Source organism: Thalassophryne amazonica, chromosome 2 (genome assembly GCF_902500255.1).
Source record: "Thalassophryne amazonica chromosome 2, fThaAma1.1, whole genome shotgun sequence".
NCBI lineage: Eukaryota > Metazoa > Chordata > Actinopteri > Batrachoidiformes > Batrachoididae > Thalassophryne > Thalassophryne amazonica.
In genome coordinates this window covers 110,794,574-110,938,752 of record NC_047104.1, presented here as the reverse complement: position 1 = coordinate 110,938,752, position 144,179 = coordinate 110,794,574, and the positions used below count along the sequence as shown (strand labels likewise).

The following is a 144,179-nucleotide window of genomic DNA, read 5'->3' as shown; positions in this document are numbered from 1 at the left end:
CTCCCATTTTTAAATCGGGCTGTAAAACTCAAGTACCCAATTACAGGCCAATCAGTATTCTTCCAGTTATCTCCAAGGTAGCTGAAAAATGGGTTGGAAATCAGCTGATCAAACACCTTGATAAAGGCTTCACACCACTACATCAAATGCAGTTTGGGTTTCGGTCACACCACTCAAGTGAAACAGCCAACTGTATGTTAACTGAAAAGGTTAAGTGTTTATTGGATAAGTATTCCTATGTAGGTGCAGTGTTTCTTGACTTCAGGAAGGCATTTGACACCGTCAATCACAAAGTTTTGCTTAATAAACTCGCATACTTTAATTTCTCACCTGGTGCAGTTCAGTGGTTTGAGTTGTATCTTTTAAATAGAACTCAATGTGTTACAGTTGATGGAGTCAAATCCTCCTTTCGTAGCTGTCCTGTAGGTGTCCCACATGGGTCAGTCCTGGGGCCCTTATTATTTTCATTATACATAAATGACCTTCCAGAGGTATGCTGTGATCTCAATACTCAAATGTATGCAGACGATGCAGTCATTTACACCTATGGTTCTACAACTGATATAATATCTTACAAACTTACCAATATTTGAAACAATGTACAAGACTGGGTTGATGACAACTGTCTGATGCTTAACACAACTAAAACAGTTTGTATGACATTTTCAAAAATGCCAGTAGAGAACAGTCTTCAAAAAACATGTGAAAAAAGTTGTCAACACTGTAAAATTTAACCTTCAAAACTTTAAACAAATCAGGCTTTGTATTTCAACTGATGGTGCTAGATCGTACCTTCATTGTATGATCCTGTCTCATATTGAATATTTCTGCACAATATGGTCATTTGCTGGTATGACAGTACTAAAACCTTTAGAGCAACTTTATAAAAAAGCCATCAAAGTGTTTGCTAAAAAGCCATATTCCACTCATTACTGTGAAATTCTGGAGAAATACCATCTTTTAAGTTTTAACAACTTTATAATGTTTAACTCTCCATGGCCAAGCCCCTCCTCCTCTGGAGGAATTTATTAGACATAGAGATCCTAACCTCAGGACTTGGTCTGCTTCTAGAGGGAACTGTGAGGTGCCCCTCAGACGAACTGCCACAGGACAAAACACCATCTCTGTGAAGGGTTGTACAAACTGGAACAGCCTTCCAACAAGGATACGAGTCAGTCCCACCCTGAGTGCTTTTAAAAATGAGCTTAAAAAATGGCTCAAAAACAATCAAACACAGGTGAGATGTATTGTACGTAATCTCATGTTTTGTTTTAATTTATTTATTGTAATTATTGTTTGTTGTTGTGTGTCTGAGGACTACAGATGGAAAGTAGCTTTTAGCTAAATCTAGCATATTTCCACTAAAAAATGTAAAGTGTTCATTAATGTGCATTGTCCTCATCAAATAAACAATAAAAAAGAAAGAAAGAAAGAAAGAAAGAACGCTTTGAAGAACTCTTGAACACAAACTCAATCATTGAGAAGGAGGAAGTGCTCTGCCATCTCAGACATCGTTGAAGAACTTGGCTAAACCCCAACTCTTGAAGAAACTCTCCTTGTCCTTAAAGGTACGAAAAACAACAAAGCACCCAGTGATAAAATTTAGGTCTTTAAAGGTCATATCTCACTCCAGTCAATGCTCTCCTTTACAAAATTATACAGTATACCTGATAATAAATCATAGCAGCACAGTGGCTTAGTGGGTTAGCACTGTTGCCTCACAGCAAGAAGTCGGTGAGTTCGCTTCTCACCTGCGGCCTTTCTGTGTGGAGTTTACACCTTCTCCCTCTGTGTTCACGGGGGTTCCCTCTGGGTGCTCAGGCTTCCTCCCACATCCAAAGACATGCAGGTTAAGGGAATTAGAAACTTTAAAATTAACCATAGGCATGCGTGCAGGTGTGAATGTGTTTGTCTGTCTTCATGTGGCCCTGTGACAGACCGCCATCCTCTCCAGTGTGTACCCTGCCTCACGCCCCATGACTGCTGGGATGGGCTCCAGCTCTCCTGTGACCCTTAAATGGAGTACGTGGGTATAGAAAATGGATGGATTATAAATAATTTCTTCCAAGTCTTTAACTTGGGCAGGCACTGATAAAGCTGACAAAACTAAATTTAACCAGAGTGTGTCAAAGAAATGTACAACAGATTAATAGTCATTTTATTTATAATCATTAATTAACCTTTGGGACCAACTTTTAGCTAGCTTAAGGTCACTCCGCTGCATCTGCAGCAAGTTAGTTTTATGCTCTGACTGACGATAGCACATCAGTCAAGGATAGTTTTTGTCTTCAGAAAAAACCCCACATGAAATACGTCTAAATAAGACTGGAAAGCTCAAAGTAATAAAACCAAACCTCGAGTGATGCATCCCACTGAGGTCTCCTGTGTTTGCATACAGCATCCATATACTAGAATTGCACCTGCTTCAGTTCCAGTCATTATCTCTTTCAAAAAAATCCAATACACATGACAGTCAGTAATGATCCAATTGTCGCAGTTGTGTTGCGTTCATCTGTCATTTGTCCATTCACAGTCATTGATTTGGTAAGCATGTAATGCTGTTAAATGGCTTGGGGCGGGTGCAGTGTCCACCGCACATCTATGGGGCCATTATTGTAGCAAAAGTATTTGCAAATGTGTATTTCGATCCACAAATGTGTAACCAGATCCACAAATGTGTATTTCGATCCACAAATGTGTAACCAGATCCACATGTAAAAAAAAAAAAATCTGTGTATCTGTAATTAGACCCACAAATGTGTAACCAGATCTACAAATGTGTAATCAGATCCACAAACGTGTACAAAAAATGTCTGCAATTAGATCCACAAACATGTAAAAAAATCTGTCTGTAATTAGATCCACAAATGCGTAACCAGATCCACAAATGTGTAATTAGATCCACAAATGTGTAATCAGATCCACAAATGTGTAACCAGATCCACAAATATGTAAAACAAAATCTGTCTGTAATTAGATCTGCAATTGTGTAAAAAAATGTGTGTGTCTGTAATTAGATCTACAAATGTGTTAAAAAAAACTGTCTGTAATTAGATCCACAAATGTGTTAAAAAAAATCTGTGTGTCTGTAATTAGATCCACAAATGTGTAATTAGATCCAGAAATGTGTAAAACAAAATCTGTGTGTCTGTAATTAGATCCACAAATGTGTAATCAGATCCACAAATGTGTAATCAGATCCACAAATGTGTAATTAGATCCACAAATGTGTAACCAGATCCACAAATGTGTATTTCGATCCACAAATGTGTAACCAGATCCACATGTAAAAAAAATCTGTGTATCTGTAATTAGACCCACAAATGTGTAACCAGATCCACAAACATGTAAAAAAAATCTGTCTGTAATTAGATCCACAAATGTGTAAAAAAATGTGTGTCTGTAATTAGATCTACAAATGTGTAATTAGATCCACAAATGTGTAAAAAAAACTGTCTGTAATTAGATCCACAAATGTGTAAAAAACAAATCTGTGTGTAATTAGATCCACAAATGTGTAAAACAAAACTGTCTGTAATTAGATCCACAAATGTGTAAAAAAAAAATCTATGTGTCTGTAATTAGATCCACAAATGTGTACTTACATCCAGAAATGTGTAAAAAAAAAAATCTGTGTGTCTGTAATTAGATCCACAAATGTGTAATCAGATCTACAAATGTGTAATCAGATCCACAAATGTGTAAAAAAAAAATCTGTCTGTAATTAGATCCACAAATGCGTAACCAGATCCACAAATGTGTAATTAGATCCACAAATGTGTAATCAGATCCACAAATGTGTAACCAGATCCACAAATATGTAAAACAAAATCTGTCTGTAATTAGATCTGCAATTGTGTAAAAAAATGTGTGTGTCTGTAATTAGATCTACAAATGTGTTAAAAAAAAAACTCTGTCTGTAATTAGATCCACAAATGTGTTAAAAAAAATCTGTGTGTCTGTAATTAGATCCACAAATGTGTAATTAGATCCAGAAATGTGTAAAACAAAATCTGTGTGTCTGTAATTAGATCCACAAATGTGTAATCAGATCCACAAATGTGTAATCAGATCCACAAATGTGTAATTAGATCCACAAATGTGTAACCAGATCCACAAATGTGTATTTCGATCCACAAATGTGTAACCAGATCCACATGTAAAAAAAATCTGTGTATCTGTAATTAGACCCACAAATGTGTAACCAGATCCACAAACATGTAAAAAAAATCTGTCTGTAATTAGATCCACAAATGTGTAAAAAAAAATGTGTGTCTGTAATTAGATCTACAAATGTGTAATTAGATCCACAAATGTGTAAAAAAAACTGTCTGTAATTAGATCCACAAATGTGTAAAAAACAAATCTGTGTGTAATTAGATCCACAAATGTGTAAAACAAAACTGTCTGTAATTAGATCCACAAATGTGTAAAAAAAAATCTATGTGTCTGTAATTAGATCCACAAATGTGTACTTACATCCAGAAATGTGTAAAAAAAAAAATCTGTGTGTCTGTAATTAGATCCACAAATGTGTAATCAGATCTACAAATGTGTAATCAGATCCACAAATGTGTAATTACATCCACAAATGTGTAAAAAGAAAACTGTGTCTGTAATTAGATCCACAAATGTGTAAAAAAAACAAATCTGTGTGTAATTAGATCCACAAATGTGTAAAACAAAACTTTCTGTAATTAGATCCACAAATGTGTAAAAAAAAAAATAAATCTGTGTGTCTGTAATTAGATCAACAAATGTGTAAAAAAAAAGTGTGTCTGTAATTAGATCTACAAATGTGTATTTCGATCCACAAATGTGTAACCAGATCCACATGTGTAAAACAAAAAAAATAAATCTGTGTGTCTGTAATTAGATCTGCAATTGTGTAAAAAAAAAAAAAACAAATCTGTGTCAGTAATTAGATCCACAAATGTGTAAAAAAAATGTGTGTCTGTAATTAGATCTACAAATGTGTAAAAAACAAATCTGTGTGTGATTAGATCCACAAATGTGTAAAACAAAACTGTCTGTAATTAGATCCACAAATGTGTAAAATAAATCTATGTGTCTGTAATTAGATCCACAAATGTGTAATTACATCCAGAAATGTGTAAAAAAAAAATCTGTGTGTCTGTAATTAGATCCACAAATGTGTAATCAGATCTACAAATGTGTAATCAGATCCACAAACGTGTAAAAAAAAATCTGTCTGTAATTAGATCCACAAATGCGTAATCAGATCCACAAATGTGTAATTACATCCACAAATGTGTAAAAGAAAACTGTCTGTAATTAGATCCACAAATGTGTAAAAAAACAAATCTGTGTGTAATTAGACCCACAAATGTGTAACCAGATCCACAAACATGTAAAAAAATCTGTCTGTAATTAGATCCACAAATGTGTAAAAAAAAATGTGTGTCTGTAATTAGATCTACAAATGTGTAATTAGATCCACAAATGTGTAAAAAAAAACTGTCTGTAATTAGATCCACAAATGTGTAAAAAACAAATCTGTGTGTACTTAGATCCACAAATGTGTAAAACAAAACTGTCTGTAATTAGATCCACAAATGTGTAAAAAAAAATCTATGTGTCTGTAATTAGATCCACAAATGTGTACTTACATCCAGAAATATGTAAAAAAAATCTGTGTGTCTGTAATTAGATCCACAAATGTGTAATCAGATCTACAAATGTGTAATCAGATCCACAAATGTGTAATTACATCCACAAATGTGTAAAAAGAAAACTGTCTGTAATTAGATCCACAAATGTGTAAAAAAAACAAATCTGTGTGTAATTAGATCCACAAATGTGTAAAACAAAACTGTCTGTAATTAGATCCACAAATGTGTAAAAAAAAAAATCTGTGTGTCTGTAATTAGATCCACAAATGTGTAATTAGATCCAGAAATGTGTAAAGAAAAATCTGGGTCTGTAATTAGATCCACAAATGTGTAATCAGATCTACAAATGTGTAATCAGATCCACAAACGTGTAAAACAATCTGTCTGTAATTAGATCCATAAATGTGTAATCAGATCCACAAATGTGTAATTAGATCCACAAATGTGTAAAAAAAAAATCTGTCTGTAATTAGATCTACAAATGCATAACCAGATCCACAAATGTGTAATTAGATCCACAAATGTGTAATCAGATCCACAAATGTGTAAAACAAAATCTGGCTGTAATTAGATCTGCAATTGTGTAAAAAAAAAAAAACTGTCTGTAATTAGATCAACAAATGTGTAAAACAAATGTGTGTGTCTGTAATTAGATCTACAAATGTGTATTTCGATCCACAAATGTGTAACCAGATCCACATGTGTAAAACAAAATCTGTCTGTAATTAGATCTGCAATTGTGTAAAAAAAACAAATCTGTGTCTGTAATTAGATCCACAAATGTGTAAAAAAATGTGTGTCTGTAATTAGATCTACAAATGTGTAAAAAACAAATCTGTGTGTAATTAGATCCACAAATGTGTAAAACAAAACTGTCTGTAATTAGATCCACAAATGTGTAAAATAAATCTATGTGTCTGTAATTAGATCCACAAATGTGTAATTACATCCAGAAATGTGTAAAAAAAAAAATCCGTGTGTCTGTAATTAGATCCACAAATGTGTAATCAGATCTACAAATGTGTAATCAGATCCACAAACGTGTAAAAAAAAATCTGTCTGTAATTAGATCCACAAATGTGTAATCAGATCCACAAATGTGTAATTACATCCACAAATGTGTAAAAAGAAAACTGTGTCTGTAATTAGATCCACAAATGTGTAAAAAACAAATCTGTGTGTAATTAGATCCACAAATGTGTAAAACAAAAAATCTGTCTGTAATTAGATCTGCAATTGTGTAAAAAAAATGTGTGTCTGTAATTAGATCCACAAATGTGTAAAAAAAAATGTGTGTGTCTGTAATTAGATCTACAAATGTGTAATTAGATCCACAAATGTGTAAAAAACAAATCTGTGTGTAATCAGATCCACAAATGTGTAAAACAAAATCTGTCTGTAATTAGATCTGCAATTGTGTAAAAAAACAAGAAAAAAAACAAATCTGTGCCTGTAATTAGATCCACAAATGTGTAAAAAAAAAGTGTGTCTGTAAATAGATCTACAAATGTGTAATTAGATCCACAAATGTGTAAAAAAAACTGTGTCTGTAATTAGATCCACACATGTGTAATCAGATCTACAAATGTGTAAACAAATCTGTCTGTAATTAGATCCACAAATGTGTAATCAGATTCGCAAATGTGTAATTAGATCCACAAATGTGTAAAAAAAAATCTGTGTCTGTAATTAGATCTACAACTGCATAACCGGATCCACAAATGTGTAATTAGATCCACAAATGTGTAATCAGATCCACAAATGTGTAAAACAAAATCTGTCTGTAATTAGATCCATAATTGTGTACAAAATATGTGTCTGTAATTACATCGACAAATGTGTAAAAAAAAAATCTGTGTCTGTAATTAGATCTACAAATGTGTAAAAAAATCTGTGTGTCTGTAATTACATCCACAAATGTGTAACTGGATCCACAAATGTGTAATCAGATCCACAAACGTGTAAAAAAATCTGTCTGTAATTAGATCCACAAATGTGTAATCAGATCCACAAATGTGTAATTAGATCCACAAATGTGTAAAACAAAATCTGTCTGTAATTAGATCTGCAATTGTGTAAAAAAATGTGTGTCTGTAATTAGATCCACAAATGTGTAAAAAAAAAAATGTGTGTGTCTGTAATTAGATCTACAAATGTGTAATTAGATCCACAAATGTGTAAAAAAAAACTGTGTCTGTAATTAGATCCACAAATGTGTAAAAAACAAATCTGTGTGTAAACAGATCCACAAATGTGTAAAACAAAATCTGTCTGTAATTAGATCTGCAATTGTGTAAAAAAAAAAAAAAATCTGTGTCTGCAATTAGATCCACAAATGTGTAAAAAAAAAGTGTGTGTCTGTAAATAGATCTACAAATGTGTAATTAGATCCACAAATGTGTAAAGAAAAACTGTGTCTGTAATTAGATCCACAAATGTGTAATTAGATCCAGAAATGTGTAAAAAAAAAAAGAAAATCCGTGTGTCTGTAATTAGATCCACAAATGTGTAATCAGATCTACAAATGTGTAATCAGATCCACAAACGTGTAAAAAAATCTGTCTGTAATTAGATCCACAAATGTGTAATCAGATTCGCAAATGTGTAATTAGATCCACAAATGTGTAAAAAAAAAATCTGTGTCTGTAATTAGATCTACAAATGCATAACCGGATCCACAAATGTGTAATTAGATCCACAAATGTGTAATCAGATCCACAAATGTGTAAAACAAAATCTGTCTGTAATTAGATCCATAATTGTGTACAAAATCTGTGTCTGTAATTACATCGACAAATGTGTAAAAAAAAAATCTGTGTCCGTAATTAGATCTACAAATGTGTAAAAAAATCTGTGTGTCTGTAATTACATCCAGAAATGTGTAACTGGATCCACAAATGTGTAATCAGATCCACAAATGTGTAATTAGATCCACAAATGTGTAATCAGATCCACAAATGTGTAAAACAAAATCTGTAATTAGATCTGCAATTGTGTAAAAAAAATTGTGTGTCTGTAATTAGATCCACAAATGTGTAAAAAAAAATGTGTGTGTCTGTAATTAGATCTACAAATGTGTAATTAGATCCACAAATGTGTAAAAAAAACTGTCTGTAATTAGATCCACAAATGTGTAAAAAACAAATCTGTGTGTAATCAGATCCACAAATGTGTAAAACAAAATCTGTCTGTAATTAGATCTGCAATTGTGTAAAAAAAAAAATAAAAAAATCTGTGTCTGTAATTAGATCCACAAATGTGTAAAAAAAAAAAAGTGTGTCTGTAAATAGATCTACAAATGTGTAATTAGATCCACAAATGTGTAAAAAAAAAACTGTGTCTGTAATTAGATCCACAAATGTGTAATCAGATCTACAAATGTGTAATCAGATCCACAAACGTGTAAAAAAAATCTGTAATTAGATCCACAAATGTGTAAAAAAAAAACTGTGTCTGTAATTAGATCCACAAATGTGTAATCAGATCTACAAATGTGTAATCAGATCCACAAACGTGTAAAAAAATCTGTCTGTAATTAGATCCACAAATGTGTAATCAGATTCGCAAATGTGTAATTAGATCCACAAATGTGTAAAAAACAAATCTGTGTGTAATCAGATCCACAAATGTGTAAAACAAAATCTGTCTGTAATTAGATCTGCAATTGTGTAAAAAAAAAAAAAATCTGTGTCTGCAATTAGATCCACAAATGTGTAAAAAAAAGTGTGTGTCTGTAAATAGATCTACAAATGTGTAATTAGATCCACAAATGTGTAAAGAAAAACTGTGTCTGTAATTAGATCCACAAATGTGTAATTAGATCCAGAAATGTGTAAAAAAAAAAAAGAAAATCTGTGTGTCTGTAATCAGATTCGCAAATGTGTAATTAGATCCACAAATGTGTAAAAAAAAAATCTGTGTCTGTAATTAGATCTACAAATGCATAACCGGATCCACAAATGTGTAATTAGATCCACAAATGTGTAATCAGATCCACAAATGTGTAAAACAAAATCTGTCTGTAATTAGATCCATAATTGTGTACAAAATCTGTGTCTGTAATTACATCGACAAATGTGTAAAAAAAAAATCTGTGTCCGTAATTAGATCTACAAATGTGTAAAAAAATCTGTGTGTCTGTAATTACATCCAGAAATGTGTAACTGGATCCACAAATGTGTAATCAGATCCACAAATGTGTAATTAGATCCACAAATGTGTAATCAGATCCACAAATGTGTAAAACAAAATCTGTAATTAGATCTGCAATTGTATAAAAAAAATTGTGTGTCTGTAATTAGATCCACAAATGTGTAAAAAAAAATGTGTGTGTCTGTAATTAGATCTACAAATGTGTAATTAGATCCACAAATGTGTAAAAAAAACTGTCTGTAATTAGATCCACAAATGTGTAAAAAACAAATCTGTGTGTAATCAGATCCACAAATGTGTAAAACAAAATCTGTCTGTAATTAGATCTGCAATTGTGTAAAAAAAAAAAAAAAAAAATCTGTGTCTGTAATTAGATCCACAAATGTGTAAAAAAAAAGTGTGTCTGTAAATAGATCTACAAATGTGTAATTAGATCCACAAATGTGTAAAAAAAAACTGTGTCTGTAATTAGATCCACAAATGTGTAATCAGATCTACAAATGTGTAATCAGATCCACAAACGTGTAAAAAAAATCTGTCTGTAATTAGATCCACAAATGTGTAAAAAACAAATCTGTGTGTAATCAGATCCACAAATGTGTAAAACAAAATCTGTCTGTAATTAGATCTGCAATTGTGTAAAAAAAAAAAAAATCTGTGTCTGTAATTAGATCCACAAATGTGTAAAAAAAAGTGTGTGTCTGTAAATAGATCTACAAATGTGTAATTAGATCCACAAATGTGTAAAAAAAAAACTGTGTCTGTAATTAGATCCACAAATGTGTAATCAGATCTACAAATGTGTAATCAGATCCACAAACGTGTAAAAAAATCTGTCTGTAATTAGATCCACAAATGTGTAATCAGATTCGCAAATGTGTAATTAGATCCACAAATGTGTAAAAAAAAATCTGTGTCTGTAATTAGATCTACAAATGCATAACCGGATCCACAAATGTGTAATTAGATCCACAAATGTGTAATCAGATCCACAAATGTGTAAAACAAAATCTGTCTGTAATTAGATCCATAATTGTGTACAAAATCTGTGTCTGTAATTAGATCTACAAATGTGTAAAAAAAATCTGTGTGTCTGTAATTACATCCACAAATGTGTAACTGGATCCACAAATTTGTAATCAGATCCACAAATGTGTAACCAGATCAACAAATGTATAAAAAAATCTGTCTGGAATTTAGATCCACAAATGTGTAAAAAAAAATCTGTGTGTCTGTAATTAGATCCACAAATGTGTTATTAGATCCACAAATGTGTAACTAGATCCACAAATGCGTAACCAGATCCACAAATGTGTAATTAAATCCACAAATGTGTAACCAGATCCACAAATGTGTAAAACAAAATCTGTCTGTAATTAGATCTGCAATTGTGTAAAAAAATGTGTCTGTAATTAGATCTACAAATGTGTAATTAGATCCACAAATGTGTAAAAAAAATTGTGTCTGTAATTAGATCCACAAATGTGTAAAAACAATCTATGTGTAATTAGATCCACAAATGTGTAAAAAAAAAAATCTGTCTGTAATTAGATCCACAAACGTGTAAACAAATCTGTGTCTGTAATTACATCCACAAATGTGTAACTGGATCCACAAATGTGTAATCAGATCCACAAATGTGTAACCAGATCCACAAATGTGTAAAACAAAATCTGTCTGTAATTAGATCCATAATTGTGTACAAAATCTGTGTCTGTAATTACATCGACAAATGTGTAAAAAAAAAATCTGTGTCCGTAATTAGATCTACAAATGTGTAAAAAAATCTGTGTGTCTGTAATTACATCCAGAAATGTGTAACTGGATCCACAAATGTGTAATCAGATCCACAAATGTGTAATTAGATCCACAAATGTGTAATCAGATCCACAAATGTGTAAAACAAAATCTGTAATTAGATCTGCAATTGTGTAAAAAAAATTGTGTGTCTGTAATTAGATCCACAAATGTGTAAAAAAAAATGTGTGTGTCTGTAATTAGATCTACAAATGTGTAATTAGATCCACAAATGTGTAAAAAAAACTGTCTGTAATTAGATCCACAAATGTGTAAAAAACAAATCTGTGTGTAATCAGATCCACAAATGTGTAAAACAAAATCTGTCTGTAATTAGATCTGCAATTGTGTAAAAAAAAAAGTGTGTCTGTAAATAGATCTACAAATGTGTAATTAGATCCACAAATGTGTAAAAAAAAACTGTGTCTGTAATTAGATCCACAAATGTGTAATCAGATCTACAAATGTGTAATCAGATCCACAAACGTGTAAAAAAAATCTGTCTGTAATTAGATCCACAAATGTGTAAAAAAAAAAACTGTGTCTGTAATTAGATCCACAAATGTGTAATCAGATCTACAAATGTGTAATCAGATCCACAAACGTGTAAAAAAATCTGTCTGTAATTAGATCCACAAATGTGTAATCAGATTCGCAAATGTGTAATTAGATCCACAAATGTGTAAAAAACAAATCTGTGTGTAATCAGATCCACAAATGTGTAAAACAAAATCTGTCTGTAATTAGATCTGCAATTGTGTAAAAAAAAAAAAAAATCTGTGTCTGCAATTAGATCCACAAATGTGTAAAAAAAAGTGTGTGTCTGTAAATAGATCTACAAATGTGTAATTAGATCCACAAATATGTAAAGAAAAACTGTGTCTGTAATTAGATCCACAAATGTGTAATTAGATCCAGAAATGTGTAAAAAAAAAAAAGAAAATCCGTGTGTCTGTAATTAGATCCACAAATGTGTAATCAGATCTACAAATGTGTAATCAGATCCACAAACGTGTAAAAAAATCTGTCTGTAATTAGATCCACAAATGTGTAATCAGATTCGCAAATGTGTAATTAGATCCACAAATGTGTAAAAAAAAAATCTGTGTCTGTAATTAGATCTACAAATGCATAACCGGATCCACAAATGTGTAATTAGATCCACAAATGTGTAATCAGATCCACAAATGTGTAAAACAAAATCTGTCTGTAATTAGATCCATAATTGTGTACAAAATCTGTGTCTGTAATTACATCGACAAATGTGTAAAAAAAAAATCTGTGTCCGTAATTAGATCTACAAATGTGTAAAAAAATCTGTGTGTCTGTAATTACATCCAGAAATGTGTAACTGGATCCACAAATGTGTAATCAGATCCACAAATGTGTAATTAGATCCACAAATGTGTAATCAGATCCACAAATGTGTAAAACAAAATCTGTAATTAGATCTGCAATTGTGTAAAAAAAATTGTGTGTCTGTAATTAGATCCACAAATGTGTAAAAAAAAATGTGTGTCTGTAATTAGATCTACAAATGTGTAATTAGATCCACAAATGTGTAAAAAAAACTGTCTGTAATTAGATCCACAAATGTGTAAAAAACAAATCTGTGTGTAATCAGATCCACAAATGTGTAAAACAAAATCTGTCTGTAATTAGATCTGCAATTGTGTAAAAAAAAAAAAAAAAAAAAAAATCTGTGTCTGTAATTAGATCCACAAATGTGTAAAAAAAAGTGTGTCTGTAAATAGATCTACAAATGTGTAATTAGATCCACAAATGTGTAAAAAAAAACTGTGTCTGTAATTAGATCCACAAATGTGTAATCAGATCTACAAATGTGTAATCAGATCCACAAACGTGTAAAAAAAATCTGTCTGTAATTAGATCCACAAATGTGTAAAAAACAAATCTGTGTGTAATCAGATCCACAAATGTGTAAAACAAAATCTGTCTGTAATTAGATCTGCAATTGTGTAAAAAAAAAAAAAAAAAATCTGTGTCTGTAATTAGATCCACAAATGTGTAAAAAAAAGTGTGTGTCTGTAAATAGATCTACAAATGTGTAATTAGATCCACAAATGTGTAAAAAAAAAACTGTGTCTGTAATTAGATCCACAAATGTGTAATCAGATCTACAAATGTGTAATCAGATCCACAAACGTGTAAAAAAATCTGTCTGTAATTAGATCCACAAATGTGTAATCAGATTCGCAAATGTGTAATTAGATCCACAAATGTGTAAAAAAAAATCTGTGTCTGTAATTAGATCTACAAATGCATAACCGGATCCACAAATGTGTAATTAGATCCACAAATGTGTAATCAGATCCACAAATGTGTAAAACAAAATGTGTCTGTAATTAGATCCATAATTGTGTACAAAATCGGTGTCTGTAATTAGATCTACAAATGTGTAAAAAAATCTGTGTGTCTGTAATTACATCCACAAATGTGTAACTGGATCCACAAATTTGTAATCAGATCCACAAATGTGTAACCAGATCAACAAATGTATAAAAAAAATCTGTCTGGAATTTAGATCCACAAATGTGTAAAAAAAAATCTGTGTGTCTGTAATTAGATCCACAAATGTGTTATTAGATCCACAAATGTGTAACTAGATCCACAAATGCGTAACCAGATCCACAAATGTGTAATTAAATCCACAAATGTGTAACCAGATCCACAAATGTGTAAAACAAAATCTGTCTGTAATTAGATCTGCAATTGTGTAAAAAAATGTGTCTGTAATTAGATCTACAAATGTGTAATTAGATCCACAAATGTGTAAAAAAAAATTGTGTCTGTAATTAGATCCACAAATGTGTAAAAACAATCTATGTGTAATTAGATCCACAAATGTGTAAAAAAAAAATCTGTCTGTAATTAGATCCACAAACGTGTAAAAAAATCTGTGTCTGTAATTACATCCACAAATGTGTAACTGGATCCACAAATGTGTAATCAGATCCACAAATGTGTAACCAGATCCACAAATGTATAAAAGAAATCTGTGTCTGCAATTAGATCCACAAATGTGTAAAACAAATCTGTCTGTAATTAGATCCACAAATGTGTTATTAGATCCACAAATGTGTAATTAGATCCACAAATGTGTAAACAGATCTACAAATGTGCAATCAGATCCACAAATGTGTAGCCAGATCCACAAATGTACAAAAAAATCTGTCTGCAATTAGATCCACAAACGTGTAATTAGATCCAAATATGTAATCAGATCCACAAACGTGTAAAAAAAATCTGTCTGTAATTAGATCCACAAATGTGTAATCAGATCCACAAATGTGTAACCAGATCCACAAAATGTGTAAAATAAAATCTGTCTAGATCCACAAATGTGCAATCAGATCCACAAATGTGTAACCAGATCCACAAATGTATAAAAAAATCTGTCTGCAATTAGATCCACAAATGTGTAAAAAAATCTCTCTGTAATTAGATCCACAAATGTGTAAAAAATCTGTGTCTGTAATTAGATCCACAAATGCATAACCAGATCCACAAATGTGTAATTAGATCCACAAACGTGTAATCAGATCCACAAATGTGTAACCAGATCCACAAATGTGTAAAAAAATCAGTGTGTCTGTAATCAGATCCACAAATGTGTAATTAGATCCACAAATGTGTAAAAAAAAAATCTGTCTGTAATTAGATCCACAAATGTGTAATTAGATCCACAAATGTGTAACCAGATCCTCAAATGTATAAAAAAAATCTGTCTGCAATTAGATCCACAAATGTGTAATTAGATCCACAAATGTGTAACCAGATCCACAAATATATAACAAAATCTGTGTCTGCAATTAGAGTGCTAGAATGCTGTAGCTAGAGTACTGACAGGGACTAGAAGGAGAGAGCATATTTCACCCATATTGGCTTCTCTTCATTGGCTTCCTGTTAATTGTAGAATAGAATTTAAAATTATTTTTCTTATTTATAAGGTTTTGAATAATCAGGTCCCATCTTATCTTAGGGACTTCATAGTACCATATCACCCCAATAGAGCGCTTCACTCTCAGACTGCAGGCTTACTTGTAGTTCCTAGGGTTTGTAAGAGTAGAATGGGAGGCAGAGCCTTCAGCGTTCAGGCTCCTCTCCTGTGGAACAAGCTCCCAATTCAGATCAGGGAGACAGACACCCTCTCTACTTTTAAGATTAGGCTTAAAACTTTCCTTTTTGCTAAAGCTTATAGTTAGGGCTGGATCAGGTGACCCTGAACCTTCCCTTAGTTATGCTGCTATAGACTTAGACTGCTGGGGTGTTCCCATGATGCACTGAGTGTTTCTTTGTCTTTTTGCTCTGTATGCACCACTCTGCATTTAATCATTAGTGATTGATCTCTGCTCCCCTCCACAGCATGTCTTTTTCCTGGTTCTCTCCCTCAGCCCCAACCAGTCCCAGCAGAAGACTTCCCTTCCCTGAGCCTGGTTCTGCTGGAGGTTTCTTCCTGTTAAAAGGGAGTTTTTCCTTCCCACTGTGGCCAAGTGCTTGCTCACAGGAGGTCGTTTTGACCGTTGGGGTTTTTCCGTAATTATTGTATGGCTTTGCCTTACAATATAAAGCACCTTGGGGCAACTGTTTGTTGTGATTTGGCGCTATATAAATAAAATTCATTTGATTGAATTTGAATTAGATCCACAAATGTGTAATTAGATCCACAAATGTGTAATTAGATCCACAAATGTGTAACCAGATCCACAAATGTATAAAAAAAAATCTGTCTGCAATTAGATCCAAAAATGTGTAATTAGACCACACAAATGTGCAATCAGATCCACAAATGTGTAAAACAAAATCTGTATAAAAAAATCTGTGTCTGCAATTAGATCCAAAAATGTGTAATTAGATCCACAAATGTGTAATCAGATCCACAAATGTGTAAAACAAAATCTGTCTGTAATTAGATCCACAAATGTGTAAAAAAAACAAATCTGTGTGTAATTAGATCCACAAATGTGTAAAACAAAACTGTAATTAGATCCACAAATGTGTAAAAAAAAATCTGTCTGTAATTAGATCCAGAAATGTGTAATTAGATCCAGAAATGTGTAAACAAAAATCTGTGTCTGTAATTAGATCCACAAATGTGTAATCAGATCTACAAATGTGTAATCAGATCCACAAACGTGTAAAAAAATCTGTCTGTAATTAAATCCACAAATGTGTAATTAGATCCACAAATGTGTAAAAAAAAAATCTGTGTCTGTAATTAGATCTACAAATGCATAACCAGATCCACAAATGTGTAATTAGATCCACAAATGTGTAATTAGATCCAGAAATGTGTAAAAAAAAAAAAAAAACTGTGTGTCTGTAATTAGATCCACAAATGTGTAATCAGATCTACAAATGTGTAATCAGATCCACAAACGTGTAAAAAAATCTGTCTGTAATTAGATCCACAAATGTGTAATCAGATTTGCAAATGTGTAATTAGATCCACAAATGTGTAAAAAAACTGTGTCTGTAATTAGATCCACAAATGTGTAAAAAACAAATCTGTGTGTAACCAGATCCACAAATGTGTAATCAGATCTACAAATGTGTAATCAGATCCACAAACGTGTAAAAAAATCTGTCTGTAATTAGATCCACAGATGTGTAATCAGATCCACAAATGTGTAATTAGATCCACAATTGTGTAAAAAAAATGTGTGTCTGTAATTAGATCCACAAATGTGTAATTAGATCCACAAATGTGTAAAAAAAACTGTCTGTAATTAGATCCACAAATGTGTAAAAAACAAATCTGTTTGTAATCAGATCCACAAATGTGTAAAACAAAATCTGTCTGTAATTAGATCTGCAATTGTGTAAAAAAAAAAAAAATCTGTGTCTGTAATTAGATCCACAAATGTGTAATTAGATCCACAAATGTGTAAAGAAAAACTGTCTGTAATTAGATCCACAAATGTGTAATTAGATCCAGAAATGTGTAAAAAAAAGAAAAAGAAAATCTGTGTCTGTAATTAGATCCACAAATGTGTAATCAGATCTACAAATGTGTAATCAGATCCACAAACGTGTAAAAAAAATCTGTCTGTAATTAGATCCACAACTGTGTAATCAGATTTGCAAATGTGTAATTAGATCCACAAATGTGTAAAAAAAATCTGTGTCTGTAATTAGATCTACAAATGCATAACCAGATCCACAAATGTGTAATCAGATCCACAAATGTGTAAAACAAAATCTGTCTGTAATTAGATCCATAATTGTGTACAAAATCTGTGTCTGTAATTACATCGACAAATGTGTAAAAAAAAAATCTGTGTCTGTAATTAGATCTACAAATGTGTAAAAAAATCTGTGTGTCTGTAATTACATCCAGAAATGTGTAACTGGATCCACAAATGTGTAATCAGATCCACAAATGTGTAATTAGATCCACAAATGTGTAATCAGATCCACAAATGTGTAAAACAAAATCTGTAATTAGATCTGCAATTGTGTAAAAAAAATGTGTGTCTGTAATTAGATCCACAAATGTGTAAAAAAAAATGTGTGTCTGTAATTAGATCTACAAATGTGTAATTAGATCCACAAATGTGTAAAGAAAAACTGTCTGTAATTAGATCCACAAATGTGTAAAAAACAAATCTGTGTGTAATCAGATCCACAAATGTGTAAAACAAAATCTGTCTGTAATTAGATCTGCAATTGTGTAAAAAAAAAAAAAAAATCTGTGTCTGTAATTAGATCCACAAATGTGTAAAAAAAAAAAGTGTGTCTGTAAATAGATCTACAAATGTGTAATTAGATCCACAAATGTGTAAAAAAAAACTGTAATTAGATCCACAAATGTGTAATCAGATCTACAAATGTGTAATCAGATCCACAAACGTGTAAAAAAATCTGTCTGTAATTAGATCCACAAATGTGTAAAAAACAAATCTGTGTGTAATCAGATCCACAAATGTGTAAAACAAAATCTGTCTGTAATTAGATCTGCAATTGTGTAAAAAAAAAACAAAAATCTGTGTCTGTAATTAGATCCACAAATGTGTAAAAAAAAGTGTGTGTCTGTAAATAGATCTACAAATGTGTAATTAGATCCACAAATGTGTAAAAAAAACTGTGTCTGTAATTAGATCCACAAATGTGTAATCAGATCTACAAATGTGTAATCAGATCCACAAACGTGTAAAAAAATCTGTCTGTAATTAGATCCACAAATGTGTAATCAGATTCGCAAATGTGTAATTAGATCCACAAATGTGTAAAAAAAAATCTGTGTCTGTAATTAGATCTACAAATGCATAACCGGATCCACAAATGTGTAATTAGATCCACAAATGTGTAATCAGATCCACAAATGTGTAAAACAAAATCTGTCTGTAATTAGATCCATAATTGTGTACAAAATCTGTGTCTGTAATTACATCGACAAATGTGTAAAAAAAAAAAAATCTGTGTCTGTAATTAGATCTACAAATGTGTAAAAAAATCTGTGTGTCTGTAATTACATCCACAAATGTGTAACTGGATCCACAAATTTGTAATCAGATCCACAAATGTGTAACCAGATCAACAAATGTATAAAAAAATCTGTCTGGAATTTAGATCCACAAATGTGTAAAAAAAAATCTGTGTGTCTGTAATTAGATCCACAAATGTGTTATTAGATCCACAAATGTGTAACTAGATCCACAAATGCGTAACCAGATCCACAAATGTGTAATTAAATCCACAAATGTGTAACCAGATCCACAAATGTGTAAAACAAAATCTGTCTGTAATTAGATCTGCAAATGTGTAATTAGATCCACAAATGTGTAAAAAAAATTGTGTCTGTAATTAGATCCACAAATGTGTAAAAACAATCTATGTGTAATTAGATCCACAAATGTGTAAAAAAAAAAAAATCTGTCTGTAATTAGATCCACAAATGTGTAAAAAAAAAAACTGTGTGTCTGTAATTAGATCTACAAATGTGTAAAAAAATCTGTGTCTGTAATTACATCCACAAATGTGTAACTGGATCCACAAATATGTAATCAGATCCACAAATGTGTAACCAGATCCACAAATGTATAAAAGAAATCTGTGTCTGCAATTAGATCCACAAATGTGTAAAACAAATCTGTATGTAATTAGATCCACAAATGTGTTATTAGATCCACAAATGTGTAATTAGATCCACAAATGTGTAAACAGATCTACAAATGTGCAATCAGATCCACAAATGTGTAGCCAGATCCACAAATGTACAAAAAAATCTGTCTGCAATTAGATCCACAAACGTGTAATTAGATCCAAATATGTAATCAGATCCACAAACGTGTAAAAAAAAATCTGTCTGTAATTAGATCCACAAATGTGTAATCAGATCCACAAATGTGTAACCAGATCCACAAAATGTGTAAAATAAAATCTGTCTAGATCCACAAATGTGCAATCAGATCCACAAATGTGTAACCAGATCCACAAATGTATAAAAAAATCTGTCTGCAATTAGATCCACAAATGTGTAAAAAAATCTCTCTGTAATTAGATCCACAAATGTGTAAAAAATCTGTGTCTGTAATTAGATCCACAAATGCATAACCAGATCCACAAATGTGTAATTAGATCCACAAACGTGTAATCAGATCCACAAATGTGTAACCAGATCCACAAATGTGTAAAAAAATCAGTGTGTCTGTAATCAGATCCACAAATGTGTAATTAGATCCACAAATGTGTAAAAAAAAAAATCTGTCTGTAATTAGATCCACAAATGTGTAATTAGATCCACAAATGTGTAACCAGATCCTCAAATGTATAAAAAAATCTGTCTGCAGTTAGATCCACAAATGTGTAATTAGATCCACAAATGTGTAACCAGATCCACAAATATATAACAAAATCTGTCTACAATTAGAGTGCTAGAATGCTGTAGCTGGAGTACTGACAGGGACTAGAAGGAGAGAGCATATCTCACCCATATTGGCTTCTCTTCATTGGCTTCCTGTTAATTCTAGAATAGAATTTAAAATTCTTCTTCTTATTTATAAGGTTTTGAATAATCAGGTCCCATCTTATCTTAGGGACTTCATAGTACCATATCACCCCAATAGAGCGCTTCACTCACAGACTGCAGGCTTACTTGTAGTTCCTAGGTTTTGTAAGAGTAGAATGGGAGGCAGAGCCTTCAGCTTTCAGGCTCCTCTCCTGTGGAACCAGCTCCCAATTCAGATCAGGGAGACAGACACTCTCTCTACTTTTAAGATTAGGCTTAAAACTTTCCTTTTTGCTAAAGCTTATAGTTAGGGCTGGATCAGGTGACCCTGAACCATCTCTTAGTTATGCTGCTATAGACTTAGACTGCTGGGGTGTTCCCATGATGCACTGAGTGTTTCTTTCTCTTTTTGCTCTGTATGCACCACTCTGCATTTAATCATTAGTGATTGATCTCTGCTGCCCTCCACAGCATGTCTTTTTCCTGATTCTCTCCCTCAGCCCCAACCAGTCCCAGCAGAAGACTTCCCTTCCCTGAGCCTGGTTCTGCTGGAGGTTTCTTCCTGTTAAAAGGGAGTTTTTCCTTCCCACTGTGGCCAAGTGCTTGCTCACAGGGGGTCGTTTTGACCGTTGGGGTTTTTCCGTAATTATTGTATGGCTTTGCCTTACAATATAAAGCGCCTTGGGGCAACTGTTTGTTGTGATTTGGCACTATATAAATAAAATTGATTTGATTTTATTTGAATTAGATCCAAAAATGTGTAATCAGATCCACAAATGTGTAAAACAAAATCTGTCTGTAATTAGATCCACAAATGTGTAAAAAAAAAAAAAAAAAAAAAAAAAAAAAAAAAAATCCATGTGTGTGTAACCATGTGTCTGTGAAAAACAGGCCACTCAATTTGATATGTTCTTACACGTGACTTTTGCTACATTTCTGCTGCATTATCTTTAAATGTATGCAGCGATTTGTACTTGTGGGGAGACTAACCACCAGGGGGGCAAGCACCAATGATATTAGTCACCGCTACCATTTTAAGACTGGCCGAGCCACATAATCCAGCGCCTTTATGCACAGTAGCCAAGTCCGCTCTGAGATTTAGCACCATGTGTGTAGTAGTATGAGAGTGGACACACCTCAAAAGCATCTGCTCCACGCATTAGGCGCCCACTGTCAAGGCACGGAGGCCAGCAGGAGTCGCTGCACTATAAAAGTCAATGAGTTAGTTGAACTCAAACCATTTGAGGAAACCGACTGCCTTTAAACATTTGAGTTTGCCAACTTAAATAAAATAATTTAAAAAAATTTAATTGTTAAAGTTTTAGTAACTTAACAATTTATAGTTAATTAAACTTATGTAAATCTAGGTTTTAGCCGACTGGTCAGTGTCCACCACCTTATGCAGGAAATCATGAGTTTGTGTCCAGAGAAGAGCAAGTGGGAGGGGTCAATACCCAATGCTGAGTAACCGCGACAATATCACCCTTAATCTCTAACGCTTCGACAAATATTGATATCAGGATTGACTCTTATGAATATGTCCTCCTTAAACTGCACCTCTGTTTCCTCTGCAGGCCACTCAACAATCAATTAAAGGAATCATTCAAGAGATCGAATGGAGACGATAATGTCAATCCTTTAAAAACAAACAAACAAACTCTGTGGCCCATTTATTGCAAGACAAAGTACATATCTTTTTAATCAATCTCAAGTAGATTTACGCCTAAGGTATGGAAATCTGCACATCATCCCACTGCATAAGGGAGGAGGATAAAAAAGGATCTTGATGGCTTATAGCTGCTTTTCAAAAAGTCCTGTCATGCTAAAGTCCTATAAACATGCTCCTACAAAGACCATACACACACTCTTTCTCACACATGAACTAGAATTTATAAAGGAACAATGAGCAGAGAGATTATACATACCACACACATACTTCAATCCATAAGGGTTTTTTAATGATATGGTGAAGTGTAAATCGACAATGTGAGACAATATTTAACATAAAACAGCCAATCTTACAGGGTTTACATTTCTTATTATCATTAAAATGTTATTTATTTTCAAGCACACAATGATATTAACATACAGTTTATAATTCACAAAATGCATTGAAAATAAAAGAAGTCCTTTACAGTTCCTGAGGTCTGGGACATCAGTCCATCACAGGTTACGTCTCCAGCTATGGCTGGTGCCCTTTTACAGCTGGGTGGACTGAGACAATGCAGAGCAAAGCTCTTGTCCAAGGACACAAGAGATAGCCTGAAGTACATACCTGAAATCGAACTCCAATCCACTTGTTGGTATTCCATCTCACACGCCACAGAGCCACCTTCTAAATAATTGAGTGTGAACTCAGTTTTATCAACCCTTGTATAAATTATTTATGTATCTGGTGATTGTAGATGCAGAGGACGCAGCAGTATGCCATAAACAAGATCATCACCTGTTATTTTTCCCATTCTTTTGTTTGTGATTCCAGAACTGAGTTCACCAAATGAAGCATATTTCCTTTTCTCCTTCTCAGTGATGACTGTCAATTTCACATTTGGTGCAACTGCAGTTGCTCTTGATAAATTGCATGTATTTCTGTGAAGGCTCTCAGTTGTCCAGGTGGTTTCCATAGTAGAGAAGCTTGAATCTTCGACTGGACTGGGTTGCTTGACACAAGGACGTTTCGCTTCAAATCGCAGAAGCTTCCTCAGCTAAAATTCTTGCTCTGGTAGTCTGACTTCTGTCTTGACTCTTGTAGAGAAGAATAACAGAAGCCCCAAAAGCTGGAGTTTTACCGAACCAGACCCCTCCTGCCGAGAGTCAGACTGCTATAGGTTAGTGACTAAACAATTGCTCTAATTAGTGCCTATTGTGCTTTAGTTAGCACCCTCCTAAAGACAGGGTAGTTGTCCCTCGTAACGATGGGACAGACACCTCTCCTGAAGGCTCTCCTGATGACATGAACGACTCATTACCATGAACAAAAGACTGAAACTGCTTTGACCTGAGTACCCCATTGTAGACCCCCTCCCCGGTTAAGGCTGGGTTTCAACTGTTTCACATACAGTGCGTCCTCTCTCAAACCATTTCCTTTCTCTGGCTAAGATTTTAACTTCCTTGTCCTCAAACGTGTGGTTAGTGTCTTTAAGGTGGCGATGAACTGCAGACTGAGGTCCACCGATGCCCTCTCTGCAGTGCTGGTATAGCCTTTTGTGTAACGGCTGCTTAGTCTCGTCTATGTAGTGTTCATTACAGTTTTCCTGACGTCTGATAGAATACACTACATTGCTCTGTTTGTAACTAAGGATCCTGTCTTTAGGGTGAAGTAATTTCTGTCTCAAGGTGTTAACCAGTTTAAAGTAAACTGGGATTTTGTAGTGTCTGAAGATCCTCTGTAGGTTTTCCCCTACTCCTGCTAAATAGGGGTGAGACACTCCTCTTCTTCTTGGCTCTGTTTCCTGTCTGTCTGGTCTCCTTGTTCTTTGGGACTTCTGCACTTTGTCCAGGGACCATCATGGGTACCCACATACTGTGAGGGCTTTCCGGACAAGTTGTTGTTCTTTAGCCCCTCCCTCTGCAGTTGTGGGCACCTGTAGGGCTCTGTGTTGAAGTGTCCTGATCACCCCGAGCTTGTGTTCAAGGGGGTGGTTTGAGCCAAAGAGCAGATATTGGTCAGTGTGAGTGGGCTTTCTGTAAAACCCTGTCTGGAGCTGCCTGTTCTCTCCAATCGTAACATCATAGTCCAAGAAGGCTAAATGGTTGTTTCTGGCATCCTCACGTGTGAACTTGATATTGGAATCCACCGAGTTGATGTGCTCTAGAAAGGCCTTCACTTCCTGTTGCTTGATTTTAACCCATGTGTCATCGACATATCTGAACCAGTGACTGGGCACGATGCCCATGAACAACTCCAAGGCTCTCTTCTCCACTAGCTCCATGTACAGATTGGCCACAATGGGGGATACCAGAGACCCCATCACACAACCATGGATCTGCCTGTAGTAATTCCCCATAAACAGAAAATATGTGGTATTAAGACAGATGTCCAAGAGTTGGCAGATGTGGTTTGGTGTAAGTTTGGTCCTTTCAAGTAGAGACACATCCTCCAGCAGCCTCTGCCTCACAGCTGTGACGGCCTCAGCGGTGGGGATGCAGGTGTACAACAATGTCATATCAAATGACACCATAGGTTCATCTGCTTCCAGCTGAAGGTCCCTGATCTTGTGTGTTCTCCACATGGTGGTCTGAGTTACCCACTAGAGGAGCCAAAATCCACTTGAGGTGCTTGGCCAAATTGTAAGTGATGGAATCAGTGCTGCATACAATAGGCCTGAGTGGCACGTTGACAAATCCACAAACAGGACGTCCATATTTTATATATATATATATGAAATTCCACAAAATAAAAATGCTTAATATATATTTTAATAAATTTATTATATATGATGTCTCCCAAATAAGTCTCTTTTACTAGATTTTTTTTAATGAAATGTGATGATGATGATGATGAGATGACACATCACAACCAAAAAAGAAACATGTTCCAAATTCCTTTTAAATTAGATATAAATTAATACAGTTGCAGTTCATAACTGGTAAACTGGTAAATACTGTAGTATTGCAACAGTTTCCTTATTTTAGTAAAATTTGTCTTTGTATAATTGGTTGTAATTGGCTCCGGTAATATTTTGCATTTTTTTTTTAAATGGACCATTCAGCATATTTGAGCACATGTTTTTATGGCAACACTTTTGTAATTCAACTTAACCAAATTTTCAGTACAGTACATTCACTTCAAAGAGATATTTATATGCTGTACTGCCGATACTTTTAGGTGAAACAGAACTTGATGCTTCTTCCACTTCTGTCCTTGACTGAAATAATAAGAAGATGTGGGGAAACTGTGAGTTCATGTCCCAAAAATAAAGTTCCTCCTTGCTGGAGGCACGGGTGGGGCTGGGCCAATGGCTTTGCTGTGGGTTTTCCAATCCACACTCACCTCCTCCGGGATGGAGACGTGGCTGTTTTCTGGCCTCTCTGCAGCAGCAACAGCAGCAGCAGCAGCAGCTAGAGGCTCGCCCCGCTGCTGTGAGTCCGAATAATTTAGTTCAGCACCGGCCTGGATGGCAGGGACGCAGCGGAGTCAACACTGTCGGACTCACAAGGTACTTACACAGATTAGTCTGGACGCTTGCAGTTTAGTGTGTCTTTTTTTTAATTTAATCCAGTTTGGGCGACGTTAGCGCTGATTTGTTGTGATTGCGTGTGTGGCAGCAGCGAGCTAATGTTTTTAGCGTGAAGTTACGTGGCTCCTCTGTGTGCACGGCTAGCACACGCGAGCTAACTTCTGCTGTTAGCAGCTCGGAAGGACGCTTTCGTGGTGGAAAATACATTTATCACACTATGTTCTGTGGCATTTTGATGTTGCGGTGTAACAGCATTTGATTTAGCAGTTTTTAGTCAGTTCTGACCTGTGTGGGAGACTCTGTTTAAAGTGCTTATTAACTGCATTTAACTGTTGACACCAAGTTGAACATAAATGAGTTAAAACTGCTCACTTTACTCTTGGTGGAATAATTAAGTTTCAGATTAAATGGGATGTTTGGTATTTACCATTTTAATATTTGAACTGTGTGCTCATTTGTGTCCATATCTCAGTTAAAGGCGTAGTCCTATTGATTGCTTGATTTACCTTTTAAGTCAGTATATTGATTTTCTTCTGCACATTATTGTTATTTGTTCTTTAGTATTAGGTCTGTGTTTCATAATTTTATATCACAAAATTATCAAAATTAACCATCTCTGGAATTCCCTGATGTTTTTCAACCAATACAGCAACAGAAAACCGTAACACACTTTCTGTAGCACTGTCATAGATGATATCAAGCGGTTTCCGACCCCCAAACTGCTTTCTTTCCCAGCAGGCCATTCAAACGGTACAGTTACACACATATTCTCATGTTGGCATTGTGAAGCTGAAATAATGCAGTAGACCTTAAAGAGCATATCTCACTGCTGTCAATACTATCTTTTAAAAAAGGCTGTGGATATCATAACGGTAACTGTAAATATATGTCGGTAGGTTGTTATTACAGCAGTGACTTGACGTCCTCCTAACCCTCACCCTGACCTTAAACTTAATAGCTCAAACAACACAAGATATATGAACCCACAGAATAACTGAAAGAAGAAATCTTGGTTGATATGAAAGGACTTAAAAAACCCAAAGTCTTCCGTCCCAGAATTGAACCCCTGTGTCCTGCATCTTGGGTGCAGATGCATACCACGATACTAAAGAGGAGCTAGCAACACATACTGAATCACAGAACATTAATTATGGCATCAGCTGTTAGAACAGCCCCATGATTTAGAGTTACGATGGCCATAACTGTAACAGACAAAGTATATGTTTGTTAAGATGTGGTTGACACTGAGATACAAAGAGACATGCAAATACAGTTGTTTTAAGAAAAAGATTGACATTCATCCAACATGGTCAGACATACAGTGAGGAAAATAAGTATTTGAACACCCTGCGATTTTGCAAGATCTCCCACTTAGAAATCATGGAGGGGTTTGAAATTTTTATCTTAGGTGCATGTCTACTGTGAGAGACAGTCCGGGAATCACAATGTATGATTTTTTTTTCATTAATTATTTGTATGTTACTGCTGCAAATAAGTATTTGAACACCTGCCAATCAACAGAAATTCTGACCCTCAAAGACCTGTTAGTCTGCCTCTAAAAAGTCCACCTCCACTCCACTTATTATTCCAAATTAGAAGCACCTTTTTGAGGTCGTTGGCTGCATAAGGACACCTGTCCACCCCACACAATCAGTAAGACTCCAACTACTAACATGGCTAAGACCAAAGAGCTGTTCAGAGACACCAGAGACAAAATTGTAGACCTCCACAAGGCTGGAAAGGGCTGCAGGGCAATTGCCAAGCAGCTTGGTGAAAAAAGATCAACTGTTGCAGCAGTTATTAGAAAATGGAAGAAGCTAAACATGACTGTCAATCTCCCTTGGACTGGGGCTCCATGCAAGATCCCACCTTGTGGCGTATCAATGATCCTAAGAAAGGTGAGGAATCAGCCCAGAACTGCATGGGAGGAGCTGGTCAGTGACCTGAAGAGAGCTGGCACCACTGTTTCCAAGGTTACTGTGGGTAATACACTAAGACGTCATGGGTTAAAATCATGCATGGCACGGAAGGTTCCCCTGCTTATATGAGCACACGTCCAGGCCCGTTTTAAGTTTGCCCATGACCATTTGGATGATCCAGAGGAGTCATGGGAGAAAGTTATGTGGTCAGATGAGACCAAAATAGAACTTTTTGGTCTTAATTCCACTCACCGTGTTTGGAGGAAGAAGAATGCTGAGTACCATCCTAAAAACACCATCCCTACTGTGAAGCATGGGGGTGGAAGCATCATACTTTGGGGGTGTTTTTCTGCACATGGGACAGGGCGACTGCACTGTATTAAGGAGAGGATGACTGGGGCCATGTATTGTGAGATTTTGGGGAACAACCTCCTTCCCTCAGTAAGAGGATTGAAGATGGGTCGTGGATGGGTCTTCCAACATGACAATGACCCGAAGCACACAGCCAGGATAACCAAGGAGTGGCTCCGTAAGAAGCATATCAAGGTTCTGGAGTGGCCTAGCCAGTCTCCAGACCTAAACCCAATAGAAAATCTTTGGAGGGAGCTCAGACTCCATGTTTCTCAGCGACAGCCCAGTAACCTGGCTGATCTAGAGAAGATCTGTGTCGAAGAATGGGCCACAATCCCTGCTGCAGTGTGTGCAAACTTGGTGAGAAACTACAGGAAACGTTTGACCTCTATAATTGCAAACAAAGGCTACTGTACCAAATATTAACATTGATTTTCACAGGTGTTGAAATACTTATTTGCAGCAGTAACATACAAATAAATTATAAAAAAAATCATACATTGTGATTTCCGGATTTTTTTTTTTTTTTTTTTTTTAAGATTATGTCTCACAGTGGACATGCACCTAAGATGAAAATTTCAGACCCCTCCATGATTTCTAAGTGGGAGAACTTGCAAAATCACAGGGCGTTCAAATACTTATTTTCCTCACTGTGTACACACATAGAGATACATAGGAAGGAATAAACACAGTACATGAAGCACAAACATATGGATGTGAATACAGTAGTTATTGATCATGTGAGTCAGGCACATGGTTTGTTGTGAAATGTGTGGATTGATTGATAACTATTGTGTTTTCATATATTTTGGCTTTTAGCAAGGACACTGTAGGAAAAGCAAAAACAGTAATGCAACAGCATGATTTTTTTAAAAGTGTTTTGGAAGCTCAGTCTGGTAAGATTTCATTTTGAGGTGAAGTAAAGGGTATGTGTGGTGGAATATTGTAATAAGTGTGAATTTGTTTAGGTGATCTGTAGTTTTAGCCATAAGGTCAAGTGGGAGGGGGGAGTGTTGGCTTTTTAAATACTTGAAAGACACTGAACTCATCTATAGGATTTAGTCAGCTGTAACAGAATGATGCAGAAGGTGGCAGCAGTGCAACAATAAGGATGGCAGCTGCCGTTATCTGCCATAGAAGAAGAAAGGTGCGCTTGATTTTGTACACAGGGTTGCGTTTTGATGACTGAGCGCATTTCGGCATTTACAAAATGCCACAAAAAAACCAAATAATTAAATAAAAGTATTTAATTTACTAATATTTGCAGTCAGTCCTGTGGGACCCATTGATTGTTCAGCTAAAGCTAAGATACCATTAGCCGATTAAACTGGTGCACTAAGCACCATAGAATAAGAGAGGGTGCGCTTGATTTTATTCCCGGGCATGTTTGGAGAAGCATTGCATTTCCTGAGTGATATCCGAAAGCTGAGTCCGATCTGACAGACAGATATGCGAGCCACATACTTGCAGTCACACAGCCGTTTCTTGCTTTATAGATGGATACTTTGAGAGATGCATCCAGCTGAGTTCTCCTCTTGTGTTCGCATACAGCAGCCATGTAGAATATCAATGCTTCTCCAGTTCCAAAGTCGTTATCTCCTTTAAAAACACCCAAATTATTGGAACACATGACGGTCAGTCAGTAAAGATCCGATCACCGATCATTGCATTCATGTTGCTTCCATGGGAAAGCTGGTTATTCAGCTTGGGGCTGGTCTGGTGTCCATGGTACGTCTCTCATATTAAGATTGCAGCAGCAGTCACTTTATCTCAAAGTCTTTGTGTTCCTACCTTTTAAACAAACGGATAAAATTCTTCTTTCTCTGTGACTCCAGCTCCAAGTAGTTTTTGAAGTTAATTTGTCACTCTGTGTTCGGCTGCATTTCTCCACTCTTTCAGGGAGGCGTGTTTAAAAAAAAAAAAAAAAAAAAAAATTCCATTTCTAGCCCAAAAATAATATTTGTGGGAAAACTGCATGACAAGTTATGATGGACCCTCCTGGTCGGCGACACCAGAACACGAATAGCCAGCTAAGCGCTTTGTGCAACAACTAATACGATACGATACGATACGATACACTTTATTGTCCCCTCAGGGAAATTTGTCTTGGACTCATGCTAGGTGCCTTACAAGAAAAGAGAAAACAAACAATACAGATAAAAACACAACCACATCCATAACAAATTAACATGACAGGAGTCAGGAGAAACACCATAAATATTGCATAATTCCAATTTTAAACATTATTGTTTAACAATTTAATAGACATGGGGACGAATGAATTTTTAAATCTATTCAGTCTACTCCGAGGAACTCTGTACCTTCTCCCAGAAGGAAGGAGAGTGTACTCTGCATGAAGAACATGAACTGAATCCATCAGTATCCTCTGAGCTGCTTTCAAAACAGACTCTTCATAGAGTGTATTGAGGGACTGATATTGTTTCTTTCCGATTATCTTCATTGCATCATCAATTTGTCTGTTAAGTTTCGTTTTAAATTGTACAGAAAGATTGCCGTACCAGGCAGTCATGCCATACCTAACTAGGCTCTCTAACACTGCCTGGTAAAACAACAACATAATTTTCTGATTGACTCCATACAAACGAAGTCTACGAAGGAAATAAAGTCTTTGATGGAATCGGGAGCACAAACTGTCCACATGTGCAGTCCAGCTGAAGGTATTGTCTATGTGCAGCCCCAAGTACTTGTATGAGTTGACCTGGTCAATGGGAATACCATGTATGACCACAGGAGTATGGTCCCCAACAGTCCTTGGATCCAGAATCATTTCCTTGGTTTTATTGACATTTAAAACCAAGTGGTTGTCATCACACCACTGCACAAAGTGTTTCACTTCAAGGAAGTACTTTGTTGGACTTGAATCCTTGTGCAGTAGGCTCAAAATAGCTGTATCATCAGAAAATTTAAAAACAAAGTTATTGCAGTAGTTATTTGTACAGTTATTAGTATAAAGAGTGAAGAGAACAGGAGAACTGACACAGCCTTGTGGTACACCTGTATTTGATGATTTGAGTACCGAAAGAGCTTGATTAACTCTAACTTGTTGTAATCTATTAGTTAAAAAGGAATGATACCATCTGATTAAAAGTGGGTTAACATTCATTTCCTTTAACTTGGACAACAACAGGTATGGCTGTAATGTATTAAAGGCTGAGCTGAAATCAACCAATAAAATCCGTGCATAAGCAGTAGGATCTTCCAAGTGCTTAAGTGAAAAGTGGGTTAAGCTGTTAATGGCATCGTCAGTGCCTCTACTCTGCCTATAAGCAAATTGGAATGGATCAAGTACAGGGTTAACAACCGTCTTAAGGAAAAATAGCATAATCTTTTCAAAGCACTTGCTTACAACGGATGTTAAAGCTATTGGCCTATAGTCATTATTTCCAAGTGAGCACGATTTTTTGGCGATTGGAACAATAATGGATCTTTTCCAGAGGGTTGGTACAGTATGAAGGTCTACGGACTGCTGGAAGACAGGACACCAAGCAAGGGCCAGTTCTTCTGCACATGCTTTTATAAGCATTGCAGAGATGCCGTCTGGGCCGGTGGATTTTTTTGTAGACACCTTCTTAAAGATTGATTGAACTCTCCATGAGTCGATTACAATCCTAGTATTTTGATCAACAGGAAGATTTTCCAGAATATTCTTACAATCATCAGAAAAATCTTGTGTTTCAAACCTCAGAAAAAAATCATTTAACTCATTTGCTTTTCCTTGATCATCATTTGTTGCAAGTGTCTTTTTAGCTGGATTCGTATTTGTTATTATCTTGATGTTATCCCACAGCCTTTTAATGTCTGATTCGCTAAAGTTCTTCTCAATAGTTTCCCTGTGTAATATCTTGGCCTTTTTCAGCAGTGTATTAAGTTCTCTTTGTACCACTTTCACACTCATTCTATCTTTGTTCTTAAATGCTATTTTTTTCCTATTAATACACTCTTTCACCTGTTTAGTTATATACGGCTTATTATTTGGGTACACTGTAACTTCTTTCTTACTCATAACACTGTCTACACAAAATTTAATGTAATCTGTTATTACTTCAGTGGCTTCATTTATTTCCATTTCATGAAATATTTCCCAATTAGTGCAGAGAAAGGATCCTTTAAGTTTCTCCATATTGTCTTTGTCCCATAAAATCACTGTCTTTGTTTGTGGCTTACTTCTTTTAAGAGCAGTCATATAGAGCGGGATCAACTGGACAATATTATGATCCGAATTTGAAAGTGGAGGCTTTGATTTGGCAGTGTAAGCATTTTTCACACTGCCATAGCATTTATCCAACACTTTGTTTCCACGCGTTTCGCATTTTACATATTGTTGAAAACCAGGAAGAGATAATTCTAATTTACAATGATTAAAATCACCCAAGACAAACACTGGGGCCGCCGGTGTACGTTGCAACTGTTTATGAATGCATTCAGCTATAAGGCTTGCTGCTCTTACTGCATTCCCACTAGGTGGAACATAAACAACACAAATGATTATATTCCCAAACTCCCTCGGGAGATAGAAAGGCCTCAGTGACAGACACAATAATTCTATATCCGATGTACACGTAGTCTCCCTCACGGTATAGTGCCTTTTGACCAATGTCAAAAGATTAATTGACTAAACAAAATTAGACTGCTCTATGAAACCAGGCCCTAGGATTCATTCTTGGCCATGCTGTGTTGCTGATCCCCCTATAGGCAAATAACCGGTAATGGGCCATGGTGCTTCCACTAAGACAATCAGCAGCTCTCTCCTCCCAACACCTGGACACAGACAGATCAGGGCAGATATAGGCCACAGGGGCACGACATTGTCATTGGACAAGATACTTCATCTGCATTGTTCCACTCCACCCATTTGTAAAAGACTGGGAAAGTAACCTGCAAGGGAGAGCCGTAGATTTTCAGCCCATTCAGGCAATAGAATCTGGGGATAAGAACCAGAACCCCACTTGTTCTTTGGACAAGTGGGTCAAAATGCTTAATATTGAAGCCTGTTAACTGTTGGACAAAACAACTAACTTGAAGATTTTAGGTTATGAGAAATTGTACTGCAGCGTTAGCAATGCATTCTTAAGATTTTGAAAACTAATCAATTTATTGTTTGTTTGTTTTTAAAAAAAACAAAACAAAACTGAATAAAACTACTTAAATCAATAATTAAAAAAATAGCCAGTACATTAGTTGCTAGTGAACATAATGGTAAGTGACAGTTTTCGGGCCCTGTCACACCTTGACAATTTAGCCAGCATATGCTGACTTATTAAAAAATTGGTGAATACCCTGGATATGTCAAATAAGTTATGCAGCTGTTACACCATGATGATTTAGGCAGCGTGTGCTGACAGCCCCGTTTCCTCCGAGCGGTCCGGGTCGGGATGGCACAGTATAGTACGGGCTGGAATGGTTCAGTCTGGCTCGGTTTGCATTTCCACTGCCGGCATAACCCTTTTGTCTGGTAGGTGGAGCATGTAGATGTTGACAAGCACGTCATCGAGCATGCGTACGCTGTCACGTGGCCTCTCCCCTCCACAGGGAGGCCAAACGGAGTAATTTAACATTTTTCAAATTTTATTTTATTTTTGTCTTGGTCGTTTATTTTCATTGCATCCAAAATGCTGAAGTCGACTGATGTCTGTGGTAAATGCTGATGTGAATGAATGGGGCATTGTGACAGTTTCAACTTTAAAAATAAGTTAATTTTCTTGAGGGACAAAGCACCGGCGTTCTCTGGTGCAGGCTGAGAAACGCACCGGAAGCCGACAAACACAGAGGGACTTACTTTAAAGTGCTATGTTTCTTCAGCCACAACAAGGAACTAAAGTGTTTTTAGACGTTTTCCAAAATCAGGACACTTTATGTATCAAAGTTTTCGTCAGGCTGTGAGTATGAATCCAACTGAAACAAACAGTTAAAATTAAGACTTTATATTTACTCCATGTGTGAATGGTTTTAATATTTGAGACAGTGTGAACTGTTCGCATGACTGCAGCTTTCAGTTGTTCAGCCAGTCAATGGACAACATCAATGGACGGACGTATTTCAACTTATGAGTAACTTACAAGAAATGTGTATCAAAAATCATAAAACTTACCTCCAACTTATGGCCCACGTATGAGACATACGCTAGCATGCGTCAAATACTGTGCATGCCCAAAAGTTTTTGACACACTTCCGTACTGTGTGGTATACCAGCATGTTTCAACATGCTCTTAACTTACACAAAACGTCTGCTACTGTATTCTGCGTATTTTGCAAATGTCGGCATACGCAGGCTGAATTGTCAAGGTGTGACAGGCCTCTTAAGTACAATGTTTGATTGAAAGTGTGCCTCTCTTACAGCATTACTGGTTGCAAGTGCTCCTTGGGCCTTGGGACGGATGAAATCTGGAGGCCATTGGAAGCCCAGCTGGGCTGTGGCTGCTCTGTTCATCATAGTTATTCTGCTGATCATAAGCTTCAAGGGGGCATCGAGCAGCCAGAAGATGACACAAAGTGCTATGGGTCATGCTACAGCAACTGCTGCGGGACCAGGACCCGGCCTGACAGATGACCTCCCAGGCCTCCATGTGGTTGCAGAATTTTTAGCCTGTGAACACACTCATGTTTGGTTCCTGTCCCTAGTGGGATCAGTTGTTGTTGGCCTCAGTGGAATTTTCCCCCTGCTTGTTATTCCCATTGAAGCTGGAGCGGCCCTCAGAACAGAAGGTAAGAGGTGTCAGTGGCCCCATTTACATGTGCACTAAAATCCTGATTACTGGCAGTTATCAAGTGGTCATGTAAACAGCAAAGCCCAATATGCTTTATCCCACATCGACCATTATGTCGTTATGAGAAATTGGATTAACATTCCTGGATTTCTCCCCTATTTTCCAATTTCTTTGGTACATGTATACCATTTATTTTATTTATTTATTTTACATTTGCACATGTGTAAAACAATTGGCACTCACATTTCCAGAGGTACAGCGGGATGCACAGTTGTCTTGTGGCCCCTAACATCCTTCATCAAATCACAAAGTTCAGAGAGTCTGTTGTGTGTCCAAAAAAAGTTGTGATTATGGATTTTGTGGACATTTGAGTTTAATATTGAAAAGCCCATCTGGTGTACATTTTGCATTATAGCTCAATCAAAAGTGCCTCATTCACTCTCATTTGTGACAATGACGTGCAAACTGGCACTCTCAGTGAACAGACTACGTTTGTCCGGCATCTGATCCGTATTATGGATTTTGCGGATATTTGATTTTAACATTTGCAAATCACTTTTGTATTATATTTTAGCTTATGAAAGTCACTTCTAACAGGACTTTCGCCTTGAAAAATTTTCCAAGGTCAAAATTTGTGTAATTGGTAACTAGTTTTGGCAGAGGTTTGCGCTCTACGAGTGCGGTGCTCTAGTTATTCATGAGGCGCCCTTCCTCCACTTCCAAAGAAATCCAACTAATGAATTGAAATAATGTAAACTGTTTTTCCAATTATCACATTACTGAAGTGCATGTAAATGTGAGGGATTAGTTATCTGATTACTCAAAATTATCTTATTGTGGTTATGTAAACGTGCTCAGTATGTCATCTACACATGTAAATGTGACATTCAAAATATTTTATTTATTTATTTTTTGTCCTCACATGAAAGTATTATTTTATATCTGTTTGTGTAATCTCATGATGAGCCTTGATCCTGTTAACAGTTCTGCACTTTACCTGCATCATCCTATGTTTGTGCTTAGAAGTTAACACACATCATTGACATCGTATTAGGCTTTCGATTATTGGGCACCGCAGTCTCATTTGAGAGAGGGTGCTAAGGGGTAAAATATGACACATGACGTAATTGCTCTACTTACGGGGAACAAACCACAGCATTTTCAATGGGTAGTTGGGCAAATTACACGCAAACAAAATGAAAATGCAAAGAAAAAGTGACAGTGTCTTAATGCTGACAAATGATACTGTATTTGTTGTTTTTCTGATGCCTGATTCTGTTTTTATCTCTGTTTGAGGTGCGGACCCATCCAGAGATGGGGGTGGTGTCTTCTTCTGCAAGCCTCCCGTCCTGTGCACTGGCATGGACTCCCAAAATTTCCTGTATATTCATTAGGGATGTGAATCGTACAACAACTCACGATACAATTCGATTCCGATTCTTGGGGTGACGATTCGATTCAGAATCGATTTTCGATTCAAAGAGCTCTGAGAAATAGTTATATTACTTAAAAAATGTTTATGTTTAAGAAAATGCAGTTTTACAAGGTTAATCAAGTGATTATAGATATAAATTTACTTATCTGCTTTGCTTGTTCAGAGTTGGCTGGCAGTTTAGCGAAGCGCTGGTCAGTAGTCCCCAATTGGACCGGGAGTGACATGTTTAGCTGCATGTTCTCCTTGAATTGCTGGCTGGCTGTCTGAGTGGTGTCCAAAAAATGAGGTGGGCTTCATAGATAATTGGCAAAGCTTCTGGGGAAAACCTGGTCTTGTTAGGAGAGACGGCATCCATCCCACTTTGGATGGAGCAGCTCTCATTTCTAGAAATCTGGCCAATTTTCTTAAATCCTCCAAACCGTGACTATCCAGGGTTGGGACCAGGAAGCAGAGTTGTAGTCTTACACACCTCTCTGCAGCTTCTCTCCCCCTGCCATCCCCTCATTACCCCATCCCCGTAGAGACGGTGCCTGCTCCCAGACCACCAACAACCAGTAAAAATCTATTTAAGCATAAAAATTCAAAAATAAAAAATAATATAGCACCTTCAACTGCACCACAGACTAAAACAGTTAAATGTAGTCTATTAAACATTAGATCTCTCTCTTCTAAGTCCCTGTTAGTAAATGATATAATAATTGATCAACATATTGATTTATTCTGCCTTACAGAAACCTGGTTACAGCAGGATGAATATGTTAGTTTAAATGAGTCAACACCCCCGAGTCACACTAACTGCCAGAACGCTCGTAGCACGGGCCGAGGCGGAGGATTAGCAGCAATCTTCCACTCCAGCTTATTAATTAATCAAAAACCCAGACAGAGTTTTAATTCATTTGAAAGCTTGTCTCTTAGTCTTGTCCATCCAAATTGGAAGTCCCAAAAACCAGTTTTATTTGTTGTTATCTATCAGCCTCCTGGTCGTTACTGTGAGTTTCTCTGTGAATTTTCGGACCTTTTGTCTGACTTAGTGCTTAGCTCAGATAAGATAATTATAGTGGGCGATTTTAACATCCACACAGATGCTGAGAATGACAGCCTCAACACTGCATTTAATCTATTGTTAGACTCGATTGGCTTTGCTCAAAATGTAAATGAGTCCACCCACCACTTTAATCATACCTTAGATCTTGTTCTGACTTATGGTATGGAAATTGAAGACTTAACAGTATTCCCTGAAAACCCCCTTCTGTCTGATCATTTCTTAATAACATTTACATTTAGTCTGATGGACTACCCAGCAGTGGGGAATAAGTTTCATTACAGTAGAAGTCTTTCAGAAAGCGCTGTAACTAGGTTTAAGGATATGATTCCTTCTTTATGTTCTCCAATGCCATATACCAACACAGGGCAAAGTAGCTACCTAAACTCTGTGAGTGAGATAGATTATCTCGTCAATAGTTTTATATCCTCATTGAGGACAACTTTGGATGCTGTACCTCCTCTGAAAAAGAGAGCCTTAAATCAGAAGTGCCTGACTCCGTGGTATAACTCACAAACTCGCAGCTTAAAGCAGATAACCCGTAAGTTGGAGAGGAAATGGCGTCTCACTAATTTAGAAGATCTTCACTTAGCCTGGAAAAAGAGTCTGTTGCTCTATAAAAAAGCCCTCCGTAAAGCTAGGACATCTTACTACTCATCACTAATTGAAGAAAATAAGAACAACCCCAGGTTTCTTTTCAGCACAAAGGCTGACAAAGAGTCAGAGCTCTATTGAGCCGAGTATTCCTTTAACTTTAACTAGTAATGACTTCATGACTTTCTTTGCTAATAAAATTTTAACTATTAGACAAAAAATTACTCATAACCATCCCAAAGACATATCGTTCTCTTTGGCTGCTTTCAGTGATGCCGGTATTTGGTTAGACTCTTTCTCTCCGATTGTTCTGTCTGAGTTATTTTCATTAGTTACTTCCTCCAAACCATCAACATGTCTGTTAGACCCCATTCCTACCAGGCTGCTCAAGGAAGCCCTACCATTAATTAATGCTTAGATCTTAAATATGATCAATCTGTCTTTATTAGTTGGCTATGTACCACAGGCTTTTAAGGTGGCAGTAATTAAACCATTACTTAAAAAGCCATCACTTGACCCAGCTATCTTAGCTAATTATAGGCCAATCTCCAACCTTCCTTTTCTCTCAAAAATTCTTGAAAGGGTAGTTGTAAAACAGCTAACTGATCATCTGCAGAGGAATGGTCTATTTGAAGAGTTTCAGTCAGGGTTTAGAATTCATCATAGTACAGAAACAGCATTAGTGAAGGTTACAAATGATCTTCTTATGGCCTCAGACAGTGGACTCATCTCTGTGCTTGTTCTGTTAGACCTCAGTGCTGCTTTTGATACTGTTGACCATAAAATTTTATTACAGAGATTAGAGCATGCCATAGGTATTAAAGGCACTGCGCTGCGGTGGTTTGAATCATATTTATCTAATAGATTACAATTTGTTCATGTAAATGGGGAATCTTCTTCACAGAGTTCCACAAGGTCACCACAAGGTTCTGTGCTGGGACCAGTTTTATTCACTTTATACATGCTTCCCTTAGGCAGTATTATTAGACAGCATTGCTTAAATTTTCATTGTTACGCAGATGATACTCAGCTTTATCTATCCATGAAGCCAGAGGACACACACCAATTAGCTAAACTGCAGGATTGTCTTACAGACATAAAGACATGGATGACCTCTAATTTCCTGCTTTTAAACTTAGATAAAACTGAAGTTATTGTACTTGGCCCCACAAATCTTAGAAACGTGTCTAACCAGATCCTTACTCTGGATGGCATTACCCTGACCTCTAGTAATACTGTGAGAAATCTTGGAGTCATTTTTGATCAGGATATGTCATTCAATGCGCATATTAAACAAATATGTAGGACAGGTGACCCTGAACCATCCCTTAGTTATGCTGCTATAGACTTGGACTGCTGGGGTGTTCCCATGATGCACTGAGTGTTTTTTTCTCTTTTTGCTCTGTATGCACCAGTCTAAATTTAATCATTAGTGATTGATCTCTGCTCCCCTCCACAGCATGTCTTTTTCCTGGTTCTCTCCCTCAGCCCCAACCAGTCCCAGCAGAAGACTGCCCCTCCCTGAGCCTGGTTCTGCTGGAGGTTTCTTCCTGTTAAAAGGGAGCTTTTCCTTCCCACTGTCGCCAAGTGCTTGCTCACAGGGGGTCATTTGGACAGTTGGGGTTTTTCTGTAATTATTGTATGGCTTTGCCTTGCAATATGAAGCACCTTGGGGCAACTGTTTGTTGTGATTTGGCGCTATATAAATGAAATTGATTTGATTTGATTTGATTTAGTCGGCAGAGACTGCTGCTCCCCTCTTTTAGCTCCGGGTCATGGCGTAGCATGTGGGCTTGCGGATTTGAAGTGTTTCCAAAGTACTTGACTTTCATTTTGCAGATTTTGCACACTGCATAAGTCATGTCAAGCTCCTTCTTATGCAGCAAATAATAAAATCCAAAATGTGCCCAAACATTTGCCTTCAGCAAAGACAGTGCTGGCTGAATTAGCTCTTCGTCCGCCATGCTAAGCTGCAGCTCACGAATGTTTGAAGCATGCCGGACCCTCCCCTTGCGGGGACGCTGTAGTATGGAAGCCGTTGCCTGACAAACAGACGCAGCGAGTAAGCAAGAAAATGTAAAAAAAAAAATGCTTTTTAAAAATCGATTCTTGGACATTTTGGATCGATTCAGAATCGTAATAAATAAGAATCGCGATTCGGATGTGAATCGATTTTTTTTTTTTTTTTTTTTTTTTTTTCCCGGCACCCCTAATATTCGTTTTGTAAATTGTGTCGGTAGCATGGCCCAAGTCTGATCTGCTTGAGGTTTCTTCTTCAAATCATCAGAGGGAGTTTTTCCTCAGCACTGTTGCCTGTGTGCTTACTCTAGGGGTTGGTAAATAGTCATCTGTGATACATACATATGTATGTATCACAGATGTATTTACATGCCAGTCTCTGGTCCTTTGACTCACCCACTGAATCAGGTACAATGTCAGAGGGTTGTTATTGTTTTCAAGACACTCGATCTTCAAACTTCAATTTGCCAGCTTCCCGCAGATTCATCATAGGAATTACATTTTTAGTGTGGCTTGGGGGCAGAAAAGTTTGAGCAAGTTTCATTGTACACTGTGACTGAAAATCTGAGTTAGCGTATGGTGACTGATTTGCCTCTGATCTGAGAAGCAGAAATCACCGTAAAAATCAGGTGTTCAGGTTTGTGTAAGAAAAACCTACGCCTGCTGTTTAACCCTCTGGGGTCTGAGGGCATTTTTTGGACAGTTCACTCGTCTGGCATAAATGTTTTATTATTGCTGTTAACAGCTCTCCCTCATCCCACAATCAAGTTTTATGTCTCACGTTTTTTCAGGACAACCTGTGCTTTCAGAATATATATGTTTTTGTTGTCTTTTATAAGTGTAATTAAGGTTTTCAATCAAAAATAGGCAAGGAAAAAACAAAGCAAAAAATAATTTTCCACACACATTTATTCAAAACACACAGCAAACTCTAATAAACAACTGTTTTGACACTTTATAAAGGTAATTTGAGGTCTTGTGTGAAAGACTGAACAACAAAAAGGTTCAAACAATAAACACAAATGCACATTTTGAACAATATATACAAAATGGTCTATGCGTTTTGTTGTCCATTGATATGGTAAACAGTGCTTTACGCAGAGAAAGCAACATAGTTATCCAGTAACATTCACATGCAAACTAGTGGAGCAATCCTGATAGATACACTCTTTGTTTGAGCACGTGAGATTGTCATCAGAGGCTCTCCGTCTGCTTCTGCTTTCACTGATCGCTGTGCGTAATGGCGCAGGGTACACTGAGTATGTACTAATAGTATGTACTCATTGGAGCACCCAGGGCCTATTCAGACGGGCCAACTAGTAACATATCACTCCTGAAAACGATCTTTGGCTTTTCACCTGAGGTAAATCTGCCCTATGATTGGATTTTGGAAAGCCATGTGACGGTGAACTCATCTCTGTGCTTGTTCTGTTAGACCTCAGTGCTGCTTTTGATACTGTTGACCATAAAATTTTATTACAGAGATTAGAGCATGCCATAGGTATTAAAGGCACTGCGCTGCAGTGGTTTGAATCATATTTGTCTAATAGATTACAATTTGTTCATGTAAATGGGGAATCTTCTTCACAGACTAAAGTTAATTATGGAGTTCCACAAGGTTCTGTGCTAGGACCAATTTTATTCACTTTATACATGCTTCCCTTAGGCAGTATTATTAGACGGTATTGCTTAAATTTTCATTCTTACGCAGATGATACCCAGCTTTATCTACCAATGAAGCCAGAGGACACACGCCAATTAGCTAAACTGCAGGATTGTCTTACAGACATAAAGACATGGATGACCTCTAATTTCCTGCTTTTAAACTCAGATAAAACTGAAGTTATTGTACTTGGCCCCACAAATCTTAGAAACATGGTGTCTAACCAGATCCTTACTCTGGATGGCATTACCCTGACCTCTAGTAATACTGTGAGAAATCTTGGAGTCATTTTTGATCAGGATATGTCATTCAATGCGCATATTAAACAAATATGTAGGACTGCTTTTTTGCATTTGCGCAATATCTCTAAAATTAGAAAGGTCTTGTCTCAGAGTGATGCTGAAAAACTAATTCATGCATTTATTTCCTCTAGGCTGGACTATTGTAATTCATTATTATCAGGTTGTCCTAAAAGTTCCCTAAAAAGCCTTCAGTTAATTCAAAATGCTGCAGCTAGAGTACTGACGGGGACTAGAAGGAGAGAGCATATCTCACCCATATTGGCCTCTCTTCATTGGCTTCCTGTTAATTCTAGAATAGAATTTAAAATTCTTCTTCTTACTTATAAGGTTTTGAATAATCAGGTCCCATCTTATCTTAGGGACCTCGTAGTACCATATCACCCCAATAGAGCGCTTCGCTCTCAGACTGCAGGCTTACTTGTAGTTCCTAGGGTTTGTAAGAGTAGAATGGGAGGCAGAGCCTTCAGCTTTCAGGCTCCTCTCCTGTGGAACCAGTTCCCAATTCAGATCAGGGAGACAGACACCCTCTCTACTTTTAAGATTAGGCTTAAAACTTTCCTTTTTGCTAAAGCTTATAGTTAGGGCTGGATCAGGTGACCCTGAACCATCCCTTAGTTATGCTGCTGTAGACGTAGACTGCTGGGGGGTTCCCATGATGCACTGTTTCTTTCTCTTTTTGCTCTGTATGCACCACTCTGCATTTAATCATTAGTGATCGATCTCTGCTCCCCTCCACAGCATGTCTTTTTCCTGGTTGTCTCCCTCAGCCCCAACCAGTCCCAGCAGAAGACTGCCCCTCCCTGAGCCTGGTTCTGCTGGAGGTTTCTTCCTGTTAAAAGGGAGTTTTTCCTTCCCACTGTAGCCAAGTGCTTGCTCACAGGGGGTCGTTTTGACCGTTGGGGCTTTACATGATTATTGTATGGCCTTGCCTTACAATATAAAGCGCCTTGGGGCAACTGTTTGTTGTGATTTGGCGCTATATAAAAAAATTGATTGATTGATTGATTGATCACACAGCTTCTATGAGGAGTATAAAGATGGCTGATGGCTGGCTCGAATGTCCGCAGCGTTAACATTTCAGCAAAAAAAAGTACGTTTCTAATATCATTCTAAAGTTATTTATATTTTAGTAAAGCGTGGTCTTAGCCGTCATATACGACGGCGTCGGCCCCAGAGGGTTAAAGGTTGAAAAAAAAGAAAAGAAAAATGAGTTGAAGTTGTTGTCATTTAGCCAGAAATGATGACTAAAGTTTACGTTAAGGCTATATTAATGTAACATGATATGCATAGAGAGCTGACTGTCACAGTTTGCATCTCACAGAAAGAAGCATATGCTTCTTACTATTTTACTGAACATTTAAAAAGAGTACTAGCAGGTAATTTAGATTTTAACCAAGTTTAGGTTCTGTATTTTCCAGTGTATAAGTCACACATTTTTGTTTTTTTTCCGAGCTTCAAGAGGTCCCTATTTGAGGCTTTGCCATTATACAGTTCTAGCAAGACTCAGCTTGACTCAATTTGACTTTTTTTTCTTGCTTTTCCATTAAGGATAGCACCTGGTGCTTGTTTTTGTATCTACTCTGGTGACATCAACAGACTGTTGGTCACTAATTAGTCTGAAAGCGTCGTTACTGGAAGAAACCATGATTTTTGCCACATCTGGGAGGGAATAAGAATTTCAGAGGACAGCCGTCTGAATACTCGGACTGCACTCCGACCCGCCTGGACTGATTCATGCACATGCCATGCGTGTGAGCCTCTGAATGCAGTACAAATGTAGGTGGAACACTGTAAGAGTACCTGGACAACTGCCAGAATGCAGTAAGAACAAATAATGCACTCACAAGCTGTACGATTGCAGTCCGATTGCTGTTCCAGCAGCACTCGATGTGCACTCATGGTGCGTTCTTGAACATTTGGAACATTCAGCCAGGGTTCATCGTGGTGAAAACATGCCAAACATCCCCACTTATGTGTTCTGAATTTCATTTTTACGCCATCCAGTTGCAGTCAGACTGCGGTCAGACATCACTTCGACCAGCGTTTAATATTTTTCCACCAATATTTTGAACTGTTTTGCTCATGTTCAAAACATTCGGGGCGGCTGCAAGACTGTGCCCGACTGGACTGCGCTCAAAATGTTGTCCGATGGCCATGAATGCACCTCGATGCCTCCTGAATGTGGGTAGAATTTTCATTCGGCTGGCATTCAGCCTCATTTAGCCTCTAGTGTGATGGGGCTATAACCACTAAATGCCATGGTGGTTGGGCCACTGTCAGTCACTTAAGGAAATGCTCCACATATTGTCCAAAAGAAATCCACATTTGAAACTAGAGTTGTGGAGCAGTGTTAATGGGTTCAAATTGTCCACTGATGATCCGTTGTCAGTTATCAAATGATGATCTGGAATATTCCCAAACAGCGGATTCCTCGCTGTGTACAGACACTCAAATAAAATCCAGTCCTTCGACCGATCACGAAATGGAGTTGTCTCAAGCACTTAAATGAAAATATTAGCAGAAACTGCTGACGTTCTAAAGATGTAGTGTGAAGGAAGGAGGAGGAGGAAAAAAGAGAAATGAAGTACTTCATTTTTAAGACAGTTTTTTTTTTTTGATGTGGAAGACCACACTCTTGAATAAAGAGAGTCTTCTTTGTCTTTCGGCTGTTCCCGTTAGGGGTCGCCACAGCAAATCAATCGTTTCCATCTCACCCTGTCCTCTGTATCTTCCTCTGTCACACTAACCACCTGCATGTCCTCTCAGCACATCCATGAACCTCCTCTTTGGTCTCCCTCTTCTCCTCCTGCCTGGTGGCTCCATCCTCAGCATCCTTCTCCCTATATACCCTGGGTCCCTCCTCTGCACATGTCCAAACCATCTCAATCTCGCCTCTCTGACTTTGTCTCCAAACCGTCCCACCTGAGCTGTCCCTCTGCTATGTTCATTCTTAATCTTGTCCATTCTTGTCACTCCCAAAGAGAATCTCAACATCTTCAGCTCTGCCACCTCCAGCTCTGCCTCCTGTCTTTTTGTTAGTGCCACTGTCTCTAAACCATACAACATAGCTGGTCTCACGACTGTTTTGTAAACTTTCCCCTTCACTCTTGCTGATATTCTTCGGTCACAAATCACTCCTGCCACCTTTCTCCACCCACTCCACCCTGCCTGCACTCTCTTCTTCACCTTTCTACCACACTCTCCATTACTTTGAACAGTTGACCCCAAATATTTAAACTCATCTACTTTCACCACTTCTACTCCTTGTAACTGCACTATTCCACTGGGCTCCCTTTCATTCACACACATGTACTCAGTCTTGCTTCTACTGACTTTCATTCCCCTTCTCTCCAAAGCATATCTCCACTTCTCCAGACTAGACTCAACTTGCTCTCTACTCTCACTACAGATCACAATGTCATCTGCAAACATCATAGTCCATGGGGACTCCTGTCTGATCTCATCTGTCAACCTGTCCATCACCACTGCAAACAAGAAAGGACTCAGAGCTGATCCTTGGTGTAATCCCACCTCCACCTTGAATGAGTCTGTCATTCCGACTGCGCATCTCACCGCTGTCACACTATTCTTGTACATGTCCTGCACTACCCTAACCAGTGATCTGACCACTTTTTTTAGTAACGAGTAATCTAACGCGTTAATCTTTCCAAATCAGTAATCAGATTAAAGTTACTTCTCCATGTCACTGTGCGTTACTATTATTTTTCATTGTGGGTCGATAGCAGCATTAAACTTGGTCCGTGGGCAGGAGGTCGGGGTTCGACTGAACTGCCCACTTTAAGCGAGCTGTGAGCTTTTAATCCGCGGTTTTTTGCAGCTGCTCGACTCGTCCTCACCTCTTAAAGCGCGGTGATCAGCACACCTGCACTGAGCTTTACAAAGACATTTTTATACTTTTTTTCCTCCTTTATTTAGAATTCTGAGCTGAGCCGCTCTGTATCTGCACGTTAAAACAGCTGATCCTCCGCGACGCGTCAACAATTAACACTATTTTCCACTCAAATGCACCTAAACTCTCTTTCTGAGGACCACATGATGTGAAAACACAATAAAACTTTCTTACCTGTAAATCTGGTCATGTTTTCTGCATAAATAAATGTTATCCATTCTTTGTGCTCAAACGCCAAAGCAGGGGCGAATCTAGATGGAATGGGGGCGTGGGGCAAGGATGTGCCCCCTCCCCCACAACACCCCTAGATTAAAGGTGCAATTTTGAAGCCGTTTTTTACTACAACTAATATTGCTTAAAATAATAATAATTTCGACAAGTAAAATGTTTAGAGAGAATTTAAATGTTAGAAAAATGTTAGAATTTAATAGTTACCTTTATAAACAATGTAGGCTCGAAATTGCAAGTTTTACTGTTACAGTGCTGTCAACAGTTAAATATGAGGTCAAGAAAGACGTCTTTATTTTACTTTTTATAAAACAAGTATTTATTTTCATTGAAGTCAAGAAAGGGTGACTATAAAGTGAGTTTTGGCAAAACAGGTATCATTGTCATGTTGAGGTGGCAGAGGGTTGTTGTCGGCAGCTGGGAAAAGTAACTAAAAAAGTAACTACTAATCTAACTTAGTTACTTTTACAATTGAGTAATCAGTAAAGTAACTAAGTTACTTTTACAATTGAGTAATCAGTAAAGTAACTAAGTTACTTTTTCAAAGTAACTGTGGCAACACTGACCCTAACGTACTTCTCTGTCACTCCAGACTTCCTCATACAATGCCACAACTCTTCTCTTGGCACCCTATCATAAGCTTTTTCTAAGTCCACAAACACACAATGTAACTCTTTCTGTCCTTCTCTGTACTTTTCCAACAGTATTCTCAGAGCAAACATTGCATCTGTAGTGCTCTTTCTCGGCATGAAACCATATTGCTGCTCACAGATCTTCACCTGTTTAAGCCTAGCTTCTACTACTCTATCCCATAACTTCATGCTGTGGCTGATCAGCTTTATGCCTCTGTAGTTACTGCAGCTCTGCACATCACCCTTGTTCTTGAAAATAGGAACCAGCACACTTTGTCTCCACTCCTCAGGCATCCTCTCACTTTCCAAGATTTTATTAAACAATTTGCTTAGAAACTCTACTGCCATCTCTCCTAGACATTTCCATGCCTCCATTGGAATGTCACCTGGACCAACTGCCTTTCCACTCTTCATCCTCTTCATAGCAGCCCTCACGTCGTCCTTGCTAATCTCTTTTACTTCCTGATTTACTCTTACCACATCATCCAGCCTTTTCTCTCGCTCATTTTCTTTATTCATCAACTCTTCAGAATATTCCCTCCACCTTCTCAGCACACACTCCTCACTTGTCAGCACATTACCATGTGCATCTTTTACCACCCTAACCTGCTGCACATCCTTTCCAGCTCTGTCCCTTTGTCTGGCCAATCGGTACAAGTCCTTTTTCTCCTTCCTTACTATTCAACTTCTTGTACAGCTCGCAATATGCCTTTTCCTTTGCTTTTGCCACTTCTCTTCTCGCCTTACGCTGCATCTCCTTGTACTCCTGTCTACTTTCTTCATCTCTCCGACTATCCCAAAACGTTTTCGCCAACCTCTTTCTCCTTATGCTTTCCTGGACCTCTTCATTCCACCACCAAGTCTCCTTGTCTTCCTTCCACTGTCCAGATGTCATACCCAGTACTGCCCTAGCTGTCTCCCTCACCACATCTGCAGTACTTTTCCAGTTGTCCAAAATTGCTTCCCCTCCAACCAGTGCTTCTCTCACCTGCTCGCTAAATTTCACACAACAGTCTTCCTCCTTCAGCTTCCACCATCTGATCCTTTGTTGAGCTCTCACTCTCTTCTTCTTCTTCTTTACCTCTAAAGTCATCCTACAAACAGCCATCCTATGCTGTCTAGTGACACTCTCTCCTGCTACCACCTTACAGTCTGTGATTTCTTTTAACTTGCATCTCCTATAAAGAATGTAGTCCACCTGTGTGCACCTTCCTCCACTCTTATATGTTACCCTGTGCTTCTCCCTTTTCTTAAAGTAGGTATTCACCACAGCCATTTCCATCCTTTTTGCAAAATCAACTACCATCTGTCCTTCCCCATTCCTATCCTTGATACCATATCTACCCATTACTTCCTCATCACCTCTGTTCCCTTCACCAACATGCCCATTGAAGTCTGCTCCTATCACCACTCTTTCATGCTTGGGCACACTCTCCACCACCTCATCTAACACACTCCAGAAATCTTCTTTCTCCTTCATCTCACAACCTACCTGTGGGGCATATGCACTGATGATATTCATCATCACCCCTTCAATTTCCAACTTCACACTCATCACCCTGTCAGACACTCGCTTAACCTCCAACACACTTTTAACATACTCTTCCTTTAAAATGACCCCAACACCATTTCTCTTCCTGTCCTCACCATGGTACAACAACTTGTACCCACCGCCGATGCTCCTGCTCTTACTTCCCTTCTACTTGGTCTCTTGCACACACACAATATGTCTACCTTTCTCCTCTCCATCATATCAGCCAGCTCTCTCCCTTTACCAGTCATACTACCAACATTCAAAGTCCCCACTCTCATTTCCACCCTTCTAGTTTTCTTCTTCTCCCGCTGTTCGTGGCAACGTTTTCCTCCTCTTCTTCGTCGTCTTCGCCCAGCAGTAGCCCAATTTCCACCGGCACCCTGTTGGGCAATAGCACCGGTGGCGGACGTTGTTAACCCGGCCGCGACCGATCCGGTATGGGAATTCGATTCTGAGTCTGCATAGTTGGGTTGGCTTGTTTTACGCCGGATGCCCTTCCTGATGCAACCCTCCTCATTTATCCGGGCTTGGGACCGGCACTCAGAATGTACTGGCTGCACACCCCATGTGGCTGAGTTGAATAAAGAGAGTGAGTTTTATTATTAATAATATTCTATTTGAAAGAAAATGTTTTTGGACTATGTGGAACTACAAAGATGGCTCTTGTAAGAGCAAACAATAAAGTAACAGTGAGTTTACTATCTTTTGCAAATGTACAACAAGAGTTTTCAAACATTTAATTGCATTGCACATTTGCCATACATATGATCATCTGTTCAGTGGCATAAAGAAGCAGTTTCTTGCTTTTTGATTAGTATAGTGACATTAATTCAGGGCTGTGTAAACTCCTCGGAGCCGAGGAATTCCATGGATTTCATCATGGCGAGGAGGGGGGTGGGCTGTTAGTGTTGTACTCTGTAATTGTGATCGTCAGTGAGTTTTTAAAATGCCTATCGAAAAGCGTTTCCTTTTTTTTACGACATCATGCAAGTTTTATGAGTCCGCGGACACTGATCTGTGTGCTACAGACACAAACCAGTGTCCTTGGATCCGCGGAACTTCACGGAGGAAAAATGCCTCTAATAGCATAGCTGTTGCGACAGTTGTCGTCAAGCGAGACTGGTTGGTTGCTGCAGCGGCGCTGTGTGGCTCCTGCAAGACGCTTAAGCTAAACATAGGATGTGGACATCGCAAACTTTTAGAACTCTCAAGTTTTTAAAAGAAGAATTTTGCAGCATGTCTGTGTCACGGAGCGACATGAGACAGAGGGAAGATGGCAAGAAAGATGGTTTGAAAAAGTTTGATAAGGACAAGAATCTGTGGAATTGTCGCTGGCTTCATGAACACATCTGAAAGATAAACGGGAAAAGCGAACTGTACCATCAAGAATTTTTCTCTCCCTGGAAAATAAACATTGTGCTGTTCAAACGGATTATGTGACTCTTTTTTATTATTAATCTAGACTTTCTTTCATTGAAAAAATACATTCTGGCTTTGAATGGATTTACATGTATTTACACAAGAACGTAAATGAGTTTTTATTAATGCAGACTTTTTTTCATGGGAAAAAAGACACTGGATTTGAGTGGATTTACAGGAATTTACACAAGAATATGTGAGTTTTTTTACTATAAGCTGCGTTATTGATATTTTACCATGATTTTCAAAATATTCTCCGAGCTTTAGCTGTGGTTTTTGAAATGCTTTAACAGTCTTTTCAGTCTTTATGAATTTCATGTAGTTTATTTGTTCAGAGTTAATGCATAATTTGGTTTACAATTAAAAGGAAAATCATTCCAGTTCCTACTTCCACGTCATATTCTGTTATTTCAACATTATCAGTGACAGTTCAAATGAAAGGTTGAATCTAGGGTCATTTAAATATGCACTTCTTTTGAGATTTTCTTCTTCCAGGAGATGCTGAAAATGTCATTAGATACTAAATTAATTTGGCTCGACCCCCTGCAAACTTTCCTCAGATTTCACAATTTTCATTTCACAGCCCTGTTAATTGGCTCATTAGCTGTCCTCCTTAATACTATGTGAGCATTATAAATAAATAACGTGGCGATTAAATCTGTTTTGCTTGTTGTTGCATGTGGGTCAGCCTATAGGCAGTATAGGTGCTCAGGGTGGGGTCCATCCAGTAGGAGGTGCCACAAATGAGGGAAAAAATAGTCAGTTTTTACTATTCTTATACTACAACTAGTTAATACTGTTTAATATAAAATAAATATAAGCCCATATTGATTTAACTGTATAGCAAAGCCTATTAAATAATAGTGATGATAATAGTTGCCTTGTCACCCCCCCCCCGCCCCGCCCCAATGTGTCTGATGATGAGCCCTTTTCGAAAAATGGCCCAAACTGTGTGGTGTCAGGTCACAATTAATTATGTGAATAACAAGTCAACAGTGAAAACTGCCGAAACTGTCTGGTCCCCAGGGAAGGAAAGAAGAAAAGAAGAGGAGGAAAAATGGGACCAAGACATAGGTACAGTAAAAATAATATCAATGTGGTCGACATAGGTGGTAAATCTGAGCACATTTTGATGGACCGCCTCAAGCCACCCCACCTGGATCTGGACAGACCCATGCCGCTTACATGTCTTCCTCCACAGCATCGCCCTCCTACTTGGCCTAGGCCCCTCCGGGGGTAGGCCTAGGGTTTCTTTACCAGGGACCTTACGCCACGGTGCCTCTGATGCTCCGGTGTGGAGGAGTCGTTGCAGCCAGGTTATTTGCCTGCCCCCTCAATGCACTTACATTTATTTTCATTTATGGGGAATTTTGTAATGTAATTCAAGATGTGATAGACATTGTGTATATAATTCATGGGTTGTCATTTGTGCTTAGTGTGTTCTGTGTTGTGCGTTTCACGATGTGCTGAGGTGTGTGCGGTGCTCATCAATGTGTTTCTCGTTCAGAGCTACAGGAATGCAATTTCTCTGATGTTTTCGCGCCGGAACTGCCGTGTTTTTAATGGGCCGACGTGGTGCCGAGCTGGTTTTGAAGTTGGTGGGTGTTTGAACCTGTGAGACAAAATAAAGATACGCCGTTGCGTTGTCGACGTAGGAAATTGTCAAGTCTTTTTCCATCCATCACAATTTCCACAGAACACTGTCATCTGGATGGGTATCCATTTAGCTAATTTATTTTTAATTTAAATTCACAAAGAAATGGAATCATTTGCAATAATACTAACTGAAGTTGGTAACTATTCAGAGAAAGTATGCATCATTGGCAGAAAAAGGAAAATATATATATATGAATCATAGTTTTTTTTTATTTGATCTCATGTAAGCTTTTATTATTACATAGGAAATTATTTAAACAGATTAATTTGTATGTCTTATTATAGTATGATATATTACGTTATGTGTGGTACCATTTAAAAAAAAAAAAAAAAAAAAAAAAAAAAAAAAAAATTAAGTATCACTGTATGCAACTTTTCTTGCAGTCAAAGACATACTTTTTACTTTGAAAAAATCATTTTCTAGGGTTATATCTTTCTAAGTAAGAATCGTGTGTTAAGAATCTAACAGAATGCACTAAAATGGGCCATTAAAAAAAAAAAAAAATAAATAAACAAATTCCCGTGTGTCATGCCCCCGGACCCCTAGAGACCTTCGCCCCTTCGGCACTCGTATTGTGTGGCCAACGGCAAAAAAGTTCCAGTCAAAAAAATGTTCCTACCAGCACCCATGCTTTGAGCATGCTTTTAACATGCATTGATCGTCAATGTCAGCGGCTGTTTACATTTTTATTGAAATGTCATGTGGTTAAATAAAAAGATAAAGTTTTCCCTTTTTCCCTGCTTGTAAAAGCTAAAAAAATGGTATAACATAGGTGTAAGCATTTTTGTTATTTGTGTCATAGTTCATGTTGTCTGTGTGTATACACTCAACAAAAATATAAATGCAACACTTTTGGTTTTGTTCCCATTTTGTATGAGATGAACTCAAAGATCTAAAATGTTTTCCACATACACAATATCACCATTTCCCTCAAATATTGTTCACAAACCAGTCTAAATCTGTGATAGTGAGCACTTCTCCTTTGTTGAGATAATCCATCCCACCTCACAGGTGTGCCATATCAAGATGCTGATTAGACACCATGATTAGTGCACACGTGTGCCTTAGACTGCCCACAATAAAAGGCCACTCTGAAAGGTGCAGTTTTGTTTTATTGGGGGGGGGGGATACCAGTCAGTATCTGGTGTGACCACCATTTGCCTCATGCAGTGCGACACATCTCCTTCGCATAGAGTTGATCAGGTTGTCAATTGTGGCCTGTGGAATGTTGGTCCAATCCTCTTCAATGGCTGTGCGAAGTTGCTGGATATTGGCAGGAACTGGTACACGCTGTCGTATACGCCGGTCCAGAGCATCCCAAACATGCTCAATGGGTGACATGTCCGGTGAGTATGCCGGCCATGCAAGAACTGGGACATTTTCAGCTTCCAAGAATTGTGTACAGGGGTGATTCTTTAACTACGGGCACTATTGGCCTTGTAAATGTAATTTCCACCACGCCATTGCCTTACAATATAAAGCGCCTTGGGGCAACTGTTTGTTGTGATTTGGCATTATATACATGTGCTCTGATGTCACTGTTTATCTCCATAGAAACTACCCAAACAATCTTTCATACAAACTGTTTAAAGGGACATTACAGTGTTGTGGTGGAAATTACGGCAATAGTGTGGGACAACTACATTTTGTTTAAAAAAAAATCACAACAGTTGTATGACATTGAATACCCCAATTATGTTTTGATTATTTTACTGATATTATATTCAGAGATATTTTAAAACATTAGAAAAAACCTTTCTTTACCATTCATTTTTATCATTGAGATCAAAAGTTTGGGTGTGGGACAAGCACAAAACGGCAATATTTGCATATAATGATGCTGAAAAAAGGTGAAAAAGTCATCATAGACTACTAGAACAAATTTCTTAACACACTTTCATTGTAAAGATACCTATAAAAGTGTGAAATTTCCCCTTTTTTCTGTTTTTCATACAATATGATCAAAGGACATAATAAGTGCCCATAGTCTAATCACCCACAGATCCTTGCAACATGGGGCCGTGCCTTATCCTGCTGCAACATGAGGTGATGTTCTTGGATGTATGGCACAACAGTGGGCCTCAGGATCTCGTCACGGTATCTCTGTGCATTCAAAATGCCATCAATAAAATGCACCTGTGTTCTTCGTCCATAACAGACGCCTGCCCATACCATAACCCCACCGCCACCATGGGCCACTCGATCCACAACATTGACATCAGAAAATCACTCACCCACATGACGCCACACACGCTGTCTTCCATCTGCCCTGAACAGTGTGAACCGGGATTCATCCGTGAAGAGAACACCTCTCCAATGTGCCAAATGCCAGCGAATGTGAACATTTGCCCACTCAAGTCGGTTACGATGACGAACTGGAGTCAGGTCGGGACCCTGATGAGGACGACGAGCATGCAGATGAGCTTCCCTGAGACGGTTTCTGACAGTTTGTGCAGAAATTCTTTGGTTATGCAAACCGATTGTTTCAGCAGCTGTCCGAGTGGCTGGTCTCAGACGATCTTGGAGGTGAACATGCTGGATGTGGAGGTCCTGGGCTGGTGTGGTTACACGTGGTCTGCGGTTGTGCGGCTGGTTGGATGTACTGCCAAATTCTCTGACACGCCTTTGGAGACGGCTTATGGTAGAGAAATGAACATTCAATACACGAGCAACAGCTCTGGTTGACATTCCTGCTGTCAGCATGCCAATTGCACGCTCCCTCAAATCTTGCGACATCTGTGGCATTGTGCTGTGTGATAAAACTGCACCTTTCAGAGTGGCCTTTTATTGTGGGTAGTCTAAGGCACACCTGTGCACTAATCATGGTGTCTAATCAGTATCTTGATATGGCACACCTGTGAGGTCGGATGGATTATCTCAGCAAAGGAGAAGTGCTCACTATCACAGATTTAGACTGGTTTGTGAACAGTATTTGAGGGAAATGGTGATATTGTGTATGTGGAAAAAGTTTTAGATCTTTGAGTTCATCTCATACAAAATGGGAGCAAAACCAAAAGTGTTGCGTTTATATTTTTGTTGAGTGTAGTTTGACTCTTTACTCACATCATTAACACCCTCAAATCTGCTGGGGCTCTGGCGCCTTCACGCGGCAGCATCTATTGCATTTGTGTGTGGTGGGGGGGGGGTTTACCTAGGGCGCCAAATTGGTTCGGGCCAGCACTGGTTACATGAATTGGTAAATCTGACTTATGCTCCGGTGCAACTTATATACAGCTTTTTTCCCCCCTCTCTTTTAAACTAGCATTTTTGGACAGGTTCGACTTATACTCTGGTGTGCCTGTGAAAAATGTGGTAGTTTACAAATTTTTCATCAGTGAATTTGAAAGATTATCATATAATAACAAATGTCTCATTTGTAAATGATTAAACTCTGTAAAGAAAACCTCTGTCTCTCTCTCTCTCTCTATCTATATGTAGTAGTGTTCAGAATAATTGTAGTGCTATGTGACTAAAAAGATGAATCCAGGTTTTGAGTATATTTCTTATTGTTACATGGGAAACAAGGTACCAGTAGATTCAGTAGATTCTCACAAATCCAGCAAGACCAAGCATTCATGATATGCACACTCTTAAGGCTATGAAATTGGGCTGTTAGTAAAAAAAAAGTACAAAAGGGGGTGTTCACAATAATAGTAGCATCTGCTGTTGATGCTACAAACTCACAACTATTATGTTCAAACTGCTTTTTTAGCAATCCTGTGAATCACTAAACTAGTATTTAGTTGTATAACCACAGTTTTTCATGATTTCTTCACATCTGCGAGGCATGGAGTCAACCAACTTGTGGCACCTTTCAGCTGTTATTCCACTCCAAGATTCTTTAACAACATTCCGCAATTCATTCACATTTCTTGGTTTTGCTTCAGAAACAGCTTTTTTGATGTCACCCCACAAGTTCTCAATTGGATTTAGGTCCAGGGGTTGAGCAGGCCACTCCAAAACATTAATTTTGTTGGTTTGGAACCAAGATTTTGCTTGTTTACTCATGTGCTTGGGGTCATGGTCTTGTTGAAACGCCCATTTCAAGGGCATGTCCTCTTCAGCATAAGGAAACATGACCTCCTCAAGTATTTTGACATATCCAAACTGATCCACGATACCTGGTATGCGATATATAGGCCCAACACCATAGTAGGAGAAACATGCCCATATCATGATGCTTGCACCACCATGCTTCACTGTCTTCACTGTGAACTGTGGCTTGAATTCAGAGTTTGGGGGTCATCTCACAAACTGTCTGCGGCCCTTGGACCCAAAAAGAACAATTTTACTCTCATCAGTCCACAAAATATTCCTCCATTTCTCTTTAGGCCAGTTGATGTGTTCTTTGGCAAATTGCAACGTCTTCTGCTCATGTCTTTTATTTAACAGAGGGACTTTGCGGGGGATACTTGCAAATAAATTAGCTTCACACAGGCGTCCTCTAACTGTCACAGCATTTACAGGTAACTCCAGACTGTCTTTGATCGTCCTGAAGCTGATCAGTGGGTGAGCCTTTGCCATTCTGGTTATTCTTCTATCCATTTTGATGGTTGTTTTCCGTTTTCTTCCACACGTCTCTGGTTTTTTGTCCATTTTAAAGCATTGGAGATTATTGTAGATGAACAGCCTATAATTTTTTGCACCTGCGTATAAGTTTTCCCCTCTCCAATCAACTTTTTAATCAAACTACGCTGTTCTTCTGAACAATGTCTTGAACGTCTCATTTTCCTCAGGCTTTCAAAGAAAAAAGCATGTTCAACAGGTGCTGGCTTCATCCTTAAATAGGGGACACCTGATTCACACCTGTTTGTTCCACAAAATTGACAAACTCACTGACTGAATGCCACACTACTATTATTGTGAACACACCCTTTTCTACTTTTTTTTTACTAATAGCCCAATTTCATAGCCTTAAGAGTGTGCATATCATGTATGCTTGGTCTTGTTGGATTTGTGAGAATCTACTGAATCTACTGGTACCTTGTTTCCCATGTAACAATAAGAAATATACTCAAAACCTGGGTTAATCTTTTTAGTCACATAGCACTACTATTATTCTGAGCACTACTGTGTGTATGTATGTGTATGTATGTATGTATGTATATATATATATATATATATATATATATATATATATATATTATCGGGTCAGCTTGAAGCATTTGACTTCTTAAGTGACCCTAACCACAGGAATGTGGTAGATGTATTTTAGACCGTAGGTTTTAAAGGACAACGCTGACAAATGACCCATTTCACAGAAAGGCTGAATCACAGACCTCATGGTGTGTATATATATATATATATATATATATATATATATATATTGTTGTTTTTTTTTTGTTTTGTTTTTTTTTAGGTCATGTCTGTGTTCTCAAGCTCAAATGAAGGCTGCATTGAAATGAATGGGGCTGTAAAGTTTACTGCTTATAACTTTACTCTTTACTTTTTTGTGTTTTCTCAGCTGGATGCCAGAAGCTGAAGCAACTTCTAAGCTTTGCAATTGGTGGCCTTCTTGGTGATGTCTTCCTTCACCTTCTTCCTGAGGCATGGGCACTGTCCAGCTCTTTAGGTGGGTGTTTTGCTGCCATTGTCATTATCATCATTATTATTATTATTATTATTGTCATGATTAGTGTTATACAGTAATATCTGGCTCCCTTAGGCCACACAGTACATGATGATAAGACACTTTAAATGAAAATTATTATATTGTTCATACTATTAAATGTACAACTCTAAATAAGAAAAGATTGGGACAGTATGGAATGTGTCTGTGTTAGGATGGGGAGTGGTGGGGGGGATTCACTGGGTGCAGATTTGCCCTGTGTCCCAAGGGTTAAAAAGAAGTCAGCAGGCTTCAGAGTCTTTTCCTGCCATGCTCCTACCTTGTGGAATAGCCTGCCTGTTGGGTATTAGATAGGCAACTTCTTAAAACCTATTTATTTATTCAAAGTGGCTATGGGTACATACATCCGTATCTTCTGCGGGACTGCTAAAGGTACGGAGCCACGCTGCGTTGAACACAGCAGCTGCTGCAGCAGGACGCCTCAGCTCAGTAGCTTGAACAGCACAGATCTGTGTAACTTTCAACTCTAATATTTGGGAATGTGTGTGTGTGTGTGTGTGTGTGTGTGTGTCAGAGTAAGTTTAATACTTTCCTGACAATTTAATGTAAATTAATTTTACTGGTTTGATATCCAGGTCAAAATGGCATTTTAACACGTATTTTGCGAGCATTTTTCTCAGTGTGTTCAGTCGAGCGTCCCCATTGAAAATGCATTAACATCCGTGTACTTCATCAATATTTTGTCCGGTTAGGAGACATCATGTCGCTGTCCATGAAGGGACGTGTGCAGCATTGGGAGTGCGCTCTCTAGTTCTCATATACAGCTCCATGGGGTCATGGACAATGTACGGATGAGTTTTGAAGCCTTGTCGGACCTTTAGCCGCATATGGTATGGGTACGAACATATTTGCGCATTCTGATTGGTCGGTAAGACACCCTCCGTATCTTTAGAACGGTCTCTGTAGATACGGGTCCGTACCCGTAGCCACAGCCTTATTTATTAGCTATCATTAGTTTTATGGTTTTTACCTTATTTCAGTTGTTTTTACTTATTGTACATTTTAATTGTTTTGTGGTTTTAATTTTGAGTTTGGGTGGCACGATGGCTTAGTGTTTAGCACTTCTGCCACACAGCAAGAAGGCTGTGGGATCGCTTTCCACCTGGTCCTTTCTGTGTGGACTGTGAAGGTTTTCCGTTTGCATGGGTTCCCTTTGTCCGCATAGGACATGGGCGTTGGGTGAATTGGAAACTTTAAATGGACCGTATGTATATGAACAAGTTTTTCTGTCTATAAGTGACTATGAGATAGACTGATGTCTTGTCCAGTGTGTACCCTGCCTCTCACCCTATGACTGCTGTGATAGGCCTCATGACCCCTGATTGGAGTAAGCGGCTATAGAAAATGAATGAATTTTGATTTTACTTGTTGATGTGGGAATGTTTGTTTAATGTTGTTCTGGAGCTATGTTGAACACTTTATTAATTTTTCTTCATTTAAAGTGCTTTATCCATTCTCCATATATAATGGAGCTGCATCACTATGGGCATCTGGTATAAAACCTGTTCAAAATCAACATGCACAGTAAATTTTGCAGAGTAAAATTTACTGTGCTGGAATAACATTTGGTCCCATTCCAAACGGAGTTAAATATACTCTACAGTGCTAAATCACCTCTATCACAGTGTAAAATTGACTCTTATTGCAGTAGAAACACTTGTTTTGACATATGGCAGAGCTGATTTCACTTTACAATAGAGTGTATGTTACTCTCTTTAGACTGGGACCAAATATTATCCCAGCAGAGTATATTTGACTCAGCAAAAGTTATTGTGTGGAGAGGTACCATGGATCTGCTGTGCTGACCTCGATTAAAAACAAGGGAGGCAGCCAAAGGGACTTACTTACTGTTATTACTACATTTTCTTTGATTTCTGTTCTGTTGCAGACAGTATGAACCCAAGATATTTCATGTTTTGCATGGTCAGCTTTATTTAATTTGTTAATATACATCCATAACTGCATTTAAGGTCTGCAAGGCATTCCAAAAAATTGGGACAGGAAAGATTGGGATAATGAGGTTTAAAAAAATGTATTGCAGGTGATAGTAATCAGTATTTGGTTGAAAAGCAGTATCCATAATATTCTGAGTCTTTGAGGAGCAAAGTTGGGCACGCAAATGCATGAAGAAAAAAAAAGAAAATCATCGAAATATTTAGAAAAACAATGTTCCTGAAAGAACGATCAGAAGAGATTTGCATATATTTCCCTTTACAGTGCATCATATCATTAAACATTTCAAGGAATTTCTGTGCATAAAGGGCAAAGGTGCAAGCCTAAACCCAGCACGTGTTCTCTGATCATTTAGATGGCACTGGGTCTAGAAGCGTCACTCATCATAGGGCTTTCAAATTGTTGTTTTTTTTTCTTTTTTTGAGTCGGTAGGGGTCAGGCTAAAGTAGCAAGGCACCAAAAACAATCATTTGTTGAGGTAATTCCATATCTGCTGTGGAGACACTTCATCACTTGGTATCCTTAATGCCATGGAATGGCAACAGTACAAGTGGTATGTGCTTTAGCTTCTCAACCTTTTTTTGAGATGTGTGACAGCCCTTAAATGCAGGAGTTGATGTGTATTTAGCAATGAAATGAAGTTGACCAGAAGAAAAAAAAATTCTTGGTTTCATAGGGTCAGCAATTAAATAAAAGCCGAAAAAACTCTAAGAATCACTGGCAGGGGTTGAAATAGTACGTGCATGTGCTAGTTTGTGCATGTATTATTCGAGCGGTGCACATAATTTTATACTGCACTAGCACTGGTGCAAGTAACTTTATCCAAGTTTTATCAACTATAAGCACCAGTGGAATGAACCAATAAAGGAATAAATAAGGGAAAAACAATTTCCAGTGTGTTGTCTTCGTCTTCCCCGCGTTTTATGACTCTCACACACGGAGTGAGTTGCTGTGCTCTATTTGTTGTGGAAAGCTGACAAACGTCGCCAGCGGTGCTGTCCCTGGGTTCACAACATCCTCATGAGACATTCCCAATTCAGGGAGTTTCATTATTTGCTGCAGTAGCTGCAGCAGTAGCTACAGTTTGAGGACCTCCTGTCCCGTTTGCGCGCGCACATATAAACTACGGAGCCCTGGAAGTGTCATTGCAAAATGCTTTGCATGTGGAGAGAATGTGCGCACATTTTATTATATTGTGCGCACATTTTATTAGAAATGGATGTGGTTAGGGTATATCATCATGGTTTGGGCGCACAAGGACATATAGAGAACTCTGGCTACCCAGCATGGCATCATCTAGAATTTAAGCACATTAAAAAGGATGCTGACGGCGAAGCATCTCCCCATCGTGAGGATGACAATTTAGGTTATATCATTCTGAACGAAAGGAAAACGTGCACGCATTTTATTATAATTCGAGGGCTCAATTAAAGGAAAATGTGTGCACCAAGCATCCAGCCCCTCTCCAGGAGTTGGTACCTGGTACCCAACTCCTGGAGAGGGGCTCCTGAATCCTCTGATTCAGGAGGAGCAGTGTGGTTTTCGTCCTGGTCGCAGCACACTGGACCAGCTCTACACGCTCCATCGGGTGCTCGAGGGTTCATGGGAGTTCGCCCAACCAGTCCACATGTGTTTTGTGGATCTGGAGAAGGCATTCGACCGTGTCCCTCGGGGCACCCTGTGGGGAGTGCTCCGGGAGTACGGGGTCCGGGGTCCTTTGTTAAGGGCTATCCGGTCCCTGTACGACCGCAGCAGGAGCTTGGTTCGCATTGCTGGTAGTAAGTCAAACCTGTTTCCAGTGCACGTTGGCCTCCGCCAGGGCTGCCCTTTGTCACCGGTTCTGTTCATTATTTTTATGGACAGAATTTCTAGGCGCAGCCAGGGTGTAGAGGGGGTCTGGTTTGGGAACCACAGAATCTCATCTCTGCTGTTTGCGGACGATGTGGTTCTGTTGGCTTCGTCAAATCAGGACCTTCAGCGTGCACTGGGGCGGTTTGCAGCCGACTGTGAGGCATCCGGGATGAAAATCAGCACCTCCAAATCCGAGGCCATGGTTCTCGACCGGAAAAAGGTGCTTTGCCCTCTTCAGGTCGGTGGAGTGTCCTTGCCTCAAGTGGAGGAGTTTAAGTATCTCGGGGTCTTATTCACGAGTGAGGGACGGATGGAGCGTGAGATCGATAGACGGATCGGTGCAGCGTCTGCAGTGATGCGGTTGCTGTATCGGACCGTCGTGGTGAAGAGAGAGCTGAGTAGGGGGCAAAGCTCTCGATTTACCGATCAATCTGTGTTCCGATCCTCACCTATGGTCATGAGATTTGGCTCATGACCGAAAGAACGAGATCGCGGGTACAAGCGGCCGAGATGAGTTTCCTCCGCAGGGTGGCTGGGCGCTCCCTTAGAGATAGGGTGAGGAGCTCGGTCATTCGGGAGGAGCTCGGAGTCGAGCCGCTGCTCCTCCACGTCGAAAGGAGTCAGTTGAGGTGGCTTGGGCATCTTTTCCGGATGCCCCCTGGACGCCTCGCTGGAGATGTATTCCGGGCACGTCCCATTGGGAGGAGGCCCCGGGGAAGACCCAGGACACACTGGAAGGATTACATCTCTCGGCTGGCTTGGGAACGCCTTGGGGTTCCCCCGGAGGAGCTGGGGGAGGTGTGTGTGGATCGGGAGGTCGGGGTGGCTTTGCTTGAGCTGCTGCCCCCGCGACCCGACTCCGGATAAAGCGGAAGAAAATGGATGGATGGATGGATGGATGTGTGCACCAATTAACATGGCCAGAAAAAAAAATATCACTTTAAGTTATCTCTCCCGGGTTCCGTATGTTCTTGCGCGCACGTGGGGAAAAAATAAACTGTCTGCCACTGCTGCTGCTCTCCCCTCAAACTCACCCCAGATAGAAATAGTCTGACACATCAGAGGAGGAGTTTTAAGGTTGATATAAGACTGACTTTTGGTTGTGCAAGTAACTTTTTTTTTTTGGTGCAAGTAATTTTTTTGTTAATAGCACCAGTGCAAGTAGGTTAAAAAATGTATTTCAACCCCTGACTGGTTTTTGCATTTTATATTGTGTCCCAACCTTTTCTGATTGTGTGTTGTAGGATTATTTTTGGCTGAGGCTGTAGAAAATTAAAGGAGATGTTGGTGTAAAAGTGAAAACACAGCTTTGTCCAAACAATAGGAAAGCCAGATCACTAAATACTTGTCAGAATAGGGCACCTCAGTCTCATTTGAACCCTGCATGATATCGTGGGATTTGGCCACTTATGGGGGACCTCCGCTCCCATTGTGCAATATATACACAGCATAACTTCACACAGAAAAATGGTGTACTGTTTTGTTTTTGGCTACAGTCACCGAAGTAGTCGCGAAAAGTGTTTTTTTTTCTTTTTTTGGTTCCCAGTGGAGAAGGTAGGACGAAGCGAGTGGGAAGTTGTCGCGTCAGTAAGTGTTAGCCTACACAGCTAACCAGAGAGCCGCGTTCTCTCAAAACTGCCTCGATATGTTTGTGCGCCGGGTCATAAACAAACTGCAGCACGTGTCCACTTTCCAACACATCATCTTTTTTTCTTTGCATTTTCACTTTGTTTGGCCAAAAACCCAGAGAAAAGGCTGTATTTTTTCCCATGAAGTAGATAAATTACATCATATGCATCATATTTTACCCCTTTACCGCCCGCCCTCAAACAAGACTGCGGTGCCCATTTGGAAGTTGCTAACAAGAGATATATTTGTCCTTTAAGGAACAAGGATTTTTTATTTATTTTTTATTTTTTGGAGCAGTCTGCTTCTAACATCATATACATAAACATGGGTTCGTGGAATCTGTATTACAACAGCTTCAGTAACAGATCAGACTTTGTTCAAGTATGTTGATGGAAATAAATGGAGCAATCAATACTGTACATGTTTTCTGTACATACCACTCTGGTATGAGTCAACACCTGGAGCTTGCCATTATATGTGCTTCCACGTATTTAATGTTGCATTTTCTACTGTAGTGTCTGTGTGCATACATTGGGGTGGTGGCGGGAGGGTCTGACACCTCCTTTCTCTAAAGATCGAGATCACGGTGTTAGACTTTGACTTGATAGCCATTGCTCATCACAGGAGAAAGATCACTTCAAGGAACACACTTAAACACGAGACACATTCAGACAGACAGTGACAGTATGAAGAAGCTACATATAATAAAAGGGTGGCTTTCTGGGCCAAAAAGGAAATCTTATTGGAAATGCCTTATGTTGTGGTAGAAATTTTCATTGTTGTGAGTCTTCTGGAAATTGGCAGAAGACTGTTTTGTTTTTTTTTTGTTTTTTTTTTTCTTCTTCTTTCTTTTGTTTTTTCTGCCTATGACAAAATTTTCCTTCCCCGCTTGTGGCACAATCCTGGTCAGATTTTCATTAGATATTTCTCGGAACAATGAATTGTTTGTAACATAGACTACGTTTACATACAGCCAATAACCCTTTCATAACCCTTTCATAACTGGAATATTAGCAATAACCTGGTTGCGCACGGCGATGTAAACACCCGCAAAAACCTGAATATGTTCATATTCCGGTTTTAAAAACCCGAATATGACCCCTGGGTTACTCCTTTTCTAACCCAAATATCAGGTCATATAAACGCGCATCGGAATATCCCCATAGAAAGGAACATTATTTTTTGTTCTGCGCATGTCCTATCCGCAAGGAATCTTGGTCTTTTGAGTACGGCAACTACTTGTATGTGGCGCACGCAACCCACCGGACACCACAGAAGCAGAGGTAAACAAGCATGGGGAAATCCAGACGCGGCAGCACAGCACCACACTTTTGGAGCAAGGAGGAAACCGAGTACTTCATTAGTATCGTGAAAGACATGAATATAATGTCTTTTATTGACGGTAGAAAGTACCGAGATAGCGACATTTACAAGAAGGTGGCCAAAAAGTTACGCAAAGCAGGATTTGCACGAACGCCAGACCAAATCAAGCACCGGTGCAAGACGTGCGTCGCTGTTTAGATGGGGATATTCCAAATGATACCAATGACCATGTATACAGGAGTAACTCTGTCTGCTTAAGCATGTAAACAGGTTATTTCTGGAATATTGACCTTATCCCAAATATTAACGGCATGTAAACATAGCCAGTGATTGGAAATAGTGGAAAGGAAGCCTCACATTTTCACATCTTCATCCGAAACATCCAAGACTGAAAAATAAGTGTAACATACAATCCCATTCATCAAGAGTTGGTGATTGTACAGGCAGAAGCCAATGAGCGATGTCGTTGCAGATTTTGCCATAAACTCTGTGGCATTCTGAAAACATCCGCATTGTGTTGGTGAACTACAAAGCAAATCATGGCTGGAAACTTTCTGCAATAGGTAGACAAATTAAAGTGTGACACTTTCATCAAGAATAAATTTAAGTGGGCTTGCTTAGATGGAAATGGCAGTATTTGTCCATGTCTGATGCCGAGACCCTGATCCATGCTTTTTTCTTCCAGATTGGATTATTGTAATGTCCTATTTTCAGGGTTACCGCAGTCCAGTATTAGGGGTCTCCAATTAGTTCAGAATCCTGCTGCCAGACTTTTGACATGGAGTAGAAAGTTTGACCACATCACACCTGTTCTGGCATCTCTCCATTGGCTGCCTGTCTCTGTGAGATCAGATTTTAAGGTTCTGCTATTGGCCTATAAAATTGTTCATGGACTGGCACTAATCTACCCAGTTCATCTGGTTAAACCCTATGTACTGGCCTGGGCTTTGCGCTCACAGGATGCAGGACTACTTTGTGTTTGGAGGGTGAAGAAAATGTCTGTGGGTCAAAGAGCCTTCTCATCTTGTGCCCCAGTCCTATGGAATGGTCTCCCAGTGTCAATAAGATAGACTGATACTGTGGAGATATTCAAGTCAAGACTCAAGACACATCTGTTTCATCAGTGGTATGGTTAGAGCGTTGCATCCTTTTAAATTCTTTTTCAATTTTATTCTTTTATTTTTTAATTTTTTTTATTTTATTCTTTTATTTTTTGATCTTTTGTGTTTTTTTTTTTTTATTGTTTTTGAACTGTTTGTGTGAAGTGCCTCGGGGCGACGCTGTCGTGAGTTGGCGCTTTTATAAATTGAAATTGATTCTAGCCCGCCCCAACCCCATTGTATATATGAAAAAATAACCCTCCAGTAAGTCTTACATCTTATTATATTACATTGTTGATGGCACAGACAGCAGTATTCTCCATGAATTTGTCATTTGACATGATACCAGTTATTTCACACAGTTCTATCAGACACCATCTTCATGCAAACTAGATCTTTACTTTAGTTTCTTCTGCTACACGGAGATGAAATATTCATGTTGAATTTTTTTTTAACATTCTTGTAGAAATCAAATGTGGAAAACCTTTTTTTGCATTGTTTTGCACTACGCGTAAATTGTAAGTAGCCCCAAAATGCTTACGTCAGAATGAGGTGGAAAATATGTTATTACCTTTCCCACTGATGTAAGTGAATACCAATAATAAAATTTAAACCCAAATCAGTGTTGCTGAGGACTGAAAGTGATGTTGGTGAGTATTAATTAATGGTAGGTACAACTTTGTCAGATCTTTATTGATATTACACTATCAGTTGTGTTCTAAAAGCACAATCAAACATTTGGATAAGTGTAGGGATGGAACCATAAATATCAACAAATATGTGGTTTTATGAAATGATGATAATAATAATAATAATACCATATTCTAATGCATGTGACAGATTATTATAGGCGCATCATCTTGTCAATGGGAAAATATGCTCTTTATGATTAAAATGGGCAAGAAAATTGGATCAAGAAATACCTCTCATTTAGCTTATATATTTCATCAAATTGCAACAAATTGCATGTGATATTTCAAACTTTTCCATGAGAGGTCCAACAGACCCCCCTCTATGCGCTGCAGCCTTTGCAAGGTAATGAACAAAATTTTCAGGCTTCCCCCCTTGTTGTAAATATTTGTTGATCATGGGGGCAACTGTTTGTTGTGATTTGGCGCTATATAAAAAAAAAGTTGAAGTTGAAGTTGATCATACAGAAGGACTCAAAAATGATGAGGAAAACTGTGGTCTTTTTAATTGCTCAGATGTATGTGACATAATCAATCAATCAATCAATTTTTTTATATAGCGCCAAATCACAACAAACAGTTGCCCCAAGGCGCTTTATATTGTAAGGCAAGGCCATACAATAATTATGTAAAACCCCAACGGTCAAAATGACCCCCTGTGAGCAAGCACTTGGCTACAGTGGGAAGGAAAAACTCCCTTTTAACAGGAAGAAACCTCCAGCAGAACCAGGCTCAGGGAGGGGCAGTCTTCTGCTGGGACTGGTTGGGGCTGAGGGAGAGAACCAGGAAAAAGACATGCTGTGGAGGGGAGCAGAGATCAATCACTAATGATTAAATGCAGAGTAGTGCATACAGAGCAAAAAGAGAAAGAAACAGTGCATCATGGGAACCCCCCAGCAGTCTACGTCTATAGCAGCATAACTAAGGGATGGTTCAGGGTCACCTGATCCAGCCCTAACTATAAGCTTTAGCAAAAAGGAAAGTTTTAAGCCTAATCTTAAAAGTAGAGAGGGTGTCTGTCTCCCTGATCTGAATTGGGAGCTGGTTCCACAGGAGAGGAGCCTGAAAGCTGAAGGCTCTGCCTCCCATTCTACTCTTACAAACCCTAGGAACTACAAGTAAGCCTGCAGTCTGAGAGCGAAGCGCTCTATTGGGGTGATATGGTACTACGAGGTCCCTAAGATAAGATGGGACCTGATTATTCAAAACCTTATAAGTAAGAAGAAGAATTTTAAATTCTATTCTAGAATTAACAGGAAGCCAATGAAGAGAGGCCAATATGGGTGAGATATGCTCTCTCCTTCTAGTCCCCGTCAGTACTCTAGCTGCAGCATTTTGAATTAACTGAAGGCTTTTTAGGGAACTTTTAGGACAACCTGATAATAATGAATTACAATAGTCCAGCCTAGAGGAAATAAATGCATGAATTAGTTTTTCAGCATCACTCTGAGACAAGACCTTTCTGATTTTAGAGATATTGTGTAAATGCAAAAAAGCAGTCCTACATATTTGTTTAATATGCGCTTTGAATGACATATCCTAATCAAAAATGACTCCAAGATTTCTCACAGTGTTACTAGAGGTCAGGGTAATGCCATCCAGAGTAAGGATCTGGTTAGACACCATGTTTCTAAGTTTTGTGGGGCCAAGTACAATAACTTCAGTTTATCTGAGTTTAAAAGCAGGAAATTAGAGGTCATCCATGTCTTTATGTCTGTAAGACAATCCTGCAGTTTAGCTAATTGGTGTGTGTCCTCTGGCTTCATGGATAGATAAAGCTGGGTATCATCTGCGTAACAATGAAAATTTAAGCAATACCGTCTAATAATACTACCTAAGGGAAGCATGTATAAAGTGAATAAAATTGGTCCTAGCACAGAACCTTGTGGAACTCCATAATTAACTTTAGTCTGTGAAGAAGATTCCCCATTTACATGAACAAATTGTAATGTATTAGACAAATATGATTCAAACCACCGCAGCGCAGTGCCTTTAATGCCTGTGGCATGCTCTAATCTCTGTAATAAAATTTTATGGTCAACAGTATCAAAAGCAGCACTGAGGTCTAACAGAACAAGCACAGAGATGAGTCCACTGTCCGAGGCCATAAGAAGATCATTTGTAACCTTCACTAATGCTGTTTCTGTACTATGATGAATTCTAAAACCTGACTGAAACTCTTCAAATAGACCATTGCTCTGCAGATGATCAGTTAGCTGTTTTACAACTACCCTTTCAAGAATTTTTGAGAGAAAAGGAAGGTTGGAGATTGGCCTATAATTAGCTAAGATAGCTGGGTCAAGTGATGGCTTTTTAAGTAATGGTTTAATTACTGCCACCTTAAAAGCCTGTGGTACATAGCCAACTAACAAAGATAGATTGATCATATTTACGATCGAAGCATTAAATAATGGTAGGGCTTCCTTGAGCAGCCTGGTAGGAATGGGGTCTAATAAACATGTTGATGGTTTGGATGAAGTAACTAATGAAAATAACCCAGACAGAACAATCGGAGAGAAAGAGTCTAACCAAATACCGGCATCACTGAAAGCAGCCAAAGATAACAATACGTCTTTGGGATGGTTATGAGTAATTTTTTCTCTAATAGTTAAAATTTTGTTAGCAAAGAAAGTCATGAAGTCATTACTAGTTAAAGTTAATGGAATACTCAGCTCAGTAGAGCTCTGACTCTTTGTCAGCCTGGCTACAGTGCTGAAAAGAAACCTGGGGTTGTTCTTATTTTCTTCAATTAGTGATGAGTAGAAAGATGTCCTACTTTTACGGAGGGCTTTTTTATAGAGCAACAAACTCTTTTTCCAGGCTAAGTGAAGATCTTCTAAATTAGTGAGACGCCATTTCCTCTCCAACTAACGGGTTATCTGCTTTAAGCTACGAGTTTGTGAGTTATACCACGGAGTCAGGCACTTCTGATTTAAAGCTCTCTTTTTCAGAGGAGCTACAGCATCCAAAGTTGTCTTCAATGAGGATGTAAAACTATTGACGAGATACTCTATCTCACTTACAGAGTTTAGGTAGCTACTCTGCACTGTGTTGGTATATGGCATTAGAGAACATAAAGAAGGAATCATATCCTTAAACCTAGTTACAGCGCTTTCTGAAAGACTTCTAGTGTAATGAAACTTATTCCCCACTGCTGGGTAGTCCATCAGAGTAAATGTAAATGTTATTAAGAAATGATCAGACAGAAGGGAGTTTTCAGGGAATACTGTTAATTCTTCTATTTCCATACCATAAGTCAGAACAAGATCTAAGATATGATTAAAGTGGTGGGTGGACTCATTTACTTTTTGAGCAAAGCCAGTAGAGTCTAATAATAGATTAAATGCAGTGTTGAGGCTGTCATTCTCAGCATCTGTGTGGATGTTAAAATCGCCCACTATAATTATCTTATCTGAGCTAAGCACTAAGTCAGACAAAAGGTCTAAAAATTCACAGAGAAACTCACAGTAACGACCAGGTGGACGATAGATAATAACAAATAAAACTGTTTTTTGGGACTTCCAATTTGGATGGACAAGACTAAGAGTCAAGCTTTCAAATGAATTAAAGCTCTGTCTGGGTTTTTGATTAATTAATAAGCTGGAATGCAAGATTGCTGCTAATCCTCCGCCCCGGCCCGTGCTACGAGCATTCTGGCAGTTAGTGTGACTCGGGGGTGTTGACTCATTTAAACTAACATATTCATCCTGCTGTAACCAGGTTTCTGTAAGGCAGAATAAATCAATATGTTGATCAATTATTATATCATTTACCAACAGGGACTTAGAAGAGAGAGACCTAATGTTTAATAGACCACATTTAACTGTTTTAGTCTGTGGTGCAGTTGAAGGTGCTATATTATTTTTTCTTTTTGAATTTTTATGCTTAAATAGATTTTTGCTGGTTATTGGTAGTCTGGGAGCAGGCACCGTCTCTACGGGGATGGGGTAATGAGGGGATGGCAGGGGGAGAGAAGCTGCAGAGAGGTGTGTAAGACTACAGCTCTGCTTCCTGGTCCCAACCCTGGATAGTCACGGTTTGGAGGATTTAAGAAAATTGGCCAGATTTCTAGAAATGAGAGCTGCTCCATCCAAAGTGGGATGGATGCCGTCTCTCCTAACAAGACCAGGTTTTCCCCAGAAGCTTTGCCAATTATCTATGAAGCCCACCTCATTTTTTGGACACCACTCAGACAGCCAGCAATTCAAGGAGAACATGCGGCTAAACATGTCACTCCCGGTCCGATTGGGGAGGGGCCCAGAGAAAACTACAGAGTCCGACATTGTTTTTGCAAAGTTACACACCGATTCAGTGTTAATTTTAGTGACCTCCGATTGGCGTAACCGGGTGTCATTACTGCCGACGTGAATTACAATCTTACCAAATTTACGCTTAGCCTTAGCCAGCAGTTTCAAATTTCCTTCAATGTCGCCTGCTCTGGCCCCCGGAAGACAATTGACTATGGTTGCTGGTGTCGCTAACTTCACATTTCTCAAAACAGAGTTTGATCCTCGGCGGGTGTGTCGTCGAGTGGGGAAAAACGGTTAGAAATGTGAACGGGTTGGCGGTGTACACGGGGCTTCTGTTTAGAGCTATGCTTCCTCCTCACAGTCACCCAGTCGGCCTGCTTTCCCGGCTGCTCGGGATCTGCCAGGGGGTAACTAACGGCGGCTAAGCTACCTTGGTCCGCACCGACTACAGGGGCCTGGCCAGCTGTAGAATTTTCCACGGTGCGGAGCCGAGTCTCCAATTCGCCCAGCCTGGCCTCCAAAGCTATGAATAAGCTACACTTATTACAAGTACCGTTACTGCTAAAGGAGGCCGAGGAATAACTAAACATTTCACACCCAGAGCAGAAAAGTGCGGGAGAGACAGGAGAAGCCGCCATGCTAAATCGGCTAAGAGCTAGTAGCTACGCTAAGCTAGCGGATTCCTAAAAACACGCAAAGTGAATAATGTGTAAATAATTTAGAGGTGATTCAGCAGAGGGAGTGCTTTAGTTAAGGCACGTAAAGATTACACTGGGAAACAAATCGTAATCTAGATAACTAGATCAATCTAACTGCGCAGATTAAACAGCTAACAGATACAGCAAAACACCGCTGTGCTCCAGAACAGGAAGTGATACAATACCGCAGTGAGAGCCAACCACCAGTAGAGGCAAGCAAGAGGAAGAGCATAACAAAAACACAGATCATAGGATATATCTCAAAAAAGCAAAATAAAGACAGAGACCAAAGGCCACCACACAAAACCAAAATAACAAAAAGCAAGAAAGTCAAAAGCCAAAGGGGGAAAAAAATACCAACAGAAAGTTAAGACAAAGAAAAAAGATCCCCCCTGAAGAGAACATGCCGTTTTTATGTGCCCCCAAGAGGAAGAACATTTATGGTCAAATATACCCAGTTCTAGTGGCCTTTGGACCCACAGTCTCAGTCTTGTTTTAAGATGCCAAATAAAACACAGGTTCACACAGTCCAGAATTGATCAACCAAATGAAACAAAATTAATGTAGTGTGATGTAATATACTGTAAATGTAGTAAAGAACAAAATTAATGTAATAACTAGTATAAATGAATGGAGATATGAAAAAAAATTAACAACATTCCCCTCAGGGGCCACTCATTTTGTTTGTTCTACCAGGACCAGAGTTGGGAAACCCTGGGTTCAATGAGTAAAAGTCCTACCATGTGTTGCTTCTACCTGTGCACCAAAAACGGGTGATTTCATTGATTAGCTCCCCTACCTGCCTTCTAGGCATGAACTAATTAGAATCATGTGGTTGAGTGGGTGCGTGGAACAAATATGTGGTAGGACTTTTACTCACTGAAGCTAAGATTTCCCACCTCTGACCTGGACAAATTTGGATAGGGGATTTTTTGCAAGTGGGAAGTAAAATAGAAGCTTTGACTGGTCACATATTTTCTACAGTGATTAATTTGCATGTCTTCTGCTTTCCTTCAAGCTGCTAAACAAGACCACTACATATCCCAGGGCCTTTGGGTAATTGTTGGCCTGCTGGCTTTCCTAGTCTTGGAGAAGATGTTTCCTGATCAGGACCGCTATGAGGCTCCTGCTTCAAATCCCAGTCTGTATTTTTACTCAACTGTAAGTATTCCAGTGGTAGTTCATCAGTATCTTGTTTAGGTCAGAATGAGTAATCAATTTTTTGCAGTATTGTGATAAATTAGAAATATGATAAATTGATGCAAAGGCCATGATAAATGTGATTAAAATGAATTTAATTCAACTCACAGATGTCAACAAAATGCTGAGACCAGAGTGTAGCGCAGACATGCATTTTCTTTGAATACAGATGGGGACAACATTATCAGGCCCCATGAAATTAAAACAGTGTCATCCTCTGGTACAAACAGAAGACACCACACACGTCTGGATCCAAAATCCAAGACTCTCTCGAAAAACTGTAAAGAAAACCTGCACTGTCTTGGCCTTTGTTGCCCATCCCTGATGTACAGGCATTTGTAAGACATAGCAGCTTGTGGAAATGGGCCGCACTACATGTGATATTAAAGTAGACCTGCTTTGAAATAAATTGTCCGACAATTCGGCGGCCATTTTCAAGCGGTCGAATTGAGAAATAGCTAGTATTGCAGTCACTCAACGCGCAGGATCGGACTGAAGGTGCTAGCACTCTGTCTTCTCTCTTACGTCACGGCAATGTCCCGGATGTACAAACAGTTTTCGCAGAGGGCCAAATTTTAGCTGCAAATTTGTCATTTTTAAATGAAGATTTCTCAGCTGAATTAAAAATTTGGGCTTGTAGATTTACTTTACTGCATTCATAAGGGTCTTATAAATACATATCAGCTATTTCTTTCTGAGATCTGACCACATTTATTTCAAAGCAGATCTACTTTAAGTCATTTTCACTGGCATTATTGGTGTGTGTGTGTGTGTGTTTTAATCTTTTAATGTATGAGGTTGTGTCATTTTTGAACATGTCATTGTTTAATGGACATGTTGCACAGAATTCATAATAAGTTAGAATTTGGCTATTTGAGGCTATGTGGTAATGTATACCCGTGATATGTGATATGTATATTCGGTGAATTGTCTGGAAGCATCCAATAATCAAAACAAACAGCTACAGAGACTTCCAGAAACTAAGTACAGTGTAACCTCATTTTTTGAATGGCTCTCTTTATGAAAAAATCGGTTCACAAACATATTTTCTGAACAAAAAATGCATCACTTTTCGAACAAAGTTGTGGTGCACGAACAACTCCGAGGCAGTAGGTGGCGGTAATGCACCATGTTGGTTGCAATCTGCCAATAAATTCTAAAGAAGAATGGTTATTTTTGTTTTGTGTTTGGTTGTTTACTAAATCACACTTTTTGGGACTGCGTGGTGGTTCTCCTAACGGTTTACTTTGTTGTGGACATTAAAAGTTATGAGCTGCGTATTTTTTTCAGAATTGAATTTATTGCCAAGTAAGTTCTCACATACAAGAAATTTGATCTGGTGTCATTGGTGCATAAACGACAATAAAATAAAAGGAAAAAATACTTCTGTAAAAAAGTAAAGGAGTCAAATAAACAAATGGGCAAAACCATGTTCAAATGGGGGTCTCTGGCTTTATATATAAGTCCAGCTGTGGACGGGAAGAAGCTGTTTTTGTGTCTTGAGCTTTAAGTCTTGATGGGGTCTTGAGGGGAGGGTGGCAAAAAGTTTGTGTTATGGGTGAGAGGGATCAGCCACTATCTTCCTTGCTTGCCTCAGTGCCCTGGAGGTGTACAAGTCCTGTAGGGATGGGAGATTGCAGTTGATCACTTTCTCTGCTGTCTGGATGATACACTGCAGTCCGCACCTGTCCTTAGCAGTGGCAGCAGCATACCAGACAGTGATGGAGGAGAAGTTGATGGACTCAATGATGGCAGTGTAGAACTTCACCATCATTGTTTTTGGCAGGTTGAACTTCCTTAGCTGCAACAAAAAGTACATCCTTTGTTGTGCTGTCTTAGTGAGAGAGCTCCCACTTGAGATCCTGGGTGATGTTGATCCCCAGGTAACAGAATGACTCCACAGTGGCGACTGGGGAGTCACACAGGGGTGATGGGGCTGGCCGGGACTGGGTTCTTTCTGAAGTCAACAACCATCTCCACTGTCTTGAGGGCATTGAGCTCAAGATTGTTTTGTGTGTACCAGGACCCTAGGTGATCAATCTCTTGTCCGTGCCCATCAGGCACGAGTTTGATGAGGGCTGTATCGTCTGTGAACTTCAGGAGCTTCACAGACTGGTGGGTGGAGGTGCAGCTGTTGGTGTACAGGGAGAAGAATAGAGGGGAAAGAACGCAGCCTTGTTGGGGGGGCGGGGGGGGGGTGATCTGGTACCGATGGGCCATGTGTTGGAGACGTGCCTCCCCAGCTTCACATGCTGCCTCCTGTTGGACAGGAAGTCAGTGATCCACCTGCAAGTGGAGTCGGGCATGCCAAGCTGAGAGAGCTTGTTCTGCACAGAGACAGATGTTAGTTTGATGTTAGACAGCTAGTCAGATGCTGCTGTCTTAATGGACAGTTAGGACAGTAACATCTGTCCCCTTCACCATCCATGTACGCCGTGAAGTCTGGTTTGTAAAGGTAAAGTGAAATTAAATTGTCTATTTTATTATAATTACTGTACAATATCCCTGTCTTTGTATTTTGTCTGATTTTATGAATGAAATGTGAAAAAGATAAAAACACAGTGTTCTTTTTGGGGCCAGGAACAGATTAATCCATTTTACATTATTTCTTATTGGAAAATTTGTTTCAGTTTATGAACATCTTGGTTTAAGAACATTTAGGAACCAGCTTAGTACTAAAACCGAGCTTCCACTGTACTTTTTTTTCCCCCCCGAGTGTTTCCCACAGTGTTTACGTCACTCTGCGCAAATGTCCCAGTGCACACTGTTGAATGGAATGTAGGCAAACTACTACTACTAATGTTAACAACGGAGCAGCAAATTAATTGCAAAGTTTACATAAGTGTAATATCGTGTTATGGTGACTCATTGTAAAAGGGATAACTGTATTAATTTCGATGCAGTGTTGGTGAAAAAAAAAAACTAAGAGTTGGGGTGAAGCGGGTTGTTTCTTCTCTGTATAGAGCACAGTGAATGAATTGAGCAGTGTGCGTCACTTGTGCACATCCATGAACTGGTAGGAAGTCCTGAAGCTCCTGAAAATAACATGTAAGAAATGCAGCTGCATGTTCAGGCAGCATACAAACCAGCATCGTGGCAGTTTCACATATGCTGGGTTAAAGTAGAGTTAATTTTGTCAGACAAGACAAGATGAAATATCTTCGTCAGCGACAGTTTTTTTTTTTTTTTCATGATGAACAGAAGACAATGATACTACGTCAGTGTTCTAAAACGCTAAGACAAAATTAACATGCATTATTGTTGATGACAAAAGGCGAGACTAAATGTTTTGCGTGAAATAAAAACTGGAATAAATCTCTCTCCTTTTTTTTTTATTTACAATCTCTTACGCTTTGAAATGTTTCCAGAATGTGTCACATTCAGCAGCATTGATGCTGACGCAGTCCTGAGGAATAAACATCAAGGCTGGACGCAACATATAAAATGTTCTGTGGGTGCATTTGAGAATGCACAGGACAGCCGCGCATTCCAAACATTCAAAAATCAGTTTTTAAAATAATGTTGTCTGTTTTTGTTTGATTTTGCTCCTGTCTGCAGTAGGTGTCAGCCTGCCGTGTGTTTGAGCATCGATCTGTAAAGGCCACGAGAGCAGACACCAGCCTGCAGAAAAGTTAACTTACATTTTATTACAAACTACGAACCTAAAAGCCAAAACATTTGTGTTTAATAACTGCACATTTAAGAATGCAACAGCACTAATTACATCACAGGTCACGCTACACATTAAAAAGAATAAATACGTAATAAACATGCTGCAGAGTAAATCTGTCTGATGCCAGTGGCAACATTTAATGAAATAAATAGTTTTAATTTAGACTCTGACAGTGTTGACGTGTCTGATCAGCTCTCTGAGACCCAGATTAAAGATACTGTATGTAGTTTTTTTAACATGACAGCAAATGCTTCATCCATCCACATAATAATTTGTTTTTAACATTATTTATGACTAATATGTCAACAAACTAACATGAAATATAACAAAATAATAAAATATGAAGTGTGCATCATATTTAAATTAATTGGCTCAAGTTGTGGCTCTTACAATAGATAAAAATATTACAAGTCTGAATTATTTATTTTATTTTAGTTGCTTTGTATTAACACATTTCCAGCCAATTCTGAACATGCAAAGGAATAACTAGAGCCAACAATTGTTTAATTTCAAAAGACTTTGATTTACAAGAAAACTAATGTCTAATTGTATCTGGCGGAAGACTTGCAAATTTAAATTATTGGAGAAAATACCAAAGCCTTCAATAATTCAACAAGTGTATTTTGTCAGATAATAACATTCAGTATTTGAGATGTGTGAAACACTACATTGACTGAAACATAATCAGAAATACTGTTTGTTTGTTTTTTTTAATCAAAAAGACTGAAATGTCTCAGCTGAAATGAAACTAAGATACATTCAGTTATTTTTTTACTAAAACTAAACTGAAATTAACAGACATTTAGTCAACAAAAACATGGCTAAATAAAAATGTGAATGGCTAAATATGACTAAAACTAAAAAGGACATTTGACACAACTAACTAATTTAAAAAAACAGGTTCAATGGCGCCCTGGAGAGTTCCATATGTGCGTTCACAGCCCCAGTTATAACCACATTAAAACAGCTTTGTCCTTTGGTAAAGCAGATGCCACACATCTGGATATAAAATCAGACAGTCTTTTGAAAAATTAAGAATTGGGACTGAAGTGTGTCATCTCCTCTCTGTACAGAGCACCGAACTTGGTGGCGCACATGACGCTCATGCACATCTGCTAGCTCGTAGAAAGTCCTGAAGCTCCTGAAAGTAATGTATTCTCGAGTTTTTCCAAGAGTCTGCTTGCAGGTCCACTGATCTGAATGAATGCTGAGCCATCACTTTTGTATGAATGGTCGGTAGTTTATAATCTCATGTTGCACGTTCGTTTCACTTGGTGTGTTCACTGTTGTGCAGTTTCTACATTTACTCAGACTGACATCACCCATGAGAAATTCCATGTAAAACGTTGACTCGCTAAGCGAGAGATTTAATTAGCAATAAAGCACATCAGCAACTACTGATTGTGACCATGTTACTTAAAATCACAAATAAGCAGTGGTGGGCACAGCTTACCAAAAAGTTAGCTTTGATAACAGATAATCAACTGAAAAGTTACTTTTTATGGAGCTAAACTGATAAACCACCCAAAAAATTATCAGAAGCTACAGCTAACTGATAATCGATAACTTTCAGTATTGTCTCCGGTACACTTGCAACTAACAAGCTGAATCACTTCTGGTAGTGTCAAAGACAACCACAGACCCAAACAATGAGTCAGCACTTTTGTCTTTGTTGCGCCCTGCCTACTGCTGGAAGCTCCTGTTTACTACATAGCAGTTGAGAGGAGCAGCGAAGCTCAACTCATGGCGCAGTAGCAGTGTCGCCGTGAAGCAGAGGTCTTGGAAAATAAAGCAGTGCTGACTTATGGTTTTGAAGTGTAAATAAAATTAATACAGATAGAATAACTCCATAATATCAATTTTGTCATTTGTACAAAGTTAAAATATAACAATATCTTTAATTTTAAATAATGCACTAATTCTGAAGTTTTGTAGCAAAAACAGACAGATGCCAAAGGGATTATGGGTAAATTAGCCTCCACTAACACTGATTGGTTGACTCATTCATTCTATGTTAAAATCAACACGTTAATGTGAGGTGTGTGTGTTGGTGTTTACATATAAATGTGCTTTTGTAAAATATGCCATTTTTAAATTTGTAAAACAAAGCTATTTGCCAAAAGCCAAAAGTTGATTTTGGACCAACCGTCTGATATAACCGGAGTCAAAATAAATAGAACACTGCCATCTACTGGTGCCCAGATGCTTAGTACTTAGGACGAATACTGCCATGAACATACTGGCCAGCAGATGGCAGAGGAGACCCTTAAAACTTTCAGTTTTCATACGGATCATTTATTATTCCAAATAAATAATTTGTCCGTGTCTGCTACATTTAAGATATGTGGAATTTAATAAATGCGAACTGAATTTCAGGCATCTTATATATATTACTATGGAACAAAGAGGACAGTCAGTGTTTGACGAAAGCAAGACGTTAAAGAACATGAAGCGTTGCAGCTCACAATGATTCCAATTGAAAATAATGGAGAAGCAACCTGAGCTGCTTCTGGCATTTTACATAAAACAAAACACAATAACAACGTCTATAAACCCAGATAATATATTCACAAGAGTTTTAGGCACAATATACAAAGGGTTTAATGCTGTTATCTGTGTGCAGCCTGATCAGAGTGTCACAAATGCATTACTCCTGTTGTGAATCTACTGAGATTACCCATAATGCACTTTGTGGAGACACAATGTCCACACTAAAACCTTCAAGATTAGTGCATTACTTTAAAACTAGGGGTGGTGGCCAAGTGGTTAATGCGTTTGGTTTCAGTGCAGAAGGTTCCGGGTTCAAATCCCACCCCTGCCACATTTCTCCATGTAATGTGGAGTTGCGTCAGGAAGGGCATCCGGCGTAAAACCTATGCCAGTTCAACATGCAGATCCACCTTGGATTTGCTGTGGCGACCCCGAGTGCAAACAAGGGAGCAGCCGAAGGGACTTACTTTTACTTTAAAACTAAAACATATACCTGATATTTTCACTTTATAAAACTTCAGACGTGATGTTTAAAGTGTAAAAACGTTTAGATAACTTGTCCAAATTAGTTTGATTAAAATTTTAATCATTGATGATATTGCCATTGTATCAGGATGGAGTCAAAAGAAATGAGCTTTTGTGACTAGTTCTGTGACCAGTTCTCCTTTGCTTGCAGAGGATAGAGCGGTTTCTCCTGGAACCAGCTCTCCTCTTTTTGCAGAGGATAGAGCTGTGCGTCTACTGCAAAACATTTAACAGGTACGTACTCGAATCTTTGATTTCGGACTTCATAGATTTTTGTAACTGTTAAGCTTTGTTCACCACGCCTGCAAAAATAGGTTAGCGGCCTAAAATTTATTGGACCAAAATTTATCAGAAGATAATTAGTCCGCTGATGGTTTTCAAAGTTATCTGAAAAGCTAATCCGATAATGAAAACATTAGCTTAGATAATTAGCGGTTAGTGGATTAGCGGAACTGTGCCCACCATTGCAAATACGTACTTTGATGTTGTGTTGTTGAACAGCACGTTAAGTAAGATGCGACATCCTTTAATAAGTGTGTCAGATGTTTGTCCCCATCACTACTATTGCCATTTGCTGAGGATGGCCATTTAGACATTAGGGAGTCAGTGCAGTATTGACTGTAGTGTGTTTGTTCATTGTTTTGCAGTGTGACTTATTTTTGCCTGACGATGGACGACGACATTTTGCTTCCATATATGCTGAGGTGTACGAGTACATTAAGAAGTCACTATAAAGCTGATTCTTATTATGACTTCAACAAGTTATACTAACAATAAAGGTTTTTATAGCTGTAAATGGAAACCAGCATTTACTGGTGATGGGCTGTTGTCTTGTCCACAGGGAGTGGTAGACTCTCATCTGCCTTATGCTACCACATCTGGGTATGAATACTGACACCAAGGGGCCTCAAGTTCTGTGTAAGACATAGTACACTGCGTTCACATGTCAGCAGTAGAAACATGTCATGCAGGTCATTATTGCATAACTTCTGTGGTCTCAAGTGGCAGACTGTAGGTGACTATGTGAGGTGCCGTCATGTTTAATCCAAATGGTGCAGACAATAATTTCATAATTGAAAGATAAAACAGAGTTTTAGACTTTTGCACAGCTTTGTAATTGAAACAGGAAGTCCTGGCTCTGATGGCAGCTTAAAAAGTGGTTGTATATTAATTCCTCTCTGTAAATGACACATTTTATTCAGGCTTACCTTATTAAACTGCGTGACTATAATCAATGTCCTGCTGTCCATCTTTATGTCCTCATTACAGATAAAACAAGCTCTAGTTTGTCCTTGTCACTGCGTTAAGCGGCAAAAGTTGAAAGTTTTTAACTTTTGACTCATTTTTGTGTACATTACTGGGCCAAATTACTATTTTTTTTTTTTTTATGCCGCGTAAACCCTGTCTTAGCAAATAAATAACTATGTTTATCTGACCCTCCCATGTTTATAGTTAAAGTTAAACAGAAGTTTGGAATTCACCCTCAACTCCTTCAGTTGTGCCTATTTAGAGGGCAGGGGATAAACAGATACCGTACTTGATAATTTCTGTGTCCACAGGAGCACAGTGGCGCTCATAGGCAGACAGAGGTCACAGTAAACAGGATGACCGTCTGTGAGAGAGGCACAGATGATAATTACTTGACTAACGATGAAAAATAGTATCATTTCTGAATCACAACACTGCGATCCCAGTTTGTTCACTTGTGTTGTACTATGTTTCAACACTAGAGGGTGGAAAATCTGTTGGAATGTTGCAAAGCATTTGTTTTGAAATAGTTGGTGATGTAATGAGATGCCATTTAGCACAACAGGTAATATTTTCCTTTTGATACGGACTTTGGTACAACATTTTGAAATGGGGGTGTTGCAGACTTTGAAACGTTTAGTGTTTTATGTTTACTGTCAATAATTTTCAATAATTTTTGCTGGATGTTCCGTGCGAGTTGCTCCACTCGGTCTAAAGTTCCAGCTACCGGCATAATACATTTTTTTAAGAATGTCTTCGTGACGATTTTGAGAGCTCTTACATTAATTAATTGTAACATCTTTATTTGCAATTAATCACAAAAAGACTGTCATGCCCATATCTTCTATAAAATAACACTAGCTGAGTTACCCATTCTACCACAGATAATAGAGATGATTTTAGTCATGTCATTGTATATTTCATGTCACTTTAATTAAGGTGTAGTAAGTTGCATTGCATTGTGTATGTTGTTATCATTAATTTTTCATAGAGAAATTTGTGACATTTATGAGACAAGTGAATGATGATAAAAAGGTTATAGCATGTCATATCTCGGCAATGCTCTGCCATGCCGTACACAACAGGCACATTTTAATTGGAAAAAACGCTTCCTTTAACTGGCACACGGTGCACACTGACCCATTCGAATTGTAATTAAAGCGCACCTTAGTAAAGTGTGATTCTTGCTTCCTGACCCGAGTACCACGTGAACTGTGAAAATAAGGGCTCCAGTGAGCAGGTTGTGATCCATTATATAAGGCTGACCGTGTGTGGGTCTGTGTGTGTACGTGTGTGTTTGTGCATGTATGCTTTCACCTACGGGGCCCAGTGACCTCCCCCTTGGTGCCCACAGTCATAGCATAGCAAGTTTGGGATCAATTGCTTAATTACTGTGGCTGCGCATAGTGACACACACACCAGTCAGCTTCATATATTATATGGTAAGCCACAAGGCAGCCCTAGATATAGGATTTTTAGTAACTGTATGTACAATTCTGCTGTGATGCAGTGTGTATTTCATCGATATTTTAGATCATTTAGAATTAAGACTTATGAGTCATGTGAATTTAGTAGTTTTCATTATGTCATCATGCCCCTCATATGTCAAACATAGGAAGCAGACACACTTCCCTAATCCAAAAGATGGTGTGAAATTTCCCTACACCACTTGAGTTGACCATCAGTCTCAGTGACAAGTTCAGTGGTTTCACAATGATTCAAAAGAGAACTTGGTGGTTCTCGAAAAAAGAAGCCAGTCTGAGGTGAACTCATGATCAAATATAAACACTGCTGTGGGAATTTATTTCTGCAAGCGTAGGCGAAGGTAGAGTACACATTATAACACTACATATTAACAGTGGTGGAAAAATGATCTAAATCTTGCAGTGTGATCAATGAGTAGGTATTACCAAACAGAAGACTACCATTGAAAGTCAACATTTTTTATTCTGTTTGTACACCTTGCTTTAGCGAGTTACATAAATCTTGATACTAATACAATAACATGCTTTTGGAGGGTGGTATGCATTTTCAGAGGCCCGACATCCGTGCCCAGTCGCCAAAATAACAGATATTCGCCTGAGTTAGACGAGGCGAATATCTGTTATTTTGGCGACTGGACATGGACAGAGGGACACAGAAAATGCGTACCGCATGACCACTGCATGTTGTTTGCATTATTATCATTTACTGAGATACACAACACGTGGAATCACATTAACAATATTTAATGTCATTTCAAAACGCACGACACCCAGCAAACGCATACATAAAACATTGGCTCACTTTAAGTTTTGTTGTGTTGGCTGTGGTACCGCGCTGCTTTCCAAATTCGCCAGTGCGTACTCATCAAGCTGGCTGCTTTGGCTGCTGTTCATTATTGGACTATCCATGAGAAAATCATCCGGAATATCCATATTGGGACCAACACACACACACTTCTCGCCTTTTCATGTTATCGTCTGCAGACAGGTCTTGGGTTGCGCATGCTGTGACGTCATCACTTTATGCACAGCAGGCAGGTATTGGGATACCCGCCCGTTACTGCTGCAGGTATCGACAGGTAGCGTAAATGTACATCTATGCTACTGGCCCAGCAACACCTCAGTAAGTGATTATGATGATGGATAATCCTTGGAAGAAGGCAGTCACAGAACAAAAGTGGTAGGTTATCATTCTACATGGAACAACATGTTCACTGTTGCCTTGCTTTTCTCCTATTTTTCGCACACATCTAAATCTGTTTTTGTCAGAAAGGATCTAGCATTGCTTAGAAATGGGCACCATGCTGAGTCAAGGAACTCCTCCAAGCAAAAGAGTCTGCACTACAGTTCAGAGAAGATCAAGGTATGCTGCCAAACAAAGCATTTTCCATGTAACAAAAAGTATGCATAAATCAATCCAACCTGAGCACAGTCACAAATATTTTTGTGCTTTGAAGCAAAATACAAGGCTTTAATTTAGTATGTGTATCAGTTCATTTTATCTGATGCATTGTTTTGAAATACAAGATGATGCTTTAAACAGTCATTTTTTTTTTTTTTTGGACCAGAGTCTTCTCCTTCATCATCATCATCATCTTCAACCGTTTATCCGGCTTGGGTCGCGGGGGCAACAGCTCTAGCAGGGGACCCCAAACTTCCCTTTCCCTGTCCACATTGACCACCTCTGACTGGGGGATCCCAAGGTGTTGTGGAGATATAATCTCTCCACCTAGTCCTGGGTCTTCCCTGGGGTCTCCTCCCAGATGGATGTGCCTGGAACACCTCCCTCGGGAGGCACCCAGGAGGCATCCTTACCAGATGCCCGAACCACCTCAACTGGCTCCTTTCAACACGAAGGAGCAACGGTTCTACTCCGAGCTCCCCACAGATGACGAGCTTTGACTGGCAGCTTATAAGCAAATCATATTTTAAATCTCACAATCCTCCAGCCAGCTGAGACTTTATAATGAATAAAAATAGACAGTCTTCCAGTCCAGTTAAATGGCATGTAAATTACCAGGAAACTACTGTTATTAACACATCTCTGTGGTTTTAGTCAGTAAATGATTAGCATTTATGTTTAGTCAGCAGGATTACCAACCATTTACTGACTTGACGAGTAAAATTAGCCCCCACTTTGAAGATAGTGTATTTGGCCATTACTGTGGTGACATTAGAAGTACTTTAAAGACCAGTGATGATGGTAGACAGCAGAGCAGAGGATAATACTGTATGAGCTGTTTGAAATGGAGATATTCCAACACTACTCAGTGTTAGTCTTGGATTTTTTGGCATTTTTAGGGTATCAATATTTGCTTTGTGTACTCTAACAGCTCCCAGTTCTTTGTCAGCGTCCAAAATTCCAACCGTTAAGCCGGTCATACACTACAAGATAATGATGATGATGATAATGCGATACTGTCATATCATAGATACGGTGTATCCGGAAAGTATTCACAGCGCTTCACTTTTTCCACACTTTATGTTACAGCCTTATTCCAAAATGGAGTAAATTAATTTTTGTTCCCTCAAAATTTTACTCACAACACCCCATAATAAATATTGGTTTGACTCTAATAAATTATCACTTAATTTCGGTAAAACTAAGTGCATCATATTTGGAAATAAGCCTAGAAATTTAAGCAGTAAATTGTTGTTGAATGGTGTTGAAATTGCAATTGTATCTCAAACTAAATTTCTTGGAGTTTTTGTTTATGATAAGCTCTGTGGCAAACTCATATAAAACATGTTGAGTCTAAAATATCAAAAGTTATTGCTATCTTGTACAAAGCTCAATACTTTCTCCCCCAGCATCTGCTGGTTTCATTGTATCACTCATTACTTGTTCCTTATATGACTTATTGTATTGAAGTTTGGGGAAATACATATAAAACAAATACTAATCCATTATTTCTGTAACAAAAAAAGCTATAAGAGTGATAAATAAAAAACATATCGTGAACCAACAAATTCATTGTATGTAAAAGTTTGTTTTCTTTTGATTTGTTTTGTAAATGAGAGATTTTGTTTGTGCGTGTGTGCTGAATAAATCATTCATAATGACAGTATGACAAAGGGCTTTTAAAATTTTATTTTATTTTGCTAATTTATTAAAAATAAAAATCTAAGAAATCACGGCAATGTAAGTATTCACAGCCTTTGCTCAATACTTTGTTGATGCACCTGTGGCAGTAATTACAGCCTCAAGTCTTCTTGATTATGATGCCACAAGTTTGGTGCACCTGTCTTGGGGCAGTTTTGCCCATTCCTCTTTGCAGCACCTCTCAAGCTTCATCAGGTTGGATGAGGAGTGTCAGTGCACAGCCATTTTCAGATCTCTTCAGAGATGTTCAATCAGATTCAGGTCTGGGCTCTGGCTGAGCCACTCAAGGACATTCACAGAGTTGTCCTGAAGCCACTCCTTTGATATCTTGGCTGTGTGCGTCGGGTCATTGTCCACCTGAAAGATGAACCGTCTCCCCAGTCTGAGGTCAAGAGCTCTCTGGAGCAGGTTTTCATCCAGGATGTCTCTGTACATTGCTGCATTCATCTTTCCTTCAATCCTGACTAGTCTCCCAGTTCCTGCCACTGAAAAATAGCCCCACAGCATGATGCTGCCACCACCATACTTCACTGTGGGGATGGTGCCTGGGTTTTTCGAGACACGATGCGTAGCATTCACGCCAAAGAGTTCAGTCTTTGTCTCATCAGACCAGAGAATTTTGTTTCTCATGGTCTGAGAGTCCTTCAAGTGTCTTTTGGCAAACTCCAGGCGGGCTGCCATGTGCCTTTTACTAAGGAGTGGTTCCATCTGGCCACTCTACCATACAGGCCTGATTGGTGGATTGCTGCAGAGATGGTTGTCCTTCTGGAAGGTTCTCCTCTCTACACAGAGGAATGCTGGAGCTCTGACAGAGTGACCATTGGGTTCTTGGTCACCTTCCTGACTAAGGCCCTTCTCCCACGATCACTCAGTTTAGATGGGCGGTCAGCTCTAGAAAGAGTTCTGGTGGATCAGAACTTCTTCCATTTACAGATGTTGGAGGCCAGTGTGTTCATTGGGACCTTCAAAGCAGCAGCAGCAATGTTTCTGTACCCTTCCCCGGATTTGTGCCTCGCGACAATTCCTTTTACTTCATGCTTGGTTTGTGCTCTAACGTAATCCATTATTTCTGTAACAACGTGTCAACTGTGGGATCTTATATGTAGACAGGTGTGTGTCTTTCCAAATCATATCCAATCAACTGAATTTACCCCAATTTAATAATTTACCTCCAATTAAACTGCAGAAACATTTCAAGGATGATCAGTGAAAACAGGATGCACATGAGCTCAATTTTGAGCTTCATGGCAAAGGTTGTGAATACCTATGTACATGTGATTTCTTAGTTGTTTTAATTTTTACCCAAGGCCATCAAATATAACCATCTGGTATTACGAAGGCTTAGCATCTGTTCGTCTGTCTATGCTCAGCATAAATAAGTCCAGTCCCAGAGTCTTTAACTTTGCAGGAAACATTCTTGGGATGGCTAACCTTGACCTACTTTAAGAGGTTAAAAATGTTCAATTCAATTTCAGTTTATTTTCATTCATGCAGTGCCAAATTACAACAAAGTTGCCTCAAGGTGCATCATACAAATAAGGTCTAACTTTATCAACCACCAAGCAAGCACACAGGCGACAGTCATAAGGAAAAACTCCCTAGATTATTTGAGGAAGAAAACCTCAACCAGACTCAAAGGGGTGACCCTCTGCTTGGGCCATGCTACCGACACAATTTACAAAACAATTCACAAAATGAATATATAGGAAGTGTTGCTGATGGACAGGATGGTTACAGAAACAGACCACACCCATCTTTGGATGGAGCCAATTGACAATACAAATATACAGGAAATTTTGGGAAGGATGGGAGGCTTACAGAAGAAGACACCCACTCCCATCTGTGGATGGAGCCACACCTCAAACAGGGAGAAAAAAACAATAGAATCGGGCATCAGAAAGACAACAACTACAGTATAATTTGTCAGCATTAAGCAACAAGAAAAACAGAAGACATACTAAGGTGATCGCCAGCCACATGTCCTAAGCTTCACTAAAAGACCCAGAATGTAGATAAACTTGAGGCCGCGGCCCACTCCATTTCCTAATAAAATTAATTTAAGAGTAAAAGCATAGCAACATACTATGCCAGTATGCTAGCCGTATGAAAGGGAAAAGTCCGTCTTAAGTCTGGACTTGAAAGTCTCTACAGCAGGGGTGTCCAACCTTTTCTGAACCGAGATCTATTTTTAAAGCTGACAGTCTATCGAGATCTACCAAGCCATATCAAACGCCATAGTGTAGCTGCAATTTATTGTGCACCAATATAATAACACAATTTCCTGGCACAAAGATAAAGTTTTAACAATAATAATGCGTTGTTGAAGTAAATGTACAAAGAATAAGCACAAGTAGGCTTAGGACTGGCGTGTAACAACACAACAACGAACAACTCAAATTACACAATGCCTAATTAAAGTTGGAAAAGTTGTTCCCTACCTTAGTGGGTAACATAGACACGTACATAGCCAATAACCCTTTCATAACCCTTTCATAACTGGAATTAGCAATAACCTGGTTGCGCACGGCGATGTAAACACCCGCAAAAACTGAATATGTTCATATTCCGGTTTTAAAAACCCGATATGACCCCTGGGTTACTCCTTTTCTAACCCAATATCAGGTCATATAAACGCGCATCGGAATATCCCCATAGAAAGGAACATTATTTTGTTGTTCTGCGCATGTCCTATCCGCAAGGAATCTTGGTCTTTTGAGTACGGCAACTAATTGTATGTGGCGCACGCAACCCACCGGACACACAGAAGCAGAGGTAAACAAGCATGGGGAAATCCAGACGCGGCAGCACAGCACCACACTTTTGGAGCAAGGAGGAAACCGAGTACTTATTAGTATCGTGAAAAGACATGAATATAATGTCTTTTATTGACGGTAGAAGTACCGAGATAGCGACATTTACAAGAAGGTGGCCAAAAAGTACGCAAAGCAGGATTTGCACGAACGCCAGACCAAATCAAGCACCGGTGCAAGACGTGCGTCGCTGTTTAGATGGGATTCCAATGATACCAATGACCATGTATACAGGAGTAACTCTGCTGCTTAGCCTGTAACAGGTTATTTCTGAATATTGACCTCCCCAATATTAACCGGCATGTAAACATAGCCAGTGATTGGAAATAGTGGAAAGGAAGCTCACATTTTCACATCTTCATCCGAAAATCCAAGACTGAAAATAAGTGTAACATACAATCCCATTCATCAAGAGTTGGTGATTGTACAGGCAGAAGCCAATGAGCGATGTCGTTGCAGATTTTGCCATAAACTCTGTGGCATTCTGAAAACATCCGCATTGTGTTGGTGAACTACAAAGCAAATCATGGCTGGAAACTTTCTGCAATAGGTAGACAAATTAAAGTGTGACACTTTCATCAAGAATAAATTTAAGTGGGCTTGCTTAGATGGAAATGGCAGTATTTGTCCATGTCTGATGCCGAGACCCTGATCCATGCTTTTTTCTTCCAGATTGGATTATTGTAATGTCCTATTTTCAGGGTTACCGCAGTCCATTAGGGGTCTCCAATTAGTTCAGAATCCTGCTGCCAGACTTTTGACATGGAGTAGAAAGTTTGACACATCACACCTGTTCTGGCATCTCTCCATTGGCTGCCTCTCTGTGAGATCAGATTTTAAGGTTCTGCTATTGGCCTATAAAATTGTTCATGGACTGGCACTAATCTACCCAGTTCATCTGGTTAAACTATGTACTGGCCTGGGCTTTGCGCTCACAGGAGGCAGGATACTTTGTTTTGGAGGGTGAAGAAAATGTCTGTGGGTCAAAGAGCCTTCTCATCTTGTGCCCCAGTCCTATGGAATGGTCTCCCAGTGTCAATAAGATAGACTGATACTGTGGAGATATTCAAGTCAAGACTCAAGACACATCTGTTTCATCAGGGTATGGTTAGAGCGTTGCATCCTTTTAAATTCTTTTTCAATTTTATTCTTTTATTTTTTAATTTTTTTTATTTTATTCTTTTATTTTTTGATCTTTTGTGTTTTTTTTTTTTTTATTGTTTTTGAACTGTTTGTGTGAAGTGCCTCGGGGCGACGCTGTCGTGAGTTGGCGCTTTTATAAATTGAAATTGATTCTAGCCCGCCCCAACCCCATTGTATATATGAAAAAATAACCCTCCAGTAAGTCTTACTCTTATTATATTACATTGTTGATGGCACAGACAGCACGTATTCTCCATGAATTTGTCATTTGACATGATACCAGTTATTTCACACAGTTCTATCAGACACCATCTTCATGCAAACTAGATCTTTACTTTAGTATCTTCTGCTACACGGAGAGGAAATATTCATGTTGAATTTTTTTTTAACATTCTTGTAGAAATCAAATGTGGAAAACCTTTTTTGCATTGTTTTGCACTACGCGTAAATTGTAAGTAGCCCCAAAAGCTTACGTCAGAATGAGGGGAAAATATGTTATTACCTTTCCCACTGATGTAAGTGAATACCAATAATAAATTTAAACCCAAATCAGTGTTGCTGAGGACTGAAAGTGATGTTGGTGAGTATTAATTAATGGTAGGTACAACTTTGTCAGATCTTTATTGATATTACACTATCAGTTGTGTTCTAAAGCACAATCAAACATTTGGATAAGTGTAGGGATGGAACCATAAATATCAACAAATATGTGGTTTTATGAAATGATGATAATATAATAATAATACCATATTCTAATGCATGTGACAGATTATTATAGGCGCATCATCTTGTCAATGGGAAAATATGCTCTTTATGATTAAAATGGGCAAGAAAATTGGATCAAGAAATACTCATTTAGCTTATATATTTCATCAAATTGCAACAAATTGCATGTGATATTTCAAACTTTTCCATGAGAGGTCCAACAGACCCCCCTCTATGCGCTGCAGCCTTTGCAAGGTAATGAACAAAATTTTCAGGCTTCCCCCCTTGTTGTAAATATTTGTTGATCATGGGGCAACTGTTTGTTGTGATTTGGCGCTATATAAAAAAAAGTTGAAGTTGAAGTTGATCATACAGAAGGACTCAAAAATGATGAGGAAAACTGTGGTCTTTTTAATTGCTCAGATGTATGTGACATAATCAATTCAATCAATCAATTTTTTTATATAGCGCCAAATCACAACAAACAGTTGCCCCAAGGCGCTTTATATTGTAAGGCAAGGCCATACAATAATTATGTAAAACCCCAACGGTCAAAACGACCCCCTGTGAGCAAGCACTGGCTACAGTGGGAAGGAAAAACTCCCTTTTAACAGGAAGAAACCTCAGCAGAACCAGGCTCAGGGAGGGGCAGTCTTCTGCTGGGACTGGTTGGGGCTGAGGGGAGAACCAGGAAAAAGACATGCTGTGGAGGGGAGCAGAGATCGATCACTAATGATTAAATGCAGAGTGGTGCATACAGAGCAAAACAGAGAAAGAAACAGTGCATCATGGGAACCCCCCAGCAGTCTACGTCTATAGCAGCATAACTAAGGGATGGTTCAGGGTCACCTGATCCAGCCCTACTATAAGCTTTAGCAAAAAGGAAAGTTTTAAGCCTAATCTTAAAAGTAGAGAGGGTGTCTGTCTCCCTGATCTGAATTGGGAGCTGGTTCCACAGGAGAGGAGCCTGAAAGCTGAAGGCTCTGCCTCCCATTCTACTCTTACAAACCCTAGGAACTACAAGTAAGCCTGCAGTCTGAGAGCGAAGCGCTCTATTGGGGTGATATGGTACTACGAGTCCTAAGATAAGATGGGACCTGATTATTCAAAACCTTATAGTAAGAAGAAGAATTTTAAATTCTATTCTAGAATTAACAGGAAGCCAATGAAGAGAGGCCAATATGGGTGAGATATGCTCTCTCCTTCTAGTCCCCGTCAGTACTCTAGCTGCAGCATTTTGAATTAACTGAAGGCTTTTTAGGGAACTTTTAGGACAACCTGATAATAATGAATTACAATAGTCCAGCCTAGAGGAAATAATGCATGAATTAGTTTTTCAGCATCACTCTGAGACAAGACCTTTCTGATTTTAGAGATATTGCGTAAATGCAAAAAAGCAGTCCTACATATTTGTTTAATATGCGCTTTGAATGACATATCCTGATCAAAAATGACTCCAAGATTTCTCACAGTATTACTAGAGGTCAGGGTAATGCCATCCAGAGTAAGGATCTGGTTAGACACCATGTTTCTAAGATTGTGGGGCCAAGTACAATAACTTCAGTTTTATCTGAGTTTAAAAGCAGGAAATTAGAGGTCTCCATGTCTTTATGTCTGTAAGACAATCCTGCAGTTTAGCTAATTGGTGTGTGTCCTCTGGCTTCATGGATAGATAAAGCTGGGTATCATCTGCGTAACAATGAAAATTTAAGCATACCGTCTAATAATACTGCCTAAGGAAGCATGTATAAAGTGAATAAAATTGGTCCTAGCACAGAACCTTGTGGAACTCCATAATTACTTAGTCTGTGAAGAAGATTCCCCATTTACATGAACAAATTGTAATCTATTAGACAAATATGATTCAAACCACCGCAGCGCAGTGCCTTTAAATACCTATGGCATGCTCTAATCTCTGTAATAAAATTTTATGGTCAACAGTATCAAAAGCAGCACTGAGGTCTAACAGAACAAGCACAGAGAGAGTCCACTGTCCGAGGCCATAAGAAGATCATTGTAACCTTCACTAATGCTGTTTCTGTACTATGATGAATTCTAAAACCTGACTGAAACCTCTTCAAATAGACCATTCTCTGCAGATGATCAGTTAGCTGTTTTACAACTACCCTTTCAAAGAATTTTGAGAGAAAAGGAAGGTTGGAGATTGGCCCTATAATTAGCTAAGATAGCTGGGTCAAGTGATGGCTTTTTAAGTAATGGTTTAATTACTGCCACCTTAAAGCCTGTGGTACATAGCCAACTAACAAAGATAGATTGATCATATTAAGATCGAAAGCATTAAATAAATGGTATGGCTTCCTTGAGCAGCCTGGTAGGAATGGGGTCTAATAAACATGTTGATGGTTTGGATGAAGTAACTAATGAAAATAACTCAGACAGAACAATCGGAGAGAAAGAGTCTAACCAAATACCGGCATCACTGAAAGCAGCCAAAGATAACGATACGTCTTTGGGATGGTTATGAGTAATTTTTTCTCTAATAGTTAAAATTTTGTTAGCAAAGAAAGTCATGAAGTCATTACTAGTTAAAGTTAATGGAATACTCAGCTCAGTAGAGCTCTGACTCTTTGTCAGCCTGGCTACAGTGCTGAAAAGAACCTGGGGTTGTTCTTATTTTCTTCAATTAGTGATGAGTAGAAGATGTCCTAGCTTTACGGAGGGCTTTTTTATAGAGCAACAGACTCTTTTTCCAGGCTAATGAAGATCTTCTAAATTAGTGAGAACGCCATTTCCTCTCCAACTTAACGGGTTATCTGCTTTAAGCTACGAGTTGTGAGTTATAACCACGGAGTCAGAGCACTTCTGATTTAAAGCTCCTCTTTTTCAGAGGAGCTACAGCATCCAAAGTTGTCTTCAATGAGGATGTAAAATATTGACGAGATACTCTATCTCACTTACAGAGTTTAGTAGCTACTCTGCACTGTGTTTGGTATATGGCATTAGAGAACATAAAGAAGGAATCATATCCTTAAACCTAGTTACAGCGCTTTCTGAAAGACTTCTAGTGTAATGAAACTTTTCCCCACTGCTGGGGTAGTCCATCAGGGTAAATGAATGTTATGTAGAGAAATAGCAGACAGAAGGGAGTTTCAGGGAATACTGTTAAGTCTTCTATTTCCATACCATAAGTCAGAACAGATCTAAGATATGATTAAAGTGGTGGGTGGACTCATTTACTTTTGAGCAAAGCCAATAGAGTCTAATAATAGATTAAATGCAGTGTTTGAGGCTGTCATCTCAGCATCTGTGTGGATGTTAAAATCGCCACTATAATTATCTTATCTGAGCTAAGCACTAAGTCAGACAAAAGGTCTGAAAAATTCACAGAGAACTCCAGTAACGACCAGGTGGACGATAGATAATAACAAATAAAACTGTTTTTTGGGGACTTCCAATTTGGAATGGACAAGACTAGAGAGTACAACTTTCAATGAATTAGAAGCTCTGTCTGGGTTTTTGATTAATTAATAACTGGAATGGAAGATTGCTGCTAATCCTCCGCCCCGCCCGTGCTACGAGCATTCTGACAGTTAGTGTGACTCAGGGGGTGTTGACTCATTTAAACTAACATATTCATCCTGCTGGATACCAGGTTTCTGTAAGGCAGAATAAATCAATATGTTGATCAATTATTATATCATTTACCACAGGGACTTAGAAGAGAGAGACCTAATGTTTAATAGACCACATTTAACTGTTTTAGTCTGTGGTGCAGTTGAAGGTGCTATATTATTTTTCTTTTTGAATTTTTATGCTTAAATAGATTTTTGCTGGTTATTGGTAGTCTGGGAGCAGGGCACCGTCTCTACGGGGATGGGTAATGAGGGGATGGCAGGGGGAGAGAAAGCTGCAGAGAGGTGTGTAAGACTACAGCTCTGCTTCCTGTCCCAACCCTGGATAGTCACGGTTTGGAGGATTTAAGAAAATTGGCCAGATTTCTAGAAATGAGAGCTGCTCCATCCAAAGTGGGATGGATGCCGTCTCTCCTAACAAGACCAGGTTTCCTCCCCAGAAGCTTTGCCAATTATCTATGAAGCCCACCTCATTTTTTGGACACCACTCAGACAGCCAGCAATTCAAGGAGAAACATGCGGCTAAACATGTCACTCCCGTCCGATTGGGGAGGGGCCCAGAGAAAACTACAGAGTCCGGACATTGTTTTTGCAAAGTTACACACCGATTCAGTGTTAATTTAGTGACCTCCGATTGGCGTAACCGGGTGTCATGACTGCCGACGTGAAGTACAATCTTACCAAATTTACGCTTAGCCTTAGCCAGCAGTTTCAAATTTCCTTCAATGTCGCCTGCTCTGGCCCCCGGAAGACAATGACTATGGTTGCTGGTGTCGCTAACTTCACATTTCTCAAAACAGAGTTTGATCCTCGGCGGGTGTGTCGTCGAGTGGGGAAAAAAACGGTTAGAATGTGAACGGGTTGGCGGTGTACACGGGGCTTCTGTTTAGAGCTATGCTTCCTCCTCACAGTCACCCAGTCGGCCTGCTTTCCCGGCTGCTCGGGATCTGCCAGGGGGTAACTACGGCGGCTAAGCTACCTTGGTCCGCACCGACTACAGGGGCCTGGCCAGCTGTAGAATTTTCCACGGTGCGGAGCCGAGTCTCCAATTCGCCCAGCCTGGCCTCCAAAGCTATGAATAAGCTACACTTATTACAAGTACCGTTACTGCTAAGGAGGCCGAGGAATAACTAAACATTTCACACCCAGAGCAGAAAAGTGCGGGAGAGACAGGAGAAGCCGCCATGCTAAATCGGCTAAGAGCTAGTAGCTACGCTAAGCTAGCGGATTCCTAAAAACACGCAAAGTGAATAATGTGTAAAATAATTTAGAGGTGATTCAGCAGAGGGAGTGCTTTAGTTAAGGCACGTAAAGATTACACTGGGAAACAAATCGTAATCTAGATAACTAGATCAATCTAACTGCGCAGATTAAACAGCTAACAGATACAGCAAAAAACACCGCTGTGCTCCAGAACAGGAAGTGATACAATACCGCAGTGAGAGCCAACCACCAGTAGAGGCAAGCAAGAGGAAGAGCATAACAAAAACACAGATCACAGGATATATCTCAAAAAGGCAAAATAAAGACAGAGACCAAAGGCCACCACACAAAACCAAAATAACAAAAAGCAAGAAAGTCAAAAGCCAAAGGGGGAAAAAAATACCAACAGAAAGTTAAGACAAAGAAAAAAGATCCCCCCTGAAGAGAACATGCCGTTTTTATGTGCCCCCAAGAGGAAGAACATTTATGGTCAAATATACCCAGTTCTAGTGGCCTTTGGACCCACAGTCTCAGTCTTGTTTTAAGATGCCAAATAAAACACAGGTTCACACAGTCCAGAATTGATCAACCAAATGAAACAAAATTAATGTAGTGTGATGTAATATACTGTAAATGTAGTAAAGAACAAAATTAATGTAATAACTAGTATAAATGAATGGAGATATGAAAAAAATTAACAACATTCCCCTCAGGGGCCACTCATTTTGTTTGTTCTACCAGGACCAGAGTTGGGAAAACCCTGGGTCAATGAGTAAAAGTCCTACCATGTGTTGCTTCTACCTGTGCACCAAAAACGGGTGATTTCATTGATTAGCTCCCCTACCTGCCTTCTAGGCATGAACTAATTAGAATCATGTGGTTGAGTGGGTGCGTGGAACAATATGTGGTAGGACTTTTACTCACTGAAGCTAAGATTTCCCACCTCTGACCTGGACAAATTTGGATAGGGGATTTTTTGCAAGTGGGAAGTAAAATAGAAGCTTTGACTGGTCACATATTTTCTACAGTGATTAATTTGCATGTCTTCTGCTTTCCTTCAAGCTGCTAAACAAGACCACTACATATCCCAGGGCCTTTGGGTAATTGTTGGCCTGCTGGCTTTCCTAGTCTTGGAGAAGATGTTTCCTGATCAGGGACCGCTATGAGGCTCCTGCTTCAAATCCCAGTCTGTATTTTTACTCAACTGTAAGTATTCCAGTGGTAGTTCATCAGTATCTTGTTTAGGTCAGAATGAGTAATCAATTTTTTGCAGTATTGTGATAAATTAGAAATATGATAAATTGATGCAAAGGCCATGATAAATGTGATTAAAATGAATTTAATTCAACTCACAGATGTCAACAAAATGCTGAGACCAGAGTGTAGCGCAGACATGCATTTTCTTTGAATACAGATGGGGACAACATTATCAGGCCCCATGAAATTAAAACAGTGTCATCCTCTGGTACAAACAGAAGACACCACACACGTCTGGATCCAAAATCCAAGACTCTCTCGAAAAACTGTAAAGAAAACCTGCACTGTCTTGGCCTTTGTTGCCCATCCCTGATGTACAGGCATTTGTAAGACATAGCAGCTTGTGGAAATGGGCCGCACTACATGTGATATTAAAGTAGACCTGCTTTGAAATAAATTGTCCGACAATCGGCGGCCATTTTCAAGCGGTCGAATTGAGAAATAGCTAGTATTGCAGTCACTCAACGCGCAGGATCGGACTGAAGGTGCTAGCACTCTGTCTTCTCTCTTACGTCACGGCAATGTCCGGATGTACAAACAGTTTTCGCAGAGGCCAAATTTTAGCTGCAAATTTGTCATTTTTAAATGAAGATTTCTCAGCTGAATTAAAAATTTGGGCTTGTAGATTTACTTTACTGCATTCATAAGGGTCTTATAAATACATATCAGCTATTTCTTTCTGAGATCTGACCACATTTATTTCAAAGCAGATCTACTTTAAGTCATTTTCACTGGCATTATTGGTGTGTGTGTGTGTGTGTTTTAATCTTTTAATGTATGAGGTTGTGTCATTTTTGAACATGTCATTGTTTAATGGACATGTTGCACAGAATTCATAATAAGTTAGAATTTGGCTATTTGAGGCTATGTGGTAATGTATACCCGTGATATGTGATATGTATATTCGGTGAATTGTCTGGAAGCATCCAATAATCAAAACAAACAGCTACAGAGACTTCCAGAAACTAAGTACAGTGTAACCTCATTTTTTTGAATGGCTCTCTTTATGAAAAAATCGGTTCACAAACATATTTTCTGAACAAAAAATGCATCACTTTTCGAACAAAGTTGTGGTGCACGAACAACTCCGAGGCAGTAGGTGGCGGTAATGCACCATGTTGGTTGCAATCTGCCAATAAATTCTAAAGAAGAATGGTTATTTTTGTTTTGTGTTTGGTTGTTTACTAAATCACACTTTTTGGGACTGCGTGGTGGTTCTCCTAACGGTTTACTTTGTTGTGGACATTAAAAGTTATGAGCTGCGTATTTTTTTCAGAATTGAATTTATTGCCAAGTAAGTTCTCACATACAAGAAATTTGATCTGGTGTCATTGGTGCATAAACGACAATAAAATAAAAGGAAAAAATACTTCTGTAAAAAAGTAAAGGAGTCAAATAAACAAATGGGCAAAACCATGTTCAAAATGGGGGTCTCTGGCTTTATATATAAGTCCAGCTGTGGACGGGAAGAAGCTGTTTTTGTGTCTTGAGCTTTAAGTCTTGATGGGGTCCTTGAGGGGAGGGTGGCAAAAGTTTTGTGTTATGGGTGAGAGGATCAGCCACTATCTTCCCTTGCTTGCCTCAGTGCCCTGGAGGTGTACAAGTCCTGTAGGGATGGGAGATTGCAGTTGATCACTTTCTCTGCTGTCTGGATGATACACTGCAGTCCGCACCTGTCCTTAGCAGTGGCAGCAGCATACCAGACAGTGATGGAGGAGAAGTTGATGGACTCAATGATGGCAGTGTAGAACTTCACCATCATTGTTTTGGCAGGTTGAACTTCCTTAGCTGCAACAAAAGTACATCCTTTGTTGTGCTGTCTTAGTGAGAGAGCTCCCACTTGAGATCCTGGGTGATGTTGATCCCCAGGTAACAGAATGACTCCACAGTGGCGACTGGGGAGTCACACAGGGGTGATGGGGCTGGCCGGGACTGGGTTCTTTCTGAAGTCAACAACCATCTCCACTGTCTTGAGGGCATTGAGCTCAAGATTGTTTTGTGTGTACCAGGACCCTAGGTGATCAATCTCTTGTCCGTGCCCCATCAGGCACGAGTTTGATGAGGGCTGTATCGTCTGTGAACTTCAGGAGCTTCACAGACTGGTGGGTGGAGGTGCAGCTGTTGGTGTACAGGGAGAAGAATAGAGGGGAAAGAACGCAGCCTTGTTGGGGGGGCGGGGGGGGGGTGATCTGGTACCGATGGGCCATGTGTTGGAGACGTGCCTCCCCAGCTTCACATGCTGCCTCCTGTTGGACAGGAAGTCAGTGATCCACCTGCAAGTGGAGTCGGCATGCCAAGCTGAGAGAGCTTGTTCTGCACAGAGACAGATGTTAGTTTGGATGTTAGACAGCTAGTCAGATGCTGCTGTCTTAATGGACAGTTAGGACAGTAACATCTGTCCCCCTTCACCATCATGTACGCCGGTGAAGTCTGGTTTGTAAAGGTAAAGTGAAATTAAATTGTCTATTTTATTATAATTACTGTACAATATCCCTGTCTTTGGTATTTTGTCTGATTTTATGAATGAAATGTGAAAAAGAGAAAAACACAGTGTTCTTTTTGGGGCCAGGAACAGATTAATCCTTTTACATTAGTTTCTTATTGGAAAATTGTTTCAGTTTATGAACATCTTGGTTTAAGAACATTAGGAACCAGCTTAGTACTAAAACCGAGCTTCCACTGTACTTTTTTTTCCACCCCGAGTGTTTCCCACAGTGTTTACGTCACTCTGCGCAAATGTTCCCAGTGCACACTGTTGAATGGAATGTAGGCAAACTACTACTAATGTTAACAACGGAGCAGCAAATTAATTGCAAAGTTTACATAAGTGTAATATCGTGTTATGGTGACTCATTGTAAAAGGGATAACTGTATTAATTTCGATGCAGTGTTGGTGAAAAAAAAAACTAAGAGTTGGGGTGAAGCGGGTTGTTTCTTCTCTGTATAGAGCACAGTGAATGAATTGAGCAGTGTGCGTCACTTGTGCACATCCATGAACTGGTAGGAAGTCCTGAAGCTCCTGAAAATAACATGTAAGAAATGCAGCTGCATGTTCAGGCAGCATACAAACCAGCATCGTGGCAGTTTCACATATGCTGGGTTAAAGTAGAGTTAATTTTGTCAGACAAGACAAGATGAAATATCTTCGTCAGCGACAGTTTTTTTTTTTTTCATGATGAACAGAAGACAATGATACTACGTCAGTGTTCTAAAACGCTAAGACAAAATTAACATGCATTATTGTTGATGACAAAAGGCGAGACTAAAATGTTTTGCGTGAAATAAAAACTGGAATAAAATCTCTCTCCTTTTTTTTATTTACAATCTCTTACGCTTTGAAAATGTTTCCAGAATGTGTCACATTCAGCAGCATTGATGCTGACGCAGTCCTGAGGAATAAACATCAAGGCTGGACGCAACATATAAAATGTTCTGTGGGTGCATTTGAGAATGCACAGGACAGCCGCGCATTCCAAACATTCAAAAATCAGTTTTTAAAATAATGTTGTCTGTTTTTGTTTGATTTTGCTCCTGTCTGCAGTAGGTGTCAGCCTGCCGTGTGTTTGAGCATCGATCTGTAAAGGCCACGAGAGCAGACACCAGCCTGCAGAAAAGTTAACTTACATTTTTATTACAAACTACGAACCTAAAAGCCAAAACATTTGTGTTTAATAACTGCACATTTAAGAATGCAACAGCACTAATTACATCACAGGTCACGCTACACATTAAAAAGAATAAATACGTAATAAACATGCTGCAGAGTAAATCTGTCTGATGCCAGTGGCAAACATTTAATGAAATAAATAGTTTTAATTTAGACTCTGACAGTGTTGACGTGTCTGATCAGCTCTCTGAGACCCAGATTAAAGATACTGTATGTAGTTTTTTTAACATGACAGCAAATGCTTCATCCATCCAATAATAATTTGTTTTTAACATTATTTATGACTAATATGTCAACAACTAACATGAAATATAACAAAATAATAAAATATGAAGTGTGCATCATATTTAAATTAAATTGGCTCAAGTTGTGGCTCTTACAATAGATAAAAATATTACAAGTCTTGAATTATTTATTTTATTTTAGTCTGCTTTGTATTAACACATTTCCAGCCAATTCTGAACATGCAAATGGAATAACTAGAGCCAACAATTGTTTAATTTCAAAAGACTTTGATTTACAAGAAAAACTAATGTCTAATTGTATCTGGCGGGAAGACTTGCAAATTTAAATTATTGGAGAAAATACCAAAAGCCTTCAATAATTCAACAAGTGTATTTTGTCAGATAATAACATTCAGTATTTGAGATGTGTGAAACACTACATTGACTGAAACATAATCAGAAATACTGTTTGTTTGTTTTTTTTAATCAAAAAGACTGAAATGTCTCAGCTGAAATGAAACTAAGATACATTCAGTTATTTTTTTACTAAAACTAAACTGAAATTAACAGACATTTAGTCAACAAAAACATGGCTAAATAAAAATGTGAATGGCTAAATATGACTAAAACTAAAAAGGACATTTGACACAACTAACTAATTTAAAAAACAGGTTCAATGGCGCCCTGGAGAGTTCCATATGTGCGTTCACAGCCCCAGTTATAACCACATTAAAACAGCTTTGTCCTTTGGTAAAGCAGATGCCACACATCTGGATATAAAATCAGACAGTCTTTTGAAAAATTAAGAATTGGGACTGAAGTGTGTCATCTCCTCTCTGTACAGAGCACCGAACTTGGTGGCGCACATGACGCTCATGCACATCTGCTAGCTCGTAGAAAGTCCTGAAGCTCCTGAAAGTAATGTATTCTCGAGTTTTTCCAAGAGTCTGCTTGCAGGTCCACTGATCTGAATGAATGCTGAGCCATCACTTTTGTATGAATGGTCGGTAGTTTATAATCTCATGTTGCAACGTTCGTTTCACTTGGTGTGTTCACTGTTGTGCAGTTTCTACATTTACTCAGACTGACATCACCCATGAGAAATTCCATGTAAAACGTTGACTCGCTAAGCGAGAGATTTAATTAGCAATAAAGCACATCAGCAACTACTGATTGTGACCATGTTACTTAAAATCACAAATAAGCAGTGGTGGGCACAGCTTACCAAAAAGTTAGCTTTGATAACAGATAATCAACTGAAAAGTTATCTTTTATGGAGCTAAACTGATAAACCACCCAAAAAATTATCAGAAGCTACAGCTAACTGATAATCGATAACTTTCAGTATTGTCTCCGGTACACTTGCAACTAACAAGCTGAATCACTTCTGGTAGTGTCAAAGACAACCACAGACCCAAACAATGAGTCAGCACTTTTGTCTTTGTGCGCCCTGCCTACTGCTGGAAGCTCCTGTTTACTACATAGCAGTTGAGAGGAGCAGCGAAGCTCAACTCATGGCGCAGTAGCAGTGTCGCCGTGAAGCAGAGGTCTTGGAAAATAAAGCAGTGCTGACTTATGGTTTTGAAGTGTAAATAAAATTAATACAGATAGAATAACTCCATTAATATCAATTTTGTCATTTGTACAAAGTTAAAATATAACAAATATCTTTTAATTTTAAATAATGCACTAATTCTGAAGTTTTGTAGCAAAAACAGACAGATGCCAAAGGGATTATGGGTAAATTAGCCTCCACTAACACTGATTGGTTGACTCATTCATTCTATGTTAAAATCAACACGTTAATGTGAGGTGTGTGTGTTGGTGTTTACATATAAATGTGCTTTTGTAAAATATGCCATTTTTAAATTTGTAAACAAAGCTATTTGCAAAAAGCCAAAAAGTTGATTTGACAACCGTCTGATATAACCGGAGTCAAAATAAATAGAACACTGCCATCTACTGGTGCCCAGATGCTTAGTACTTAGGACGAATACTGCCATGAACACTACTGGCCAGCAGATGGCAGAGGAGACCCTTAAAACTTTCAGTTTTCATACGGATCATTTATTATTCCAAATAAATAATTTGTCCGTGTCTGCTACATTTAAGATATGTGGAATTTAATAAATGCGAACTGAATTTCAGGCATCTTATATATATTACTATGGAACAAAGAGGACAGTCAGTGTTTGACGAAAGCAAGACGTTAAAGAACATGAAGCGTTGCAGCTCACAATGATTCCAATTGAAAATAATGGAGAAGCAACCTGAGCTGCTTCTGGCATTTTTACATAAAACAAACACAATAACAACGTCTATAAACCCAGATAATATATTCACAAGAGTTTTAGGCACAATATACAAAGGGTTAATGCTGTTATCTGTGTGCGCCTGATCAGAGTGTCACAATGCATTAACTCCTGTTGTGAATCTACTGAGATACCCATAATGCACTTTGTGGAGACACAATGTCCACACTAAAACCTTCAAGATTTAGTGCATTACTTTAAAACTAGGGGTGGTGGCCAAGTGGTTAATGCGTTTGGTTTCAGTGCAGAAGGTTCCGGGTTCAAATCCCACCCTGCCACATTTCTCCAGTAATGTGGAGTTGCGTCAGGAAGGGCATCCGGCGAAAACCTATGCCAGTTCAACATGCAGATCCACCTTGGATTTGCTGTGGCGACCCCGAGTGCAAACAAGGGAGCAGCCGAAGGGACTTTCACTTTACTTAAAACTAAAACATATACCTGATATTTTCACTTTATAAAACTTCAGACGTGATGTTTAAAGTGTAAAAACGTTTAGATAACTTGTCCAAATTAGTTGATTAAAATTTTAATCATTGATGATATTGCCATTGTATCAGGATGGAGTCAAAGAAATGAGCTTTTGTGACTAGTTCTGTGACCAGTTCTCCTTTGCTTGCAGAGGATAGAGCGGTTTCTCCTGAACCAGCTCTCCTCTTTTTGCAGAGGATAGAGCTGTGCGTCTACTGCAAAACATTTAACAGGTACGTACTCGAATCTTTGATTTCGGACTTCATAGATTTTTGTAACTGTTAAGCTTTGTTCACCACGCCTGCAAAAATAGGTTAGCGGCCTAAAATTTACTTGGACCAAAATTTATCAGAAGATAATTAGTCCGCTGATGGTTTTCAAGTTATCTGAAAAGCTAATCCGATAATGAAAACATTAGCTTAGATAATTAGCGGTTAGTGGATTAGCGGAACTGTGCCCACCATTGCAAATACGTACTTTGATGTTGTGTTGTTGAACAGCACGTTAAGTAAGATGCGACATCCTTTAATAAGTGTGTCAGATGTTTGTCCCCAATCACTACTATTGCCATTTGCTGAGGATGGCCATTTAGACATTAGGGAGTCAGTGCAGTATTGACTGTAGTGTGTTTGTTCATTGTTTTGCAGTGTGACTTATTTTTGCCTGACGATGGACGACGACATTTTGCTTCCATATATGCTGATGTGTACGAGTACATTAAGAAGTCACTATAAAGCTGATTCTTATTATGACTTCAACAAGTTATACTAACAATAAAGGTTTTTATAGCTGTAAATGGAAACCAGCATTTACTGGTGATGGGCTGTTGTCTTGTCCACAGGGAGTGGTAGACTCTCATCTGCCTTATGCTACCACATCTGGGTATGAATACTGACACCAAGGGGCCTCAAGTTCTGTGTAAGAACATAGTACACTGCGTTCACATGTCAGCAGTAGAAACATGTCATGCAGGTCATTATTGCATAACTTCTGTGGTCTCAAGTGGCAGACTGTAGGTGACTATGTGAGGTGCCGTCATGTTTAATCCAAATGGTGCAGACAATAATTTCATAATTGAAAGATAAAACAGAGTTTTAGACTTTTGCACAGCTTTGTAATTGAAACAGGAAGTCCTGGCTCTGATGGCAGCTTAAAAAGTGGTTGTATATAATTCCTCTCTGTAAATGACACATTTTATTCAGGCTTACCTTATTAAACTGCGTGACTATAATCAATGTCCTGCTGTCCATCTTTATGTCCTCATTACAGATAAAACAAGCTCTAGTTTGTCCTTGTCACTGCGTTAAGCGGCAAAAGTTGAAAGTTTTTAACTTTTGACTCATTTTTGTGTACATTACTGGGCCAAATTACTATTTTTTTTTTTTTTATGCCGCGTAAACCCTGTCTTAGCAAATAATAACTATGTTTATCTGACCCTCCCATGTTTATAGTTAAAGTTAAACAGAAGTTTGGAATTCACCCTCAATCCTTCAGTTGTGCCTATTTAGAGGCAGGGGATAAACAGATACCGTACTTGATAATTTCTGTGTCCACAGGAGCACAGTGGCGCTCATAGGCAGACAGAGGTCACAGTAAACAGGATGACCGTCTGTGAGAGAGGCACAGATGATAATTACTTGACTAACGATGAAAAAATAGTATCATTTCTGAATCACAACACTGCGATCCCAGTTTGTTCACTTGTGTTGTACTATGTTTCAACACTAGAGGTGGAAAATCTGTTGGAATGTTGCAAAGCATTTGTTTTGAAATAGTTGGTGATGTAATGAGATGCCATTTAGCACAACAGGTAATATTTTCCTTTTGATACGGACTTTGGTACAACATTTTGAAATGGGGGTGTTGCAGACTTTGAAACGTTTAGTGTTTTATGTTTACTGTCAATAATTTTCAATAATTTTTGCTGGATGTTCCGTGCGAGTTGCTCCACTCGGTCTAAAGTTCCAGCTACCGGCATAATACATTTTTTTAAGAATGTCTTCGTGACGATTTTGAAGAGCTCTTACGATTAATTAATTGTAACATCTTTATTTGCAATTAATTCACAAAAATGACTGTCATGCCCATATCTTCTATAAAATAACACTAGCTGAGTTACCCATTCTACACACAGATAATAGAGATGAATTTTAGTCATGTCATTGTATATTTCATGTCACTTTAATTAAGGTGTAGTAAGTTGCATTGCATTGTGTGTATGTTGTTATCATTAATTTTTCATAGAGAAATTTGTGACATTTATGAGACTCAAGTGAATGATGATAAAAAGGTTATAGCATGTCATATCTCGGCAATGCTCTGCCATGCCGTACACAACAGGCACATTTTAATTGGAAAAAACGCTTCCTTTAACTGGCACACGGTGCACACTGACCCATTCGAATTGTAATTAAAGCGCACCTTAGTAAAGTGTGATTCTTGCTTCCTGACCCGAGTACCACGTGAACTGTGAAAATAAGGGCTCCAGTGAGCAGGTTGTGATCCATTATATAAGGCTGACCGTGTGTGTGTCTGTGTGTGTACGTGTGTGTTTGTGCATGTATGCTTTCAACCTACGGGGCCCAGTGACCTCCCCCTTGGTGCCCACAGTCATAGCATAGCAAGTTTGGGATCAATTGCTTAATTACTGTGGCTGCGCATAGTGAACACACACACACAGTCAGCTTCATATATTATATGGTAAGCCACAAGGCAGCCCTAGATATAGGATTTTTAGTAACTGTATGTACAATTCTGCTGTGATGCAGTGTGTATTTCATCGATATTTTAGATCATTTAGAATTAAGACTTATGAGTCATGTGAATTTAGTAGTTTTCATTATGTCATCATGCCCCTCATATGTCAAACATAGGAAGCAGACACACTTCCCTAATCCAAAAGATGGTGTGAAATTTCCCTACACCACTTGAGTTGACCATCAGTCTCAGTGACAAGTTCAGTGGTTTCACAATGATTCAAAAGAGAACTTGGTGGTTCTCGAAAAAAGAAGCCAGTCTGAGGTGAACTCATGATCAAAATATAAACACTGCTGTGGGAATTTATTTCTGCAAGCGTAGGCGAAGGTAGAGTACACATTATAACACATACATATTAACAGTGGTGGAAAAATGATCTAAATCTTGCAGTGTGATCAATGAGTAGGTATTACCAAACAGAAGACTACCATTGAAAGTCAAACATTTTTTATTCTGTTTGTACACCTTGCTTTAGCGAGTTACATAAATCTTGATACTAATACAATAACATGCTTTTGGAGGGTGGTATGCATTTTCAGAGGCCCGACATCCGTGCCCAGTCGCCAAAATAACAGATATTCGCCTGAGTTAGACGAGGGCGAATATCGGTCATTTTGGGCGACTGGACATGGACAGAGGGACACAGAAAATGCGTACCGCATGACCACTGCATGTTGTTTGCATTATTATCATTTACTGAGATACACAACACGTGGAATCACATTAACAATATTTAATGTCATTTCAAAACGCACGACACCCAGCAAACGCATACATAAAACATTGGCTCACTTTAAGTTTTGTTGTGTTGGCTGTGGTACCGCGCTGCTTTCCAAATTCGCCAGTGCGTACTCATCAAGCTGGCTGCTTTGGCTGCTGTTCATTATTGGACTATCCATGAGAAAATCATCCGGAATATCCATATTGGGACCAACACACACACACTTCTCGCCTTTTCATGTTATCGTCTGCAGACAGGTCTTGGGTTGCGCATGCTGTGACGTCATCACTTTATGCACAGCAGGCAGGTATTGGGATACCCGCCCGTTACTGCTGCAGGTATCGACAGGTAGCGTAAATGTACATCTATGCTACTGGCCCAGCAACACCTCAGTAAGTGATTATGATGATGGATAATCCTTGGAAGAAGGCAGTCACAGAACAAAAGTGGTAGGTTATCATTCTACATGGAACAACATGTTCACTGTTGCCTTGCTTTTCTCCTATTTTTCGCAGGCATCATCTAAATCTGTTTTTGTCAGAAAGGATCTAGCATTGCTTAGAAATGGGCACCATGCTGAGTCAAGGAACTCCTCCAAGCAAAAGAGTCTGCACTACAGTTCAGAGAAGATCAAGGTATGCTGCCAAACAAAGCATTTTCCATGTAACAAAAAAGTATGCATAAATCAATCCAACCTGAGCACAGTCACAAATATTTTTGTGCTTTGAAGCAAAATACAAGGCTTTAATTTAGTATGTGTATCAGTTCATTTTATCTGATGCATTGTTTTGAAATACAAGATGATGCTTTAAACAGTCATTTTTTTTTTTTTTTGGACCAGAGTCTTCTCCTTCATCATCATCATCATCTTCAACCGTTTATCCGGGCTTGGGTCGCGGGGGCAACAGCTCTAGCAGGGGACCCCAAACTTCCCTTTCCCTGTCCACATTGACCACCTCTGACTGGGGGATCCCAAGGTGTTGTGGAGATATAATCTCTCCACCTAGTCCTGGGTCTTCCCTGGGGTCTCCTCCCAGATGGATGTGCCTGGAACACCTCCCTCGGGAGGCACCCAGGAGGCATCCTTACCAGATGCCCGAACCACCTCAACTGGCTCCTTTCAACACGAAGGAGCAACGGTTCTACTCCGAGCTCCCCACAGATGACCGAGCTTTGACTGGCAGCTTATAAGCAAATCATATTTTAAATCTCACAATCCTCCAGCCAGCTGAGACTTTATAATGAATAAAAATAGACAGTCTTCCAGTCCAGTTAAATGGCATGTAAATTACCAGGAAACTACTGTTATTAACACATCTCTGTGGTTTTAGTCAGTAAATGATTAGCATTTATGTTTAGTCAGCAGGATTACCAACCATTTACTGACTTGACGAGTAAAATTAGCCCACCACTTTGAAGAAGTAGTGTATTTGGCCATTACTGTGGTGACATTAGAAGTACTTTAAAGACCAGTGATGATGGTAGACAGCAGAGCAGAGGATAATACTGTATGAGCTGTTTGAAATGGAGATATTCCAACACTACTCAGTGTTAGTCTTGGATTTTTTGGCATTTTTAGGGTATCAATATTTGCTTTGTGTACTCTAACAGCTCCCAGTTCTTTGTCAGTGTCCAAAATTCCAACCGTTAAGCCGGTCATACACTACAAGATAATGATGATGATGATAATGCGATACTGTCATATCATAGATACGGTGTATCCGGAAAGTATTCACAGCGCTTCACTTTTTCCACACTTTATGTTACAGCCTTATTCCAAAATGGAGTAAATTAATTTTTGTTCCCTCAAAATTTTACTCACAACACCCCATAATAAATATTGGTTTGACTCTAATAAATTATCACTTAATTTCGGTAAAACTAAGTGCATCATATTTGGAAATAAGCCTAGAAATTTAAGCAGTAAATTGTTGTTGAATGGTGTTGAAATTGCAATTGTATCTCAAACTAAATTTCTTGGAGTTTTTGTTTATGATAAGCTCTGTGGCAAACTCATATAAAACATGTTGAGTCTAAAATATCAAAAGTTATTGCTATCTTGTACAAGCTCAATACTTTCTCCCCCAGCATCTGCTGGTTTCATTGTATCACTCATTACTTGTTCCTTATATGACTTATTGTATTGAAGTTGGGGAAATACATATAAAACAAATACTAATCCATTATTTCTGTAACAAAAAAAGCTATAAGAGTGATAAATAAAAAACATATCGTGAACCAACAAATTCATTGTATGTAAAAGTTTGTTTTCTTTTGATTTGTTTTGTAAATGAGAGATTTTGTTTGTGCGTGTGTGCTGAATAAATCATTCATAATGACAGTATGACAAAGGGCTTTTAAAATTTTATTTTATTTTGCTAATTATTAAAATAAAAATCTAAGAAATCACGGCAATGTAAGTATTCACAGCCTTTGCTCAATACTTTGTTGATGCACCTGTGGCAGTAATACAGCCTCAAGTCTTCTTGATTATGATGCCACAAGTTTGGTGCACCTGTCTTGGGGCAGTTTTGCCCATTCCTCTTTGCAGCACCTCTCAAGCTTCATCAGGTTGGATGAGGAGTGTCAGTGCACAGCCATTTTCAGATCTCTTCAGAGATGTTCAATCAGATTCAGGTCTGGGCTCTGGCTGAGCCACTCAAGGACATTCACAGAGTTGTCCTGAAGCCACTCCTTTGATATCTTGGCTGTGTGCGTCGGGTCATTGTCCACCTGAAAGATGAACCGTCTCCCCAGTCTGAGGTCAAGAGCTCTCTGGAGCAGGTTTTCATCCAGGATGTCCTCTGTACATTGCTGCATTCATCTTTCCTTCAATCCTGACTAGTCTCCCAGTTCCTGCCACTGAAAAATAGCCCCACAGCATGATGCTGCCACCACCATACTTCACTGTGGGGATGGTGCCTGGGTTTTTCGAGACACGATGCGTAGCATTCACGCCAAAGAGTTCAGTCTTTGTCTCATCAGACCAGAGAATTTTGTTTCTCATGGTCTGAGAGTCCTTCAAGTGTCTTTTGGCAAACTCCAGGCGGGCTGCCATGTGCCTTTTACTAAGGAGTGGTTCCATCTGGCCACTCTACCATACAGGCCTGATTGGTGGATTGCTGCAGAGATGGTTGTCCTTCTGGAAGGTTCTCCTCTCTACACAGAGGAATGCTGGAGCTCTGACAGAGTGACCATTGGGTTCTTGGTCACCTTCCTGACTAAGGCCCTTCTCCCACGATCACTCAGTTTAGATGGGCGGTCAGCTCTAGAAAGAGTTCTGGTGGATCAGAACTTCTTCCATTTACAGATGTTGGAGGCCAGTGTGTTCATTGGGACCTTCAAAGCAGCAGCAGCAATGTTTCTGTACCCTTCCCCGGATTTGTGCCTCGCGACAATTCCTTTTACTTCATGCTTGGTTTGTGCTCTAACGTAATCCATTATTTCTGTAACAACGTGTCAACTGTGGGATCTTATATGTAGACAGGTGTGTGTCTTTCCAAATCATATCCAATCAACTGAATTTACCCCAATTTAATAATTTACCTCCAATTAAACTGCAGAAACATTTCAAGGATGATCAGTGAAAACAGGATGCACATGAGCTCAATTTTGAGCTTCATGGCAAAGGTTGTGAATACCTATGTACATGTGATTTCTTAGTTGTTTTAATTTTTACCCAAGGCCATCAAATATAACCATCTGGTATTACGAAGGCTTAGCATCTGTTCGTCTGTCTATGCTCAGCATAAATAAGTCCAGTCCCAGAGTCTTTAACTTTGCAGGAAACATTCTTGGGATGGCTAACCTTGACCTACTTTAAGAGGTTAAAAATGTTCAATTCAATTTCAGTTTATTTTCATTCATGCAGTGCCAAATTACAACAAAGTTGCCTCAAGGTGCATCATACAAATAAGGTCTAACTTTATCAACCACCAGAGCAAGCACACAGGCGACAGTCATAAGGAAAAACTCCCTAGATTATTTGAGGAAGAAAACCTCAACCAGACTCAAAGGGGTGACCCTCTGCTTGGGCCATGCTACCGACACAATTTACAAAACAATTCACAAAATGAATATATAGGAAGTGTTGCTGATGGACAGGATGGTTACAGAAACAGACCACACCCATCTTTGGATGGAGCCAATTGACAATACGAATATACAGGAAATTTTGGGAAGGATGGGAGGCTTACAGAAGAAGACACCCACTCCCATCTGTGGATGGAGCCACACCTCAAACAGGGAGAAAAAAAAATAGAATCGGGCATCAGAAAGACAACAACTACAGTATAATTTGTCAGCATTAAGCAACAAGAAAAACAGAAGACATACTAAGGTGATCGCCAGCCACATGTCCTAAGCTTCACTAAAAGACCCAGAATGTAGATAAACTTGAGGCCGCGGCCCACTCCATTTCCTAATAAAATTAATTTAAGAGTAAAAGCATAGCAACATACTATGCCAGTATGCTAGCCGTATGAAAGGGAAAATAAGTCCGTCTTAAGTCTGGACTTGAAAGTCTCTACAGCAGGGGTGTCCAACCTTTTCTGAACCGAGATCTATTTTTAAAGCTGACAGTCTATCGAGATCTACCAAGCCATATCAAACGCCATAGTGTAGCTGCAATTTATTGTGCACCAATATAATAACACAATTTCCTGGCACAAAGATAAAGTTTTAACAATAATAATGCGTTGTTGAAGTAAATGTACAAAGAATAAGCACAAGTAGGCTTAGGACTGGCGTGTAACAACACAACAACGAACAACTCAAATTACACAATGCCTAATTAAAGTTGGAAAAGTTGTTCCCTACCTTAGTGGGACATCTAGCACTGAGAGGAGGCAAGAAATAAGAAAGGCTAAATCCAAAAGCTGTGCATATTCAGCATGGTTTGAACGTTTCAGAATTTTTAAAATTTTGGGCATCAATTCATTAAACTGTTCCAGAAATTTACCTCTGCTGAGCCACCTAACATCTGTGTGCACCAGTCCTCCAACTGTACATGGAATAACGAAAAAATAAATAAAAATAAAACCACAAACACCGTCATCTTTATCAAAAGCAGGAAATCACAGTATTAATAGTCACAGCTTATGTCTGTATTATATTTATAAACTGTTACAGAAACGGCTCTTCCATGTTACTTTTGTAAACATTACACAAAATGAAAAAAATAAAATAAAATTTCAAACACAGTCATCATCTTTAACAAAAGCAGTAAATCACAGAATTAATAGTCACAGTTAAATTGAGCTAACAGCTCACTATTTGTGTTCACAAACACAACAAATGCACGAAAAATAAATTAATAAAAATACTGACTTTTGAACTTTTTACATACCGTTTTTGTCCACAGCGTAACTTATTTCGGCTTTTTAAGCTGTTGCTTCAAAAAAAAAAATTTCTCATTGTAATTTTTTTTTCTCCTCTGCATCCTGCACCATATAAGAAGAAGAGCCTTCTTCTAGCGAAAGATAAACACTTCTGAAACTGAAACGCTGTTTTTCTAACCTGATAATACCACTGGAGTCATTTACAAAACATTTTGCAGATATTAGCATGCATGCTAACTTCAACCAACTCAAAGCTAACTTACCGTGGACTTACATTTGTTTCATTAATATCTGCAAATGCACAGAGGATGATCTACAAATATTCCTTGATTTGCACTCCCTGTTGTGTGGGCCGCTGAAGAGGAGGTACTGCTGGCCCACCACCACCAGAGGGCGCCCTGCCTGGAGTGCGGGCTCCAGGCACCAGAGGGCGCTGCCGCCTTACGGGAGCAGCCAGGGTGACAGCTGTCACCCATCACTGGACACAGCTGTTCCACTCAGCACGGAGGTATATCAGCAGGACGGCGTCTCCACCTCAGTGCCGAGATATCGCCTTAAGATTGAGGTAACCTTCTCTGCAAGCATATTCTGTATAACCTGATAAAACTTGTTAAACCTTTTCAGGACAGCTGACTACTGAAAGCTAATTACTTGGATAAGTACTCACCTTCCTGCTTAATTGTGACAAGAGGTGGAGGCGGCTTCTCCCCTCTCCGTTTACTGGGTGCTGTCGCATCCACACCTGTGTGTTTGTTGCTCTTCCCTGCCAGCAGTACCGGATCCGACGAGCGGAGGCAGTGGCCACCTGGGAATTCGGGACTTGGCGGTTCCAGTACTTCTGGGGTTCGGTGGCAGAGGAGATCTGGGTGGTTCCGGTTCGACTAGGACGGACGTCTCCTACCTTCGAGCCTGCCCACACGACACCAGCAGATTTCGGCTTAAACCCCAAACTATTGATTGTTGTATTGGTTGTGCTCATTTCACAACAGTAAAACTTGTTATTCACCTTTCTCCATTGTCCGTTCATTGCGCCCCCTGTTGTGGGTCCGTGTACCTACACTTTCACAACAGGATATCTCGGCCAGCGTCATGGATCCCGAGGGGCGTCAACCGGCTGTTGAACGGCCAATGGAAGAACAGGGCGCGTCGGCGTCTTCGGGAGGGGTAATCGGTGAGTTGCAGCGGATCCTCACCGCTTTCACCACTCGGATCGATTTGATGACCGAGCAGCACGTTCTCCTAAACCGCAGGGTGGAGGCTCTCGCCGCACAAGTGGAAGCGCGCCCTCAGGGCGCTGCTGCGGCTCTCCCTCCCGAGGACCCTGCGCGTGAGAGTGACGTTCCACTGGTCGTTCAACGGTCCCTTCCTCCGTCCCCAGAAGCTTACATAAGCCCTCCAGAACCGTACGGAGGCTGTGTGGAGACGTGCGCGGATTTTTTGATGCAGTGTTCGCTCGTCTTCGCACAGCGTCCCGTGATGTACGCGACTGACGCTAGCAAAGTAGCTTATGTAATAAACCTGCTTCGCGGGGAGGCACGCGCTTGGGCTACAGCGCTCTGGGAGCAGAACTCACGGCTCCTTCATACATACGATGGGTTTGTGCGGGAGCTCAGAACGGTGTTCGATCACCCCAATAGAGGAGAGACCGCTTCAACCGTGCTACTGTCAATGAGACAGGGGCGTCGGAGCGCAGCTGCCTATGCAGTCGCCTTCCGCATCGCGGCGGCGAGATCCAGCTGGAATAGCACTGCCCTCCGCGCCGCCTTTGTAAACGGACTGTCACTGGTCCTAAAAGAGCACCTGGTGGCGAAGGACGAACCGCGGGACTTAGATGGGCTAATCGATCTAGTTATACGACTCGACAACCGGCTAGAAGAACGCCGTCGGGAACGAGGCGAAGGGCGTGGCCAGGCACGCGTCGTCCCTCTCCCTTCCGGTACCGACCGAGCTCCGCCCTCCCCACGCTCCTCTGTTCCTGCGCTCCGTGCGCCTACGGCTCCCCCTGCTGACGAAGCTATGGACACGAGCAGGGCAACATTTAGGGCACCTGGAGCACAAAGGAGGCGGGCCTACGGAGCTTGTTTTGTTTGTGGCTCGAGTGAGCATCTTGCAAGCGACTGCCCCGAGCGGTTAAACTCCAACGCCCGCCCCTAGAGACTGGGCCAGGGGTGGGCCAAAACATTCACGTGGGACACACCCACATTGCCACACGACTCCCAGTCACGATCCTTTATGAGGATTCAACCCTGAAGGCCCCAGCACTGGTGGACACGGGCTCTGAGGGGAATCTGCTAGACAGTAGATGGGCCAGGGAGATAGGGCTCCCTCTGGTGGCTCTTACCTCGCCTGTACAGGTTCGGGCACTAGGTGGCTCCCTACTCCCAACGATCACGCATAAGACACCACCGGTAACTCTGGTGGTGTCAGGTAACCACCGGGAGGTGATCGAGTTCTTTGTGACTCAGGCCACCTCCCGTGTGGTTCTGGGTTTTCCCTGGATGCTAAAGCACAATCCCCGGATCGATTGGCCGTCCGGGGTAGTGGTACATTGGAGCGAGACCTGCCATCGGGAGTGTCTAGGTTCCTCGGTTCCCCCCGGCTCCCACGCTAAGGAGGAGGTCCGAGTCCCGCCCAATCTGAAGGCGGTGCCAGCGGAGTACCATGACCTCGCGGACGTGTTCAGCAAGGATCTGGCTCTCACGCTTCCTCCCCACCGCCCGTATGATTGTGCCATTGATTTGGTTCCAGGCAGTGAGTTCCCGTCCAGTAGGCTGTACAACCTCTCACGGCCGGAACGCGAATCAATGGAGACCTACATCCGGGACTCATTAGCTGCCGGGTTGATCCGGAATTCCACCTCTCCGATGGGTGCTGGTTTCTTTTTTGTGGGTAAAAAAGATGGCGGACTTCGTCCATGCATTGATTACAGGGGGTTGAACGAAATCACGGTTCGCAACCGATACCCGTTGCCCTTGTTGGATTCAGTGTTCACCCCCTTGCATGGAGCCAAAATCTTCACCAAGCTTGATCTTAGGAATGCGTATCATTTGGTTCGGATCCGGAAGGGAGACGAATGGAAGACGGCATTTAACACCCCGTTAGGTCATTTTGAGTACCTGGTCATGCCGTTCGGTCTCACTAATGCTCCCGCGACTTTCCAAGCGTTGGTAAACGATGTCTTGCGGGACTTCCTGCACCGGTTCGTCTTCGTGTATCTAGACGATATACTCATCTTTTCCCCGGATCCTGAGACTCATGTCCGGCATGTCCGTCAGGTCCTACAGCGGTTGTTGGAGAACCGCCTGTTTGTGAAGGGCGAGAAGTGTGAGTTCCACCGCACTTCTTTGTCCTTTTTGGGGTTCATCATCTCCTCTAACTCCGTCGCTCCGGATCCGGCCAAGGTTGCGGCGGTGAGAGATTGGCCCCAACCCACAAGCCGTAGGAAGCTGCAACAGTTCCTCGGCTTTGCTAATTTCTACAGGAGGTTCATTAAGGGCTACAGTCAGGTAGTTAGCCCCCTGACCTCACCAAAAGTCCCCTTCACCTGGTCGGATCGGTGCGAAGCTGCGTTCAAGGAGTTGAAACGGCGCTTCTCGTCTGCACCAGTTCTGGTGCAGCCCGACCCTAGCCGCCAGTTAGTGGTTGAAGTGGACGCCTCGGACTCAGGGATAGGAGCGGTACTCTCCCAGAGCTGGAAGACCGATAAGGTCCTTCACCCGTGTGCCTATTTTTCCCGCAGGTTGACCCCGGCCGAACGGAACTATGACGTCGGCAATCGAGAACTCCTTGCTGTGAAAGAGGCCCTCGAAGAGTGGAGACATCTGTTGGAGGGAACAGCCGTGCCATTCACGGTTTTCACTGACCATCGGAACCTGGAGTACATCAGGACCGCCAAGCGGCTGAACCCCAGGCAAGCCCGCTGGTCACTGTTCTTTGGCCGTTTTGACTTCCGGATTACCTACCGTCCCGGGACCAAGAATCAAAGATCGGATGCATTGTCCCGGGTACACGAAGACGAAGTCAAAACGGAACCGTCGGATCCCCTGGATCCCATCATCCCGGAGTCCGCTATCGTGGCCGCCCTCACCTGGGACGTGGAGAAGACCGTCCGGGAGGCCCTGACCCGTGACCCGGACCCCGGAACCGGACCAAAGAACAGACTCTACGTCCCACCAGAAGCCAGAGCTGCAGTACTGGACTTCTGTCACGGTTCTAAGCTCTCCTGTCACCCTGGGGTGCAAAGGACCGTGGCAGTCGTCCGGCAGCGCTTCTGGTGGGCGTCCCTGGAGGCCGACGTCCGGGACTACGTCCAGGCCTGTACCACCTGCGCCAGGGGCAAGGCCGACCACCGAAAGACCTCAGGGCTGCTACAGCCGCTGCCCGTTCCACATCGCCCCTGGTCCCACATCGGCCTGGACTTTGTCACAGGTCTCCCGCCGTCCCAGGGAAACACCGTCGTCTTCACGATAGTGGACCGTTTCTCCAAGGCGGCCCACTTCGTGGCCCTCCCGAAGCTACCAACGGCCCAGGAGACCGCGGACCTCTTGGTCCACCACGTTGTCCGTCTGCATGGGATACCATCAGACATCGTCTCCGATCGCGGTCCCCAGTTTACCTCGCACGTTTGGAGGAGCTTCTGCCGGGAACTGGGGGCCACGGTCAGCCTCTCGTCCGGGTATCACCCCCAGACCAACGGGCAAGCAGAGCGGGCCAACCAGGAACTGGAGTAGACACTACGCTGTGTGACAGCCGCGCACCCGACGGCCTGGAGTACCCACCTGGCCTGGATCGAGTACGCCCACAACAGTCAAGTGTCATCAGCCACCGGCCTCTCCCCTTTTGAGGTGTGCTTGGGGTATCAGCCCCCCTTGTTTCCGGTGGTTGAGGGAGAGGTCGGTGTGCCCTCGGTCCAGGCCCACCTACGGAAGTGCCGTCGGGTGTGGCGTGCCGCCCGCTCTGCTTTATTGAAGGCCCGGACGAGGGCGAAGAAACATGCAGATTGGCGGCGGGCCCCGGCCCCCAAGTATCGTCCTGGGCAGGAGGTATGGTTGTCCACCAAAGACATCCCTCTGCAAGTGGACTCCCCAAAACTCCAGGAACGATACATCGGACCCTTCAGAATCCTGAAAGTCATCAACCCCGCCGCAGTGAGGCTCCAGCTCCCGGCCTCGCTGCGGATCCATCCAGTATTTCACGTGTCAAGGATCAAGCCCCATCACACCTCACCCCTCTGCACCCCGGGTCCGGCGCCACCTCCTGCCCGGATCATCGACGGGGAACCGGCTTGGACTGTGCGCCGGCTCCTCGACGTCCGTCGGATGGGCCGGGGTTTTCAGTACCTGGTGGACTGGGAGGGGTACGGTCCCGAGGAACGCTCCTGGGTGAAGAAGGGCTTCATCCTGGACCCGGCCCTCCTGGCCGACTTCTACCGTCGCTATCCGGACAAGCCCGGTCGTGCGCCAGGAGGCGCCCGTTGAGGGGGGGGTCCTGTTGTGTGGGCCGCTGAAGAGGAGGTACTGCTGGCCCACCACCACCAGAGGGCGCCCTGCCTGGAGTGCGGGCTCCAGGCACCAGAGGGCGCTGCCGCCTTACGGGAGCAGCCAGGGTGACAGCTGTCACCCATCACTGGACACAGCTGTTCCACTCAGCACGGAGGTATATCAGCAGGACGGCGTCTCCACCTCAGTGCCGAGATATCGCCTTAAGATTGAGGTAACCTTCTCTGCAAGCATATTCTGTATAACCTGATAAAACTTGTTAAACCTTTTCAGGACAGCTGACTACTGAAAGCTAATTACTTGGATAAGTACTCACCTTCCTGCTTAATTGTGACAAGAGGTGGAGGCGGCTTCTCCCCTCTCCGTTTACTGGGTGCTGTCGCATCCACACCTGTGTGTTTGTTGCTCTTCCCCGCCAGCAGTACCGGATCCGACGAGCGGAGGCAGTGGCCACCTGGGAATTCGGGACTTGGCGGTTCCAGTACTTCTGGGGTTCGGTGGCAGAGGAGATCTGGGTGGTTCCGGTTCGACTAGGACGGACGTCTCCTACCTTCGAGCCTGCCCACACGACACCAGCAGATTTCGGCTTAAACCCCAAACTATTGATTGTTGTATTGGTTGTGCTCATTTCACAACAGTAAAACTTGTTATTCACCTTTCTCCATTGTCCGTTCATTGCGCCCCCTGTTGTGGGTCCGTGTACCTACACTTTCACAACACTCCCACTCTTAAAACGGAAATATTGTTTTTGATTGATTGAGGGGCTTTATTGAACATGTACAAATTGTATGTAAGACAATAGGATTTTAATAATTAAACAACTGCAAATTATAAAGAACACAATGCTCATACAGCCCATGGTATTTTAGCATTGTTTTATATTGAATAAATTTGCAAAAGTTCCAAAATAAAATTTCACATTGTCATTATGGGGCAATGTGTGTAGAATTTTGAGGAAAAAAATAATTTTTTTCCATTTTGGAAGAAGGTTGTAACCTAATAAAATGTGGAAAAAGTGAAGCACTGTGAGTACTTTCCAGATGCACCGTATGACAAGGAAACACAGAAGCATTTTGCAGAACTGCAGAATAACAACGTAGATGTTAGGAAGAGGGTGGGAGGTGCTCACTTACTGTCGTCTAATGGAAGGAAAAAATAAATATTGAGGCCACTGTTTAATTGTAGAGTGCTGAAAGTGTGATTGTATTCACACGATTCCATTTGTTCATAAAGGTGTGCAAAATGGACAAAAAAAACATTAATCAAACCATGGGAATGAATTATAGATTGCACACATGCAATAGCATTTCAGGAGCTTTATTTCCCCCCAATATGGCCACTTTGAGGCTCCATGAGTCTGGCATCTTCGTGTTTGGACCTTGGAAGTCAGGTCCTTTCAAGGTATGTAGTTTAGTTTTTGTTTTTGTTTTTTCAGTTGCTCCCTTTCAGAGTTTAAGCAATGGAAACGTGCATCTCCATGCTACACATATGTTATGGAAGACCAATGTACTTTGGCCACAGGTGAACATAATTTCTGTCTCTTTTGGCCACTCCTGTTTTATTCACATGTGTACACGTGTATGCCTATGTTTTTGAACATGCTGGAATTGCTGTGACCTCATCTCTGCGTCAGACAAACCCGTTGTGGTTACTCCGTACATGCTGTAATATAGTGCGTGTTTCTCTGAAATTGCATCATAATACAGTGTTTGCCTGGCTTTACGCACGCTTGTTTCTCTGCTGTTTCACAACAAACCCACTGCAGCACTGCATTAGGGGCAATAATGTAACGGCAACATGTTTGCTGCATTACAGACAAGTGGCTACCTGAACTTACTGGCCAACTGTGTTGACAACTTCACCCATGGTCTAGCAGTAGCAGGAAGTTTTCTTATCAGCAAAAAGGTAAGGTTTTATCATCTAAAGTTTAAAAATACAAATCTTGTTTTGTTTCTATACTGCTGTTATAAAAATCTTGACTTTTCAATATGCATTTTTCATATTGATGTGATTACCCACATATCAACCTATCCATACAGCTGCGTAATTTTGAAGTTATTTTTTGTAATTTCATCTATATGCAGTTGTATGTAAAAGTTTGGACACCCCTGATAATTTTCATGATTTTCCTTTATAAATCATTGGTTGTCTGGATCAGAAATTTCAGTTAAATATATCAAATAGCAGATGAACACACTGATATTTGAGAAGTGAAATGAAGTTTCCAGTGTTTACAGAAAGTGTGCAATAATTATTTAAACAAAATTAGGCAGGTGCATAAATTTGGGCACCCTTGTTCTCTCCTAACATGGATGAACTGCTCAAGAAATGTCACCGGAGACAGTACCTTCTTAGAAAGCTGAAATCATTCAATGTAAACAAGGTCATTCTCACTACATTTTATTATGCATTCATTGAAAATGTAATCACATTCTCTTTCACTTGCTGGTTCCACTCCATCACCCTTCAAAACAGAAATCGTCTGCTGCATGTGGCCAAGGTTTGCTCGAAAATCATTGGGCAACCTGTTCGGTCTCTCACCTCTTTATGTGATCAACTGACAGTAAAAACTGCTCGCAAAATATTACATGACTCCACCCGTGTGCTTTCTTCAGAGTTTGAGTGGCTCCCTTCAGGAGGCAGACTTCGTTGTCCAGGCTGTCAGACTCAGAGGAGAAAGACAACCTTTATCCCCAGGGCTGTCCATCTCCTAAACACTGATCTTTAACCCCCTCATGGCTTGGAATCTGATGTTTGAAGCACATTTTAATAGCACTTTATTTAAAAGCACTTTATAATCCAGCAAGTATAACCTTTTTAGCTGTTGAATGTAGTTGCATGGTCTGTGTATATTGTTGATGGTTGTGTATTGTGTGTATGTTATTTATTTATTTATTTTTGAAAGTCTTCCAAGTTACTGTCATGCCTTTTTAAAATTGCCTCTCGGGGATAAATAAAGTGATTTGATTGATTAATTACATTTAGCACTAATTATTGGATCACAAAATTGGTTTGGTAAGGTCATTGACCCTTGACTTCCGAACACAGGTGAATCCAATTATGAGGAAGGGTATTTAAGATGGCCATTTGCAAATGTTTCCCCTCTTTGCATCTCTTCTAATGAGTGGCAACATGGGAGCCTCTAAACAACTCTCAATGACCTGAAAACAAAGATTGTTCAACATTGTGGTTTAGGAGAAGGATACAAAAAGCTATCCCAGTGATTTCACATGTCAGTTTCTACTGTGAGGAACATAGTGAGGAAATGGAACACCGCAGGCACAGTACTAGTTAAGGCCCAAAGTGGCAGGCCAAGAAAAATCTCATAAGCTGAAGCGAAGGATGGTGAGAACAGTCAGTCAACCCACAGACCTGCTCCAAAGATCTACAACGTGATCTTGCTGCAAATAGTGTCTCTGTGCATCATTCAACTATACAGCACACTTTGCACAAAGAGATGCTGTATGATGTAATACAGAGGAAGCCTTTTCTGAGTATACGCCACAAACAGTCACTTGAGGGATGCTAAATTACATTTGAACAAGGAATGATGTGGAATGATGAAACTAAAATTTAGTTATTTGGGCATAACAAGGGGCGGTATACATGGCTGAAAAAAGCACACAGCATTCCAAGAAAAATGCTTTCTGCCTACAGTAAAATTTGGAGGTGGTTCCATCATGCATTGTGGCCGTGGGGCCAGTGCAGGTACTGGGAAACTTGTTAAAGTTGAGGGTCACATGGATTCCAGTCAATATCAGCAGATTCTTGAGAACAATGTTCATGAATCAGTGACAAAGTTGAGTACAAGTAAAACAATCTGGAATGGCCATCTCAGTCCCCAGACCTGAATATTATTGAAAATCTGTGGTGTAATTTTAAGCGGGCTGGCCATGCTCAGAAACCAACAAACCTCAGTTCTTTTGTAAAGAAGAATGGTCCAAAATACCTTCAGCCAGAATCCAGACTTGCATTGGAAGCTATAGGAAGCATTTAGAGGTTGTTATTTCTCCAAAAGGAGGATCTACTAAATATTGATGTATTTTTTCTGTTGGGGTGTGAAAAATTTATGCACCTGCCTAATTTTATTTAAAGAATTATTGCACACTTTCTGTAAATCCTCTAAACTTCATTTCACTTCTCAAATATCACTGTGTTTGTCTGCTATATGATATATTTAACTGAAATTGCTGATCCAAACGACTATGATTTACAAAGGAAAATCATGGAAATCATCAGGGGTGCCCAGACTTTCACATAAAACTGTATGTGTAAATAAGTATCTAGTCTGTAAAGCTTTCAACATTTTTCTTAACAAGCAACAGTGACCTTTGAGGCCACCAGGGCCCTGTATTTAACAATAAGGCTTTACAAGAAACTTGATAGGCCTGCATATCTTTATTTTATGGTCTTTGAGCATGTTAAAAGATACTACCATGGCCAAAATAGGACGTTCACTGGTCCTCACCTATATGTATCAGAAATAAAAGATTCACAGCTGAATATGCAGTATCTTTTATTAAGGATAGACCGATAATCTGCATCGGCCGATAATCCCTTTGGGTGCTCTGTAGGCAGTGATGCCAGTAACACGTTACTTGGTAACATGGCTCCCCACAACAGCCCTAGATTAAAGGTACACTTTTGAAGACATTCCTTCATACTGCTACTACTAATACTACTTATAATAATAATAATAAAAAATCATTTCAACAACTGAAATGCTTAGAAAGAATTTAAATGTTACAAAGAATGTAATAGTTACATTTATAAAAATATAGTTTAGAAACTAAGTGCTGCCATCTGTTAAATATGAAATCAAGAAAGATTTCTTTATGTATTTATTTTATAAAGTAAATTTATAAGTATAAAGTATAAATTTATAAGTATTTATGTTCACTGAATTCAAGAAAGGATGACTGAAAAGTGAGTTTTGGCAAAATGGGTTCTCATTTTCATGTTGAGGTGGCAGGGGGTGTTGTTGGCAGCTGCTGAAAGTAACTAATAAAGTAACTCGTAATTTAACTTACTTTTACTTGCTTTTAAAACTGAGTAATCAGTAAAGTAACAGTAGTGGGAAGAATGTGTGTTTTAGGATATTTTGAAATTATCACTTGTGGATAATTTTACCTCAAATACTGGGTGCACCACCTATGACTGAATGATATTATAACAAGGTTATAATATCACTGATTTTAGGGTCAGTCAATAGGAAATATTAAAATCAGTCTCTAATCTTACAGCAGTAAGTTCTACAGGTTAATCCAAACCCCCTCTGTAAAACCATACAAAATCACAGACAACTTCATGCGTTTAAAACATTTATTTAACTCAGTCAGGAGTTAAATAACAGGACATATCACAGTAAGCAATTTGATGACGACGAAGTTCAATGAGCAATGATTATATGATGTTTATGTAGTTTGGTTTAGTTGCTGGAATTTAAGAATGAATTTCGTAATAATCAGCAGGGAATTTACTTTGGTATTTATTAACGTGAGATATTGTTAATGACGGGGAATACAGTTAAATAAGTCGCTCTGCTTTGTTCTGGTGTTTCAAATCGCTGCACGACTCGGCTGACCTGGATGTTTTTATCTCTGCAGTGCTTGTTGTCTGGGGTTGTCAGAATAAAGGTTTGAGTGTCTTTATTCTCTATTCGCCAAAAATTCGTCTTTCGTTGTCGCCTTTGGAAGCCGAATCAAATCAAAACTCAATACAAAATTAGTTGACTTTGTAAGAAAAATTTTCACAAGAGGAATTTGGAGTTTAAGAAGAAAAAGGTTTTAATTTGAAAAATTGTCAAAGGAAGTTAAATGTGCCCACGTGTTTAACTTTACAAAAGTTGAGTAAAAGTTATCTGTAGAAAAAAAGGAAATTTAAGTAAAAGTAATTTCTTGTTGGTGCGCACAAACAAGAAATAAGTTTAAACAACATGTGGTTGCAGACAAAGGGTCATAAAAATTTTGATGACTGAGGCGGCATCTAGACCCAAGAAAAGATGAAGAGAAGAGTGTAGCGTAAGAGAAGAGCGATTCCCCAGGGGCACATGCTTTTAAAGGGTTAAAAGCTCCACCCCCAAGAATTCTGGGTACTGTAGTTTTTCTCTACGTTCCTTTGTCTAGTTTTATAATAAATCAGTGTCTGCTTTTCCTAAATTCCCGCTTAGAAACTAAGCAAGTACTGTATTGCAAAACTCTAATAAACACAGTTTCCTTAGAACTATCACACAACACAATTATATATGAAAAAGCACATTGGATAAACTTTCTACAATCTATGATCAGAGCAAAAATGCAGGATATATATAAATTCCATGTGTGAGATTAAATGATCATGGTTAGTTATTTTCCTTTGACTTTGTTTTCTGGTTATAACAACAAAGTACAACTTTTTAAATGTGGTTACCACTTTATAATACTGTCCAAGTTAGTTACATGCTCTTCCCCAATTTGTCCACAAGGGGTCACTCTTGCTCCACAGACTTGGGAAGGCTGGTTTTTGGATTTCATCATAAAACATGAAATCCGTTAATCTGCAGCTGATTTTGACCAGAGGAACTTCATTGTAATCGGAACGTTGAGGGTAATCCTTCTGTTGTATGGTTTTATAGGAATTGTGCTGTAAAGACATAGTTGTAGGACTTTTGGGGAGAGATCTGTCTTTCTGTGGTCTGTTTTTTTTTTATGAGAAAGGAGTTGTCAACATCTGGTTTCGGGGCTGATAAGGGAATCACAGTTCCATGAGGAATGCACTTTAAAGAGTCCTAAATCATGTACAGGGTTGATGACTGTTGGCCATCCTGTACTAAGCCAGAAAAGCCTCCTTTTGACAACTTGATATATCCCAGATCTTTGGGATATATTGGGTTTCTCTGAAGACAGATTTTATGACTTCTGGTTAATGCAAACTTAGGGGGTAATCAGTAATTGGATTACTTTTTCAAATAACTGTGGCAACGCTGTCTGTAGGGATAGACCAATAATTGGCTCGGCCGATATTGGCTCGGCCGATCGGTCTGTCCCTATCTTTTATATCATTACGGAAAATTTGCGGACCTGCTCACTGATTGACAGACTTCATTAATTTCCTTGTAGGGTGAGGACTAGGGTCGGGTATCGAGAACCGGTTCTTTTCGAGTATCGTTATGAAATGATTCGATCCACCAATATCAATAGCCTTTTTGCTTAACAATTCCATTATCAGCCCTTCAGAGCAGCCGTTGTTTTTGAGGGTGTTTGTTGGGAAAATTATCATTCTTCTCCGTTGATTACAGACCTTGCAGCGGCTCTATAATCAACTGTTTCTGCAGCGCGACTCCACTTTGAAGCGTGAACCATTGAAGCAATGCTTCGATCCACTAGCTCATTGGTTCTTTGATTTGCTGCTCTTCAGAAATGGCAAGTCTGCTTCTTAACCCCTCTCAAAGCCGTTAAAATATCGTGAGTCACTTTTGTGTGGATTAAAGTCACTAAGTGGGACTCTTGTCTTGTTACAGTCAAAAAACCAGAATCGTCCTCTGTTCTGTTGGCACAGCTCCAAACGCTGCGCGGCTCTCTGCCGAGACAGAGTCCGGTCGGAATTAATAACTTCAAAATGAATTGCCGCTTTAAATAAAATAACACCACTTTACAAACGTTGTAATACAGTTAAGAAACTACAATCGACTAAAATGTTTTTTTTTTCCTCCCAGAATGAGACGTGCTGCATTCTTTATAAATTACATCCTGACGTGCAGCACAGCAGCTGCAAGAGCGCAGCTCAGATGTATGGAAAGATATTCATGCCAATAATGTCTGAAAGGAAATGCTTTTGACAATAACTACAGATTTTATTTCTATTTATGTCCAGAGATCAAGGATCCACCATGTACAGTTTATTATGTCCAAAGTTTAATGATCCAGTGACCAATTTCATATTTATTTACTTTAAGACTCAATAAAATGTTGTTCATTTCAATTTAATCGGCTTATAAGGTGCCAAATCACAACAAAAGCCATCTCACATAGAACAGTTCAACATAAAAAAAATTTACATAAATAAATAAACATTTTAAAATTCAAATAAATAATTAAATAATAAAATAAAACAGATAGAAAAATAATAACTATTCATAATAAAGAGAATAAAACAGGGTTTAAATCTTGACTTAAAAATGTCCACGGACTCCGACTGCCTCACGGTCGCAGGAAGACCGTTTCACAGAGCGGGTGCACAATAAGAAAAAGCTCTTTGACCCGCTGACAAAGAAAACCTGAAAAGCCTACTTTTAGTACACAAAGAATTCACAAGTGGTATCGATAAGGGAATTGATAAGCGGAATTGATAATGGCATCGTTATCAATTTAATTCAGTTTCAATTTATTTTCATTTATATAGCCCCAAATCACAACAGAGTTGCCTCAAAGTGTTTCACACAGGTAAGGTCTAACCTTACCAACCCCCAGAGTAACAGTGGTAAGGAAAAACTCCCTCTGAGGAAGAAACCTCAAGCAGACCAGACTCAAGGGGTGACCCTCTGCCCGGGCCATGCTACGAACATAAATTACAGAAAAATTCACAGAACAGTTCATGGACGAATATACAAGAAATGCTATTGGCGCACAGGACAGGAGGATCGCCAACATGAATACAACTCCCATCTCTGGATGGAGCTGCACCTTAAACAGAGAGAGAAAAAAAAACAAACAGAATCAGGCATCAGAAAGACAAAAAAACACACGGTATAATTTGCCAGCATTAAACAACAAGAAAAACAGAGAAATACTAAGGTGATCGCCGGCCACTAGCCCTAAACTTCACTAAAAGACCCAGAATTTAGATAAAGTTGAGGCCGCGGCCCGCTCCAATTACTAATAAATGAATTAAAAGAGTAAAAAGTGTAAAACAAAACTGTACCAGTATGCTAGCCATATGAAAGGGAAAATAAGTGCGTCTTAAGTCTGGACTTGAAAGTCTCCACAGAATCTGACTGTTTTATTGATGCAGGGAGATCATTCCACAGAACAGGGGCACGATAAGACAAAGCTCTGTGACCTGCAGACTTCTTATTCACCTTAGGGACACAAAGGAGTCCTGCACCCTGAGAACGTAAAGCCCGGGCCGGTACGTAAGGTTTAATTAGGTCAGCTAGGTAGGGAGGTGCCAGTCCATGAATAATTTTATAGGTTAGTAGCAGAACCTTAAAATCTGATCTCACTGGGACAGGAAGCCAGTGAAGAGATGCCAAAATGGGTGTAATGTGGTCGAACTTTCTGCTTTGTGTCAAAAGTCTGGCTGCAGCATTTTGAACCAATTGGAGACCCCTAATGTTAGACTGCGGTAAACCAGAAAATAGAACATTGCAGTAGTCCAATCTAGAAGAGATAAATGCATGGATCAGGGTCTCGACATCAGCCATAGACAGGATGGGACAAAACTTTGCAGGTGGAAGAAAGCAGTCCTAGTAATATTTCTAATGTGGAGGCCAAAGGACAATATTACCCCAAGGTTCCTCACTTTGTCAGTGTGATGTATGACACACGAGCCAAGGCTGAGTATTAATTGGTCAAATTGATGCCGATGTCTCACTGGACCAAGAACCATCATTTCAGTCTTATCAGAGTTTAAAAGTAGGAAGTTTCTAGACATCCAACTTCTCACTGCTGCAAGGCAATCTTCTAAGGATTTTATGTGAACGAGATTACCAGCAGTTATCGGCATGTATAACTGAGTATCATCTGCATAGCAGTGAAAGGTAATCCCAAAACGCCGCAATATGTGCCCAAGAGGTGCTATATAAAGGGAGAAAAGCTGGGGGCCTAAGACAGACCCCTGTGGAACCCCAAATTTCATGTCACTAAGGTTAGAAGTAGTGTTACTGTACAAAACACAGTGAGAACGACTGGTCAAGTATGACGTCAGCCATGCAAGGGCACTCCCAGTAATTCCAAAATGATTTTCCAGCCTAGCAAGTAGAATATGATGATCCATTGTATCAAATGCAGCACTGCGATCTAACAGCAACAGAACCGTAGTGGTGTCCGAATCCATTGTAAGCAGAAGATCATTCACCACTTTAGTGAGAGCCGTCTCTGTGGAATGATATACTCAACAAAAATATAAACGCAACACTTTTGGTTTTGCTCCCATTTTGTATGAGATGAACTCAAAGATCTAAAACTTTTTCCACATACACAATATCACCATTTCCCTCAAATATTGTTCACAAACCAGTCTAAATCTGTGATAGTGAGCACTTCTCCTTTGCTGAGATAATCCATCCCACCTCACAGGTGTGCCATATCAAGATGCTGATTAGACACCATGATTAGTGCACAGGTGTGCCTTAGACTGCCCACAATAAAAGGCCACTCTGAAAGGTGCAGTTTTGTTTTATTGGGTTGGGATACCAGTCAGTATCTGGTGTGACCACCATTTGCCTCATGCAGTGCAACACATCTCCTTCGCATCATCCGTGAACAGAACACCTCTCCAACGTGCCAAACGGCAGCGAATGTGAGCATTTGCCCACTCAAATCGGTTACGACGACGAACTGGAGTCAGGTCGAGACCCCGATGAGGATGACGAGCATGCAGATGAGCTTCCCTGAGACGGTTTCTGACAGTTTGTGCAGAAATTCTTTGGTTATGCAAACCGATTGTTTCAGCAGCTGTCCGAGTGGCTGGTCTCAGACGATCTTGGAGGTGAACATGCTGGATGTGGAGGTCCTGGGCTGGTGTGGTTACACGTGGTCTGCGGTTGTGAGGCTGGTTGAATGTACTGCCAGATTCTCTGAAACGCCTTTGGAGACGGCTTATGGTAGAGAAATGAACATTCAATACACGAGCAACAGCTCTGGTTGACATTCCTGCTGTCAGCATGCCAATTGCACACTCCCTCAAATCTTGCGACATCTGTGGCATTGTGCTGTGTGATAAAACTGCATCTTTCAGAGTGGCCTTTTATTGTGGGCAGTCTAAGGCACACTTGTGCACTAATCATGGTGTCTAATCAGCATCTTGATATGGCACACCTGTGAGGTGGGATGGATTATCTCAGCAAAGGAGAAGTGCTCACTATCACAGATTTAGACTGGTTTGTGAACAATATTTGAGGGAAATGGTGATATTGTATATGTGGAAAAAGTTTTAGATCTTTGAGTTCATCGCATACAAAATGGGAGCAAAACCAAAAGTGTTGCGTTTATATTTTTGTTGAGTATATTTTCTAAAAGCAGACTGCAGTGGCTCAAAGAAATTGTTCTCAGTAAGATAGTCTACGAGCTGCCGTGACACCACTTTTTCCAGAATTTTAGAGAAAAATATAGATTTGATATTGGCTGATAGTTTGTCAATACACTAGGGTCAAGATTAGGTTTCTTAAGTAATGGTTTAATCACTGCAGATTTGAAACATTTAGGAACAGATCCAGAAGTTAAAGAAAGATTAATAATTTCCTGCACAGTCGGCCCAAGAGTGGGCCACTGGTCCTTAAACAGTTTTGTTGGTATAGGATCAAATAAACAGGTTGTGCTTTTTGTTGACATTACGAGTTTTGTCAGCATGCCTAATGAGATACTGTCAAATTCTATAAATCTAGGTAATACCTCAGTAGTGGCGCCCACATCAATAGCAGGGTGTAGTGGCTGGATTAAGGCATGCCGGGATAGGTTTAACCTGATAACTCTTCTATTTTCTTCTCAAAGTAATCCAGGAAATCTTGTGCTGTAAAAGGAGAGCGAACTACAGGTGGTTGTCCATGCAAAAGTGTTGCCACCGTGTCGAACAAGAACTTTGAGTTATGCTTATTTTTGTTGATCAAATCAGAGTAGTAAGTCCGCTTTGTAGCCAATAATGCGTTTATAGTCTAAGATAGCATCACGCCACACAAGGTGAAATACTTCTAATTTTGAACGGCGCCATTTCCATTCTAGACCTCTTGCTTTATGCTTGAGGTCACGCAGATAATCATTGAACCAAGGTGACTGTGATTTGGGAGAGCGCAGTTTTAACACAGGTGGTGCAGTCATGTCGAGTGTAGTTTTGAGCACTGAGTTTAAACTATCCACAAGTCTGTCTACTGACTGGGTATTTGTCAAATGTGAAGCTAAGACATCAGGCAGTCTAGCTTCAAGTTCAGTCTTAGTTGAGGAGTTGATGCATCGCCGTAATGATATATAAGGTTGTTGTTCCACTAAACACGGCAGCGAAACTGTAAACTTAATAAGTGAGTGATCAGACACCACTGATGTAAGAGGCATGATGTCAGTATTCATGACAGCAATACCACGTGTGAGAACCAGATCCTGGGTATTTCCACTAATGTGCGTCGAATCCTGAATGCATTGCAGAAATCCTAATGCATCCACAATTTCCATACATGATTTGCAGAGGGGATCAGAAGGCTTATTTATATGAATGTTAAAGTCACCAATGATCAGAATGTTATCTACACTAGTTGACAAGTTAGAGATGAACGCACCAAATTCATCTAAGAATTCAGAATATGGGCCAGGAGGCCTATATACAGTGATAAAGTAATATGACTGATTTTTATTCTTCTGACCTTGGCAATGTGTAATATCCTGAGCAGAGCGGAGAATCAGGTGCTCAAACGAGTGATATTTGTAACCCCCAACAGCTAATAAGCTAAACCTAGATTTAGAAATAAGAGCAACACCCCCGCCTTGCTTCACATCACGAGGGACGTGACTAAATGTATATGCTGGTGGGCAGGCCTCATTTAAGGGGAAGACAGCTGTAGGTTTAAGCCAGGTTTCACATAGCCCAATCATATCTAAGTGATGATGAATAATTAGATCATTGATCAACAATGATTTTGAGGACAGTGATCTTATGTTAATGAGACCCAGTCTAAGGACCTCAGTGGGGTTGACAGTTGAACTGTTTGGGTTTTGGGGTAGTTCCAGAGTAGCATACATACGATGCCTAGAAGTAGGTTTAGGTTTAAGATATTCCACGCGCGTTGTAGGTAGCAGACACGAAAGCTTTGCTATTGCTGGAACAACCACTGGGTCATCCTCAATTTCAACATCATCCAATATAGTAATGGGTATTAAGTTTGGAAAGCATATCCCTCTATGATTTTTATGGACACAACTACGGACGCAGGCCCCAGTCTCAACTTGTTGAAATTCCCTCCCTGCAAATAAACTGCACTATCACCATAGTGGATTTTCTGCACCAGATTTACCGCTAAGCTAAAGGATTCCACACCCACATTTGTCATAAGCCTTGCAGGGTCTCTAATCACCTGCTCCATGGCCTGCTGTAGATTCCTAATGTTACCCTCCCTGTAGAGCTCTATCTGTGTTCGCAGACAAGATGGTGGCGCCTTCCCCAGTAGGGTGGCGGCCGTCCGGCATCAGCAAGCCACGGCGGCCCCAGAACGAAGGCCAGTTATCAATAAACCTAAAGCCTTGCTGTCTATAAAACTGCGCCAGCCACCTATTTAACAATGTCAGCCTGCTAAAAGCCTCATCAGTACCCTGGGTGGGGAGGGGACCAGAGACTATTAAACGATGCCGACACATCTTTCTGGCAAGGTCCACTTTTGTGACCTCTGAGTGCTTCATCCTGATATCATTGGTGCCAACGTGAATAACTATGTGACTATATCTCATGTCATGTTCTTTCGTCTGTCTTCCCTTCTGCAGCGTCAGCACCCTAAGATGAGATGCAGTGTTGGGAGCTCTGGCCCCAGGAATAATTTAATGTCAGCCGGTGTCTGTAACCTGACTTTGCGGGTGATAGAATTCCCTATCACTAAAGTCCGGTGTTTCGGCCTGGAGACAGGAGTGGAAGTCACTTGTGGGCTCAGAGAATTCACATCTGGCAAATACAAGGGGGAGAACTGATTCACAGTTCGCACTGGCGAGTGTGATTGGGGTGCCACAACCGGGCACCAAGCCCTACTGGGCTTCCTCCGCCTAGCCATAGTCCGAAAGCTGTCCTCCACAGCCGGCGTTTCTAAGCTGATGCTAATGGGCTCACTAGCCAGCCCAACACTAACCTCATCTGGAGTGCCCGTAACATCTAACTCCACTGCGCTAATAAGCTGCTCTAACTTATGGACACAGCTCTCTAAGAGAGCAACCCTATCTTCCAACATCACGCAGGATTTACGGAGGGTGTAAAGTAGAATTAGTAGTGTACTTTGTGCACTAAGAAATTCAAGAATGTAGCCAAGCAAACACGAGCTAACCAATAATGGATAAGCTAACCACTCCTAAGGCTCACACAGACACAAATAAATGAATTAAAATTCACAGCAGTTACACTGAAAAACTAACAGAAGTATTAAACAGGTAAAAAAGCAGCAGCTATAAAATACACTAAACAGTTAATTAACTAACATGGGTGTAAAAAAATGAAATGAAAAAATGATGATGGGGGTCCGACATAGCTAACGCAAGCTAACCACTAGCGAAAATGCTGGCTGCTCCTAAAATTTTACACAGGAGTAAAATAATTACTTAAAATTCACAGCAGTTCAACTGAAAAATGAACAGAAGTATTAGACGGGTCGAAAAGAAACAGCTATAAAAGTAACAACGGAGAGGGGAGGGGTCGACCTAGCTAGCAAAAGCTAACCACTAGCGAATGCTAACTGCTAGCGATTCACAACAGGACTGTTGTTAAATAACGTTCAGAGTAGATACAATTAATAACCAGAAGAGTGCTAAACAGAAATAAAAGAAGCGTATACAGCCGTGTGAAGTTCAGAGTGGCGTCACAGCAACAAACAGTCCGTCAGAAGCAAGATAAAATCTTGTCGATACCCATCCCTAGTGAGGACGAGACCTGAGTGTGTGATTTCTTTCACAGTATACTGTTGTTTGAAAGTGCTGTAGTTCCACAGATTACCAATTTTATGGAAACAATAGTGCACATTGTCTAGTCTGAATTTTGCTTAGCTAAAACGTATGCATCGTGGCAGGTAGACTGTGAGAATATTCTCTTTGATCTCTAATTTATTGAATTAATTATTTTTTCTTTCATGGTATTGAGCATTATGTAATTTCACTGGTGCTGGTATGAAATACTGAATTTTTTTTTATAATGTGGAATATTTTTGATATTTTCTTTTTTGTGTATGTATATGTATGAGCTTACCCCCCTAGACTAGGGGGGGGAAGTGTGTTGATTTAAAAGATTCAACATTATCTGATGAAGGTCTTACCTTTATGCTGATGTGTTTTATGTTTGGACCCCTAGATTTCCAAAAACTTGAGGTGAATGTGAAATAGCTCACCCATTGTGCACATGAAAGAGTGAAGAACTCAAGTAACATGTACTGTTGGGCTAAAGGCAGTGTAATTGGTCACATCAGGTCTGGAAGCATGCGCTAGACCCCACGCATTGTCACACACCACTGAACATTTAATTCATTTTAAATGTAGTGTAAGTTTGCTAAAGGTAGCGTGTCCTTTCAATGGGTTTCATTTAGTACATTTTAAAATATACTGCTGCAGATTACTTTAATGAAATTATTCAAATCAGCCAGTTCATCAGTAATCAAAATAATTTTTATCTGCACTGGATAATACATGGCAGTTTTGAAGTTCACATGTGTTTGCAAGGTAAGGTAAGGTAATTAAGAGCTGCAGAATGGACACAAAGAACTTATTTTCCCAGCATTCACTCTTGTGTTGCATTCGCATGGTGCTGGCAGACGTTAAACCAGATGGTTCATTCTTTTCAGTGAGAGAACAGAAAGTTCTGACAGCAATGACTGAAAGATTTGAAATGCTATGATGATTTTTGCCTTTAACAAGGGTGAAAGATAGCTTGTGTGAAATTAATTATTTTAATGCAGAGACATGCAATTTACATCAGATAAATAGGACTAGATTGTGTGGCATTGCAGAGAGAAATTAAGCTGCAATATCACAAAAAGTTAAATTTAAAGCAACAATTGGAACAAGAAGGTTTTTTGTAACATTGCCAAAACACTCATTCAGTTGATGTAATTATTATTGAATTAAAACTGCAAGATTAAAGCGTCTCACATCATTTGCCATCTGCCTGTGCAGACTACAGAGATTAACGACTTTTATGATGGTTTTTCTACCACCAGCATGTGAGCGCATTAAAAGTGATCACTAGGTGGTTGTCCATGTCAAGATATTGAATAACCTTTGCATTTTGTAATACATTCATTTTGTGTTGAAGTAAAGGCTTTTGCAAAAACATGCACTTTGGATTCTAAAAGCAAGTGTAGCTGTTGGAGGGAGGTGTCCAGCTGGAGAGACATAAGGCTAACAGCATGAAGAGGAAGTCAACTAGATCATGTACAAAATAACTCATCTTTTCTGTTTACCCCATACATACCCGTACATACATACATACATGTATACATGTATCACAGCGTCACTGCGTTGCAGTTAAATTCTCAGTATAAATTGTTTCGGTACAGTGCTGAAATTGAGGTATACGAGGTCTATTAGAAAAGTATCCGACCTTATTATTTTTTTCAAAAACCATATGGATTTGAATCACGTGTGATTGCGTCAGACAAGCTTGAACCCTCGTGCGCATGCGTGAGTTTTTCCACGCCTGTCGGTTGCGTCATTCGCCTGTGAGCAGGCTTTGAGTGAGGAGTGGTCCACCCCCTCGGCGGATTTTCATTGTCATGAAATGGCGGAATGATTTGGGCTTTTTTCCATCAGAATTTTTTCAGAAACTGTTAGAGACTGGCAGCTGGAAACCATTAGAAAAATTTATCTGGCTTTCGGTGAAAATGTTACAGGCTTGGTAGAGAATAAGGAGTGTTACTGTTGCTTTAAGGACGGCCCCCAGCGGCTGTGGGGCGCGCCGCGCTCCGAAGCCGCCATCGACAGGCTGAACGACCATTATATTTCTAAACGGATGGCTGTCTGGATCCGTGACCATCGTGTGCCATTTCTCTGGTTATCACAAGAGCTGGACATCAACCATTTTCCGTCAGATTTCACTTTTAACAAGAGATTTTGTCATGGAAAGCCGAGCGGAGGCTTCGCGCGTCACGATGGATTCGCTACTGGAGCGAGACAAAACCACCTCCGTTTTGGTCTCATAGGATGGCTTTGAGATGGCGTTGAGACAGCTGTCGGTGGTTTTTCCATCGAGTGATTATCCGAGAAATTGTGGATGTGCCTGGACATGCCAGAACATGTCCCGTGAGGCTTCATCATGGCGTTGCTTTGCGCCATGCGGCACCGCTGTGACGCGCGGAAATCCTCCGCACGTCTGTCTTAATGTGCCGAAAAAGTGCTGATGTCCACGTCTTTTCACAATTCCTGTGCTAGTCAGACGACGTCCCGGATAAAACACAGCGTCCAGTTTGGAAATGAAGGACACATTCCACTGTTACAGGAGTTTTTGTCATGGAAAGAGGAGCGGAGGCTTCAATTTCAATTTGTTTTTAAGCGCCTTGGGGCAACTGTTTGTTGTGATTTGGCGCTATATAAAAAAATTGATTGATTGAATTGATTGATTGATTTATATAGCACCAACTCACAATAGAGTTGCCTCAAGGTGCTTTACACAAGTAAGGTCTAAACTTACTAACCCCCAGAGCAGCAGAGGTAAGGAAAAACTCCCTCTGAGGAAGAAACCTCAAGCAGACCAGATTTTGCCATCCAACCTATTAAACATATAGGGACAACACTGACATACGCAAAGACCTAACACATGCATAAAAGTGCTCAGAGCCACATTTGACCACAGCTTGGCAACCTAGCAGCTGGACCGAAGCTGTTTCTGTAGCTTTTTGTTCTACACGCCGAGACTGTAAACCTCCGACCAGAGGGGAGAAGCTGGAATTCCCCATGTACAGGCTGTGAATGGTCATTTGTAATCGATTTAGTGATCCTCTGTAGCTGCCTGGTATACAATCAGTTCAATCAGTTTTATTTATATAGCGCCAAATCACAACAAACAGTTGCCCCAAGGCGCCTTATATTGTAAGGCAAGGCCATACAATAATTACGTAAAAACCCCAACGGTCAAAATGACCCCCTGTGAGCAAGCACTTGGCGACAGTGGGAAGGAAAAACTCAGTTTTAACAGGAAGAAACCTCCAGCAGAACCAGGCTCAGGGAGGGGCAGTCTTCTGCTGGGACTGGTTGGGGCTGAGGGAGAGAACCAGGAAAAAGACATGCTGTGGAGGGGAGCAGAGATCAATCACTAATGATTAAATGCAGAGTGGTGCATACAGAGCAAAAAGAGAAAGAAACACTCAGTGCATCATGGGAACCCCCCAGCAGTCTAAGTCTATAGCAGCATAACTAAGGGGTGGTTCAGGGTCACCTGATCCAGCCCTAACTATAAGCTTTAGCAAAAAGGAAAGTTTTAAGCCTAATCGTAAAAGTAGAGAGGGTGTCTGTCTCCCTGATCTGAATTGGGAGCTGGTTCCACAGGAGAGGAGCCTGAAAGCTGAAGGCTCTGCCTCCCATTCTACTCTTACAAACCCTAGGAACTACAAGTAAGCCTGCAGTCTGAGAGCGAAGCGCTCTATTGGGGTGATATGGTACTATGAGGTCCCTAAGATAAGATGGGACCTGATTATTCAAAACCTTATAAGTAAGAAGAAGAATTTTAAATTCTATTCTAGAATTAACAGGAAGCCAATGAAGAGAGGCCAATATGGGTGAAATATGCTCTCTTCTTCTAGTCCCCGTCAGTACTCTAGCTGCAGCATTTTGAATTAACTGAAGGCTTTTCAGGGAACTTTTAGGACAACCTGATAATAATGAATTACAATAGTCCAGCCTAGAGGAAATAAATGCATGAATTAGTTTTTCAGCATCACTCTGAGACAAGACCTTTCTAATTTTAGAGATATTGCGCAAATGCAAAAAAGCAGTCCTACATATACTCAACAAAAATATAAACGCAACACTTTTGGTTTTGCTCCCATTTTGTATGAGATGAACTCAAAGATCTAAAACTTTTTCCACATACACAATATCACCATTTCCCTCAAATATTGTTCAAAAACCAGTCTAAATCTGTGATAGTGAGCACTTCTCCTTTGCTGAGATAATCCATCCCACCTCACAGGTGTGCCATATCAAGATGCTGATTAGACACCGTGATTAGTGCACAGGTGTGCCTTAGACTGCCCACAATAAAAGGCCACTCTGAAAGGTGCAGTTTTGTTTTATTGGGGGGGGGGATACCAGTCAGTATCTGGTGTGACCACCATTTGCCTCATGCAGTGCAACACATCTCCTTCGCATAGAGTTGATCAGGTTGTCAATTGTGGCCTGTGGAATGTTGGTCCACTCCTCTTCAATGGCTGTGCGAAGTTGCTGGATATTGGCAGGAACTGGTACACGCTGTCGTATACACCCGTCCAGAGCATCCCAAACATGCTCAATGGTTGACATGTCCGGAGAGTATGCCGGCCATGCAGGAACTGGGACATTTTCAGCTTCCAAGAATTGTGTACAGATCCTTACAACATGGGGCCGTGCATTATCCTGCTGCAACATGAGGTGATGTTCTTGGATGTATGGCACAACAATGGGCCTCAGGATCTCGTCACGGTATCTCTGTGCATTCAAAATGCCATCAATAAAATGCACCTGTGTTCTTCGTCCATAACAGATGCCGGCCCATACCATAACCCCACCGGGGCACTCGATCCACAACATTGACATCAGAAAACCGCTCACCCACATGACACCACACACGCTGTCTGCCATCTGCCCTGAACAGTGTGAACCGGGATTCATCCGTGAAGAGAACACCTCTCCAACGTGCCAAACGCCAGCGAATGTGAGCATTTGCCCACTCAGGTCGGTTACGACGACGAACTGGAGTCAGGTCGAGACCCCGATGAGGACGACGAGCATGCAGATGAGCTTCCCTGAGATGGTTTCTGACAGTTTGTGCAGAAATTCTTTGGTTATGCAAACCGACTATTTCAGCAGCTGTCCGAGTGGCTGGTCTCAGACGATCTTGGAGGTGAACATGCTGGATGTGGAGGTCCTGGGCTGGTGTGGTTACACGTGGTCTGCGGTTGTGAGGCTGGTTGTACTGCCAAATTCTCTGAAACGCCTTTAGAGACGGCTTATGGTAGAGAAATAAACATTCAATACACGAGCAACAGCTCTGGTTGACATTCCTGCTGTCAGCATGCCAATTGCACGCTCCCTCAAATCTTGCGACATCTGTGGCATTGTGCTGTGTGATAAAACTGCACCTTTCAGAGTGGCCTTTTATTGTGGGCAGTCTAAGGCACACCTGTGCACTAATCATGGTGTCTAATCAGCATCTTGATATGGCACACCTGTGAGGTGTGATGGATTATCTCAGCAAAGGAGAAGTGCTCACTATCACAGATTTAGACTGGTTTGTGAACAATATTTGAGGGAAATGGTGATATTGTGTATGTGGAAAAAGTTTTAGATCTTTGAGTTCATCTCATACAAAATGGGAGCAAAACCAAAAGTGTTGCGTTTATATTTTTGTTGAGTGTATTTGCTTAATATGCACATTGAATGACATATCCTGATCAAAAATGACTCCAAGATTTCTCACAGTACTACTAGAGGTCAGGGTAATGCCATCCAGAGTAAGGATCTGGTTAGACACCATGTTTCTAAGATTTGTGGGGCCAAGTACAATAACTTCAGTTTCATCTGAATTTAAAAGCAGGAAATTAGAGGTCATCCATTAAGTCTGTTAAATAAAAGACATTTGCAGAAGATGTTACAATTTGCCAAAGAACACATCAGCTGGCCTAAAGAGAAATGGAAGAATATTTTGTGGACTGATAAGAGTAAAATTGTTGTTTTTGGGTCCAGTGGCCGCAGACAGTTTGTGAGACGACCCCCAAACTCTGAATTCAAGCCACAGTTCACAGTGAAGACAGTGAAGCATGGTGGTGCAAGCATCATGATATGGGCATGTTTCTCCTACTATGGTGTTGGGCCTATATATCGCATACCAGGTATCATGGATCAGTTTGGATATGCCAAAATACGTGAAGAGGTCATGTTGCCTTATGCTGAAGAGGACATGCCCTTGAAATGGGTGTTTCAACAAGACAATGACTCCAAGCACACTAGTAAACGAGCAAAATCTTGGTTCCAAACCAACAAAATTAATGCCTCGCAGATGTGAAGAAATGAAAAACTGTGGTTATACAACTAAATACTAGTTTAGTGATTCACAGGATTGCTAAAAAAGCAGTTTGAACATAATAGTTTTGAGTTTGTAGCGTCAACAGCAAATGCTACTATTATTGTGAACACCCCCTTTTCTACTTTTTTTTACTAATAGCCCAATTTCATAGCCTTAAGAGTGTGCATATCATGAATGCTTGGTCTTGTTGGATTTGTGAGAATCTACTGAATCTACTGGTACCTTGTTTCCCATGTAACAATAAGAAATATACTCAAAACCTGGATTAATCTTTTTAGTCACATAGCACTACTATTATTCTGAACACTACTATACATGTTTCATAACTTTATTTGTTCTGTTGAAATTTCTACTCTCATAAGAAAACTCATCTGTACTTTAGAATAAAACTAGAGCACCGGCCTTGTAGAGCACAAACCTCCGCCAACACTAGTTTCGAATTCCACACAAATTTTACCTTGGGGAAAAAAAATTCAATGTCAAAGTCCTGTTACAAGTGACTTTTCATAAGCTAAATTATTTGTGACCAAATGTCAGGAGTATGTATTTATTTCATGCACTTGAATCTAAGTTTTTTGTTGTTGTTGTTGTTGTTTTTATTGTGGTGTTGTCTGGTTTTTATTTCAACTTTTTCGGTTTCAGTTTTTTCGGTTTCTTTTTCAGACAGTCTTCATAGAACATTGGTTATCTTTGCTTTGCACAGTTTGTCATTATTTTTGGCACTTGGTTTCTGACCGATAACTGGAAGACAGGCATAAAATTGGAACTTCCATCCAATTTTGGTGGTGTAGGTAAATCCATAAGAAACGCTGTTTTCCTGGCTTTGACCTTTGACCTTGAAAATTTAATCATTTCTTGCCTTCATATGAATCTTCAGTAAAAAACAAAAAAAAATCAGAACGACATATTAAAAATTGTGGGCTCCAGGCTGTTCACAAACAGACAGACAAACAAGCAGACGACAAACAAATGGGCGAAAACGTAACCACCTCCAACTTCTTTGGCCAACAAGCTCCCAGCAAAAGCTTTGTTGAGAATTTTCCTATACATTTGGTGTGTAATTGTAACAAAACCTTGAAGCATAGAATCAGAATAACATTCAAGACTACCTAATTGATTTTTTTTTTTTCTATCAAATCTTGAATACGATGTGATAGCCAACCCAAACAATAATACTATTAACTATATGCATTTTCCATCAGTCATCACTCTGATGGCACAGAAAAGTAAAAAAATTAATGAGTTAATTTCCTTGTTTATGAAAATTATTATGTTTGTAAGCATGTGCAGAACAGTGTTAGCTGTCTTTGGAGGAATATATCAAATCTGGATCCCCCCCCTCAAAAAATTAAGCTAGAAGTAACAGATGAATGTTGCTTGACACAGTGACCCCATGTTTAATATATAAATAAATAAAAAGAGTGAAGAACATAAGTTTTCAGACAGAGAGGACAAAACTCATTGTTGATGCTCCATAGATGTACATTATCATTTTTCTAATAAAGAGCGTGTTTCCTGTGCAGTAGTAATGAGAGTTTTCTTACAGGTTGGGTTCCTTACCACTTTTGCCATCCTGCTTCATGAAATTCCCCATGAGGTGAGATCAGAGACGTTTGTGTGGACCTATACACAATTATCTTCATGTTTGGTTTATTAACGTCATTTGCAGAGTTCCATGTTTACGTGACTCGAGCTAAGATGGCATGTTTGAGTGACTGCAGTGTTGAGCCAAATTATGAGAAATATTGTCATCTACAGGTTGGAGATTTTGCCATTTTGCTGCGGGCTGGATTTGACCGTTGGAGTGCTGCTTGCATGCAGTTATCCACAGCACTGGTTGGGGTCTTGGGAGCTTGCGTTGCTCTCATTTCTCAGTCACCAAAAGGCACAGGTATGTTAGGACCATAGTTCAGAGGGATGTATACGTACTGTACATACCAATGGCAGTTACATTGTTTATTCAAGACCAAGTGATTAAAATGTTGAGGGTTTTTTCTCTCTCTCTCTCTCTCTCTCTCTCTCTCTCTCTCTTTTTTTTTTTTAAGAAAATGCTACTACGTGGATATTACCTTTTACGTCGGGAGGCTTTCTCTACATAGCCTTGGTAAATGTGGTGCCTGACCTGTTAGAAGAGTCAAGTTTAAGGTGTGTTAACGTTTTGCTTGCTTGCTTTTGTAGTAGTATGTGAAATTTATTTGTGTATGACACTAAAAGCAGATCTGGACAATCTAATTTATCCAGTTGTAGGTACAGTTTAGTTAATCAGCAAAAGTAACTTTTTTGATTAGCTTTGCTAGTTTGACAATCATTAGTGGACAATTTAGCTTCCTCTAAATTTAGCTCCACTACCTTTCCAGCTAAAATTATTTTTGAATAAATTTTAATGGTTAAAACACTGGAAAGCTCTAAAATCAAATTTGTTCCTGTTGTAACTTAGTCACTAATTCAGTAAGCAGAACTCACATCACACAAGGACATTGAGGAGCAAATGAGCAGAGTAATTACATTATTGAAATGATTTTCCATGTGCATTTTTATTTCTTAGTATTTATTACTCATTTAATACTTTCTGTATTGTGAATAAACTGTATGTTGAATGGAAACTGTTTAATTTGTTTATTCAGTTTATTCAGTCATCTAAGGACCTCCATGTTTACATGAGAATATATTGAATTTTCAGCTCTTTAGATCTGTTTGACAGATCTAACAAACCCAAGCCAAAACTAAGTTCATACAATAAAAGTTAGCAGTTAGTGGTTATTGGTAGCTTCAGCTCAGTGTTTTTGTGGTTTATTGGTATTACAATTAACCTTTCAGTTGGTCATTATCAAAGCTAACTTTTTGGTTAGGTGTGCCCATCACTACTTTTTTCTGATGTTGAATAGTAAATGACTTCTGTGTTGTTGATGCGTTTGTTGAATTCCCCTGAATATGATTCCTTTGTTTTCCTCAGGCACTCCCTACTGCAGGTCCTGCTCATTTTTTGTGGGGTGGCTGTTATGGCTGTCTTGTCCACCATTGTTGACTGAACACAGAGGAAGACACCCTCCCACCATATAAAACTAACAAGTACGAGAGAAATGTGGTTCTCTATCGACCTGTTGTAGCTAGTGTTCCTCCTTTGCTGAAACATAGGCCCTGTCCACACATACATGGGTAGTTTGGTAAACATAGCTTTTTTGAAGCGTTTTGGCCTTTTGCTCACGCTGTGTTTTAAGTCACTAAGAGCAGCTTTTGCAGAACTCCTAATGTAAAAGTTTTCAGTGTGGGCAAGAAAACTGAGTTTTTGTGCATTTTTCCCTCCTAGGCGTCTGATTGGCCAACATGGCTGTATGGTTGGGTTACATTGCTTCCTGTTGCTTTGACATGCTCTTGACAATGCTTGACAGTGAATTTTGCATTTTCATGTCGACAGAGACTTTTTTTAAACTGTGCTTGGGTGGAAGGGGTCTTTTTTTTTTTAACCAAAGGTGAAAAATATCTGTTTTCAGAACTACCCATGTATCTGCTGACTTAGCCGTGGTCTCCATTTCAAGAGTGTGGATGTCTTTTACACATCAGCATTTTATATTAAAATACATATATGACAGAATAAAAATGGCACTTTATGGATGAACTGACAACTGAATGGACAATCTGCGGATATAAAATTTATTTGGACACTCGAATGTGCATATATAAATGGCAGAGGAACTGTTTCCATGGATATTTGTTACCAGTGTTGTTAATCAGACAGTCATGTTGTATTACACACAACATTTAATATTTTGTAAATACGCAACAGATATTATTGGATTGCTGCAGGACCTTCAACTTTTTAATGTGCTTGTCTTTAAACTGTGTGAACATTCTTACTGTTGTGCATCATCTGTCTCTGTTCTTGCCACATATTTATTGAAAATAAGACCACCAACACAGCAGGTTTACAGATACTCAGCGTCATGCAAAGGTTTGAGGCACTTTTAATGCTCTCATTATGTTTAAAAGTAATGAAAGGCTACTAATACCTGACATTTATAAAAGTAAAACATGTGACTACTTTTCACCTTTAAAAATGTAGAATTTCATTTTGGTGGCCTTGGGCAATCAATTAGAAAACCTGGTTATATTGACAAATATTTAATTATTGACTGGTAAGTGGCAACTTTTTTGTTTGTTTTTTTATTTCTTTTTTCTTTTTAAGCAAGATTATCACTTGACCCATTGACCCAAAACTTTTTTCAATGGGGGGGGGGTCCAAACAATGTATTATTAAAATTCTGTGATGCCTCAAACCTTTGCACAGAACTTTAAGACACTCCATTTTGTTACTGTAAAAAAAAAAAAGTGCCAAAAGATGTTGGGATAGTTGGGTGCATTAGTGTCTCTTAAACACCAAAGTATACATTTTCTTTTTCTGTTAAAGTTGCAATAATTGCACCATTTTAGTGGAACTTGATGGTTATTCTGGTAAACAAAACACAGCCTTAATAAAAAATAAAAACAGATTCAATTAACACAGATGTCTCTTACTGCTTACTGTTACATTTTATGTTGCCTTTACAGCCAACAGACGTGTGCTTGAGCTTGGTCATTTTTAAAGAGCCTACATTAGGTAATTTTTTTCCCCTTGGGTTTAGTTACTGTGTGTCGCACAGGAACATGAGTCGCATCTAGTGAAATAACTGATCACAATTGGTCCATGATCTATACAAACCACCCCCCACCTTTCAGAGTGCAAGTGACCTTTGGATTAATTGCAGTTTACATGTGAGTCCATTGGAAAGTTTTGTGCATGCTCACAACTTTGAGCAGACATCAGATGGAGAGCTTCCGTGGTAGCTGTACGTTTATTTTTCATTTATCATTCATTCACTTGCCAGTGCATGTCTGGTTGACTTTAGAAGACGAACAAATAACACTGATAAAATGGTTTGCATATGGAAGCACTGTGCACCCGTATTCTGTGATTGTCCACTCATTCCATCAGAGCCTCAGATCCCCCAGAGACTGATGAATTAGGCAATTTTTGCCCTTTTCATATCTCTCCAGAGATGCTCAGTTGGATTCAGGTCTGGGCTCTGATGGAGCCTCTCAAGAACATTCACAGAGTTGTCCTGAAGCCAATCCTTTCATATCTTGACTGTGTGCTTAGGGTCATTGTCCTGCGGAAAGATGAACTGTTGCCCCAGTCTGAGGTCGAGAGCACTCTGGAGCAGGTTTTCATCCAAGATGTCTCTGCACATTGCTGCATTCATCTTTCCCTTAATCCTAACTAGTCTTCCAGTTCCTGCTGCTGGAAAAAATCCCCACGGCATGATGCTGCCACCACCATGCTTCACTGTAGGGATGGTGCCTGGTTTCCTCCAAGCATGACGCCTGGCATTCACACCAAAGAGTTTGATCTTTGTCTCATCAGACCAGAGAATTTTGTTTCTTATTTCAGATTTGTTTATTTAGCACAAAAATAAAACATAAAACTCATACAAAAATAATGTATAAATATAAAACAATAAAAGAGGAAAAAAAAACATAAAACAATAAAAGAGGGAAAAAAAAACAATATAAATAATGTGCAAGGGAGTGGTGGAAGCCAAAAAGGCTTATCAAAAACCCGCTCCCGAACAAAAACAAACATAGCACAGCAGCAGTATACAACAGTATTACACCAATTTATCCAGATAATATAAACAAGTCATTTTAAAATACTCTTGCAGGATCTTTGCTTTTAATCCACTTTTATGTCTATATAAAGTGATGATGGATTTACAAGATGTACCATATCATTCCAAGATTTAACACCATGATATCTGATGTGATGCTGATAATGAGTCGCTCTATGCAAAGGTAAATGCAAATGTGCACCCTGCCTGGTCAGATAATTGTGAATTTGATGATTATGCACAAAATAATATTTGATGAAAGGCCACTTGATGATATAGAGAGCTCTGAAAACAAAACTGCAGGTCAGGAAAATATTTATATGGAAGATATTTAAGAGCTGCAATTTAAAAACAGGTGCACTTGGAGCACATGGTTTTCTCGAGAAGAAAGCAGAAGAATGCAGAAGAATTTTCAAGAACGAGCGTGGGGTCAAAATCCATCAAGGCAAGTCTAAGTGCAAAGAACAGAGCCAGCAACGCAAGGCAACTGATACTACACAGAGAGTTATCTCTGAGTTTATCAGTATAGCCTGTCAGTCGATGGAGGACAAGGGCCAGGAGGCAAACCACAGTGCCCCGGACCTCTGTGCTCTAACTGCTCGGAGCACTGGAAGAGGCAGCCAATCCAAAAGTCCTAAAGACTTTTTTAGGAAACCACGTTTGAACTTACCATCAGCAGCAGACCACAGATGGCAACAATTGGATCAAGACTTGAATACCACCCTCGATAATATCTTGAAAGGAGAGGCAGCCAGGAAAATCGAGACCATGGTCCAAGTTGTGTACCAGGCATGCCACGACATTTTTGGCATGAAGGATGGGAAGGTTCTTAGACCACCATCACGCCCTAGCAGAAGGCAGAGACAGATTAGAGAGTTGCGAGGAGAGTTGAAGAAACTTAGGAAAAGATGGCGGGAAGCAAACATAATGGAGAGGACAGCCCTGAATGAAGTCAGGACACAGGTCCGGAAAAACCTGGTCCACCTCCACAGAGTGGAGACATTACGCAAGAAGCAGAGGGAGAAGTGCAGAAAGAGGAAAGCCTTTGTAAATAACCCTTTCCAATTTACAGCGGAGCTCCTAGGAAAACAAAAGAGCGGGACACTGAAATGCTCGAAGGCAGAGGTAGAAGATTCTACGACAGCTGCACATGGCGACCCCCTTAGAGACGTCCCTCTGGGGGAATGCCCTTTCCCACTGTCAGCACTTTCGCCACATACCCCTTTCAACCTGGCAGACTTCACTGTGGATGAAGTAAGAGTGGTAGCTGAAAAAGCACGAGCAGGATCAGCGCCAGGACCATCAGGTACCACCTACAAAATCTATAAAAACTGCCCACAGCTTCTGAAGAGGTTAGCAAAGCTCCTAAGGACACTGTGGAAGAAAAGCAGGAACCTGGGCTCTGGACACTTGCTGAGGGATGCTTCGTGCCCAAAGAGTTAAACTCGGAGAGGCTCGATCAGTTCCGGGAGATTTCTCTGCTGGATGTAGAGGGCAAGATATTCTGGTCCATCATTGCCAAAAGGCTAACAGCATACCTGCTTGCCAACGAGTTTATCGACCCAAGTGTTCAAAAAGGTGGGGTTCCAGGTTACTCTGGCTGCATGGAACATACAGCAGCGATCAGCCAGCTTATTAAGGAGGCCAAGAGTAATAACAAAACCCTCTCCATTGTATGGCTGGACCTTGCCAAA

General features: G+C 39.8%; 1 protein-coding gene and 1 long non-coding RNA gene across 2 annotated transcripts; one reads left to right on the top strand and one right to left on the bottom strand.

The window, feature by feature from the left end:
• The first annotated feature begins 25,430 nt into the window (after positions 1 to 25,430).
• On the top strand, positions 25,431 to 140,414 carry slc39a13 (solute carrier family 39 member 13). Its single transcript, XM_034191801.1, has 10 exons — positions 25,431 to 25,712; positions 34,361 to 34,726; positions 56,628 to 56,735; positions 71,304 to 71,446; positions 105,384 to 105,503; positions 117,521 to 117,610; positions 138,390 to 138,440; positions 138,602 to 138,734; positions 138,889 to 138,988; positions 139,797 to 140,414. Exons 2-10 carry the CDS (start codon positions 34,399 to 34,401, stop codon positions 139,870 to 139,872), a joined length of 1,149 nt encoding a protein of 382 aa, XP_034047692.1. The 5' UTR covers positions 25,431 to 25,712; positions 34,361 to 34,398; the 3' UTR covers positions 139,873 to 140,414.
• Positions 71,312 to 82,245, bottom strand: LOC117529107. Its single transcript, XR_004565933.1, has 3 exons — positions 82,152 to 82,245; positions 71,777 to 71,781; positions 71,312 to 71,444 (listed from the first exon to the last, which is right to left on the bottom strand). It is a non-coding gene; the product is annotated as an uncharacterized LOC117529107 (long non-coding RNA).
• Positions 140,415 to 144,179: the final 3,765 nt, after the last annotated feature.

Excerpts from the sequence above, each read along its gene's own strand:
- slc39a13 (XM_034191801.1), top strand. The coding sequence starts at position 34,399 with ATGAAATCTGGAGGCCATTGGAAGCCCAGCTGGGCTGTGGCTGCTCTG. Across the intron at positions 71,447-105,383 it reads GTCTGTATTTTTACTCAACT|GCATCATCTAAATCTGTTTT; the intron begins GTAAGTATTCCA and ends TATTTTTCGCAG. Across the intron at positions 138,735-138,888 it reads TCAGTCACCAAAAGGCACAG|AAAATGCTACTACGTGGATA; the intron begins GTATGTTAGGAC and ends TTTTTTTTTAAG.